This window comes from Bos grunniens, chromosome 11 (assembly GCF_055505025.1).
Source record: "Bos grunniens cultivar Pamir isolate PY7600 chromosome 11, Bosgru_T2T1.0, whole genome shotgun sequence".
Taxonomy (NCBI): Eukaryota; Metazoa; Chordata; class Mammalia; order Artiodactyla; family Bovidae; genus Bos; species Bos grunniens.
Genome location: NC_141175.1, coordinates 87,556,290 through 87,678,185, shown reverse-complemented (window position 1 = coordinate 87,678,185; position 121,896 = coordinate 87,556,290). Strand labels below are relative to the sequence as shown.

At 39.6% G+C, this 121,896-nt stretch overlaps 1 long non-coding RNA gene, 2 other non-coding genes and 1 pseudogene across 4 annotated transcripts; 2 read left to right on the top strand and 2 right to left on the bottom strand.

The window, feature by feature from the left end:
- Nucleotides 1-9,330: 9,330 nt before the first annotated feature.
- LOC147363499 (uncharacterized) lies at nt 9,331-87,386 on the top strand. Of its 2 annotated transcripts, XR_015137224.1 has the most exons (5): nt 9,331-9,892; nt 9,985-10,041; nt 79,113-79,233; nt 86,075-86,123; nt 86,738-87,386. It is a non-coding gene; the product is annotated as an uncharacterized LOC147363499 (long non-coding RNA). The 2 variants fall into 2 exon arrangements; XR_015137223.1 differs by lacking the exon at nt 79,113-79,233 and having other exon boundaries at nt 9,451-9,892.
- On the bottom strand, nt 19,059-59,042 carry LOC147363500 (uncharacterized; annotated as a pseudogene).
- Nucleotides 34,483-34,589, bottom strand: LOC147363501 (U6 spliceosomal RNA). The gene has a single exon (XR_015137522.1). It is a non-coding gene; the product is annotated as a U6 spliceosomal RNA (small nuclear RNA).
- A 5,634-nt stretch (nt 87,387-93,020) lies between the features above and the next one.
- Nucleotides 93,021-93,092, top strand: TRNAY-GUA (transfer RNA tyrosine (anticodon GUA)). Its single transcript has one exon. It is a non-coding gene; the product is annotated as a tRNA-Tyr (tRNA).
- Nucleotides 93,093-121,896: the final 28,804 nt, after the last annotated feature.

Here is a 121,896-nt window from a genome sequence, read left to right as displayed (position 1 = left end):
AGCTGAAACTAACAGCCGGTGCAAATTTAAATGTAAATACACTCTGAGCTCTGTCCTAATTCTGTTGGGCAAGAATACCTGGGCCCAGGAGCTTAGACTTTGCCTTTAAATGACTTCCTTGGGAGATCTGTTTGAGCACTAAAGGGAAATGCTCATTTCATCTATTCAGTGACCAACTTAACCAACTAGAGGTCATGAGTGGAGAGGCAGGGTTGATCTTGGGTGGTCTGAGTCTTGAGTCGCTGGTCCAATTCCCATTTTATGTCAGCAGCAAAGGTCTTGAAATACTCTATGGCTGATTTGGCTCAGAGCACATGATATATTTTGAAACTGAGAGCTTTGTTGCCTGGGCAACTGTTATCCTTTCTTTGTTAAAAAGATTCTCTGAAACCCTTTTCATTCCTTAGCCGATCAACAGTGTGGCTTATGGACTGGGTCTCTGCTGCTAAATCAGACAGATTTAGATTTGCATTCTAGCTATGCTACTGATGATTTGTCTGATCCTGGCCAGATGACTTAAGCTTGAAGTCTGAAAAATGAATATATTTATAACAATGTTATTGAGTTGAAGTGAATATTAAATGTTACAGTAAAAGTAAGATAACTAGGACTTGTCTCATAATTTGTTATTCAGTAGCTCAGTCATGTCTGACTCTTTGCAACCCTATGGACTGCAACACACCAGGCATCCGTGTCCTTCACCATGTCCTGGATCTTCCTCAAACACATGTCTGTTGAGTCAGTGATAATCCAACCATCTTGTCCTCTGTCGTCCCCTTCTCTTCCTGCCTTCAATCCTTCCCAACATCAGGGTCTTTTCTAATGAATTGGCTCCATGCATCAGGTGGCCAAATTATTGGAGCTTCAGCTTCAACATCAGTCCTTCCAAGGAATATTCAGGACTGATTTCCTTTAGGATTGATCTCCTTTTAGTCCAAGGGACTCTCAAGAGTCTTCTCTAACACTATAGTTCAAAAACATCAGTTCTTTGGTGCTCAGCCTTCTTTATGGTTCAACTCTCACATCCATACATGACTACTGGAAAAACCATAGCTTTGACTATACAGACCTTTGTGAGCAAAGGAATGTCTCTGCTTTTTAATACGCTGTCTAGGTTTGACATAATTCTCAGAGATTATGGCCTTTCCCTCTAGATCCATTACTAGAAGTCAAGGTTCTTTATGGTCTATCTCCATGAATTACTGCTTTTTTTTTCCATTTGAGGATATCATCCTGTGGGTGTTCAGCCTTTATCAGGAGTCCTTCATCCAGCATCTTATCTTCCTCAGGACACAAGCCTTGTTGCTTATGGCTCATTGAAATTTACTCTCTAGTTTATCAAAAATCACTGGATACTTGGGGGTAGCTTTTTGCTTCAATGTTTAGTTATATTGCTGAATTTGTGCTTTTTTCTTTTTTTTAACAAGTTTGACCATGAAGGATTCCTATTACTTTCTTGCCAACCCTGTTGCTAGGCATTTAACGAAGTGCTTTGTATATTTTTTCAGCATTGGTAAGTGTTTTTTATTACGAGACATTTTCATTATGCTTAGTCAGCTATTTTGCCAGAAAGAGAAACTTTATTTATTTTTTCTGCTTTTTTTTTTTAAAATTTTATTTTATTTTTAAACTTTACATAATTGTATTAGTTTTGCCAAATATCAAAATGAATCCGCCACAGGTATACATGTGTTCCCCATCCTGAACCCTCCTCCCTCCTCCCTCCCCATACCATCCCTCTGGGTCGTCCCAGTGCACTAGCCCCAAGCATCCAGTATCGTGTATCGAACCTGGACTGGCAACTCGTTTCTTACGTGATATTTTACATGTTTCAATGTCATTCTCCCAAATCTTCCCACCCTCTCCCTCTCCCACAGAGTCCATAAGACTGTTCTATACATCAGTGTCTCTTTTGCTGTCTCGTACACCGGGTTATTGTTACCATCTTTCTAAATTCCATATATATGCGTTAGTATACTGCATTTATGTTTTTCCTTCTGGCTTACTTCACTCTGTATAATAGGCTCCAGTTTCATCCACCTCATTAGAACTGATTCAAATATATTCTTTTTAATGGCTGAGTAATACTCCATTGTGTATATGTACCTCAGCTTTCTTATCCATTCATCTGCTGATGGACATCTACGTTGCTTCCATGTCCTGGCTATTATAAACAGTGCTGCGATGAACATTGGGGTACACGTGTCTCTTTCCCTTCTGGTTTCCTCAGTGTGTATGCCCAGCAGTGGGATTGCTGGATCATAAGGCAGTTCTATTTCAAGTTTTTTAAGGAATCTCCACACTATTCTCCATAGTGGCTGTACTAGTTTGCATTCCCACCAACAGTGTAAGAGGCTTCCCTTTTCTCCACACCCTCTCCGGCATTTATTATTTGTAGACTTTTGGATCGCAGCCATTCTGACTGGTGTGAAATGGTACCTCATAGTGGTTTTGATTTGCATTTCTCTGATAATGAGTGATGTTGAGCATCTTTTCATGTGTTTGTTAGCCATCTGTATGTCTTCTTTGGAGAAATGTCTATTTAGTTCTTTGGCCCATTTTTTGATTGGGTGGTTTATTTTTCTGGAGTTGAGCTGTAGGAGTTGCTTGTATATTTTGAGATTAGTTGTTTGTCAGTTGCTTCATTTGCTATTATTTTCTCCCATTCTGAAGGCTGTCTTTTCACCTTGCTAATAGTTTCTGTTGATGTGCAGAAGCTTTTAAGGTTAATTAGGTCCCATTTGTTTATTTTTGCTTTTATTTCCAATATTCTGGGAGGTGGGTCATAGAGGATCCTGCTGTGATGTATGTCAGAGAGTGTTTTGCCTATGTTCTCCTCTAGGAGTTTTATAGTTTCTGGTCTTACGTTTAGATCTTTAATCCATTTTGAGTTTATTTTTGTGTATGGTGTTAGAAAGTGGTCTAGTTTCATTCTTTTACAAGTGGTTGACCAGATTTCCCAGCACCACTTGTTAAAGAGATTGTCTTTAATCCATTGTATATTCTTGCCTCCTTTGTCAAAGATAAGGTGTCCATATGTGCGTGGATTTATCTCTGGGCTTTCTATTTTATTCCATTGATCTATATTTCTGTCTTTGTGCCAGTACCATACTGTCTTGATAACTGTGGCTTTGTAGTAGAGCCTGAAGTCAGGTAGGTTGATTCCTCCAGTTCCATTCTTCTTTCTCAAGATTGCTTTGGCTATTCGAGGTTTTTTGTATTTCCATACAAATTGTGAAATTATTTTTTCTAGCTCTGTGAAGAATACTGTTGGTAGCTTGATAGGGATTGCGCTGAATCTATAAATTGCTTTGGGTAGTATACTCATTTTCACTATATTGATTCTTCCAATCCATGAACATGGTGTATTTCTCCATCTATTAGTGTCCTCTTTGATTTCTTTCACCAGTGTTTTATAGTTTTCTATATATAGGTCTTTAGTTTCTTTAGGTAGATATATTCCTAAGTATTTTATTCTTTCCGTTGCAATGGTGAATGGAATTGTTTCCTTAATTTCTCTTTCTGTTTTCTCATTATTAGTGTATAGGAATGCAAGGGATTTCTGTGTGTTGATTTTATATCCTGCAACTTTACTATAGTCATTGATTATTTCTAGTAATTTTCTGGTGGAATCTTTAGGGTTTTCTATGTAGAGGATCATGTCATCTGCAAATAGTGAGAGTTTTACTTCTTCTTTTCCAATTTGGATTCCTTTTATTTCTTTTTCTGCTCTGATTGCTGTGGCCAAAACTTCCAAAACTATGTTGAATAGTAATGGTGAAAGTGGGCACCCTTGTCTTGTTCCTGACTTTAGAGGAAATGCTTTCAATTTTTCACCATTGAGGATAGTGTTTGCTGTGGGTTTATCATATATGGCTTTTATTATGTTGAGGTATGTTCCTTCTATTCCTGCTTTCTGGAGAGTTTTTATCATAAATGGATGTTGACTTTTGTCAAAGGCTTTCTCTGCATCTATTGAGATAATCATATGGTTTTTATTTTTCAATTTGTTAATGTGGTGTATTACATTGATTGATTTGCAGATATTGAAGAATCCTTGCATCCCTGGGATAAAGCCCACTTGGTCATGGTGTATGATTTTTTTAATGTGTTGTTGGATTCTGATTGCTAGAATTTTGTTAAGGATTTTTGCATCTATGTTCATCAGTGATATTGGCCTGTAGTTTTCTTTTTTTGTGGGATCTTTGTCAGGTTTTGGTATTAGGGTGATGGTGGCCTCATAGAACGAGTTTGGAAGTTTACCTTCCTCTGCAATTTTCTGGAAGAGTTTGAGCAGGATAGGTGTTAGCTCTTCTCTAAATTTTTGGTAGAATTCAGCTGTGAAGCCAACTGGACCAGGGCTTTTGTTTGCTGGAAGATTTTTGATTACAGTTTCAATTTCCATGCTTGTGATGGGTCTGTTAAGATTTTCTATTTCTTCCTGGTCGAGTTTTGGAAAGTTGTACTTTTCTAAGAATTTGTCCATTTCTTCCACGTTGTCCATTTTATTGGCATATAATTGTTGATAGTAGTCTCTTATGATCCTTTGTATTTCTGTGTTATCTTTTGTGATCTCTCCATTTTCGTTTCTAATTTTGTTGATTTGATTTTTCTCCCTTTGTTTCTTGATGAGTCTGGCTAATGGTTTGTCAATTTTATTTATCATTTCTAAGAACCAGCTTTTGGTTTTGTTGAGTTTTGCTATGGTCTCTTTTGTGTCTTTTGCATTTATTTCTGCTCTAATTTTTAAGATTTCTTTCCTTCTACTAACCCTGGGGTTCTTCATTTCTTCCTTTTCTAGTTGCTTTAGGTGTAGAGTTAGGTTATTTATTTGACTTTTTTCTTGTTTCTTGAGGTGTGCCGGTATTGCTATGAACTTTCCCCTTAGGACTGCTTTTACCGTGTCCCACAGGTTTTGGGTTGTTGTGTTTTCATTTTCATTCGTTTCTATGCAAATTTTGATTTCTTTTTTGATTTCTTCTGTGATTTGTTGGTTATTCAGCAGCGTGTTGTTCAGCCTCCATATGTTGGAATTTTTAATAGTTTTTCTCCTGTAATTGAGATCTAATCTTACTGCATTGTGGTCAGAAAAAATACTTGGAATGATTTCTATTTTTTTGAATTTACCAAGGCTAGCTTTATGGCCCAGGATGTGATCTATCCTGGAGAAGGTTCCATGTGCGCTTGAGAAAAAGGTGAAATTCATTGTTTTGGGATGAAATGTCCTATAGATATCAATTAGGTCTAACTGGTCTATTGTATCGTTTAAAGTTTGTGTTTCCTTGTTAATTTTCTGTTTAGTTGATCTATTCATAGGTGTAAGTGGGGTATTAAAGTCTCCCACTATTATTGTGTTATTGTTAATTTCTCCTTTCATACTTGTTAGCATTTGTCTTACGTACTGTGGTGCTCCTGTGTTGCGTGCATATATATTTATAATTGTTATATCTTCTTCTTGGATTGATCCTTTGATCATTATGTAGTGACCTTCTTTGTCTCTTTTCACAGCCTTTGTTTTAAAGTCTATTTTATCTGATATGAGTATTGCTACTCCTGCTTTCTTTTGGTCCCTATTTGCATGGAAAATCTTTTTCTAGCCCTTCACTTTCAGTCTGTGTGTGTCCCCTGTTTTGAGGTGGGTCTCTTGTAGACAACATATGTAGGGGTCTTGTTTTTGTATCCATTCAGCCAGTCTTTGTCTTTTGGTTGGGGCATTCAACCCATTTACGTTTAAGGTAATTACTGATAAGTATGATCCCGTTGCCATTTACTTTATTGTTTTGGGTTTGAGTTTATACACTGTTTTTGTGTTTCCTGTCTAGAGAATATCCTTTAGTATTTGTTGGAGAGCTGGTTTGGTGGTGCAGAATTCTCTCAGCTTTTGCTTGTCTGAAAAGCTTTTGATTTCTCCTTCATACTTGAATGAGATCCTTGCTGGGTACAATAATCTGGGCTGTAGGTTATTTTCTTTCATCATTTTAAGTATGTCTTGCTATTCCCTCCTGGCTTGAAGAGTTTCTATTGAAAGATCAGCTGTTATCCTTATGGGAATTCCCTTGTGTGTTATTTGTTGTTTTTCCCTTGCTGCTTTTAATATTTGTTCTTTGTGTCTGACCTTTGTTAATTTGATTAATATGTGTCTTGGGGTGTTTCTCCTTGGGTTTATCCTGTTTGGGACTCTCTGGGTTTCTTGGACTTGGGTGATTATTTCCTTCCCCGTTTTAGGGAAGTTTTCCACTATTATCTCCTCAAGTATTTTCTCATGGTCTTTCTTTTTGTCTTCTTCTTCTGGAACCCCTATGATTCGAATGTTGTAGCATTTAATATTGTCCTGGAGGTCTCTGAGATTGTCCTCATTTCTTTTAATTCGTTTTTCTTTTATCCTCTCTGATTCATTTATTTCTACCATTCTATCTTCTAATTCACTAATCCTATCTTCTGCCTCTGTTATTCTACTATTTGTTGGCTCCAGAGTGTTTTTAATTTCATTTATTGCATTATTCATTATATATTGACTCTTTTTTATTTCTTCTAGGTCCTTGTTAAACCTTTCTTGCATCTTCTCTATCCTTGTCTCCAGGCTATTTATCTGTGATTCCATTTTAGTTTCAAGATTTTGGATCAATTTCACTATCATTATTTGGAATTCTTTATCAGGTAGATTCCCTATCTCTTCCTCTTTTGTTTGGTTTGGTGGGCATTTATCCTGTTCCTTTATCTGCTGAGTATTCCTCTGTCTCTTCATCTTGTTTAAATTGCTGAGTTTGGGGTGTCCTTTCTGTATTCTGGCAGATTGTGGAGTTCTCTTTATTGTGGCGTTTCCTCACTGTGTGTGGGTTTGTACAGGTGGCTTGTCAAGGTTTCCTGGTTAGGGAAGCTTGTGTCAGTGTTCTGGTGGGTGGAGCTGTATTTCTTCTCTCTGGAGTGCAATGAAATGTCCAGTAATGAGTTATGAGATGTCTATAGTTTTGGGGTGACTTTGGGCAGCCTGTATCTTGAAGCTCAGGGCTGTGTTCCTTTGTTGCTGGAGAATTTGCTTGGTATGTCTTGCCCTGGAACTTATTGGCCCTTGTGTGGTGCTTGGTTTCAGTGTCGGTATGGAGGCGTTTGATGAGCTCCTGTCAATTTATGTTCCTTGGAGTCAGGAGTTCCCTGGAGTCAGGGTTTGGACTTAAGTCTCCTGCTTCCGGTTATCGGTCTTATTTTTACAGTAGTTTCAAAACTTCTCCTTCTATACAGCACCATTGATAAAACATCTACATTAAAGATGAAAAGTTTCTCTACGGTGAGGGTCACTCAGAGAGGTTCACAGGGTTACATGGAGAAGAGAAGAGGGAGGAGGGAGTTAGAGGTGACCCAAATGAAATGAGGTGAATCAATACTGGAGAGAGTGGGCTAGCCAGTAGTTACTTCCTTATGTGCACTCCGCAACTGGACCACTCAGAGATGTTCACGGAGTTATACAGAGAAGAGAAGAAGGAGGAAGGTGACAGAGGTGGCCAGAAGGATAAAAGGGGGGGATGAAAAGGAGGCAGACAGATCCAGCCAGTAATCAGTTCCCTAAGTGTTCTCCACCATCTGGAACACACAGAAATTCACAGAGTTGGGTAGAGTAGAGAGGGGTTAGGGAGGAGACACAGGAGACCTGGTGGAGAAAAAGGAGAGTCCAAAGGGAGAGAGAGCAGTCAAGCCAGTAATCTCGCTCCCTAGTGACAAATGGGTCCTGAAGATTGGGTTCTTAAAGGTACAAAATTGGTAACAAATACATAAAAGCAAAAATTAAAAATCTAGAGTAGAGTTTGGAATTTCAAAAATACGATGTTAAAGAAAAGAAGAAGGAAAAGAAAGAGAGAAAAAACGAACAAACAAAAACAAACAAGGTCGCGAAAATTATAAAGAAAGTACAGGTACAAAATTGATAACTAATACCAAAAAGCAAAAATTAAAAATCTAGAGTAGAGTTTGGAATTTCAAAAATACAATGTTAAAAAAAAAAAAGAAGAAGAAGAAAAATAAAGAGAGAAAACAAACAAACAAAAACAAACAATGTCACAAAAATTATAAAGAAAATACAGGTACAAAATTGATATCAAATACCAAAAAGCATAAATTAAAAATCTAGAGTAGAGTTTGGAATTTCAGATGTACAATGTTATATAAAAGAAGAAGAGAAAGAAACAGAGAAGAAGAAAAAAAGAAGTCACAGAAATTATATAAAAAAAAAAACTATAGGTACAAAATTGATAACATATACCAAAAAGCGAAAATTAAAAATCTAGAGTAGAGTTTGGAATTTCAAAAATACAATGTTAAAGAAAAGAAGAAGAAAAAAAAAAACAAGGTCAAAAAATTATAAAATATATATATATGAAGTTTGCTGAAGAAGAAAAAAATAGGGTCTTTTTTTTTTTTGCAAAGTAATAGGTTATAAAAATGAAAATTAAAGGAACAATAGAGGACTTAAAAAATTTTTTTTAATTAAAAAAAAAGAAAGAATGATCGTAAAAATAATAAAAATATATCTAGGACTTTCTTGGTTTTGTTGTGGGTGTTGTGGGTTCAGTTCATTTTTGGCTAGTTCCTTGGTCAGACTTATATTTCTCAAGATCTATAGGCCCCTTCCTATGTAGTCTGTAGTAACCACAGGGTTTTGATCTATTACCTGTAGCTTCCAAGGCGTTTCCCTCTGTTATATCTTCTTCTGTTTGCTAGTCTCTTCAGTATCTGGTTTCTGCCCTGACACAAAGGGGACGGTGGAGGACACTTATTTTTTTTTTTAGGCTTACTTGTTCAGTCGCGCTGTGGGGAGGGAGGGAGGGATGCTGCAAACAAATAACACTGGCGCGGGCTCGCAGTGCCTCAGCCACCCTGGGGCTGCCCCCGCTCACGGCGCATGTAGCCACCCTGCCCACACTGCTCCGGCTCTAGGTTGTTCCGCCGGGAACAATCTGCTGCAGGCCCTGGGTTGCATGCACCTCCCAGGTCCAAGCCGCTCAGGTTCAGGCACTCGGGTAGTCCTCAGAGGCGCAGACTCAGTTGGGCCTGCGTTTTGTGCTCTTCCCAGGTCCGAGCAGCTCAGGTGATGAGGTGTTTGGCGAGCGCCAATGCTGCGACTTATCGCCTCCCCGCCACTTGGTTATCTGGGTGTAAAACCGGCGCACCTTCTCAGGCAGATGTTGACCGTCCAGACCCCCAAGAAGTTTTAGTTAGCAAAGAAGCCTGCTTACAGTTTTATTGATAATGTCTCTCTGGGGCTGCGATTGCCCCCTTCCGGCTCTGGCTGCCTGTCACCGGAGGGGGAAGGTCTGCAGCCGGCTATCTCTGTTCAGTCCTTTGTTCCGTGCGCAGGCCTGGCGGTCTTAGGTTAGGGCTGGCTTTTCGCGTGGTAGATATCCCACAGTCTGGTTTGCTAGCCCAAATTATTTCGCTCAGATAGCGCTCAGGGTATTCAGGCCAGATTCTTACTCTCAGCGATGCAGCCCGCGCCGCGCCTCCCTGCCCAGCCCCCGCTTGCTAATGGCGGATGCAGGCGTCTGCGCTGCTTCTCCGCTGGGGGAGTTACTGTAGGGCTCGCAATCTGCGAGTTTTAGTTGTTTATTTATTTTTTCTCCCTGTTATGTTGCCCTCTGTGCTTCCAAAGCTCGGCACAGATTCAGCAATGAGAAGGTTTCCTGGTGTTTGGAAACTTCTCTCTTTTTAAGATTCCCTTCCCGGGACGGAACTCCGTCCCTCCCTGAAAGAGAAACTTTAAACGGTTTCTTAGAATTTTTAACATACAAAGAAAGTGAATTTGATATTAAACGTGAATTTCTTTGGGCTTTTCATGTTTTTAGCCTAATGTTTGTAAAGGGATTTAATTTGAGGATTTTAATTTCTTTCTAGGAACTTCATGGTAAGCAGGCTTAAATTTATACATAGAGTGTCTAGCGTATTTGGAGTGTTTTTTTTCTTTTTTTCTTAAAGGATTTTCTTTGTGTTTTGCAGAACTATTGGTAATATATTTTGGACACTGTGGATGGACTAAAGTGAAAATAGAATAAGGTATGAATGTTTTCCCTTGGATGAAAAGTGGCATTGGGATCAATTTAATTGGTGAACTCCTAGGGACTATTTTAGAGCCTTCTGGGGGCAAAACTGGGGGCAAAACATTGTTCAGCAGAATCTTTATTAATAATATAGGTGCTAATATGCTCTGTATCTGTTTTACTCCTTTCTCTATATAAATTTAGAACTTTGGCAGAAGAGAGAGTGTGATTTATTGGGTCCTCTCAAGCTCCAGTAATGTTTTTCATAAGTATATTACTCAACAATGTTATAACACTGGATAAAAATAAATCCTTTTTTATTATTTGGTTAGTATCAGGACGTTTAAAATGACTTCCTTCCCACTTCACCCACCATTTCCCAGCCCAAGGTTTAAAATCATTAAATTGAGAGAAATTCATAAGCACTCCAAGTTCATTTCTCATCCAATGGCTGATTCCTTCCAGAAACTCTAGCAGCATCCCTGCAATAAAATAAAATTAGATCAAAAGTATTATCAGTTTGGTGGGTGTTATCAGCAACAGCTGAGTTCTGTCTCAGAGGAACAGTTGAGTTCCTCTGTCCTCAAACAGAGGAGTTCAAGGATACTTCTTTTGATAGTAGGGAAGAATCTGGATGCTCCTCAATGCTCTGGCAAGTGTTTCCCTATCTAAGGCTGATAAGGAAAAGAACAAGAACGGCTTAACCAATTGTTTAATGATTGTTTTGCTCTATCTGATTTTCTGAGTAGAAAAGATTTAATGGAGTAACTGCTGCTGCTGCTGCTGCTGCGGCTAAGTCGCTTCAGTCGTGTCTGACTCTGTGCGACTCCATAGACGGCAGCCCACCAGGCTCCCCCATCCCTGGGATTCTCCAGGCAAGAACGCTGGAGTGCCATTTCCTTCTCCAACGCATGAAAGTGAAAAGTGAAAGTGAAGTCGCTCAGTTGTGTCCAACTCTAGCGACCCCATGGACTGCAGCCTACCAGGCTCCTCTGTCCATGGGATTTTCTAGGCAAAAGTACTGGAGTGGGGTACCATTGCCTTCTCCGAATGGAGTAACTAGGACTGCTGAAAAGGCAAGTTGATGTCATTCTATGACAAGTAGAATAAGTAGATCTTTGTTCTTGACTGGTAGTATAGGAGTGTTGAAGCCCACTGCATTGATCTGCCTTAGCCTAAAGTTTTGTCTCTGGGACTGAATTCCTGTACAAGCCTGGAGTTACTTGTTGGGGATGGTTATTCCTTTTTGTAGATGAGGACACTGACCTTGAGAAGCTGGGTGGGATAATGTCTGTAAGGTACTTAGAGCACTCAATAAATCAGAGCTGGAGTGAAGACATTACCTTACAATGTAAACTTTTATCAAGTAAGCACATTGCCAATGGGCTTGGAAAAGACAGAACAGTTTATATAGGGTTTTGTGTGGCATATTACAAATCATATGCACTCACTATCTGTGTATTAAGAAATTAAGAAATGACTTTCAACATTCTTAACTCCCCTCCCTCCTCTCAGTTTGGTCATACTAGAGCCTTAACAATTATATTTCCTCCTAATGTATGGCTATATTACTGTAATTTCCATTTGTGCAGACCCATATCATTCTGAAATTTAAGACTTGCTTTTCTTTAATATATCATTGGCTGCATATATTATCTTTTGCTGAATTCTCTGTTCTGACCATCTCTATACTTTGCTATCCTGCTAACTTGTGCTATGATGGTGGGAAGGATTTTGTAATAGCGAGAGAAGAGTAATAGCATCTGAAAAGGATTCTCCATAACCCAGTTCTATGGTGCTCCTGAAGCATCCACATTGTACTGCTGAAGTAACTCAGGATTTTACTATTTGCCTATATCCTATGTACTGTTATGTTCAAAGTGAAGCTCTCAAAATGGTCTATGTGAAAACAAAAGAACTACTATTTACATTTAGTTTTTAATTTCTTCCTTTAAAAATTCTAAATTTAGTATATTTTAACATATAGTATCCATATATATTTTATAAATAATATACAGATACTGTGAATACCTAACACACATTATTTTTAACTGATGGGACAGTAATTAAAACAAAATTTGGAGACCACTGGTATAGATTATATTTGCAGAGTTGATCATTATCAACTCTAATATATTAATAAAGGCAAAACTCATCTTTAGTAATAAGATTATCCAAAGTTTACATATCATTTATATCCAGTAATAGCTGAACTTCTATTACTCAGATTTTTATTTTTTTAAATTTTATTTGTTTATTTTAAAATTTTAATTGGAGGCTAATTACTTTACAATATTGTGGTGGTTTTTGCCATACACTAACATGAATCAGCTATAGGTGTACATGTGTTCCCCATCCTGAACGCCCCCCCCCCGCCACCTCCCTCTCCATCCCATCCCTCAGGGTCATCCCAGTGCACCAGCCCTGAGCACCCTGTCTCATGCAGCAAACCTGGGCTGGCGATCTGTTGCACATATGATAATATATATGTTTCAATGCTATTCTCTCAAATCATCCCACCCTTGCCTTCTCCCAGAGTCCAGAAGTCTGTTCTTTACATTTGTGTCTCTTTTCCTGTCTCGCATATGGGGTCATCGTTACCATCTTTCTAAATTCTATATATATGCGTTAGTATACTGTATTGGTGTTTTTCTTTCTGACTTACTTCACTCTGAATAATAGGCTCCAGTTTCATCTACCTTATTAGAACTGATTCAAATGCATTCTTTTTAATAGCTGAGTAATATTCCGTTGTGTATATGTACCATAGCTTTTTTAACCATTTGCCTGCCGATGGACATCTAGGTTGCTTCCATGTCCTGGCTATTATAAACAGTGCTGTGATACACACTGGGGTATACGTGTCTCTTTCCATTCTGGTTTCCTTGGTGTGTATGCCCACCAGTGGGATTGCTGGGTTGTATGGCAGTTTTATTTCCAGTTTTTTAAGGAATCTCCACACTGTTCTCCATAGTGGCTGTACTAGTTTGCATTCCCACCAACAGTGTAAGAGGCTTCCCTTTTCTCCACACCCTCTCCAGCATTTATTGTTTGTAGACTTTTTGATAGCAGCCATTATGACTGGTGTGAGCTGGTACTTCATTGTGGTTTTGATTTGCATTTCTCTGATAATGAGTGATGTTGAGCATCTTTTTCATCTGTTTGTTAGCCATCTGTATGTCTTCTTTGGAGAAATGTCTGTTTAGTTCTTTGGCCCATTTTTTGATTGGGTCGCTTATTTTTCTGGAATTGAGCTGCAGGAGTTGCTTGTATATTTTTGAGACTAATTCTTTGTCAGTTGCTTCATTTGCTATTATTTTCTCCCATTCTGAAGGCTGTCTTTTCACCTTGCTTATAGATTGCTTCATTGTGCAAAAGTTTTTAAGTTTAATTAGGTCCCATTTGTTTATTTTTGCTTTTATTTCCATTATTCTGGAAGGTGGGTCATAGAGGATCCGGCTATGATTTACGTCAGAAAGTATTTTGCCTATGTTTTCCTCTAGGAGTTTTATAGTTTCTGGTCTTATATTTAGATCTTTAATCCATTTTGAGTTTATTTTTGTATATGGTGTTAGAAAGTGTTCTAGTTTCATTCTTTTACAAGTGGTTGACCAGTTTTCCCAGCACCACTTGTTAAAGAGATCATCTTTTCTCCATTGTATATTCTTGCCTCCTTTGTCAAAGATAAGGTGTCCATAGATGCATGGATTTATCTCTGGGCTTTCTATTTTGTTCCATTGATCTATATTTCTGTCTTAGTGCCAGTACCATACTGTCTTGATGACTATAGCTTTGTAGTAGAGACTGAAGTCAGGCAGGTTGATTCCTTCAGTTCCATTCTTTCTCAAGATTGCTTTGGCTATTCGAGGTTTTTTGTATTTCCAGACAAATTGCGAAATTATTTGTTCTAGTTCTCTGAAAAATGCCTTTGGTAGCTTGATAGGGATTGCATTGAATCTATAAATTGCTTTGGGTAGTATACTCATTTTCACTATATTGATTCTTCCGATCCATGAACATGGTATATTTCTCCATCTATTTGTATCATCTTTGATTTCTTTCATCAGTGTTTTATAGTTTTCTATATATAGTTCTTTTGTTTCTTTAGGTAGCTTTATTTCTAAGTATTTTCTTCTTTTCATCGCAGTGGTGAATGGAATTTTTTCCTTAATTTCTCTTTCTGTTTTCTCATTGTTAGTGTGTAGGAATGCAAGAGATTTCTGCGTGTTAATTTTATATCTTGCAAGTTTACTATATTCATTGATTAGCTCTAGTAATTTTCTGATGGAGTCTTTAGGATTTTCTATGTAGAGGATCATGTCATCTGCAAATAATGAGAGTTTTACTTCTTCTTTTCCAATCTCAATTCCTTTTATTTATTTTTCTTCTCTGATTGCTGTGGCCAAAACTTCCAAAACTATGTTGAATAGTAGTGGTGAGAGTGAGCATCCTTGTCTTGTTCCTGGCTTTAGGGGAAATGCTTTCAATTTTTCACCATTGAGGATAATGTTTGCTGTGGGTTTATCATATATGGCTTTTATTATGTTGAGGTATGTTCCTTCTATGCCTATTTTCTGGATAGTTTTTATCATAAATGGATGTTGAATTTTGTCAAAGGCTTTCTCTGCATCTATTGAGATAATCATATGACTTTATCTTTAAATTCGTTAATGTGGTGTATTACATTGACTGATTTGAGAATATTGAAGAATCCTTGCATCCCTGGGATAAAGCCCACTTGGTCATGATGTATGATCTTTTTAATACGTTGTTGGATTCTGTTTGCTTGAATTTTGTTAAGGATTTTTGCATCTATGTTCATCAGTGATATTGGCCTACAATTTTCTTGTTTTGTGGCATCTTTGTCTGGTTTTGGTATTAGGGTGATGGTGGCCTCATAGAATGAGTTTGAAAATTTACCTTCCTCTGTAATTTTCTGGAAGAGTTTGAGTAGGATAGGTATTAGCTCTTTTCTAAATTTTTGGTAGAATTCAGCTGTGAAGCCATCTGGTCCTGGGCTTTTGTTTGTTGGAAGGTTTCTGATTACAGTTTTGATTTCTGTGCTTGTGATGGGTCTGTTAAGATTTTCTATTTTTTCCTGGTTCAGTTTTGGAAAGTTATACTTTTCTAAGAATTTGTCCATTTCTTCTAAGTTGTCCATTTTATTGGCATATAGTTGCTGATAGTAGTCTCTTTGATCCTTTGTATTTCTGTGTTGTCTGTTGTGATCTCTCCATTTTCATTTCTAATTTTGTTGGTTTGATTCTTCTCCCTTTTTTTCTTGATGAGTCTAGCTAATGGTTTGTCAATTTATCTTCTCAAAGAACCAGCTTTTAGCTTTATTGATTTTTGCTATGGTCTCCTTTGTTTCTTTTGCATTTATTTCTGCCCTAATTTTTATGATTTCTTTCCTTCTACTAACCCTGGGGTTCTTCATTTCTTCTTTTTCTAGTTGTTTTAGGTGTAGAGTTAGGTTATTTATTTGATTTTTTTCCTTCTTCTTGAGGTAAGCTTGTATTGCCATGAAACTTCCTCTTAACACTGCTTTTACTGAATGCCATGGGTTTGGGTTGTTGTGTTTTCATTTTCATTTGTTTCTATGCATATTTTGATTTCTTTTTTGATTTCTTCTATGATTTGTTGTTTATTCAGAAGTGTGTTGTTTAGCCTCCATATGTTTGTATTTTAATAGTTTTTTTCCCTGTAGTTGACATCTAATCTTACCACATTGTGATCAGAAAAGATGCTTGAGATGATTTCAGTTTTTTTGAATTTACCAAGGCTAGATTTATGGCCCAGGATGTGATCTATCCTGGAGAAAGTTCCGTGTGCACTTGAGAAAAAGGTAAAATTCATTGTTTTGGGGTGAAATGTCCTGTAGATTTCAATTAGGTCTAACTGGTCTATTGTATCGTTTAAAGTTTGTGTTTCCTTGCTAATTTTCTGTTTAGTTGATCTATCCATAAGTGTGAGTAGGGTATTAAAGTCTCCCACTATTATTGTGTTACTGTTAATTTCCCTTTTCATACTTGTTAGCATTTGCCTTACATATTGCAGTGCTCCTATGTTGGGTGCATATATATTTGTAATTGTTATATCTTCTTCTTGGATTGATCCTTTGATCATTATGTAGTATCCTTTTTCACAGCCTTTATTTCAAAGTCTATTTTATCTGATATGAGTATTGCTATTCCTGCTTTATTTTGTCTCCATTTGCATGAAATATCTTTTTCCAGCCCTTCACTTTCAGTCTGTATGTATCCCCTGTTTTGAGGTGGGTCTCTTGTAGACAGCATATATAGGGGTCTTGTTTTTGTATCCATTCAACCAGTCTTTGTCTTTTGGTTGGAGCATTCAACCCATTTACATTTAAGGTAATTATTGATAAGTATGATCCCATTGCCATTTACTTTGTTGTTTTGGGTTCAAGTTTATAAACCTTTTCTGTGTTTCCTGTCTAGAGAAGATCCTTTAGCATTTGTTGAAGAGCTGGTTTAGCGGTGCTGAATTCTCTCAGCTTTTGCTTGTCTTTAAAGCTTTTGATTTCTCCTTCATATTTGAATGAGATCCTTGCTGGGTACAGTAATCTGGGTTGTAGATTTTTCTCTTTCATCACTTTAAGTATGTCCTGTCATTCCCTCCTGGCCTGAAGAGTTTCTATTGAAAGATCAGCAGTTATCCTTATGGGAATCCCCTTGTGTGTTATTTGTTGTTTTTCCCTTGCTGCTTTTACTACTTATTCTTTGTGTTTGATCTTCGTTAATTTGATTAATATGTGTCTTGGGGTGTTTCGCCTTGGGTTTATCCTGTTTGGGACTCTCTGGGTTTCTTGGACTTGGGTGGCTATTTCCTTCCCCATTTTAGGGAAATTTTCAACTATTATCTCCTCAACTATTTTCTCATGGTCTTTCTTTTTGTCTTCGTCTTCTGGGACTCCTATGATTCGAATATTGGGGTGTTTAACATTGTCCCAGAGGCCTCTGAGGTTGTCCTCATTTCTTTTAATTCTTTTTTCTTTTTTCCTCTCTGCTTCATTTATTTCCACCATTCTATCTTCCACCTCACTTATCCTATCTTCTGCCTCAATTATTCTACTGTTGGTTCCCTCCAGAGTGCTTTTGATGTCAGTTATTGCATTATTCATTATTGATTATTATTGACTCTTTTTTATTTCTTCTAGGTCCTTGTTAAACTTTTCTTGCATCTTTTCAATCATTGTATCCAGACTATTTACCTGTAACTCCATTTTGTTTTCAAGATTTTGGATCATTTTTACTATCATTATTTGAATTCTTTGTCAGGTAGACTCCCTATCTCCTCCTCTTTTGTTTGGTTTGGTGGGCTTTTATCGTGTTCCTTTACCTGTTGAATATTTCTCTGCCTTTTCATCTTGTTTATATTGCTGTGTTTGGGGTGGCCTTTCTGTATGCTGGAAGTTTGTGGTTCCTCTTTATTGTGGAAGGTTCCTTCCTGTGGGTGGGGTTGGATGAGTGGCTTGTCAAGGTTTCCTGGTGAGGGAAGCTTGCGTTGGTGTTCTGGTGGGTAGAGCTGGATCTCTTCTCTCTCGAGTGGAATGAAGTGTCCAGTAGTGAGTTTTGAGGTGTCTATGGGTTTGGTGTGACTTTTGGCCATCTGTATTTTAATGCTCAGGGTTATGTTCCTGCTTTGTTGGAGAATTAGCTTGGTATGTCTTGATCTGTAACTTGTTGGCTCTTGGGTGGAGCTTGGTTTCAGTGTAGGTATGGAGGCTTTTGGATGAGCTCTTGTCGATGAATGTTCCCTGGAATCAGGAGTTTTCTGGTGTTCTCAAGTTTTGGATTTAAGCCTCCTGCCTCTGGCTTTCAGTCTATTCTTACAGTAGTCTCAAGACTTCTCCATGCATTCAGCACTGATGATAAAACATCTAGGTTAATGGTGTAAAGATTCTCCACAGCGAGGGACTCCCAGAGTTACATGGAGAAGAGAAGAGGGAGGAGAGAGATAGAGGTGACCAGGAGGAGAAGAGGGGGAATCAAAAGGGGAGAGAGAAATCTAGCCAGTAATCAATTCCCTATTTGCTCTCCACAGTCTGGAACACTCAGAGAGGTTCATGGAGTTACATAGAGAAGAGGAGAAAGAGGAAGGAGATAGAGGTGACCAGGAGGAAAGGAGGGGGAGTCAAAAGAAGAGAGACCAATCTAGCCAGTAATCAGTTCCCTAAGTGTTCTCCACAGCCTGAAACACCCAAAGAGATTCACAGGGTTAATTAGAGAAGAGAAAGGGGAGGGAGGAGATAGAGGTGACCTGGGGGAGAAAAAGGAGAGTCAAAAAGGAAGAGAGCAATTAAGCCAGTAATCACACTCCAAGTAAAAATGGGTGCTGAAGATTGGATTCTTAAAGGTACAAAATTGATAACACATACCAAAAAGCAAAGATTAAAAATCTAGAGTAGAGGTTAGACTCTCAAAAATACAATATTAAAAAACCAAAATAAAATTGCAAAAATTATTAAAAAAAAAAAATATATATATGAAATTTGCTTTAAAAACAGGGTCTTATTTTTTGCAAGGTAATAGTAGGTTTTAAAAATGAAAATTAAAGGAGTAATAAAGAACTTAAAAATTCAAAAAAATTTAAAAATGATAATAGTAAAATATATCTAGGAATTTCTCTGGAGCTGTTGAGGGCAGTGTGTGGTCAGTTCAGTTTCAGATAGTTCCTTATTCCAGCTTAAGCTTCTTTTCAAGGTTTATAGGCCCCTTCCAATGTAGTCAGTGCTAATTACAGGGTTTTAATCTGTTGCACCTTTCACTTCCAAAGCAGTTCCCTCTTCTTTGTTTATTTTGGCTTCTTCTATTTGCAAGTTTCTTCAGTGTCTAATTTCCGCCCTGACACAAGGGGGCGGAGGTGGTCATTTATTTAGGCTCTCTTGTTCAATTGTGCTGCGGGGAGGGAGGAACACTGCAAACAAATATCACTGGCGTGTGTGGGGAGTGCTCACAGTGTCTGGGCCACACTGGGTTTGCCCCCACTCACGGCGTGTGCTTTCCTGGTCTACACTGCTCAGGCTCCAGGTTGCTCTGTAGGGGAACTGTCTAAGCGAGCCCTGGGTTGCTTGCACTTCCCAGGTCTAAGCTGCTCAGGTTCAGTTTCTTGGGTACTCCACAAAGGCCCAGATTTGGTTGGGCATGCATTTTGTGTCCTTCCCAGGTCTGAGCAGCTCAGGTGACTGGGTGCTTGGCGAACGCACTCTCCTCAGGTGGAGCCGTAGGTCTTATCACCTCCCTGGTCCCAGCCCCTTGATTTCCTGGATGTGCAGTGGGAGCACCTTCTCAGGTGTGCTGTGTGTCTCCTCTGGAGAGCCGATCTCTGGCTGCAACCCTCCTGGTGGATGTCAACCGTCCAGGATCCCAGGAAGACTTAGTTAGCAACTGGGAGCCTGCTTGCAGTTTAGTAGAGGATGCCATCTCTGGGACCGAGTTTGCCCCTTGCCTTCTGGCTCTGGCTGTCGCCCGCCTGCCTCTCTGCCTCTGGTGGGGGATGGGCCGGTCCGATGCCAGCTAGCTCTCCTCTGGTATTTGCTCAGTTCTTTGTTCTGTGAGCTGGCCAGGCAGTGCCTTAGGGTTAGAGCTTTTCGTGGGAAAGTTCTCTCTCTCTCTGGCTATCCCACAGTTTGGGTTGCTATCTCACATTAGCTCCCTCAGATTGTCCTCAGGGCGTTCGGGCCTGGTCCTTACCCTAAAGCAACGCAGCCTGTGTGTCCCTGTTCAGCCCCCGCTTGCTGGTGGCTGACGCAAGCGTCTGGGCTACTTCTCTGCTGGGAGTTGCGGTTAGGCGCGTACTCTGTGGGTTTTATTTATTTTTTCCTCCCAGTTATGTTGCCCTCTGATATTCCAAAACTCCTCACAGACCCACAGGTGAGAGGGTTTCCTGGTGTTTGGAAACTTCTCCTCTTTTATGACTCCCTCCCCAGGACGGGTCTCTGTCCCTAACTCCTTTGTCTCTCTTTTTATCTTTAATATTTTGTTCTACCTCCTTTCGAAGACAATGGGCTGCGTTTCTGGGTGTCTGGTGTCCTCCACCTGCATTCAGAAGTTGTTTTGTGGTATTTTCTCAGCGTTCAAATGATCTTTTGATGAATTTGTGGGGGAGAAAGTAGTCTCCCCATCCTATTCCTCTGCCATCTTAGGACCGCCCCCTCCTACTCAAATTTTTTAATTTTTTTTTTTTTTTAAATCATGCCTAAATTGTTTGGTAGCAATAAATAAACTGAAAATGTGTTAAGTAGAAAGGAGACAGGACTAAATCTCTTCAGAGATGTTGTTGTTCAGTCACTCAGTTGTGTCTGACTCTTTGCAACCCCATGGACTGCAGCATGCCAGACTTCCCTGTCCTTCACCATCTACTGGAGCTTGCTCAAACTCAAGTCCATTGATTCAGTGATGCCATCCAACCATCTCATCCTCTGTCATCCCCTTCTCCTCCTGCCTTCAATCTTTCCCAGCATCAGGGCCTTTTCTAATGAGTCAGCTCTTTGTATCAGGTGGCCAAAGTATTGGAGCTTCATCTTCAACATCAGCCTTTCAAATGAATATTCAGGACTGATTTCCTTTAGGATTGACTGGTTTGATTTCCTTGCTGTTGAAGGGACTCTCAAGAGTCTTTTCCAACACCACAGTTCAAAAGCATCAGTTCTTTGACACTCAGCTTTCTTTATGATCCAACTCTCACATCCATACATGACCACTGGAAAAACCATAGCTTTGACTGCACGGATCTTTGTTGGTAAAGTAATGTCTCTGATTTTTAATATGCTATGTTGGTCATAGCTTTTCTTCCAAGGAGCAAGTGCCTTTTAATTTCATGGCCGCAGTCACCATCTGTGGAGATTTTGGAGCCCAAGAAAATAAAGTTTGCCACTGTTTCCATTGTTTCACCATCTATTATTTGCCAGGAAGTGATGGGAACAGATGTCATGATCTTCTTTTTTTTGAATGTTGAGTTTTAAGAGATACTAGTTAGCAAAATTTTGAAGGAAAAATACTTTTTTTTTTTTTTTTTAAACTTTTTCCCTAAAATGAAGTATCCCAGGGTGGTATGAAATGTATTTCTAAGAGATTCACATAGAAGTTTCAAACGTCACACCCTAATTTAAAAACAGACTTTCATTTAAATGTCTATTTTGGTTTTCCAAATGCAAAAGAGTTTGTCTCTTTTAAGCTCGTAAGTGGGGAAGAGAGGAGGAACCAAGGAGATTGGAGGTGATTCCCAGTGGAGAGAAAAGGTAACTGTAGTATTAAGAGAAAGAAGCCAGCCATAAAAGGAAGAAAAAGAACTGAAGTTCACCCCTTCTTGTGAAATTTTAAAATTTTCTGCAGTGTGGGAGAGCATTCAATATGGTCTGAAGTATGGGAGCTCCCTGTGGTAAAGATGGTCTGAAGTATGTGAGAGAATTCATGATGGCTACTGTCTTAGTTTCCTTGGGCTGTTGTAACAAAGGACCACGAGCTGAGTTGCTTAAACAATGGAAATCTGATCTCTCAAAGTTCTTGAGGCTGAAAGTCTGAAATCTGAAAGGTGTTGGTAGAGACATACTCCTTCCAAATTCTCCAGGGAGAGATCCTTCCTTGACTCTTGAAACTTCTGGTAGCCCAGGTCTTCCTTGACTTATGGCAGCCTCACCCCTGTCTCTGTCTCCTCACCATTTTCCCTCTTCATCTCTGTTCAAATTTCACTCTTCTTGTAAAGCTATCAGTCATTCTGGATTCGATTCTACTCTAGTATGGCACCATCTTAGCCAATTACACTCTCAGTAACCTTGTATCCAAATTCTGAGGTATTGGTTGTCATTTTTTTTTTTTTTTTGGTGGCGGGGCAGGGTGGGTGGTGGTTGGAAATACAACACATAACAGCTGTTGAGTGTTCTATAGTTTCTTGGGAGGAGAGAGGGAGGGATCATGTAGTGATTTTGGATTTTCAGGCTGTGAGTGGGAGGTGAACTATAAAGCATGGGAATGGAGTGGAGATGATTAGACATTCTAAGTCAGGACATGAACTTGGAGATCAGGAAAAACACTGTGGGGAATTAGGGAAGAGAGAAGTTGCCCACATTCATTGCTAGGTATCACATTAATATTAAATTGATGCTCTTGTTCATTAACCTTGTGGAGTAGTCCTGGAAGGTTTGTTTGCAAGTGGGTGGGTGAGTGGATAAGTGAGGGCCACTGTTAACCGGACTCTTCCTCCCCTTGCTGCAAGGCCACACTCCCTCTGCCTGGCTGCTGCCCAGTCTATTTAGCACATAATCAATGCTGATTGATGCCATTTCAGTTGTTATATCTCTTAAATAACACCCCTGGGAATAACTATTTAAATAAATTATCACTCTAAGTAGTGAGGTGGAGTCAACACAGGAAAAAAATTTTTTTAGAGTTATTTAAAAAAAATAATTTATTTTTGGCTGTGCTGGCTGTTCATTGCTGCATGTGTTTTTCTCTAGTTTTGGGGATGGCTGGGAGGGCCATTGTTTGTTGCAGTGCATCAGCTTCTCACTGAGGTGGCTTCTCTTGTTGCGGCACGTGGGCTCAATAGTTGTGGTTCCCGGACTCTAGAGCACAGGCTCAATAGTTGTGGTGCAAGGGCTTAGTTGCTCTGAAGCATGTGGGATCCTCCTGGATCAGGGACAGAACCTATGTTTCCTGCATTGGCAGGAGGTTTCTTTACCACTGAGTCACCAGAGAAGCCCAGGAAAAATTTTTAAAAAATTGGTGGTAAAAGGAAGGTTATGGTGGTTTGATGTGAGAACATGTTATTTTATTTTAAAATTTTATTAAATATTTTTAACTTTAATTTTTAAATGATGGACATTTGAATGTGTTTATTGCCCAACGGGAGGTCTTAAGACCCTGCTGTGGGCAGGAGAGTTTGGGGTCAGGCACATCTGGGCTGGGTTAACACTGGAAGGCAAGTAAGTGTTCTTATTTGGGAACATTTAACATTTTACTCAAGGCCTGACCTTTTCTCAAGTGTCCTCCAGGCTCTGAGACAGGGGAGCTTGGATGAGTGTCCTAATTCATGGATGCTTTCTTAGTTTGGAATCCACCCTGGCCATCTGGCAGGCAAGGATATGACTGTTTTCTCCTCATGGGGACCATGGCGCTCAGGCATGCTCACACATACTACTGCCAGGGGCAAGCAGCTTGGGAGAAGCCAGGGCCATTCTTGATTTCCTTCTTGTTTTTCTATCCTTCAGTGGCCAACTGACCTAGTTTTCAATGGGAATAAAGGACCTATTGGCTTGATTTAATATTTTTACCAGAATAATTTTATCTAAGAGCTTTATGCTTTTGAGTTAATAGAATTTATTTTAAAATTAGATCTTCCTTCTACCAACTCTGGGTTTAATTCTTCTTTTTCTAGTTCTTTGAGGTATAAAATTAGGATGTCTATTCTTTTTTTTCTTTTTTAATAGAGGCATTTATTGTGACAACCTTCGTTCTTAGAATTGCTTTTGCTGCATCCCCTAAAGTTTGGTATGTTGTACTTGTGTTTTCATTTGAGTCAAGATACTTTTAGATTTCCCTGTTGATTTCTTCTTTGATCCATTGATTCTTCAGGAGCATTCTGTTTAATCATGACATATTTGTGAATTTTTCAGTTTTCCTCTTTGAATTGATTTCTAGTTTCATACCATCCCCAGTTTCTGAGCTTTTCTCTGAGTGAATTGCTCCATATATATTTGTAAATTTGTTTCATGAGTGGAGGGAATTTTATGAGCTTACTGTGCTGTCATCTTGGTTCCTATTAAATTCTAAATCTATCTTATTATTTTTATAACAAATTAATATATTGCAATTCAAGAAATTTTTGAAAATTGAAAAATAGAAAAAATTACACTATTACCATCCTTCTCCGGGAGGAGGGGGTGACAACAGAGGACGAGATGGTTGGATGACATCACCAGCTCAATGGACATTGAGTTTGAGCAAGCCCTGAGAGATGGTGAGGGACAAGGAAGCCTGGTGTGCTGCAGTCTATAGGGTTGAAAAGAGTCGGACATGACTGGAAAACAACAAGAATTACTATCCATAAAAAAACTACAGTTAGTGGTTGACTTCTTTCTTTGCATTGTCAAAATAGTTATGATTATACTGCATCAACAAAATTTTTCCCTGTCTTAAAAAATTTGTTATAACATAAACACTTTCCATGTTATCGCAAGTTCTTTATAAACATTTTGGTGGGTGCATAACATTCAACCATGTGAATGTGTGACATCTTATATAACTACTCACCTATTTTGCCATCACATAAAATTGTGGGCACTGTCAAGGACATTCTTGTGCAGTGTGAACAGGATAACTGGAGAACTTGACGACAATGTGTACATCTGTGTTGAGAAACAGTGTCCCCTAGGAGATGCACCAACTTTGGGGTAGAGCCCATGTAAGAAGGCTAGTTCTTTAGCTAGTTCCTTAGCTCTCATGGGACTCTGATCCTGCCTGGGAAGGGACCTGGGGATTGATTAGGATAGGAGACAGCAAAGTGGCTCTAGAGACTGTTTACTAGTCAACAGTATTTTCTTATAGTTTTAATTTAGGTCATACAAAACACACTGTCTTGTAGCTCTTGTACTCAGAAGACTAGAGGTAAGATTTCATTGACCCTCAATTTCCTTAATGACTCTTTATAGAGAAGCTATGCTTACTATTTGTCCCTTTAACAGTGAAGTGTCTTGGATTGGCGAAAGAAACTGAAGAAGATACAAATAAATGGAAAGATATCCCATGTTTATAGGATTAGAAGAGTTAAAATTGTTAAACTGTCCATACTATCCACAAACATCCATAGATTCAATGCAATCCTTATCAAAATTCCAATGGCATTTTTTAATAGAAATTTTAAAAAATACTGAAATTCATATCGAATTACAAAGATTTCACGTAACAATTTTGAGAAAGAAGAACAAAGCTGGCAGCATCACATTCCTGATTTCAAACTATACTGCAAACAATATGCTTAGAACAATATGTTACTAGCATAGAAACAGACATGTAGATCAATGGAACACTATTGAGAGTCCAGGAATAAACCCATACATGTATGGTTAACTAACATTGACTAGGGAGTATTCACTCAATGGGTAAAGAATAGCCTCTTTAATAAATGGTGTTGGAAAAATTGGATATACTCATGCAAAAGAATGAAACTGTACCACTGTGATACACCATACACAAATTTCAACTCAAAATGAATTAAAGACTTGAACATAAAACCTGAGACCTTAGAATTCCTAGGAAAAAACAGAGAATTTGCTTCTCAACATTGCAGTATTATTCACAATAGCCAAGACTTGGAAGCAACCTAAGTGTCCAACCATGGATGAGGGAAAAAGAAGATGTGAGATATACACATACACACACAGAGGATTATTATTCAGCCATAAAAAGGGAAATCCTGCTGTTTGTGATGACATGGATAGATCTTGAGGGCATTATGCTAAGTGAAATAAGTTAGAAAGAGAAAGACAAATACTATACAATCTCACTTATATGTGGAACCTAAAAATATTGGACTCTACCGAAACAGAGACAATGGTAGTTGTCAGGGGCTGAGTAGAGGAAACGGGGAGATGCTGATCAAAATGTACAGTTTTTTTTTAGTTCAAATGTATAAGAAATAGTACAGTACAGAGACGTTCTATATGCAGGCTGAGTGATATTCCTGCATGGGTTGGTGGAGCTTTTGAGACTCCAACAAGATAATGATGTAAGGGTCTCAGCAAAGGGCCCCATGTCTAGGAGAATGGGGGCAGGAGAGTGAGGTGGGCTGAACCAGGAGGCTGTGTCCAGGTCACCCAGGGTCACTAGAGGACTTTGCTTTTTGCCAGAACAATGTGAAACAACTACAGGAAAATGTACAAACTTTTGATTGTAAGATGAATAAGGTCCAGGAATCTGGTGTATAGCACAGTGACTTTAGTTAACAATACTGTGTTATAAAGCTGGAAGTTACTCTGAGAATCGAGCTTTCATATTCTCACCATAACAACAAACTGGTAATTGTATTAGTTAAGTATATATTATTGTGGTAGACATTTCACAATATATACATGTATCAGAGTCACATTGTACACCTTAAACTTACACAGTATGTCAATTATATCTCATTAAAGCTGGAGAAAATCCGCTAACTAACCAAACAGAAAGAAAACCCAGTGAAGTGTCTTGCTATGTTCTCAGGTCACCCTCGATGTTTGAATGACTGCTCCAGTTTCTCTCTTACTCAACGTAAAGGATGAATTTTGTGAGTTATTCTAGGAGATCACCACTAGGAGATGCACAAGACTCAAGGAAGTCACAGAAAGCAAAGCTAGATGATTTTTTTTGTTCCAGGTTTATCTGAGTTTTGCAGGCTCCTTTTGTTCTAAATCTATTGAAAACTGAGGGCAAAATATCGGTTTCGCAGATCCCATTAACTCCCCAAAGTGAAAAAGTGGTTTTGCCCTTCGTTTGACCTAGTGAAACAGATGGAAGGAAAGGGCAAACCAGACTCCCTGTGATAAGGATAATAATAAATGCAGCACTCGATTACTTTTAGGGAGATGTGAACACTGTTTTGCCCCTTTGCTATTTGACCAGGAGATGATGATGATGGCAATGCAAATGGCTAACATTTATTGTGTTTTTACTTTGCTTCCTGCCAACAAATTTATATCCTTTGTTACCTTTTGTTCCCATATACGTTGTTTCAGTTCATAGATACAACAGTGTTATTATCTGCATTTTGCAGATGAGAAAACAGAAGCCTAGAGAAGTCAAGGAACTTAACCCAAGTTACCCACAAAGTAAGCAGCTGAACTGCAATTTAAACTCAAATCTCTGACCCCAAAGCTCTGACCCCTTAACTCTAAAGGGGTTGAACTATAAACTATCAGTTCAGTTCAATTCAGTCGCTCAGTCGTGTCTGACTGTCTGTGACCCCATGAACCGCAGCATGCCAGGCCTCCCTGTCCATCACCAACTCCCGAAGTCTACCCAAACCCATGTCCATTGAGTCGGTGATGCCATCCAACCATCTCATCCTCTGTTGTCCCCTTCTCCTCCTGCCCTCAATGTTTCCCAGCATCAGCTTCCTGGCTGTTTTCCCAACTTGATAAATGAGAATCTATGTGATAGAGGTTAAGCCAGTTACAGGACTTGTGCTGGGTTCCAGATGGCTCACAGAGATGTTTAGACTTGGTGTTCATTCTCCTGATCCAGAGGTTTCCAGTTCTTTGTCGTGTAGGCTCATCTGAAAAGGGACATGAGGGAAGAAAGAGGAAGAGGTGGGACTTTTTGGTAGGGATACACTAAGGGGATCTTAACACAGAGGAAAAGCCAGAAGGCTGCTGGTTGGCAGACCCTTCTATCATCAGGTCCTTGTGGGCTACAGCCACCTTGACCCTGGCTTGGGTCATGAACTAACTGGAGACTGTCTACATTTTGGTGTTGGGTAGAACAACCCACTCCAGTGATCTTGCCTGGAGAATCCCAGGGGTGGGGGAGCCTGGTGGGCTGCCGTCTATGGGGTCGCACAGAGTCAGACACGACTGAAGTGACTTAGCAGCAGCAGCAGAACAAGCTGGGGCAGATGGGGCAGCTTGAACAAAAATGTGTAACCTTGTCTGACCCCTCCTGGCTTTGGAACTGCCTGGTCAACAGTGGGTGGCAGCAATTCCTTCCTGGAAGGGACAGGTGCTTTGGGTTCCTTTCTGCCACTCTTGCTTTATTTTGTCCATAGTGCTGGAACACAAAGTTTGATGATCTTATTATCTTATTCCTGTGTTTGTAGGGATTTGTTTTACTCTGCCTAGTCTTCTATCCCCTTGCTGCTTGTCTTCATGAGAGAGGCTCACAGTTGTCACTCAGGCAACCTTCACACTTACCCCACCACATCCTTGCCATCATAATCAGCTGCCTTTGCATGGAGACTTCACCCCCACAGTGATCCAAGACTTCACCCCCACAGTGATCCAAGACTTTACCCTCACAGTGATCCAAGACTGAAGCTTGGCAGAGCCTCCTCCTGTGGTGGGTTAAGACACTGTCCCAGGGGTCTCTTCTGTAATATACTGCACTGAACTACAGGGAGAGGTGGCATATTTATCTTCTCTGGAGGGGATGAGGGGACAGACTAGCTAGTTGAAATCCTTAATTCTCTGGGAGGGCTGCTCTCTGATAGAGAGGAGTGGATTCTGGGGCAATGAGAAGGGGTCCCCAGTATTTCTATCTGTAAATTATGAATGAGAAAACCAGGCTCTAAATCCTTTCTTCCTTCCTTTCTTCTTCTTCTTTTTTTCTAATAGACTTGTAGGCACACAGGCATGTATTTCAGTTACAGTCAACAGTTTCGGTGACCTTTGTAACTTAAAAAACTATTGGACTATGGGAGGTAGTAAAGCTAGAATTAGAATAGAGCTGGCTCAACTAGTGTATAAACCATTCTGGCTGCCAGTTTCGTTTTCTGAAAATTAAAGATTTGGACAAGGAGAACTTTTGGAAATTTTAAGACTTGTTAATTCCAGCATTCTATTTTGGGGAAAAAGTGGAAATTTCAAGCTGACTTTTGGGGTAAGACAATGATATAAATCTTTAAAAACATAAAGTGGAGAAGGGTGTGGGGGTGGGTCTTTAATTTCCTGGATTTTCGTGGATTCAAAGAGTCAACTCTTGTCACAGCCACCTACGGGGTATAACCCATTATAGGTTTCTAAGCTGAATCCACATAGAATACTCTTCAGACTTGTGTGGTAGTTGTACAAAGCTGACCATTTATAACCTGCTGGGGCTTACTTATGTGTCTTAAACACTCTTAAGACAAATAAATTGTCCTAGTGGTCTATATTTGGTGCCTTTTTTTTTTTTTGCATCCCGGTGTACAGAGCTGGACTGAGCTGGCTGCTTGTTCTTGATGCAAATAAATATAATGGCCCAATTGTCTCCTCATGCCAGGGGGCGGACTTTGAGCACACCCAGAGCCCTGTGGGAGCCAACAGAAGGGAGGTGGCTATTTGGACATTTAGTCTGTAATGGAGACAAGTTAACGATCCTGCCTGGGGCATTCCAGAGCTTACTTAAGGATAAAATTGGACTCAAATTCTTCACCAGGGCTTGTAAGTTCTGTGCAATGCAGGATGGGGTGAGAGTGTAGTTAAGCACACATCCTAAAGGCATTTTAGCCTGTGAGGAAATGGCAAATCCCCTCTGTGATTTGAAAATCCCCTCTATTTTAGTATGTGGCAAGACATTGCCTTGAAAACACTGACTGCGCTGTGAGGCAGAGGGGATCAGACAAAGGCATTAGTGACTTGGTACACTTTTTGTCAAATGATGAAGCAAGGCAGGGCCTTCAGATACAAGAGGGACTAGGTCAGGAATGAGGGAGATCCATGGAAAGAACAGGTAAAAAAGAGGTGAGGGAAGAATGTACACCGCCAGGAGTGAAGTCTGTTGTAAACGGTGTATGAATATGGGCTTACCTGTAGTAACAGATGCAAGCATAAAGTTAATAATTGGAAAAACTGGGGAGGCAGGTATATGAAAACTCTATACTTTTCCCCAAATTTCTGTAAACCTAAAACATCTTCCTCAATAGAGTCTACTACTTAAAGAGACAGAGGAAGAGAGAGAGAAGGGAAAAAGAAGAAGAGGAAGAAGAAAGAAGAAGGAAAGAGAAGAAGGCTGTGGGAAAGCAGAGAGCCCTTGTCTAGGGTTGATGTGTTAAGTCTAATTGAGTGGAAAGCAGAGAAGTTTCTCAATGAGTTGGAGAGATAAAGTAGAATGTACCCTTGGCAGGAGAGAAAATGCAACGTTGGTTAGAATTTCCACAGAATCAAGGGAGCTGGGCTGCAACAAGATCAGTGCACTCAGAGAGGAGAACTTGCATCTGGCATCAAAAAGGACCATCATTCTGTGAAACTGAGTGGGAGCTAGACCTCAGGAGAAACACGTGGATGGTCCGATTAGCAACAGTAATGACACTCAATTCAGTTCAGTAGCTCAGTCGTGTCCGACTCTTTGTGAACCCATGAATCGCAGCACGCCAAGCCTCCCTGTCCATCACCAACTCCTGGAGTTCACCAGGACTCACGTCCATCGAGTCAGTGATGCCATCCAGCCATCTCATCCTCTGTCGTCCCCTTCTCCTCCTGCCCCCAATCCCTCCCAGCATCAGAGTCTTTTCCAATGAGTCAACTCTTCACATGAGGTGGCCAAAGGACTGGAGTTTCAGCTTTAGCATCATTCCTTCCAAAGAACACCCAGGGCTGATCTCCTTCAGAATGGACTGGTTGGATCTCCTTGCAGTCCAAGGGACTCTCAAGAGTCTTCTCCAACACCACAGTTCAAAAGCATCAATTCTTTGGCGCTCAGCCTTCTTCACAGTCCAACTCTCACATCCATACATGACCACAGGAAAAACCATAGCCTTGACTAGACGGACCTTTGTTGGCAAAGTAATGTCTCTGCTTTTGAATATGCTATCTAAGTTGGTCATAAGTTTCCTTCCAAGGAGTAAGCGTCTTTTAATTTCATGGCTGCAGTCACCATCTGCACTGATTTTGGAGCCTAAAAAAAGAAAGTCTGACACTGTTTCCACTGTTTCCCCATCTATTTCCCATGAAGTGATGGGACTGGATGCCATGATCTTCATTTTCTGAATGTTGAGCTTTAGGCCAACTTTTTCACTCTCCTTTTTCACTTTCATCAAGAGGCTTTTGAGTTCCTCTTCACTTTCTGCCATAAGGGTGGTGTCATCTGCGTATCCGAGGTTATTGATATTTCTCCCGGCAATCTTGATTCCAGCTTGAGCTTCTTCCACTCCAGTGTTTCTCATGATGTACTCTGCATATAAGTTAAATAAACAGGGTGACAATATACAGCCTTGACGTACTCCTTTTCCTATTTGGAACCAGTCTGTTGTTCCATGTTCAGTTCTAACTGTTGCTTCCTGACCTGCATACAGCTTTCTCAAGAGGCAGGTCAGGTGGTCTGGTATTTCCATCTCTTTCAGAATTTTCCACAGTTTATTGTGATCCACACAGTCAAAGGCTTTGGCATAGTCAATAAAGCAGAAATAGATGTGTTTCTGGAACTCTCTTGCTTTTTCCATGATCCAGCGGATGTTGGCAATTAGATCTCTGGTTCCTCTGCCTTTTCTAAAACCAGCTTGAACATCAGGAAGTTCATGGTTCACATATTGCTGAAGCCTGGCTTGGAGAATTTTGAGCATTACTTTACTAGTGTGTGAGATGAGTACAATTGTGCAGTAGTTTGAGCATTCTTTGGCATTGCCTTTCTTTGGGATTGGAATGAAAACTGACCTTTTCCAGTCCTGTGGCCACTGCTGAGTTTTCCAAATTTGCTGGCATATTGAGTGCAGCACTTTCACAGCATCATCCTTTAGGATTTGAAATAGCTCAACTGGAATTCCATCACCTCCACTAGCTTTGTTCGTAGTGATGCTTTCTAAGGCCTACTTGACTTCACATTCCAGGATGTCTGGCTCTAGGTAAGTGATCACACCATTGTGATTATCTGGGTCATGAAGATCTTTTTTGTACAGTTCTTCTATGTATTCTTGCCACCTCTTCTTAATATCTTCTGCTTCTGTTAGGTCCATACCATTTCTGTCCTTTATCGAGCCCACCTTTGCATGAAATGTTCCCTTGGTATCTCTAATTTTCTTGAAGAGATCTCTAGTCTTTCCCATTCTGTTATTCTCCTCTATTTCTTTGCATTGATCGCTGAAGAAGGCTTTCTTATCTCTTCTTGCTATTCTTATCTCTTCTTGCTATTCAGTAATGACACTAGTGCGTGCTAAGTTGCTTCAGTCATGTCCAACTCTTTGCAACCCTATGGACCATAGCCGACCAGGCCCCTCTGTCCATGGGATTCTTCAAGCAAGAATGGTGAAGTGGGTTGCCATGCCCTCCTCTAGGGCTCTTCTTGACCCAGAGCTCGAACCACAAGTCTATTACATCTTACTCTTTGGCAGGCGGGTTCTTTACCACTAGCGCCACCTGGGAAGCCTAATGATACTAGTAACTGTCCCTTATTAAGCACTTTACCCTTGGGCTTTCTTGGTGGCTCAGACGTTAAAGAATCTGCCTGCGATGTGGGAGACCTGGGTTTGATCCCTGGGTTGGGAAGATCCCCTGGAGGAGGACATGGCAACCCACTCTAGTATTGTTGCCTGGAGAATCCCATGGACAGAGGAGCCTGGCAGGCTACAGTCCATGGGGTCACAAAGAGTTGGACATGACTGAGCGACTAAGCACAGCACACTGTTTTGTTAAGTAATCCTTCCCTTGAAAACCCACCACAGTGGGCATTGTTTTTTTTTTTTTTTTAATCTCCACTTCTTGAATGAAGAAGTTAAGTAACTCACCGAGGGTCACACAGCTCGCAAGTGTCAGGGCCAGGGTTGGAATGAAATTAACTAGTGTTACAGGCTGAGTCCTAACTGTTGTGCTTTATTCCTTGAGAGTGGCTCTCAGAATGGTTTCTTGCTTCAGAAGCATACTTAAAAGCTCTTAGTCAGGGTGCCTATCATGAAATTGTGCTTTTAATATTTTGCCTCTCTGATTTATTTCTGTGGTAGAAATAAATTAGAGAGGCAAAATACCTCTCTAATAATTCCCACATACCTCCTTATGCTACAAAAAAACTTCAGTTGTCTGATGACCTCTGTTTGCTTGTGCTGGAGAGAAACACAGGATGAACTATGCTGTCAAAGAAAGAGGCAAAAACAGTGGCTTTCTTTTTCTTTTTTTTTTTTTTCATAGTGAAAAATCAATCCCTGTTTGTTGTAATCAATTTTGAATGATAAGCATAAAGAATAGGCCCATGGTTATTATTCCTAATTTTGAAAGGGGAACAGGATTCCTTCTGACAGCTGTGTGTGGTTAAGCACGTGCAGTAGATTTACTGAGCCATGACGTGTGCCCAGCATTGGACCTGGTATGGAGGAAGGAAAAATATACCAGGCCCAGTCCCTGTTCTAAAGGAGATCATGATCATGACAAATGTGTGGAAACAAAGAACTCTACTTTGCGTGATAAACTTGCAACTCTGTTTAATACCCACATCCCATGCAGTTCACACCACTTCTGACCGCTGAGAACTCACAGGCTGGAGGCTCCACGTCTTCTAGAATACATTGTAGCACCAGATCACAGCTGCTGAGTCTTCATTCTGAGTCAATATCCTGGTGATTTACATGCTGAACGAAAATGGCCCAGATGAGGAAGTCAAAGCTGCGTGCAAAACCAAACCCACACATACTCCTGGTATCACGCTTCGCTCACACCCCATTCTTGGCTGCCTCCCGTCTTGGAGAGACATAGAGGAGGAGGCGACTCAGACCCTGATGGATTCAACTTCAAGTCACTCTAGATGCAGAGGGTTTGTTCTGTGCCAGATGTGATGATGATAGGCTGGGTCCCTGGGGAGCCAATAGGATTTGGCTCACCCAGCCATGGAGTTCCCAGATGAGTCAGTCCTAGCTTATCCACCATGCCTTCTATTGAGGCCCAAATAAATTACCATAAACCCATGGTGACTCGAGGAGTGGTGTTCTCAGAGACTTGATGTGAATGCAACCTTTCCCTCAGAGTTCACAGGGACCAGTACTGAACAGGTCAGCCACATGTAATCCAGACTAACGTGTCTAGCTGCCAGCTACAGAGCTGTGCAGGCAAGAAGACCCGTAGGTACACACTGGACATGCATATGTTATCAGAGACTTGGGTGGTTGCTCACTCCTCTAAACTGATTACCCGTAATTTGGAAGTATACTGCTCATGTTGAATAATTCATTTAGCAAATATTATTATTTTTTTTATTTTTAAAATTTTAATTGGAGGCTAATTACTTTACAATATTGTAGTGGTTTTTGCCATACATTGACATGAATCAGCCATGGGTGTACACGTGTTCTCCATCCTGAACCTCTCTCCAACCTCCCTGCTCAGGGTCATCCCAGTGCACCAGCCCTGAGCACCCTGTCTCATGCATCGAACCTGGACTGGCGATCTGTTTCACATATGATAATATACATGTTTCAATGCTATTCTCTCAGATCATCCCACCCTTGCCTTCTCCCACAGAGTCCAAAAGTCTGTTCTTTACATCTGTGTCTCTTTCATTTAGCAAATATTATAAACTGTTTTGTATCATACACAGTTTTAGGTGCTGGAGATATAGCAGTGAACAAAATGTTAGCCATTGTGCATGTCAATTTTATCTCAGTAAAGTGTTTTTTTTTTTTTAATAATTTTATTTTATTTTTAAACTTTACATAATTGTATGTTTTGCCAAACATCAAAATGAATCCGCCACAGGTATACATGTGTTCCCCATCCTGAACCCACCTCCTTCCTCCCTCCCCATACCATCCCTCTGGGTCGTCCCAGTGCACTAGCCCCAAGCATCCAGTAAAAAATATGGAACGCTTCACGAATTTGCGTGTCATCCTTGCGCAGGGGCCATGTTAATCTTCTCTGTATCATTCCAATTTTAGTATATGTGCTGCCGAAGCGAGCACTGTTTTTTTTTTTTTAATGTAGCCATTGTGGATCTTACATTTCGAGTGTGTGTGTGTACGCGTCTGTGTGTGTCTATGTGTGTGGGTGTGTATGAGAGACAGAGAATCATTCAATCAGTTAAATGTCTAGCATTTTAGATGATAAGTGTGATATAGAAAAATTTTAAATGGACAAGAGGGGAAGAGGATGGTCTTGGTAGCTGTGAGGTGGCAGTTTTCAATAGAGAGACATTTAATGGAAGTGATTAAGTCGTGTGATCATTTGTGGAAGAGCATTCTAGGGACTTCCCAGGTGGTAAAAACCCGCCTGCCACTTCATGAGACATTAGAGAGCAGGTTCGATCCCTGGGTTGGGAAGATCCCCTGGAGTAGGGCATGGCAACCCACTCCAGTGTTCTTGCCTGGAGACTCCCATGGACAGAGGAGCCTGGCGGGCTACAGTCCATGGGGTTGTAAAGAGTCGGACACGGCTGAAGCAACTTGGCAGACGCATGGCGCACATGCATTCCAGGCTGAGTAAAGAGCAGAGGCTCTGAGGAGGGGCTTGGATAGTATATTCAAGGACCCCAGGGGAGAGTGAGGGAAGGGCAAAGAAGGGAGATGAGGTTAGAGAGGCCAAACTGGCTTTGGCTTTTCCTGTGAGAGAAAAAGGGAGCAACTTTAAGATTTGGGAGGGTGTTACATGATCTGACTTTCATTTTAGAAAGATAAAGCTGGATGCTCTGCTGAGAAAAGACTGGGGAAGGGGTCCAGGGTAGAAGTAAGGAGATAAATTAGAAGCTACGGTAACATTCTGAATGACAGACAATGAATACTTGGACCACAGTGGTAGCAGTGGAGGTGGTGACAAATAGATGGATCTGGATACATTTTGTAGGTTGTGTCAATAGGATTTCACAAGAGATCAGATAGAAGATGTTAGAGAAAGAGAGGAGTCAAGCGTCTGAGCAGCAGGAAGGGTGAACTTGATGTTAACTGAATATGTGGAAGAAAGGGGAGGAGCAGACTTGGGGGCAGATATCAGAAGCTCAGTTCAGCCCATGTAAGTTCGAGATGTTTATGAGACATCCTAATGGAGATGGCTATTTTATACAAGTCTGGAGTTCAGAGGACAGGTCTGGGCTAGAGATAAATTATGCTTTGCCAAAGAGAGGGGGTATTTACAGCTATAAGCCTGGATGAGATCACCAACGTGGTGAGTGTAAACAGAAGAAGCCAGCACAGCTTCTAGGGCTCTGCCTTCATTCCAACCAGTGCAGGCACACGAGGGGCATGGGCTTTCCTTTAGTTGTGTAGTTGTCCCATGGGAGTAAGACTGTCTTCAGCTTTTACCCTCTGCTTGAATGAATGGTTATTTCAGCACGGGTGGTCAGGACTGGCTGGGATATTAGAGATCATTTCAGGTAGAATCACCTTATTTTGGAGATAGAGAAGCTGAGCCATAAAGAAGTAAATTGCTCTCTGTACTTAAGCTCACTGTAGAAGGTGTGTGTGTGTGTGTGTGTGTGTGTATACTGTGGTAGGCATGGAGGTGCTCCCCAGGTGTTGGGTGTCTTCTCCCACTTGCTAAGCAGGTAAGTGACCCTGCCTTTTTTCAGTTGTGGACTCCTCCAGAGTCATTGGATCTGAGAAGTGGAGGTTAGGCTTTGGAGCTGAGATGGGGTCAAACTTGAAAGTTTGCTTTTATCCCTTCTCCTCCTTTTGAGATGCAAGTGCTCTTAGATTCTGTAACAGGTTCTCTTTGAGAGATGATTAGATCTTGCATCTTAAATACTTGGGTGGATCTTGTATTTTCTGTGCTAATTCTTTCAGGAATAATTGCACTTGAAATCTGTAACCTTCCACAGTGGAGTGGAAGACTTGGCAGTGCTGGGGTTGCAGCTGAAGGGGTGACTGATAGAGTTGTATAAAGCACTCAATTCATGGTCTTTCCCTTATACTTCCCTGAGATATGGAAAGCATACAAGAGTGACATGAGATGGGCTGCTTTAGCCTACATTATGAACCACACTACAGAGATTCTGGGCACCCAGGGCTGGAAGCTAGGAGCTTAAATCAGGAAATAAAACAACAATAACAGAATTTGTGGTTAAGACTATGTATTGTTTACATGCATTAACTCAATTATTTAAAACATTCCATAAAGGGAGATGTCATTTTCTTTATTTTACGAATGGGGAAATTCAGGTTCAGAGGTAGTCAGAAGACAAATAACTAGAGAGGAGAAGAAGCAAGTTTTGAACTCTGGCCTCTAAGACTATACAAAGCCACACTGAGTAGTAGCTGTAAAAGGATTAAATCTATTACATATCACGAAAGCATAAGCTTTGAAACAAAACAGTTGGTTTTAAATCCTGGCTCTGCCATTTACTGGGTGTGAGATCTTGGGTAAGTCATTTAGCTTATCCTGGGTTTCCTGTGAAGGGTTGCTAGGAAGATTTAGTGAGATAATGTATGATTAAGACATAGCATGGTGCCTGTTTACCTCAGCTCGTAAAGAATTCGCCTGCATTGTAGGAGACTCTGGTTCAATTCCTGGGTCAGAAAGCTCCCCTGGAAAAGGGATAGGTTACACACTCCAGTATTCTTGGGCTTCCCTGGTGGCTCAGACAATAAAGAGTCTGCCTGCAATGCAAGAATCTTGGGTTTGATCCCTGGGTTGGGAAGATCCCCTGGAGGAGGGCATGGCAACCCACTCTAGTATTCTAGCCTGGAGAATCCCCACAGACAGAGGAGCCTGCTGGCCTATCCTCCATGGGCTTTCAAAGAGTCAATCAGACTGAGTGACTAGGCACATAGCACATGGTGCCTGGTGCTTTATACGTGATGAATTAATGGTAGAAATAGCCAAAATTCTAGTTGCCAAGAGGCTGGGCTGCAGCCCAATCATCCCCTGGGATGATACTGGTTATTTAGTGTGAGCATCTGCATGAACTGGTTGATGCTTATGGTCTGGAGGGTTCAGGAAAGACTTGAGTCTTAACTAGGGCCTTCAAAGATGGGGAGAATTATTTTTTCACTGAGAATCAAAAACTTACCAGAAAATTTCATCATTCATTTTTCTGCTATCAATTCATTTTGAAAAGTGTTTATTAGGTGAGAAAATGTATTAGGCATTTCTTTTTTTGAACTGGTTAGCTATACATTTTGGGGGCTTCCCAGGTGGAATAGTCATAAAGAATCTGCCTGCCAATGCAGGAGATGCAAGAGACATAGGTTTGATCCCTGGGTCGGGAAGAGACTTTGGAGCAGGAAATGGCAACCCACTCCAGATTTTTTGCCTGGGAAATCCCATGGACAGAGGAGTCTGGGGGGCTACAGTCCATGGGGTTGCAAAGAGTCGGACATGACTGAGCATGCACGCACAGCTATACAATTTGAAGAATCTTTAAATAGAAAATATTTGGGTCACATTTTAAACAGAAACCCTGAAAGTATAATCCATTAATTTAGTTCTTTCACTGCCTGACAGTTTCAGGAAAAGAGAAAAACTTTTCTTGATTTATTGTTTTATATATTTTAGTCAGGACTAAAAATGGGCTCTTGATATTTTTACTGGTCTCTTTAGAATATCTTGTGCAGAAAATTTTCATGAGGAATTCATCTCCTCAATTTTATCAATCAGTTGTAAAACAAAAACTATTTAAATAGTGAAAGGGTTCCTGAACCCAGTAAACCTGTCAGGCTGTTAGGGCTCTGATAATGACGCTGGAGTTAAATATATCAAAACTGTTGCAACACAAAGCAAATTTTCTCCTTAGGGAGCTCACAGCTGGCTTATTTCGAATTTACTGAGGTTTCAGACATTCTGCTGAAGTCAATTTAAATCGCCCTGACTCACTCTCCAAAGTGTACATGTGGGTCTTTGTGGTTGTTGTCAGTGTTAAGATTCCTAGCTCTTTCCTTTGCCAGCATCAGGGGACCCCTCATCTCTGTGTTTTTGAGGTAACCACAAGAGCTGAGCTCACATTTGTAATGGTAATGGACTGAGCAATCAAGAAGTTGGAATTATCAGGATGCATAAAAGGGCAAGACCCAACTCTGTATGACTAGGAGAGATGCACTTGGAATATAAAAATACCAAGAGCTTGAAAATAAATGACAGGAACAAGATGTACCATAAAAATGGCATATGAAGGCTGAGGTGGCTATGATTAATATCAGATAAAATAGATTTCAAGAAAGAGTGTTGCCAGAGATAAAAAGGAATGATAAGGAAAACAAACCAGATATAAATGTGTATGTCCTTAAAAATAGCCTCAAAGTATAGAAAGTAAAAATGGGCATAAATATGGGGAGATATTCCAGAATATTTAGTAGGAGATTTTATTAACAGTCTCTTACGAATTTATAAGATGACTAGCCAAAAGTCAGTAAAGACAGAGGACCTTAACACATAATCAACTATCTCAGCCTAATTGATAATTATAAGATCTTTCACACAATAACTGCAAAATAAACATGTATTTTAGGGCACAACCCACATTTGTTTTATTGTAGATGATTTATTTACCAATATGTACCATATTGGGGCCATACAAAACCTTACTAAATTCATAAGGACTGAAATAGTACAGATATATTCTTTGACCACAATAAAATTAAATAGAAGCCAGTATTAAGATGGGCTTCCCAGCTGGCACTAGTGGTAAAGAACCTTCCTGCCAATGGAAAAGATGTAAGAGACATGGTTCAGTCCCTGGGTTGGGAAGATCCCCTGCAGGAGGGCATGGCAACCCACTCCCGTATTCTTGCCTGGAGAGTCCTATGGACAGAGGAGCCTGGAGGGCTATAGTCCATAAGGTCACAGAGTTGGACATGGCTGAAGTGACTTAGCATGCAAGCAACATTAACATATCTGGGTGAATCCCAAATATTTTGCAATTAAAAACCATGTTTTAAAATATTAATGATCCAAAGAAAAAGTCACAAAATAAATTAGAATATATTTTAACTCAGTACCACATATCAAAATTTGTGAGTTGCAGATGAAGAAGTGTTTAAAGGGAAATTTATGGTTTTAAATGTTCATAATAGGAAAGAAAAAAAAAAAAGAGCATGATGTAAGGTGCCACTTAAAGACACTAAAGAAAAAGAAGAGCAAAGTAAATCTAAAGTGTGTGAAAGGAAGAAAGTAAAAAAGACAAGAGCAAATATCACCAACACAGAAACAGATGATTCAAAAGTAGGCTCTTTGAAATGACTAGCAAAATGGATATAAACTCCTAATTAATTAAGGAAATAAACATAAATCACCAATACTGGGAAAGAAAGAGGAATTATCACTATAGATCTTACAAATCTTAAAGCAAAAATAAGAGAATATTCTGAAAAAAATGTATGGCAATAATTAGATATTTTCGATGAAATAAATTCCTTGAAAAATACAACTAAAATTGATATAAGATGAAACAAAATGTGAATAGTTTCTTTAGTAATGGAATGGAATTCATTATCAAAAATCTTGCTACAATGAAAAAACTCCAAGCTCAAATGGTTCACTGGTGAATTCTATGTACTATTCAAAGGAATATTAACCCAAACTCTTTTGAATAAAGGAGAATCTGTTCTAGCTTGTGTTTTGAGGCCAGCATAACCCTGATACCCAAACTTGAGAAAGAGAATACAGAAAAAACTCCCCCTAACAGACCATTATTCCTCATAAACCTGACTGCAAAAATCCTAAGATTTAGTAAATTGAATCCAATACTATATAAAAAGGATAATACAAAATTGAAGCACTGATTTTAAAATTTGTATAGAAATGCAAATGAAAAAGCCAAAGCAAATTTAAAAAGAAAACAAAACAAAGTTCAGGGGCATATACTACCTTATTTTAAGATTTACTATTAAGTTAAAGTAATTAACATTATAGTATTTGTGAAAAGAGAGTCATATAAGATCAATAGAAGTAAAGAGCTCAAGAGTAGGGAATAGAGTCCAGAAATAGTTGTACATAAGTATGTTCAACTAGTTTTCAGCAAATGGTGCTGGAGTAACTAATCTCCATAGGAGAAGAGAGAGCATCAGCCCTTATTTTTTTCCATACACAAAATTAACTCAAAATTAATCAGACATAACTGTAAAAGCCAATAATATAAAAATTTTAAAAGAAAACATGAAAGAAAACTCTCTGACTTTGGGTAGCAAGAATTTCTCAGAACACATGAAGGACAAACCACAAAAGAAAAAAAATGATAAACTGGATTTCATTAAAATGAAAAACTTTTGCTTATCCACAGACACCATTGGGAAAATAAAAATGCAGGACATGGAATAGGAGAAAATTTTTGCAATGCATATATCTGAGAATGCATATATCTGATTCAGTTCCAGAGGATATACAGAGTTCATCTTGCAACTGAATAATAAGATGTACAACTCAGTTTTAAAAATGAGCAAAAGATTTGCACATAGAAATATAAAATGGTTCTATTTTGGAAGAGCACACAGTGTTTTAAAAAGTTAAACATATACTGATTTACCAACCAGATAACTCTCCTAGGCATTAACCCAAGAGAAATAAAAGCTTGTATACACAAAGAGGTTTGTACACAAAATGCACGTAGCACCATTATTCATGATCACCCAAAGCTGAATGCCACCCAAATGTCCACTGGTGTTTGCTGATTGGAAAAGCAAAATGTGATATACCAGCAGAAAATTACTATTGATAAATTACTCAGCAATTAAACAGAATGAACTCCTGGCAGATGTAATAACATGGTTGATCAAGTCATTATGGTGAATGAAAGAAGCCAGATGCTAGGTTACATATGGTATGATTATATATATTTTATAATATATATATAATATGTATAAAATTATATACTTTATATATAAAATTCTAAAAAATATATAAAATATATATAAAACTCTAAAAATGAAAACAAATCTATAGTTATGAAAAGTGGAGGCTGGGGTGAAGAGAAAGAAGAACCTTTCAAAGTAATGGAAATGTTTTATGTTTTTTGAAGGGTTGTTTAGAGCATATATATACAGTTGTCAAAAGTCATCAATTCTAAACTATAAGTGGTTTATAATATTTAAATTATACTTCAATAGATTGATTTAAAAAAAGAAATTCTTCAAAGCAAGAAAAAGAAGGTATTAACAAAGAGTGCAATTGATAGTTCAATTAATAAAATAATAGATGGCTGAATCTGTACCACAGTCCTTTAATTAATAATTAATTTTTATTTTCTACCATTGATATCATGAAATTCCATGTTAGAATAGTTAACCTAATGAATAAATTAATGAATTACCATGTATACCAACATTATAATAGAAACCCCACAATCAATTTAAAAATTTCAGAGTTAAAAAACAGAAAATATATTAGTGATTAAAACCAACTGACTTTTGTATATTGAGAATAAAGGTTAAAAACCCTGCAATGAATTATTTGCAGATAAATGTTTCTAAATGGTACTTGAAAATCTTTTCTTGTATGTCTTTTTTAAAAAAAACATAAAATCATAAAAACAAATTCTTAAATTTTTAAAAACATGAAATGTAAGAATTTTAATATTGGGTCACAATAACAGTTTTTGATGCCAGAACACATAATTAAATTTCATCTATAGTTTCATAAATATTTAGACCTAATTCAAACATGCAAATATGGTGTTTTAAAAATCATTTTGAATGTTTTTACATGTGTGTGTGCAAAGTCACTTCAGTCTTGTCCACCTTTTTGTGACCCTATGGACTGTAGCCTGCCAGGCTCCTCTCTCCGTGGGATTCTCCAGGCAAGAATACTGAAGTGGATTGCCAAGTCCTCCTCCAGGGGATCTTCTAGATCCAGGCATCAAATTTGCACCTCTTATGTCTCTTGCATTGGCAAGTGGGTTTTTTTTTTTTTTTACCACTAGTACCACCCAGGAAGCCCCTGAATGTTTTATAAGTCATTTAAAAATCTATATGTCAAGAATCATATTTTATGTTATATAATTAACTTCAGCATTCTATCTTTGTTAAATGGCAAACAGATGGATGTTTTCCTTGATTTATTAAAAACATTCAATATAGTGATAAAATCTATTTAATGCAACTTTAGTAATATAATGATCTACATGAAATAGATGTAATAAGTAGATACCTGGGAGATATCCTCTAAACTCTTGGAATCTCTAGAGTGATAGAAATGTCTCTGATACTCAGGATGGGACCCTCAGATGATACCTAGTAATTTATGATAATGAAGTGACTTAGGCTGGGGTCTGGTCACCCAAAAAGATCAACTGTATGATTAAAAGGTTGGGGCTTTGAGCTATATATCATCAGCCCAAGTTCCATAATAACAGTCTGATCTCTGTTCCACAGAGGGGTGGAGAAGGAGGTACATGGCCAATGATTCAATCAAACAGGCCTCTGTAATGAAACCCTAAGAAAATCTCTGGAAACTGAAGCTCAGTTGAGCTTCCCTGGTTGGCAGTATCCTTTGAGGACTGTCACACTTCAATATCAGGAGGTAATACATCCCTGAAAGTGACTGAAGCTTCACATTTGCAACCCTTTCAGAAAACTTACCCCTATGCAGCTCTTCCTTTGGCTGATTCTAATTTCTGTCCTTTTGCTCTAATATAACAGTAAATGTAGTGTTTCCTAAGTTCTAGTATTATTAAACCTGAAGAAGTCTGTGGGGCCCCCAAGTTTGTAGCTAACTGGTTTGAAATGAGAGTGACTTTGGGGACTCCAAACTTATGACTCTTGTCTTTTTTTTCCCTAAAGATTTTTTTTTTAATGTGAGCCATTTTTAAAAAAAGTCTTTGCAGAATTTGTTACAATATTGATTCTGTTTCATATTCTGGTTCCTTGACTGCTAGTCCTGTGATCAAACCCACAACCTCTGCATCGGAAGGTGAAGTCGTAACCACTAGACTGCCAGGTAAGGCCCATGACTGGTGACTTAAGTGAGGGCAGTCCTCTAGAGAATTGTGTCCTCAGAATTTTTAGTTTGGAGAATTCTTTGCAAATAATTTAATTTAAAAATTGTTCACATAAAATATAAAAATCATACAGTGTTTTTTGAAAATTCCCAGGAGAGATCCCTAAGATAATATGTACATTGTATGAAAAGGGTTTAAAAGTAAATGGGCAAATGTTACCATTGCCCAGGGAGAAGCAGATTCTCAGCTCCATAATGTAAATGTGCTGCTACCTCCTCAGTTGTGTCCGACTCTTTGCAACCCATGAATCGCAGCACGCCAGGCCTCCCTGTCCATCACCAACTCCCGGAGTTCACTCAAACTCATGTCCATTGAGTCAGTAATGCCATCCAGCCGTCTCATCCTCTGTCGTCCCCTTCTCCTCCTGCCCCCAATCCCTCCCAGCAACAGAGTCTTTTCCAATGAGTCAACTCTTCGCATGAGGTGGCCAAAGTACTGGAGTTTCAGCTTCAGCATCATTCCTTCCAAAGAACAACCAGGACTGATCTCCTTTAGAATGGACTGGTTGGATCTCCTTGCAGTCCAAGGGACTCTCAAAAGTCTTATCCAACACCACAGTTCAAAAGCATCAATTCTTCGGTGCTTAGCTTTCTTCACAGTCCAACTCTCACATCCATACATGACTACTGGAAAAACCATAGCCTTGACTAGATGGACCTTTGTTGGCAAAGTAATGTCTCGGCTTTTGAATATGCTATCTAGGTTGGTCATAACTTTCCTTCCAAGGAGTAAGCGTCTTTTAATTTCATGGGTGCAATCACTATCTGCAGTGATTTTGGAGCCCCAAAAAATAAAGTCTGACACTGTTTCCACTGTTTCCCCATCTATTTGCCATGAAGTGATGGGACCAGATGCCATGATCTTTGTTTTCTGAAGGTTGAGCATTAAGCCAACTTTTTCACTCTCCTCTTTCACTTTCATCAAGAGGCCTTTTAGTTCCTCTTCACTTTCTGCCGTAAGGGTGGTGTCATCTGCATATCTGAGGTTATTGATATTTCTCCCGGCAATCTCGATTCCAGCTTGTGCTTCCTCCAGCCCAGCGTTTGGATGGCTTTGTGTGTGTGTGTGTGTGTGTGTGTAGATATTCACATTATTTCATGGCTGTGGTGGCCATATGCTATTTTAGTTTATTATTGTTGTTCAGTCACTAAGTTGAGTCCAACTCTTTACGACCCCATGGACTGCAGCAAGCCAGGCTTCCCTGTCCTTCACCATCTCCTGGAGTTTGCTCAAATTCATGTCCACTGAGTTGTCCATTGAGCTGTCTAACCATCTCGTCCTTTGCTACCCTCTTATCACTTTGCCTTCAATTTTTCCCAGCATCAGGGTCTTTTCCAACGAGGGTCTTTCCAATCAGGGTCTTTTCCAATTTCTTCACGTCAAGTGGCCTTACTTAGTCCTGGAGCTTCAGCATCAGTCCTTCCAATGAATATTCAGGGTTGATTTCCTTTAGGATTGATTGGTTTGACCTCTTTGCCATCCAAGGGATTCTTAAGAGCCTTCTCCAACATTACAATTCAAAAACATCAATTCTCTGGTGCTCAGCCTTCTTTATGGTTCAACTCTCACGTCTCTACATGACTCTTGGAAAAACCATAGCTTTGACTGTGTGGATCTTTGTCACCAAATTAATGTTTCTGTTTGTTCATACCCTGTCTAGGGTCATTGTCTATTTGTCATTGCTTTTCTTCCAAGGAGCAAGCGTCTTTTAATTTCATGGCTGCAGTCAGCATCTGCAGTGATTTTGGAGTCCAAGAAAATAAAATCTGTCACTGTTTCCACATTTTCCCCTTCTACTTGCCATGAAAGTGATGGGACTCAATGCCATGATCTTAATTTTTTGAATGTTGAGTTTTAAGCCAACTTTTTCACTCTCCTCTTTCACCCTCATCAAGAGGCTCTTTAGTTCCTTTCACTTTCTGCCATTAGGATTGTATCATCTACATATCTGAGGTTATTGATATTTCTCCCAGCAATCTTGATTTCAGCTTGTGATTCATCCAGCCTGGCATTTCTCATGATTTATCCTGTATATAAATTAAATAAACAGGGTGACAATATACAGCCTTCACGTACTCCTTTCCCAATTTTGAACCAGTCCATTACATGTCCAGTTCTAACTGTTGCTTCCTGACCTGCATGTAAGTTTCTCAGGAGTCAAGTAAGGTAGTCTGATATTCCCTTCTCTTTAAGAATTTTCCATTGTTTGTTGTGATCCACACAGTAAAAGGGTTTAGTGTAGTCAATGCATCGGAATTTTTTCTGGAATTCCCTTGCTTTCTCTATAATCTATCGAATATTGGCAATTAGATCTCTGGTTCCTCTTCCTTTTCTAAATCCAGCTGTACGTCTGAAAGTTCTCAGTTCACGTACTGTTGAAGCCTAGCATGAAAGATTTTGAGCATTACCTTGCTAGCATATGAAATGAGCACACTTTTGTGGTAGTTTGAACATTCTTTGGCACTCTCCTTCTTTGGGATTGGAATGAAAACTGACCTTTTCCAGACCTGTGGCCACTGTTGAGTTTTCCAAACTTGCTGACATATTGAGTGCAACACTTTAGCTGCAGCATCTTTTAGGATTTTAAATAGAATTTAAACGGTAGCTTATTATCCACCTTCTATTTTTGTAATAGACTCTAATTGCTGTTCAGAATTTACCCATCCCCTTCTTCCAAGCCCCTCATCCCATACATACCTCTGTTTCTGAGACATAACCTCAACTTATTTCAGATCTGGAGTGTCCCCTTTTAGGTTTAAAATCAGTACGTTCCTTTCCCCTGACCACAGTGATTGACTCATGTGACCCATTTTGGTCCAGTGAGCTGTGGAGAGACATTTGATAGGTGCCTTTGGGAAAGAAATTTTCTTGAAATCTCAAAAAGCCTTCCTGAAAAGACACTCTTTTTCTGCTGGATGTTAACAAGAAAGTAAGTCACTCTCGGTATTCATCTCCCAACCACAAGATGAAACCTTGGGATGAAGAAGATGATGAGAGAGACAGTCTTTGGTATCAATATTGAACTTCTACATCAAGCCTCACCTGAAGGTCTTGTAACCTCTGAAACTCTGGGTTATGATGGTCAATGCATTCCCTTTACTTTTGCAGTCAGTTTGAATCAGCACTTTCTGTTACTTGCATCCAACATCTTTCTGAGACAATTGTTCAGTATGGAAGGTGATGATTGTTTTGATAGGGAATATTATCAAATATAAAATAATATCATTCTTACAGTAGAGAAATATGTGATATATTGGATCTATGTGGTAGTTTAGGCACACTTGATCACTTCTGCCCCCCCCCCCCCACCCTGCCCCAAATCCTTTGAAAAGAAAGAAAGATATATGCACTAAAGACTAGACCCACCACAACCAAGGAAAACAAGAAAGGGCAACATCAACACATCAGAAATTGTGAAGAATTTCCTGGAAGATGGAGAGTAACAGGATTGAACTGATAAGGGTTGAGAAAACTCCAGCCTAAAATACACAGAAAATGGCCATGGAGACAAGAGCAGGTCCTGAGAAATTTTTAAGAGAACAAAGAGCATTTAAGGGACTATATAGCAATAGGCTGATTATTATTACTGAACAGGGGGCAGTTGTGTCCACAAACCTCTGGTCATAGGGGTGGGGGCATGGGAGAGGGGCATAGATTCCAGGCTAAAACACCAAGATCTGCTTGAACACAAGGGCATAAAATGCTGCTTGGGAAGGGCTCCTCAGAATCTGGGAACCTTCTAGAGAGTGTATGTCAATCCTCCCATTCAGGCAATTTGGGGTGGGGATGAGGCAAGATCTCTACAACTGCAAAGCTATCCAAATAAAGCTTCCCAAGCCTTCATTCATAGAGATGAGCGGGTCATCCAGGAATACCAGCTATAAAGGGAAAACTAATGGCAAGAAGGAGAAGATCAAAATGATTAAACAGATCAGTGGACTCTAGAGGAGACAGGAAATTCAGAAAACCAAAAAGAATTTCACCCTTAAAAGAATTCCACTTTCTATCTTTGGAGACATAAAACCACCCAAAGTATATTACATTTATTAAAAAAAAAGAATAGGCAGCTATAAGAAAGTAGTAAATCAGAGAATGAGAGACTTTATGAATACAGAGAATAGGATTGTAAGAAAAATATTCAACACAAGGTGTAAATAATAGAATGATCTCAATTCAAAATTGAAATAGTCATCTGGAAATAAGAATGGGAGTAGGTGGGCAGCAAGGGGAATTTTTCTTTTTTCTTTTATATATCTCAATGTTATTTGAATCTTTAAAAAGAGAAAGCATTAGTTGAGTATGAAAAGGAAAAAATTAAAACTAAAACTCTGACCCAATAGTTCTATTTTTGGTATTTAAAAAAATTAATTTTAAGATCACTCCAGATGCAGATTAAAATGTACATGAAAAGGTATTTATTACACTTTTATATTTATAACAGCAAAATTAAATATTACAAACAGACTAAATATTTAATAACAGCAAGTGGCTTAATAAATTGTTAGACATCCATATGCTGTTATTAAAAAATCATGCTTTTGTAGAATACAGCTAAAGGTGGATAAAATTTGCAAAGTATATTGACAAAAATAGAATAAAAACTATACACAGTTTATTTAAGATAGAAACTACAACCAAATGTCCACTGTGATTATTTCTCAATGATGTCAGTTTTTATTTCTGTATTCTCTAAACTTTATTTTATGTCTATCACTAATTTACTTAGAAAATTCTCTTAAAAAGAAGAGGAAAGGAAAAGATGTGTTAACAATATGGTTGGTGTCCACATAGTCCTTCTGGGTCTCTCTCTTTGAGCTGAATATCTCATTTCATGTATGAGCTGGACTATAGAGAAACCCTAGATGGAAGAAGATTCTCTTGCTTCCAGCAAGAGAAAGTTATGTCTGCTCTTTTGTTTTTTGGGGGATTTATTTTGTTTTCATTCAGAGCAACATTGACATGCATTCACTCAAATAAATCATATTTATCTCAACCAACCCATTTAGTAAGAACAAAATCTTTATACACTCCTGTATGGGGTGACACAACCATTTTACACACATACAATCTATTAATATGTTTTCTAGTGAAAGAGTGTTGGCAAGCGTTAAGCTTTTCTCCATTTTTTTAAAGTCCACATCTAGCAGTTTAAAAAGTATGTGTGCATTAAAGCAGTTTGCAAACATATAATTTTTCTTTGGTCTAAGTTTTATAAAATTCTAATTAAATGATGCTTTCTCACATTCTAGCTGTTTTTAAGAATTAAAGATGGTTTACTTATGGATTAAAAACATTTTATTTTTCTTTATGAGTTGCTATTTGATGTTTGCAATGCTCCTGCAACACAAAAGGATTCTACTCTGTTTTCCCTGAAGTAACTTGATTAGAATAACATAATCATCTTCATAGAGATCACATTCATTTTGAGAAGTCCATTGAGACAGGTCATTGATTTATTTGGAACTGGTTTTTATTGTAAGGATTTGGGGCCACTCAACACACTTATGGAGGTTTATTTTCTTTGCAAATCCATTTGATAAATCACCACTTTATGTTTAAATATAAGAGCTTTCATCCACTCTGTCTTTCCTGGTTTTCATGAGATCAGTTTAGTAGCAGAAAAAACATGGGCTTTGGGGTCAGACTAGCTTGAGCTAGAAGTCTGCTCCACCATGTCTAAACTGTATGATTCTGGCGAAGTTACTTCGCTGAGCCTCAATATATTTATTTGTAAAACAAGGGTAATATCAAGGACTAAGGAGAATGCTATTGTCAAAGGAAAAAATACAAACTAGTACAGAGCTTGGATCTGAGCTGGTTAACTGTTTCGAAGTATATATGTCACTATTACTATATTATTTTTCAATATTGAGAATTTGGTATTGTGTTTCACTGAATTAGAAGTTGGGGAGCTTAGAATCTAGTCTGTTTTACTACTGTGCTGGAGTGACCATGAGCCTGTTTCCTCACCTATAATACGAGGAGATTAGGGATTTCTCTGGTGGTCCAGTGGCTAAGACTCTGGACTTTCAATGCAGGGGGCCTAGGTTCGATTCTGGGTCAGGGGATTAGATCACACATGCAGTAACTAAGAGTTCGCCTGCTGCAACTAAAGATTCTGTGTGCCACAGCTAAGACCTGGTGCATGCATGCATGCATGTTAAGTCGCTTCAGTTGTGTCTGATTCTTTGAGACCAATGGACTGTAGCCTGCCAGGCTCCTCTGTCCATGGGATTCTCCAGGCAAGAATACAGGAATGGGTTGCCATACCCTCCTCCAGAGGATCTTTCAGATCCAGGGATTGAACCTGTGTCTCTTATGTCTCCTGCACTGGCAGGCGAGTTCTTTACCACTAGCACCAAAAATATTTTTAAAATATATGGGGAGGTTAGAGGAGATTACTGAGGCTCCTCCCAGTCCTTAGGGGGAATTCTGAATAAAAATCTTTTACTTCAAATGGTCACTTAGGTGATGGGCATTATGACTATGTCAGAGGTAAGCGTGGGTCAGGCTGGCCTGTGGAATTAGCAACACCACTCTTTTTTGTTGTCAGTTAACTAACGTGACTGTGCTGGGTCTTCATTGCTATGCGGGCTTTTCTCTAGTTGCAGCGAGTAGGGGCTGCTCTCTAGCCGTGGTGCACAGGCTTCTCATCGTGGTGGCTTCTGCTGTCGTGGAGCATGGGATTCAGCAGAGCTTTCAGGAGTCAGTGGTTGTGGTGCACGGGCTTAGCTACTCCTTGGCGTGTGGGATCTTTCCAGATCAGGCATCAAACCAGTGTGTCCTACGTTGGCAGGCAGATTCTTCAACCACTGAGCTGCCAGGGAAGCGTAACTCTTAAAAAAAATTTTTTTTTTTAATTGAAGGATAATAGCTTTACAGAATTTTGTTGTTTCCTGTCAAACCTCAACATGAATTAGCCATGGGTATACATATATCCCCTCCCTTTTGAACCTTCCTCCCATCTCCCTCCCCATCCCACTTCTCTAGGTTGATACAGAGCCCCTGTTTGAGTTTCCTGAGCCATTCAGCAAATTCCCATTGGCTACCTATTTTACATATGGTAATGTAAGTTTCCATGTTACTCTTTCCATACATCTCACCCTTTCCTCCCCTGTCCCCATGTCCGTAAGTCTATTCTCTATGTCTGTTTCTCCACTGCTGCCCTGTAAATACGTTCTTCAGTGCCATTCTTCTAGATTCCGTGTATGTGTGTTAGCATATGATATTTATCTTTCTCTTTCTGACTCACTTCACCCTGTATAATAGTTCTAGGTTCATCCACCTCATCAGAACTGACTCAAATGGGTTCCTCTTTATGGCTGAGTAATATTCCATTGTGTATATGTACCACAACTTCTTTATCTATTCATTTGTCAAGGACGTCTAGATTGCTTCCATGTTCTAGCTATTGTAAATAGTGCTGCAGTGAACAATGGGATACACTTGTCTTTTTCAATTTTGGTTTCCTCAGGGTATATGCCTAAAGTAGGATTGATGGGTCATATGGTGGTTTTATTCCTAGTTTTTTAAGGAATCTCCATACCGTCTTCCATAGTGGCTGTATCAATTTACATTCCCACCAACAGTGCAAGAGTGTTCCCTTTTCTCCACACCCTCTCCAGCATTTATTGTTTGTAGACTTTTTGATCATGGCCATTCTGACTGGTGTGAGGTGATATCTCATTGTAGTTTTGACTTGCATTTCTCTAGTAATGAGTGATGTTGAGCATCTTTTCATGTGTTTGTTAGCCATCTGTATGTCTTCTTTGGAGAAATGACTTAAGTCTTTCCCCCACTTTTTGATTGGGTTGTTTGTTTTTCTGGTATTGAGTTGTATGAGCTGCTTGTATATTTTGGAAATTAATCCTTTGTCAGTTGTTTCATTTGCTATTATTTTCTCCCATTCTGAGGATTGTCTTTTCACCTTGCTTATAGTTTCCTTTGCTGTGCAAAAGCTTTTAAGTTTAATCAGGTCCCTCTTGTTTACTTCTGTTTTTATTTCCATTAATCTAGGGGGTAGGTTATAGAGGATCTTGCTTTGATTTATGTCATCGAGTGTTCTGCCTATGTTTTTCTCGAAGAGTTTTATAGTTTCTGGTCTTACATTTAGGTCTTTAATCCATTTTGAGTTTATCTTTGTGTATGGTGTTAGGAAGTGTTCTAATTTCATTCTTTTTACATGTAGCTGTCCAGTTTTCCCAGCACCATTTATTGAAGAGCCTGTCTTTGCCCCATTGCATATTCTTGCCTCCTCTGTCAAAAATAAGGTACCCATAGTGCATGGGTTTATTTCTGGGCTTTCTATCTTATTCCATTGGTCTTTATTTCTGTTTTTGTGCCAGTACCACTGTCTCAATGACTGTAGCTTTGTAGTATAATCTGAAGTCAGGAAGGTTGATTCCTCCAGCTCCATTCTTCTTTCTCAAGACTGCTTTGGCTATTCAGGGTCTTTTTTGTTTCCATATGAACTGTGAAATTTTTTGTTCTAGTTCTATGAAAAATACCATTGGTAATTTGATAGGGATAGCATTAAATACGTAGATTGCATTTGGTAGTATAGTCATTTTCACAATATTGATTCATCCTACCCAGGAACATAGAATATCTCTCCATCTGTTTATGTCATCTTTGATTCCTTTTATTAGTGTCTTATAATTTTCTGTGTACAGTTCTTTTGTCTCCTTAGGTAAGTTTATTCCTAGATATTTAATTATTTTTATTTCAATGGTGAATGGGATTGATTCCTTAATTTCTCTTTCTTATTTTTCATTGTTAGTATAGAAATGCAAGTGATTTCTGTGTATTGATTTTGTATCCTGTAACTTTGCTAAATTCACTGATTAGTTCTCATAATTTTCTGATACTATCTTTACAGTTTTCTATGTACAGAATCATATCTGCAAACAGTGAGAACTTTACTTCTTCTTTTCTGATCTGGATTCCTTTTATTTCTTTTTCTTCTCTGATTGCTGTAGCTAGGACTTCCAAAACTATGTTGAATAGTAGTGGTGAAAGTGGACACCGTTGTCTTGTTCCTGATTTTAGGGGGAATGCTTTCAGTTTTTTACCATTGAGAATATGTTTGCTATAGGCTTATCATATATGGCCTTTACTATGTTGAGGTAGCTTCCTTCTATGCCCATTTTTTGAAGAGTTTTAATCATAAATTGGTGCTGAATTTTCTCAAAGGCTTTTTCTGCATCTATTAAGATGATCATATGATTTTTGTCTTTCAATTTGTTAATATGGTGTACCACATTGATTGATTTGCGTATATTGAAGAATCCTTGCATTCCTGGAATGAACCCAACTTGATTATAGTGTATGAGCTTTTTGATGTGTTGCTGAATTCTGTTTGCTAAAATTTTGTTGAGGATTTTTGCATCTATGTTCATCAGTGATATTAGCCTGTAGTTTTCTTTTTTTGTGTTGTCTTTGTCTGGTTTCGGTATCAGGGTGATGGTGGCCTCGTAGAATGAGTTTGGAAGTGTTCCTTTCTCTGCAGTTTTTTCAAAGTTTTAGAAGGATAGGCATTAGCTTTTCTCTAAATGTTTGATAGAATTCTCCTGTGAATCCATCTGGTCCTGGGCTTTTGTTTTTTTTTTGAGAATTTTGATCACAGCTTTAATTTCAGTGCTTGTAATTGGGTTGTTCATAATTTCTATTTCTTCCTGGTTTAGTCTTGGAAGATTGAACTTTTCTAAGAATCTGTCCATTTCTTCCAGGCTATCTACTTTATTGCCATATAGTTTTTCATAATAGTCTCTTATAATCCTCTGTATTTCTGCATTATCTGTTGTAACCTCTCCTTTTTCATTTCTAATTTTCTAATTTGATTCTTCTCTCTTTTTTTCTTGATGAGTCTGGCTAAAGGTTTGTCAATTTTGTTTATCTTCTCAAAGAACCAGCTTTTAGTTTTTTTAATCTCTACTATTGTTTCTTTCATTTCTTTTTCATTTATTCCTCCTCAGATCTTTATGATTTCTTTTCTTCTACTAATTTTTTTTTGTTCTTCTTTTTCCAGTTGTTTTAGGTGTAAAGTTAGGTTGTCTATTTGATGTTTTTCTTGTTTCTTGAGGTAGGATTGTATCACTATAAAATTCCCTCTTAGAACTGCTTTCGCTGCATCCCATTCATAGTTGTCATGTTTTGAATTGTGTTTTCATTGTCATTTGTTTCTAGAAATTTTTTTATTTCCCTTTTTATTTCTTCAGTAACCTGTTGGTTATTTAGAAACGTGTTGTTTAATCTTCATGTGTTTTTGTTTCTTCCAGTTTTTTTCTTGTAATTGATGTCTAGTCTAATAGCGTTGTGGTCAGAGAAAATGCTTGCTATGATTTAAATTTTCTTAAATTTATTGAGGGTTGATTTGTGACCCAAGATGTAGTCTATCTTGGAGAATGTTCCACATGCATTTGAGAAGAAGGTGTATTCTTCTGCATTTGGATGGAATGTCCTGAAGATATCAATGAGACCCATCTCATCTAATGTATCATTTAAGATTTGTGTTTCCTTATTAATTTTCTGTTTTGATGATCTGTCCACTGGTGTGAGTGGGGTGTTCAAGTCTCCTACTATTATTGTGTTACTGTCAATTTCTCCTTTTATGTCTATTAGTGTTTGTCTTATGTATTGAGGTGCCCCTGTGTTGGGTGCATAGATATTTACAATTGTTATGTCTTTGTCTTGGATTGATCCCTTGAGTGTCCTTCCTTATCTTTTGTAATATTCTTTATTTTATGGTCTGTTTTGTCTGATATGAGGATTGCTACTCCAGCTTTCTTTTGCTTCCCATTTGCATGGAATATATTTTTCCATCCTCTCACTTTCAGTCTATATGTGTCTTGAGGTCTGAAGTGGATTTCTTGTAGACAGCATATATATGGGTCTTGTCTTTGTATCCATTCAGCCAGTCTGTGTCTTTTGGTTGGAGCATTTAATCCATTTATATTTAAAGTAATTTTTGATATATATGTTCTTATTTCCATTTTCTTAATTGTTTGGGGTTGATTTTGTAGATGTTTTTCCTTCTCTTGTGTTTCTTGATTATATGTGTCCCTTTAACATTTGTTGTAAAGCTGATTTGGTGGTACTGAATTCTCTTAATTTTTGGTAGTCTGAAAAGCTTTTAATGTTTTCATCAATTTTGAATGAGATCCTTGCCAAATACAGTAATCTTGGTTGTAGATTTTTCCCTTTCAGCACTTTAAATATATCCTGCCATTCCTTTCTGGCCTGCAGAGTTTCTGCCAAAAGATCAGCTGTTAAGTGTATGGGATTTCCCTTGTATGTTACTTGTTGTTTCTCCCTTGCTGCTTTTAATGTTCTTTCTTTGTGTCTAGTCTTTGTTAGTTTGATTAGTATGTGTCTTGGTGTGTTTCTCCTTGGGTTTATCCTGTATGGGACTCTTTGTGCCTCTTGGACTTGATTGACTATTTCCTTTTCCATGCTGGGGAAATTTTCAACTATAATCTCTTCAAAAGTTTCTCATACCCTTTCTTTTTCACTTCTTCTTCTGGGACCACTATAATTCGAATGTTGGTGCATTTGATATGGCCCCAGAGGTCTCTGAGACTACCCTCAGTTCTTTTCATTCTTTTTACTTTATTTTGCTCTTCAGAAGTTATTTCCACCATTTTATCTTCCAGCTCACTGATTTGGTCTTCTGCTTCAAATATTCTGCCATTGATTCCTTCTAGAGTATTTTTAATTTCAGTAATTGTGTGGTTTGTCTCTGTATGTTTATTCTTTAATTCTTCTAGGTCTTTCTTATTTGATTCTTGCATTTTCTCCATTTTGTTTTCAAGGTTTTTGATCATCTTTACTATCATTATTCTGAATTCTTTTTCAGGTAGTTTGCCTCTTTCCTTTTCATTTATTTGGACTTCTGTGTTTCTAGCTTGTTCCTTCATTTGTGTAGTATTTCTCTGCCATTTCATTATTTTTCTTTTTTAAATTATTGTGTCTGAGGTCTTCTTTTCTTAGGTTTCAAGGTTGTATTCTTTATTCCTTTTGCTTTCTGCCCTCCTAAGTTTGGTCCGGTGGTTTGTGTAAACTTCCTATAGGGTGAGATTTGTTCTGAGTGTTTGTTTGTTTTTCCTCTGATGGGCAAGGCTGAATCAGGTGGTAATCCTGTATGGTGATGATTGGGTTTGTGTTTTGTTTTGTTTCTTGTTTAGATAAGGCGTCTTGCATAGGGTGCTACTGGTGGTTGTATTGTATGCCAGGTCTTGTATTCCAATGGTTTCCTTTGTGTGAGTTCTCACTATTTATTACTCCCCAGGGTTAGTTCTCTGGTGGTCTAGGGTCTTGGAGTCAGTGCTCCCACTCCAAAGGCTCAGGGCTTGATCTCTGCCACGCAGTTGATGTTCACCAACCTCTCCTTGGATTTTCTAGGAAGAGGCAGAAACACTTTCGTGACTTCCATGGCCCTGAAGAAGTTCATGACCATGCATCATCTGTATTCAGTCATGGGGATGAGTTCCCCATCGGTTGGTAAACCAAGGACTCTGGCATTGTTGATCACAGCCCACAGTCCTGTGATCAGCACTGCCTTTTGGTCCACAGGTAACAACTCTTGGCTGGAAAAGTAAGTATCAAGCCTAACTCTTATTTGCTTTATATTTGGATCAGTCTTCTAATGGTCTTTCCAAGTTGGGGGGCATTTCTTAACATCCCAACTATCGTAGATTTTTCAGTTAATAAGACTTCACCATATTTTTTGATTGCTTGGAGCCCAAGAGTCTTATTAGGAAAAAGCATGTGAACTCTGTCTATTTTTGGAGTTTTGATATGTATTGAATTTTCTGATGTGCTCAGGGATCTGCAGGAAGCCAGAGTGAAGAGAGACAAAACTCTGTTTCCGAAAACAAAAAGCAAAAAACCCCAAAACCAAAACGAAACCCACTTTGTATGAGAAATAATTTGGCAATTTGACTGAGCAGCAAGGCCTAAATATCAGAGTTCAGAGGTGACATGCTTATCAGCTCATACATGGCCTTTCCTCCTCAAATACACCTGCTTCACCACCAGGGCCCCTTTCTTACCCTGCAGTGCCTGTGACCCTATGGAGAATGGGCTGTGACACAGTGGAGAGAACCAGAGGGACTCAATAGCACTGTGTGGGGATCCCTTCTGTAGGAGGTCTTATGAGAAGCAGATGTCTGGAGAGGGAGAAGAATAGCTGCACTTGGTGGTTTAGAGGAAACCAGTTGGCCTGGAGTGGGTAGTGTCCTGTGAATGAGGGAGCTACAGTGGTTAACAGGGCAGGATGAAAGAGGGCAGGCTGAGACCATAATCCTTCATGTGACACCCCACCCTTTTCTTCTGGCTCGTAAGGGATACAAGGGGATTCCCTGGTGGCTCAGACAGTTAAGAATCCACCAACAACGCAGGAGACCTGGATTCGATTCTTGGGTTGGGAAGATCCCCTGGAGGAGGGGATGGCAACCCACTCCAGTATTCTTGCCTGGAGATTCCTATGGACAGAGGAGCCTGGAGGGGCTATGGTCCATGGGGTTGCGAAGAGTTGGACACGACTGAGCAACTAACATGACTAACATAAGGGATTCCACCAACTAGTAGATATCTGGGTTATAGCCTTGGAAATTCTTTGAACTGATTGGGGAAGGTAATTCCAAAAAAAGACTGGACTTCCTACTAGGAAGTAGGCATGTGCCTGTGAGGGAAACTGCTTCCTTCCTCCTTAGATATTTTTCCACAGATAATGTGCGTCGTAGGTTAGAGCAGTTCTAAAATATTGTTTTATTGTTAAAAATATTTTTATTTGAGAAACGTTAGAACAAATAGATAAGCAAAAAAAAAAAAAAAAAAAGGAAGTAAGAAGAATTTTCCACTTGGAGCTAACCACTGTCAACTTGGTATGAACTCTTATAGTCTCCTTTTTATGCATATTTATTCTTTTAACAAACAGTGAGTAGGCTGCATTTACAAAAATTAATCACCCTGCATATGCAGTTTTGTAATTTGCCTTTTCACTTAACAATACATAGTGAACACTTTTCCATGTGTAAACTTAAGACCGTTCCTTGCTTGGGTTTTGCAAATCTCCTGCTACTTTCTCTTGGGGATGCTCTTTTTATGAAAACTCAAGTTCCATATGCAGCTCTTTCACTTCTATCTCTAAATTTGCTTATTCCAAGAAGTACATTTGTTAAAAATTATAAACAGAAGGATTGAAAGAAGAGAAATCTTTCTTTCCATTTAAGAACCACATAAAAATGCTCTGAATGTATATTTGACGTTATCATCTGCTTCACAGATTTCTTTGGCCAGTATCCATTTTAATTGTTTTGCTGTCTGCCGTGTGGACTCTACAAAACTATCAGATCGCCTCTGCTAGGGAGATGTGGTAGAAGAGAGCTGAGGTGTTGGAAGGTGGGAGTGGGGGCAGAGAGAAGAGTTGACAGTAACCATCACTTACTTTTTCCTGATCTAGGACTGGGGTTCATGCGAATGTCAGCATTACTCTAGTGAGAAATCATACACTGAGAAGATTGACTTTAGAGGTAGATTTGACTTTATCTTCAAACCAAACAGAATCTAAATGGCCAAATGCAGCCTTTTCTTTTTTGAGGGCAATGTTTTCTCCAGAATATTAATAGGTGTCATACCTAACAAAAAAGGATTCTGGGATCAAGCAAATTTGTGAAACATTGTATTTTAGATAAACACGTGTCTTCAGTGCAGGACATCTCAGAGCATTTAGCAAGTTAATATGCACCATGATGGCCTGGGAGAGGAAAGTAATCAAAGTTTCCTAAATTCACACACTCTCTTTTGAGGTAGGGTACATGCATATCGGGGTTCCTTGGTGACAGTTCATGGAGTCACTGAGAATTAGACAAGACTGAGGTGACAGCACGCACGCATGCACCTGTGCATGTTAACGACTTTGGGAAATGCTAGCCCAGAAGCACAGTACTCTGTGCGTGAGTGCTAAGTCACTTCACTTGTATCCAACTCTTTGAGACCCCATGGACCGTAGCCAGCCAGGTTCCTCTGTCCATGGGATTCTCCAGGCGAGAATGCTGGAGTGGGTTGCCATGCCTTCCTCCAGGGGATCTTCCCGACCCAGAGATCAGGCCCGTGTCTCTTATGGCCTCCTTCATTGGCAGGCAGGGGTCTTTACCACTAGTGTGACCTGGAAACTGATACTAAAATCAGGAAAAAAAAACAAAAGTAGTTTCATTGTTCTACTTAGGATGGAGATGCTGTCTTATAATTTGCCTTCTAGGAGGTACTTTAGTCAAAAACTGCCTTCTATGTGGGGTGTGAGAGAGTCATTCTTGGTGATTTTAAGTGAGAAACTCTAAGCCAAGATGCTTTCTTGAGCAACTTGTAACATTCATTCTCTCTTTGCTTTGCTTACTTGCAAAATAACAGGTGCTGGCTGAGAGATGAAAAGTGTGTTTATAAGTCTTGATTTCTTCCCTCTTACGTTCCTCAAACTCTTCTTGATCCTGGGGACCGTCATCCTGGAATGAAACCCAGGCAGCCTTCCTTTCTGAAGCCAACTAAAGGGCGCTCTGGTTGCCCTCTCGCCCAACCTACTTTTCCTGCACCCAGTGATTTACTGCCTTAGGCGGAGTTGGGGAAAGTCCTTAATGAGCCGTAAGGCTTGGAGCTGTGCTTGGAGCTCCCTCTAACCACAACTATTCTTATCAAAAAAATTTACCAGAAAATGAAGACCCCAGAAGAGGTCCTCTGATGGAGGAGGAGTGGTGGGTATTTGAAAAAGGGAGGCAGGGCAGCATTCCTGGTCATCCATAAATTAAAACAAACAAAGGAAAATCACATCCAACTGTAGTCAATTGCTCCTGTAAGAGAAGGAGTATAATTCAAAGAGGTTTATGTATTTTGGCGGAGGATGGGGTGTGTGTGGGAGTTTAAAAGCATAGAATAACATGACTGGGAACCAGTTCCAGCCGCTGGCCAGCTTGTGCTTCCTCACTCTGTCCAGCTAGTTGTGCCTTGAGCCAATTTTTTTTCCCTCCCTTCTTTATCCCTATTTGATCTCTTCCATGTCTGAGACACCAGGGGGTGTTGAAAGAAGGGCTGCATGTGTCCGCGATAACATCTTACATTTCATAATTAGTAACCATTTCAAAGCACAGTCCTGCATTGTACTTTGTCTTGTTCTTACACTAAGCCTGTGAATGAGCACAGGATTTGTTCCCATTTTATAGAGGAGGAATTGAAACATAAAGACAAGCCTGAAAACATAAAGCAGGTTAATGGCAGAGCTAAGAGAGGAGTCTGAGTTCCCAGCCAGGGATCTAGGCTTTTGTGGTCTAGAGCTCTCTGGGTTGCCACACTAGCCTCTGGGCTATCACATCTCAAATGAGAAAGGACTAACCTTTGGTTATGATAATCTGCCCACTGCAGGCTGAATTGAGAATGTGAAGGGTGTTTATTAGAAAACTTTGAGTCATCTCTCAGCAGCAGGGCTTGAGTTGAGATTGTGGACATAGATGAAGGCTATACAGGCAAAGGCTATTTATTCAGTTTGCTGTCTGTCACAAGGGAATCATTTACCATGATTTGCTCTTGGCAAAGAAACAGGTGGAGGAGTGGGAAAACTTTATAATGGGAAAAAAAAGAATGCTTTAGGTAAGTCCTGTTGGCATGGGGAAGTTTCGGTGGGCTACCTAGAAGTGGGGCATCCTATTTGCCTAGATAGGAGACTGTATTTGGCTTTCTCTTGTTGGTCCTAAGTTAGAAGTGGGAGCAAAAATTAGAGAAATTGTCAATTATTAATCGAGTCTTGGCCATTTTGGCCAAGTCAGGGACTGATGACTGCGGGCAGTAGATTGGCTTCTTTGAGTTGGTTTCTGTGGGTGGTGGGTCACAGTTGTACTTTTATATAAAGTCTCGCCATCATCTGTTTGTATATTCAGTTTCTCAGGATTGAGTGGGGAAAAGGAACAAGGATGGGATCTTGGCAGTGCATCAAAGTGTCCAAGAAGAATGATCCCTTTTTGGCTTCAGAGTCTCTGATCAAGCATATCCCATGAATCCTGGGTCCAGACTTTAAAAAGGTGGCAAATTGCCTTCCTTGCTGACCCGTAATGAGAATATGGTAGCCAAAGGTGATGAAGTCAAGTCCACCATCAAGTTCCAGATGAAGAAGATGCCATGTCTGGCAGCGCCTGTTGGCCACATGGTGATGACAGATGATGAGCTTGTGTACAACGTCCACTTAGCTGTCAACTTCCTGGTGTCCTTGCTCAAGAGAAATTGGCAGAATGTTTGGGCTTTGTACATTAAGAGTGCCATGGGCAAGCGCCTGTACATGGCACAGCTTAATAAACCATACTGCCATTTATAAATAAAATAAAATAAATTAAAAATTTTCAAATATTTGACTAAATTTGTACTGATCTAAAATCCTGGTTTGTGGAGGGGGTGGGGTGAATCCCTAGGATTAGGTAATTTGTTTGCAAATAATCTAAAAGCCTTAATATAATTGCATAATCTTTGATCCAATCCATGAATTGATTTTACTGAAATATTCAGATGAGTTTTCAAAGATGTGTGCATGAGGATATCTTTTAAATATGATTTATGATGGTGAAAAATGAAGAAAACAGGAAAATAATTAAATAGATGTTAATACATTTAAGCTAGAACATATTATGCAGCCTTCAAAATAATGCTGTAAGTATATGCTAACTTAGAAAAGTGATGCTTCCTAAGGCCCACTTGACTTCGCATTCTAGGATGTCTGGCTCTAGGTGAGTGATCACACCATCGTGAGTATCTGGGTCATGAAGATCATTTTTGTATAGTTCTTCTGTGTATTCTTGCCACCTCATCTTAATATCTTCTGATTCTTTTAGGTCCACACCATTTCTGTCCTTTATGGTGCCCATCTTTGCCTGAATTGTTCCCTTGGTATCTCTAATTTTCTTGAAGAGATCTCTAATCTTTTCCATTCTATTGTTTTCCTCTATTTCTTTGCATTGATCGCTGAGGAAGGCTTTCTTATCTCTCATTGGTATTCTTTGGAACTTTGCATTCAAATGGGTATATCTTTCCTTTTCTCCATTGCCTTTTACTTCTCTTCTTTTCACAGCTATTTGTAAGGCCTCCTCAGACAACCATTTTGCCTTTTTGCATTTCTTTTTCTTGGGGATCATCTTGATCACTGCCTCCTGTACAATGTTATGAACCTCTGTCCATAGTTCTTCAGGCACTCTGTCTATCAGATCTAATCCCTTGAATCTATTTGTCACTTCCACTGTGTAAAAAGTTCTGTCTAGTCAAAGCTATGGTTTTTCTAGTAGTCATGTGTGGATGTGAGAGCTGGACCATAAAGAAATCTGAGCACTAAAGAATTGATGCTTTTGAACTGTGGTGTTGGAGAAGACTCTTGAGAGTCCCTTGGACTGCAAGGAGATCCAGACAGTCCATTCTAAAGGAGATCAGTCCTGGGTGTTCTTTGGAAGGACTGATGCTGAAGCTGAAACTCCAATACTTTGGCCACCTGATGAGAAGACCTGACTCACTTGAAAAGACCCTGATGCTGGGAAAGATTGAGGGCAGGAGGAGAAGGGGACGACAGAGGATGATGTGCTTGGATGGCATCACTGACTCTACAGACATGAGTTTGAGTAATCTCCGGGAGTTGCTGATAGGCAGGGAAGCCTGGCATGCTGCAATCCATGGAGTCGCAGAGTCAGACACGACTGAGTGACTGAACTGAAGTGAACTGAACTTAGAAAAGACATCCATGGAATAATGTGAAGTTTTAAAGACAAGAGGTATCTAAACCATGCATAGAATATGTTTCCATTTTAGTAAGAAAATAGATATTCTAGCTAAATATACAATAGTTATATTCCAAATGTTTGTACATACATAGGAACATTATATATAATAATAATATAAATATATACAATGCTTTTAATGACTTTTGTGTAAACATCTGGAAGATTACATAGCAAGTACCAACAGTGGTTTTATCTAAGTTGTTTGATATGGCTTCTTTGTTTTTTCTTTAAATATTTCTCTGTTTTCTGAATTTTGTTTTTGCTATGAGAAAATAGAAATTCATTTAAAATGCTTACATTTGTAAAAAGAAATAGGATAATTTGACCCTCTTGGAACTACTTTGTCATAAAAAATATTTACTCTCTAATATACAGATATAAATATTTATAAATATATTAATAAATTATACACATTTATATATAGTGTCTGTTTGGGATCCAGTAGCTAAACATACATATCTCTTCATAAAAAGGCTACATATGCACAACTTAGAAGACCTAGAAAATATGCTTTTCTGATGTGGTTAAATTTCCTTTTGCAAGAAGATTGAGTGACTCTGCATAATGGTCTGTTTTTCCCTAGAAATTATGGTCCCTTCTAGGTAGGAAAAATCACTACCTTAGCTCTGAATCTTTCAACCTGAACTTTGGAGGGTGGTTGCATAGCAACTGCTGATGCTGTAAGTGACTTCTCTTGGTTCTCTGCGGGGTTGATATTGATTTGTACAATAAAACAGTGCATTCAGAACCTTTGCTAGTTATAATAGGATAAAAGAGCTACATGAGATGGGACCTTTTAGAAGCCCTTTGAACAAAGACTGAGTCAGGTGAAGGGCATTGAGTTGGTTCCATTGGAGATGGTGGATTGAATACAGGACAACTGTGAGCACTGAAATTCAAGGATGCTGATTCTTCAAGAAATGCATTATTTCCCTTCTTTTCATCAACATTTACTGATTTCCTACCTGGGGCCAGGCACTGTACTAGTCATTGCTGCTGCTAAGTCACTTCAGTCGTGTCCGACTCTGTGCGACCCCAGAGACGGCAGCCCACCAGGCTCCCCTGTCCCTGGGATTCTCCAGGCAAGAACACTGGAGTGGGTTGCCATTTCCTTCTCCAATGCATGAAAGTGAAAAGTGAAAGTGAAGTCGCTCAGTTGTGTCTGACTCTTAGTGACCCCATGGACTGTAGCCCACCAGTACTAGTCATTAGGGATACAATAATGAAACTTGGTGGTCTCTATCACCTGGAAGCTCTTACTTCAGTGAGGAAGAAAAATTGAAAAATTAATAACTTCACCACCTAATGCTAAGTGATGGCAGTATGTGTGGGGCTGTTATGGGACACAGAGAAAGGGTATCTAAGGCCACCGAGGGATCATTCTGCAGTCATTTCTTGAGCAGTGACTGTATGTCTTGGCATTGGAGGTACAAAGATGAATGAGACTTGGCTCCTGGTCAAAAGGATTTTAACTGTCTGACAAGGGAGACAGGAAAAAACAATTCTATCTAATACAATGTGGTAAATATTCAGCTAGCACAAGGATTTAAGTATGAGAGCACAGAGGTAGAGATTAATGAGTGATTAATGCCTACTTAATACTCTACTGTTTGCAGAGCTCTTAAAAACATACATTACCTCATTTGATGTTTATGAAGATGTAGGATTTATCTCTTTTTTATTGATGAGGAAACTGAGGCTTGGAGATGTTGTGACTTGTCTAAGGTTGTTGTATCAGTAACAAAATACCATTGATTGAGTGGCCTAAAAAACAGACATTTATTTTCTCATGGTTCTGGAGGCTAGAAGGCTCAGATTAAGATATGGCAGGGTCAATTCCTGATGAGAACCCTTTTCTTGGCTTGCAGTCTTTTCTGTCCCCACAAGGCAGAAAAAGGAACTGAGCCCTCTGGTATCTCTTCTTATAAGGACACTAATCCTGTTGGACCAAGGCCCTATTCCTATGATCTCATTTAACCTGAATTGAGCTTCTCTGGTGGCTCAGTTGGTAGAGAATCCACCTGCAATGCAGAAGACCAGGTTCAGTTCCTGGATTGGGAAGATACCCTGGAGAAGGAAATGGCAATCCATGCCAATAGTGTTGCCTGGGAAATCCCATGGACAGAGAAGCCTGGCAGGCTACAGTCCATGGGTCACAAGAGTTGGACATGACTTAGCGACTAAACCACCACTTCCTTAGAGGACCCATCTCCAAATATAGTCACAGTGGTGTTCAGTGCTTCAGCACATGAATTTTGGGAGACACACTTAGTCTATAAACAGCTGAACTGTGAATGTAGGCTTTTAATCTCCGAATCATGGGGGTGTGTGTGTGCACATGTATATTTCTACACCATACTAGAGGCATTTTTTCCAATATGATGCATCAGTGACTCTCATAACACAGAGAACAGTTGTGGTGTTATGAACATTGGGGTACATGTATCTTTTTGAATTAGTTTTTGTCTTTTCCAGATATATGCCTAGGAGTGGGATTGCTGGATCATATGGTAGTTCTCATTTTAGTTTTTAAAGGAACCTCCATACTGTTCTCCATAATGGCTATACCAGTTAACAGTCCCACTAACAGTGGAGGTGGGTTCCCTTTTCCCACATCCTCTCCAGCATTTGTTATTTGTAGACTTTTTAATGAAGGCCATTCTAACCTGTGTGAGGTGATACCTCATTGTAGTTTGATTTGCATTTCTCTGATACTTAGTGATGCTGATCATTTTTCATGTGCTTTTTGGACATCCATATGTGTTCTTTGGAGAAATGTCTCTTTGGGTCTTCTGCCAATTTTTTGATTGGGTTGTTTATTTTTTTATATTGAACCGTATGAGCTGATTGAATATTTTAGAAATTAGGAGTTCTGACATTTTGGGTCTCTGTTTATGCTCCCTTCTCCAGTTTGTCTTCCTTACTTACTGGATGTGGTCCTTTCTATGGTGCCTGGAGCTTATACACAGTCCAGCCATATTCATGTGGGGCTTGTCACTAGGAACTCTAGTTTTAAGGTGAGGATCCCATGTGGGAGGTGGGGATAGGAGGCAGAACAGGGCTTGTGAGGACTGGGACTGGGACACTGGGTAGAAAGTAGAAGAGACTAGCTCTGTTTTAAAAGAGGAATATACTTGAGCAGGTTCCCATTGCCCAGTCGAAGATGAGACCACAGGCTGCTCCAGGATGATTTGGAGGAGTAGGAGGGGATGGTGTAGGCGGGCCACAGCCAGCAGTGAGGACTACAGGCTGGGAAAGGACGTTTTGACAACATCAGTAGATGTCACACCATGTTTCATTTCCCATCCTCTTACCTTCCCCTTCTAGAAGAGCAAGATGCTTCTTCCTGCTTGTGTGAGGCTGATGTTGCTCCTCTTGACCTTCTCCAGCCTTGTGATCTTCAGATCTTGGCTATACCTTCACATCACCAGGAGCACATTTAAACAATCTTTGTACTCATGACCCATCTTCAGAGATTCTGATTTCACTGGCTTTCTTTTTATTTTTTTTTCAGAGGGATGGCTTATCTTTTGAAAGCTTTTCAAAAGATCTTGACGTGAGGCCATGGATGAAAATCAGATATATTCCTTCTGTCCCATTCTGGAGGGTGTGGGGCATAAACTGTGATTCCCAAACTTTTGACAACCTCATCCATTTTAATCCTCTTAAGACCTGGGGAGCAGACAGGTATCATGACTTTACAGATGAAAACCTGAGACTGCCTTTGGCCTGTGAATTGGGAAGTTCTAGTTGGTAGCCAGGAGGCACAGACAGAACAGTCTTAGTATGAGGAATCAGGAAGGAGTGATTTTAAGTTCCTGTGCTGGCTTGGGCAGACACAGCTGCATTCATTTATTCATTGAACAAATGTTTGCTGAACGTCCACACGTACCAGATGCTGTACAAGGTGCTCAGTTAAGAACTACCTGTGGCTTGTGGTAGGGGCTGGCGATGGTGGCACAGGTTGGGGGCCACCCCCTCAGGGGCCCAGCCTTGGTAGTGGCTCCCCGGAGAAGTGTGCATTGTCAGAGCGTTGTATAACCGGAAAAGATACTGCCGGTCACAGTTTGCTTTGCCTACATGACTCACACACTGAAAGAATGAATTGAATTTGCTTTTCCATTTAAAATTAAGCCTAGTCAGAATCTACAGTCCTGTTGGGATGAAGGTTAATAAACTGCAGCAAAGGATAATTATGGCACAGTTGAACGTATGGCATGGGGACCACAAATAGAGAACACATAGCTTTAGCCTCACGTATTCTATTCTGGGGAAACTGACTGCTCTGACACCCACTGACGTCCACCCAGCTCTGTGCGGGGACATTCCGCTGAACAAAGCCAGTGGATATCTCACATTCTGCAGATTTTTCACATACTATTACTGAGGCCTTTTCCACTGTTTTGTTTTAATTCAAGTAGGCTTTTACTTAAGACGTAGAGGTCATAACTTTTATATCCTCAGGCTTGATTTAAAAACTAGCCGTGACAGATAGTAAACAGTGGTCTCGTTTTCTTGGAACAATAGTTTATGACATTGTGGTTAGGAACTGAAACTTGGTGGCTAAACATCAGGGAAAGCGTATGGTCTTTGAAACTGAACAGATCCAGAAATGATTCCTGATTTTGTCGTTTTACTTCACTGGGGTCTAAGACAAGTTACTCGACCATTTTGAACCTCTGTTTCCTCATCTTTAAAGTGGGATTGGTGGTGGTGGTTTAGTCACTAAGTCATGCCCGACTCTTGTGACCCCATGGACTGTCGCCTGCCAGGCCTCTGTGCATGGGATTTCCCGGGCAAGAATACTGCAGTGGGTTGCCATTTCCTTCTCCAGGGAATCTTCCTGACCCAGGAATCAAATCCAGGTCTCCTTCACTGCAGGAAGATTCTTTACCGACTGAGCCACCAGGGAAGCCCTTAAAATGCGGCAATGTGATAAAGTATATGTATGCCTCACATAGTACCTAGAATGAAATTGAATGTAATTGACTTTTATGAATAGTCCTTTCTTCTTTTGTGTTGACATGATATATCAATTTATAACCTTAGGGCTTAGGTTTGAGGAGAGGTAGAGCATACAGGTCTTAGTTGACATTCCATATTGGAAAAAGAGACCACATAATTTCTACCATAGATTATAAATATCTAAGGAAGATAAACAGCATGTTTTTTACTTGTGTAAATTACATTTGGTTTTGTCTGTTTGTGAATTGCTGAATGGTAGGCAGATACAATGTTGAAGTAAGAAGAAAAACAATACCTGTCAAGAGAGTCTTATCTACATGCCAGGCACTTTTCATCTGTTATCTGACTTTATCCTCACAACAAAGAGAAGTATTATAATCTCTATTTATTTATTTTTTGATAAGAGTTAAAATTTAATATGTAATCCTGATAAAAGTTTTAGTAAATAAACTATAGTTGAAAGAGTATCTCCCTAACATGGTAAAGAATAGCCAATCAACAGCCAGAAATATTCTTTAAAAAAAATTTTTTTTAATGTAAATTTATTTATTTCAATTGGAGGCTAATTACTTTACAATATTATATTTACATGCAAAAAAACTAAAAAATAAGACAAGTTCTTTGCTTTCCCAAAGTCATACACTCAGTGGCAGAGTTGGGATTCCAAGCCAAGGGATAGAATCCTTGAAGTAAATCATTGAAGATGGTGGCTGTTATTATCAATATTATTATTTTTTGATTTATTTTCATCATGAGAGTAACATTCCAGTACTGATACGCTGGAACTTGCTGAATAAATGAAAAATAGAATTAGTGCCTGCAGGAAGGGTGTGCTTAACTGTCCAGGATGATTATTCACGAATGGAGGCACAAGCTGAGTGAATGGAATAATTACCCCTAAAGAACCCAGGGCTCTTTGGGCTGGTAACATCCACAATGTAATGACCACACACTAATAATCTTAATGTTTGCCTAATAGTTCATTGACTGAAGGAACAATGATTTCCTTAATTGTTTTGCCTTTGCTTGACATTTTGTTTGAGTATTAATTTTCCATATAATCAATCTTTTAAATATTTTCCCTATAACTTATTTGACTTATTTAATAGTCTTTACAAGTGTGTCTTTTGGGTGATATGTACCGTGTTTTGACATTTATGTTCTCAAGACACATAAAGGCTTCAAGATTTATAGCAAGGCTAGAATTCACCCAGTGACTACATCAAGCAACAACAGAATATCCCCTATGTAATGATCAAAAGTGTTAATAATTTTTCTGTAGTCAGCCTAATGATTTCAACAACTGATCTTTAATATATGTGAGCTTAATTACTATTAAGAACAGAAGGCTTAGATGCCTTTCAGGTCTCCCTTCACACTTATCTTCAATAATTTAATCTTTTTCTGAGCATCAGCCTGTAGTTGGTTATGTTTTCTCCATTTATGTGCATTTATCCAGGTCAAAATGTGGTTAGAGTGATGACATAGAGAGGAAATTCAGGACTCTTGACCCAGTGCCAGAGGCCTGAATAAACATTCCCGTGTCTGAGATTTTGTGGTTGGGGAAGGTCTCTGGACCTGTCCTCTCAAAATGTCAGGAGCTTACTGAAAATGTAGCCTTTGGTGATTAAAAAAAAAAAAACACAGTGGTCATTACATGGACATTGGAAATATCTGTTTCTTTTAAAATTAGGCAGATGATTGTTGTTGGTGGTGTTGATGAAAGAGAGAGTGCTTGTTAAGAAGGATCTTAGTAACCATCCTTTACTGGGGCAAGCAAACAAAACCCATAAACACAGTGTATGGCAAATACTATTAGAAGCACAGCAACCCAAAATTCACAGGGCTCCCCAAGAATACACCTCAAAAGGGACTGCAGCCCTCTTGGTTAACATAATCCCAGAAAAGATCCAGTAAGGAGATTAATTGTCTGCAAAAGATATACATGGCCAAGAGGAACTGACAGGTTCAACCTCCAGGAGTCTTCACATTTTTGGTTTCCCATCAGATTTTTATCTCTCGTCTCAAGCAGTAGGATCTGGCAAGAGGGATACAAAGACTCTGTGATTCAGCTTTCAGAAAAGCTGAGGGAAGAACGAGGCCATGGATCTCTGTTAACAATCCTCTGTGCTTTAGACCACAGTGTGAGAACTTGGAGGCGTAAAGGCCAGAGGAACTTACAGCAGGAATCTTGGCCTGAAATAGATTTTAGGGAGTTTTGCATAAAGGTATTTACTTTTGGAAGATAATATTAGTTCACTTATTTCCTATGGAAACTGGAAAATAAACACCCACTTAAAATAAACACATGCACATACTTAATTTCTTTGTCTACCCTTTCCTCAACTAGTGAGTAAGGAAAGTGTGTGTGTGTGTGTGTGTGTGTGTTTGTAATACATTTTTGTTTGTTTCAACTTCTTTCATGGTGGCTGCCAAGCAGACATGGATGGATGGATTTTGATCAGGATAAAGGCAGTTTGCCCATTACCTGCCATGCTGGGACTTATGCCTACCAGCGGGTAGGCCTCCCTGAAGTTCAGCTTGTCTGTCAACATGCCGATGCAGCGAGATGGATGTGTTTTGAGGTGGAATTATTTTTCAAAGTCTGTTTGAGCCAGTTCCTGGTCTAACGCCAGGTCTTACATAATAACGTATATCACGAACCTTCACTGAGAGGGAAAACAACAGGCCCGTGTTTCTGAAAGGTGCTTCAGCTTAGGCCAATCCTGCTTGCCCATTTACTCTGAGTAAAATTCTTTTTCCAGAAACCTCCAAGGGAGTCCAGGGTGCAGAAAAGAGAAATGTGTTTGCTTGTGGGTTTAGCAGTTTATCTGTCACCACTCCTATGAAAGAGCCAGGCTGTCTCACTGGTGATTAATTCAGTGCCACTCTTCTTGCAGAGCTGGGCGCCACTCACTGCGTGTGTTTTGGCAGTCTCTGATGTCAAAGGTGTGCTGATTTCTACATTGGAGCAGTGGGTCTGAAGAGAGTGGAATAGTTCTAGAGTTATTAAAAAGAAGGATGACACAACACCCCCTCCTTTCATTGATTCTGAGCACTGTGTCAAGTGTGGTGTTGCTTGGGTGTTGTACTGGTTACTTATTCTGCACCTCAGATTATGCCTCAGTTTCAGCCGGTCAGAATTTGGGAAGGGCTATGATGGGTGGTTCTGGCATCATCCATCTCAAGGGATGGTAGTTAAGTGATGACTAGAGCTGGAACAGCAGGTGCCTGTAGGAGCTAGGGTTTGCCTGGGCATCTTTCTCTCTCCAGGTGGTCTCAAAGCGTCTCTATGTGGTCTCTCCTTGGGATAACTTGGGCCTCCTCACAGCATGGTGGTTCAGAGAGCTGGCATGTTACATGGTAAACCAGGCTTCTAAGACTAGTGCTCCAGTGAGTCAGGGGGAAGTTATGTCACCCTTTCTAACTTAGCTTTGGAAGGCATGCAGAGTCACTTCTGCTGCATTTCTGTTGGTTCTAAGCAAACCCAAATGTACTTAAGGGGAGGCAACACAGATGCTACTTAAAAAAAAAAAAAAACTTTTTGTTTTGTATTAGAGTATAGCTGATTAACCATGCTGTGATAGTTTTAGGTACACAGCAGAGCAACTCGGCCATACATATACATGTATCCATTCTCCCCCAAATTCCCCTTCAAGCCAGACTGCCACATAACTTTGAGCTGAGTTCCCTGTGCTATAAGTAGGTCCCTGTTGGTTATCCATTTTAAATATAGCAGTGTGCACCTGTCAGTCTCAAACTCCATAACTATCCCTTCCCCCTTGCAGACCCCAGTTTTTGATGGGAGAAAGACCAAGGTCATAATGTAGTATGATCTGTGGGATGCTGCTGTGTTTGGAAAGTACAATTTGTCGTAGGTGCAACACTGCTCAAGACAAAAGAATCATAAGGACAGTCCAACTGGAAACAGGTCCCTATGATCCAAAGTCTCATATACCCTTTTGAATGGTAAAATAGACAGTGGTCATTCTATGAAATCTTATCTTTTTGTATATAAAATAAGTTATATTGAGATATCCTTTGTATTCAGTAAAATGCACACATTTAAAGTGTACAGTTCAATAAATTTTGATTGATGTATGCAATTGTGACAACCACTCCAATCAAGATACAGAATACTTTTTATTACTCTCCAAGTTCTTTGTTCCTGTGCCATAAATCCCTGTCAGTCTTGGCTCCTGGCAACCATTGATCTGCTTTCTGTTGCTATTGATTAGTTTTGCCTGTTCTAGATTATCAAGGAATCTTACACTGTGTACCTTTTGTTGGCATTTTGTTGTTGTTGTTGTTGGCATTTTTTGAGATTCATCTATTTTGTTGTGTATATCAACATTATTGTTGAGCAGAATTCCATTGTATGTATATTCTGCAGTTTGTTTATCCATTTTCCAGTTTGTAGACATTCTGATTGTTTATCGTTTTTAGCTATTATAAGTGCAGTTGTTTTAATGATTCATGTTCAAATTTTTGTGGAGTCATACATTTTCATTTCTCTCGGATCAATACCCAGCAGTGGGATTTCTGGATCATATAGCAAGTTCATATGTTGAGCTTTATAACTGATATTCTATTTTCCGAAGTGGTTGTTCCATTTTGCAGGCCCAGCAATGATATCTGAGAGTTCTAGTAGCCTCAAATTCTCACCAAACTTGATGGTGTCAGTCTTTATTTTTAGATAATTCAGTGGTGTGTATAGGTTTAAATATACATTTTCCTGATGATAAAAGATGTTGAGCATTATTTCATGCATTTATTGGACACCTGTATATCTTCTTTTGTGAAGTGTCTGTTGTTAAAATCTTCTTAATATTTTTTTGTCTTCTTCCTGCCAAATTGTAAGAGTTATTTAAATTTTCTTGACATGAGACCTTTATTATGTATGGGCTTCCCTGATAGCTCAGTTGGTAAGGAATCCACCTGCAACACAGGAGACCGTAGTTCAATTTCTGGGTTGGGAAGCTCCTCTAGAGAAGGGATGGGCTGCCCACCTCAGTATTCCTGGGCTTCCCTGTGGCTCAGCTGGTAAATAATGCATCTGCAATGTGGGAGACCTGGGTTCGATCCCTGGGTTGGGAAGATCCCCTGGAGAACGGAAAGGCTACCCCCACCAGTATTCTGGCCTGGAGAATTCCATGAACAATACAGTCTGTGAGTCAGACTCATGGACCGCAAAGAGACATGACTGAGTGACTTTCACTTTCACTTTCATTAAGTATGTGTGTGATGAATATTTTCTACCCATCTGTGGATTGTCTTTATTCTTTAATGATATCTTTGGACTAGGAGTTTTACATTTTAAATTTAAGTTTAGGCTCGCTCGCAGGTCCCCGCAGAGGCCCTCGCGCGGCAGTGAGGTGGCGCCGAGGCCGAGGAGAGGGCGAGGAGGCGACCGCGCTTTTTTTAAAAAAAAAAATAAATAAATAAATTTAAGTTTAATTTATAATTTCATCTTTTATGTTTTGTACTTATTTGCTCTATCTAAAAATATTTTACCTATCCCATGGTCACAAAGATTTCCTCTCATGTATTTTTCTAGATCAATTTCAAGTTAATTTTTTGTGTATGATGTGAGGTAAGGGCCAAGGTTTATTTTTATGTTTTAAATGTGGTATCTGAGTTTTCTAGAACTATTCTAGAAACATTATCTTTTACTAATTGAATTACCTTTGCACTTCTGTTGAAAATCAGCAATGTCTGGTTCTATTTTTGAATTGTCTATTCTGTTCCATTTCTTTATATACCTATGTAAATGCCATACTGTCTCCATTTCTATAGCTTTACAGACAGTCTCAAATTCAAATAGTTTAAGTTTTCCAAGTTTGTGATTCCCTTTCAAAATTTCTTTGACTATTCTAGGTCCTTTATATTATATTATTGTTTTAAAAATAGCCTGTTAATTTCTTTAAAAAGCTTCCTAGGATTTGATTGGAATTACATTGGACATATAGATCAATTCAGGGGAAGCTGACCTATGTTTAATACTTTTTGAATAACTGAAATCTTGGCAAGCATGTTTTCTGATCACAATGGAAATAAATTATAGATAAATAAAATAAAAATATGACTTGAGGATTCCCACATTTTTTGAAATTTTGTAAAACATTCATATAAGCCATGGGTCAAAGAAGAAATCACAAGGGAAATTTGAAAATATTTACATTGAATGATGAGACATACACACACAATATATAAAACTGTATAGAAGTGTTTAAAGGGATACAGCTCTATATGCTTACATGAGACAGAATAAGCTTTAAAACCAATAATTTAAGTTTCCTACTCAAGAAGCTAAATTAAGCCCTAACTAAATAGAAGAAAGGAAAAATAAGGAGCAGAAATCAATGAAATAGAAAACAGAAAAGCAATAGAGAAGTCCCCCTCACTCCCAATTCTATCACTCAGTCTGGGGGAGTTCAGTTGTCAACATTGTTAAGAGGCCCAGGTGGTGAAGAACTGAAGGTATACTTCCAGATGACTGAAGCCCTAGTCAATGTCTTTACTAAAACCTCATACTGTGATCTGAGACAAAACTACCAGCTAAGCTACTCCCAGATTCCTAACCCACAGTGACTGAGATAATAAATATTTGTTCTTTTAAGATGCTTTTAAAAATAGAGAACATTAATAAAATCAGTGCTGTCTTTTTTGGAACACCTACCTAGACTGATCAAGAAACACAGAGAAAAGATTCAAATTATCAACCTGAGGAATTATATGACATCAGTATGTATCTCACAGAAATTAAAAAGATAAAAGAATATTATACACTGTTGCATATTACTTGATAACAAAAAAATTGAAAAACCTAGGTGAAATAGACAAATATTTTGAAAGGCATAAATGACAAAAACTGGCATAGAAAGAAATTGAAAATCTGAATACCCCTAATTCTTTTAACAACATTAAATCTGAAACTTAAAAACTTTCTCCAAAGAAATTTCCAGGCCTGGGTGGCTTCAGTGGTAAATTCTGCTGCTGCTGCTGCTGCTGCTAAGTCGCTTCAGTTGTGTTCGACTCTGTGGGACCCCATAGACGGCAGCCCACCAGGCTCCCCTGTCCCTGGGATTCTCCAGGCAAGAACACTGGAGTGGGTTGCCATTTCCTTCTCCAGTGCATGAAAAATGAAAAGTGAAAGTGAAAGTGAAGTCGCTCAGTCGTGTCCAACTCTCAGCAACCCCATGGACTGCAGCCTACCAGGCTCCTCCATCCATGGGATTTTCCAGGCAAGAGTACTGGAGTGGGGTGCCATTGCTTTCTCCGTCAATGGAAAATTCTAGCGTATGTTTAAAGAAGAAATAATATCAAACTTATTCAGAAAACAGAGCAAGAGAGAAGTATTACCCTAATACTAAAATCAGAGCAAGATAATATATACCGATCAGTCAGTCAGTCAGTTCAGTTGTTCAGTGGTGTCTGACTCTTTGTAGCCCCATGGACTGCAGTACGCCAGGCTTCCCTGTCCATCACCAACTCCTGTAGCTTGCTCAAACTCATGTCCATTGAGTCGGTGATGCCATCCAACCATCTCACCCTCTGTCGTCCCCTTCTCCTTCAATCTTTCTCAGCATCAAGGTCTTTTACAATGAGTCAGTCATTTGCATCAGGTGACCAAAATGAATATTCAGGACTGATTTATACCAACAGCCTTTATTAACACATTTACAATAAACATTAATAAAACACTACAAAATAGAGTTCAGTTTAGTTCAGTTCAGTCCCTCAGTCGCGTCTGACTCTTCACGACTCCATGAATCGTAGCATGCCACGCCTCCCTGTCCATCACCAACTCCCGGAGTTCACTCAGACTCACGTCCATCGAGTCAGTGATGCCATCCAGCCATCTCATCCTCTGTCGTCCCCTTCTCCTCCTGCCCCCAATCCCTCCCAGCATCAGAGTCTCTTCCAATGAGTCAACTCTTCGCATGAGGTGGCCAAAGTACTGGAATCTCAGCTTCAGCATCATTCCCTCCAAAGAAATCCCAGGGCTGATCTCCTTCAGAATGGACTGGTTGGATCTCCTTGCAGTCCAAGGGACTCTCAAGAGTCTTCTCCAACACCACAGTTCAAAAGCATCAATTCTTTGGCCCTCAGCCTTCTTCACAGTCCAACTCTCACTTCCATACATGACCACAGGAAAAACCATAGCCTTGACTAGACGGACCTTTGTTGGCAAAGTAATGTCTCTGCTTTTCAATATGCTATCTAGGTTGGCCATAACTTTCCTTCCAAGGAGTAAGCGTCTTTTAATTTCATGGCTGCAATCACCATCTGCAGTGATTTTGGAGCCCCCCAAAATAAAGTCTGACATTGTTTCCACTGTTTCCCCATCTATTTCCCATGAAGCGATGGGACCGGATGCCATGATCTTCGTTTTCTGAATGTTGAGCTTTAAGCCAACTTTTTCACTCTCCACTTTCACTTTCATCAAGAGGCTTTTTAGTTCCTCTTCACTTTCTGCCATAAGGGTGGTGTCATCTGCATATCTGAGGTTATTGATATTTCTCCTGGCAATCTTGATTCCAGCTTGTGTTTCTTCCAGTCCAGTGTTTCTCATGATGTATTCTGCATATAAGTTAAATAAGCAGGGTGATAATATACAGCCTTCACGTACTCCTTTTTCTATTTGGAACCAGTCTGTTGTTCCATGTCCAGTTCTAACTGTTGCTTCCTGACCTGCATACAGGTTTCTCAAGAGGCAGGTCAGGTTGTCTGGTATTCCCATCTCTTTCAGAATTTTCCACAGTTTATTGTGATCCACACAGTCAAAGGCTTTGGCATAGTCAATAAAGCAGAAATAGATGTTTTTCTGGCAGTATATAAAAAGATAATACAATCTGACCAAATGAGAATTATCTCAGGAAAGCAAGTTGGTTGCCCTTAGAAAGCAATGAATGGAATACATTGTATCAAATAAAATCAAGGAGAAAAACTCTATGACCATCCTGATAAATGCAGAAAAAGTATTGGAGAAATTCAGTAACCATGCACATATATTTGTTAAGTTCCTTGGCAAACTAGGCGTAGAGGGAAAGTCCTCAATCCAATTAAATGGCATCTACAGAAAATGATGAATGTTTACCCCCTAATACTGGGGATAAGGAAAGGATATACATTCTCATCACTTCCATTCAGTATTGTAATGGAGATCTTTGCCAGCTCAATAAAGCAATAAAAAGATAGTGAAGGCACACAGATTGGAAAGGAAAAAGTAAAGCTTTATTTGCAGATGACATTGAAAATATTGAACATATTGAAAATTTTGAAGAATCAACGATAAAAACTATTATAATAGGTGAATATATCAAGGTTGCAAGATGCAAATTAATATTAAAAATTTTTTTTCTATTCTGTATACTAGCCCAATGAACAATTGCAAAATAAAACCTGAAAACAATGTAATTCACAGTAGTATCAAAAAACATAAATTACCCATAAATTTAAGAAAAATGTCTAAGACCTCTAAAATAAAAACTACTTTCCTATTACTGGACAAAATTTGAAAGCCCTAAATGAGTAGACATCTATGTTCATGGGTCAAAAGACTCAATTTTGTAAATAGATCCAATTTCTTTGAATTATCTATAGATTCAGATTTTAAAACGAATCTATAGATCCAAGATCTTAGGAAGCTTTTAAAAAGAGATTGGTGGATATTTTAAAAACTTACAATGCTACAAAGCAAATGACCTAGAATAGATGCTGAAATCTAGAAATAGAAGCTAAAACTATAAAACTTCTATGTGTATTATAGATCTCTCAATTCATTGTTATCATTTTTGTTTTGAACCATATGTTAACTTTTTTAGAATTTTTAAAATGTAAAAATCTGTTTTGTATTTAATTGTATCCTCAGCATTTCTGGAATTCTTTGTTCCTTTTGCAAATCTGAATTTCCTCCTGTTATCATTTTCCTTCAACCTGAAAAACTCCCTTTCATATTTATTGTAATTTGTATCTCTTGATCATAAATTCTCTCAACCTGCATTGAAAATGCTTTCATTTTATTTTTATTTTGAAAAATATTTTTGATGGATATAGAATCCTAGATTTACTTTTTACCCGTCCTTTCAGTTCTTTAAAAAATGTCATTCAGTTGGCCATTTTGTTTCTGATATGAAGTCAGTGATTTTCTTATTTTTGTTCTTCTATATTAAATGTGTGTTTTTTCCCTCTGGCTACTTTTAAAGTTTTCTCTCTATTTCCAGCTTTCAACAATTTAAATGTGATGTACCTGAATGTGTTTTTCTTTGTGTTTATACTCTGAAAGCTGTATTGTGATCTAAAGGTTTATATTTTTCATTAAATTTTGAAACATTTTGGCCATTATTTCATAATTTCTATTTTTATGTCTCCAAATTCACTGATCTTTTCTAGTGTAATCTGCTATTAATCTCATTCAATAAATTTTTATTTCAGATAATGTATTTTTCAGCTGCAAAAATTCCACTTGATTCTCTTTTATATCTTCAATTTCTTTCTTTTGTTTGTATTTTCTTTGAAATCTTTGAACATATGTAGAATATCACTTTAAAAACTTTTGTGAATTCCATCACCTCTGTAATTACTATGTGTGTTTCTGCTGACTTACTCCCCCCACCATCCCTGTCATTCCCCAGCCCCGCTCTGACTACAGGTCCCATTTTCCTACTTCTTAGCAGGGCTAATACTTTTTTAAGAGAATTTTTTATTGGAGTGTTTTTGATTTACAATGTTGTGTAGGGCTAATAATTTTTGACAGGACACTGGACATTGTGATTGTCATGTTGTTAAGTGGATTTTGGTTTCTTCTTAAAAAAGTGTTGAATTTTTTTGGCCAGAGAATTAAGTTCTTTTAGATCATCTTGATTCTTTTGAGGTTTGTTTTTTTAGTGAAGGTCTGCAGTGGCTTCACCCTAATGTAATTTAGCCCTAATACTTCTGAGTCTCTTCTAACTGGCCTGCTTGTTCAGTGAGATTTCTCCACCACAACTGGTTAGAACTTGGATGCCTCCCAGCCCTGTATGAGTTCTGGGAATTGTTCAGCATACAGCAACTCATTCGTTGTTCTTTCACTGGCAGTTATTCTTCGCCTGGTTTTGTGGTGTCTTAACGACACTTCACACAGAAATGGATATTTTGTCAAAGACTCAAGGGGCCACCTATGCAGACTTCTAGAGTTCTTTCTCTGTGTATGTCTCTCTCCTCCCTGGTATTTTGACCTCCAAACTCTAATATTGTCTCCTTAATTCATTGAGACCCTGAGCTTTGCTTTTATATACTCTAGTCTCCAGGTAGAAACCAGGGTTATTTTTAAGGATTTATTTAATTTGTTTCCTTCCTTTCTCAAATCAAGTCCTGGGTGGTCTGCAGCCCATGTTTGAAAAGAATTGTTTCATATATTTTGTCCTTTAAAAGAATGGCTTACATTGGGAAGGCGAGTACCAGTTACTATATCATGTACTAGAAGTATTTTATATTGGGAAGGCAAGTATCGGTTACTATATCATGTACTAGAAATATAAAATTGAATCTGAAGATAATGGAATAATCCTTTTCCATTAGTCTTTGTAGGCATATACAGTTTTATTTGAAGACTGGTTAACTGAAAAAAAATCCTCTTAGCTTAATTTTTAGAAATTTAGAATTTCTAATAAGAAAAACTAGACTCTTAGAGATGAATTAATTTCATATGTCCTTTGCCCACTGAACAGGACACCAAAATGGTTTGGAGGAAACTTGGCTTTATTTTCTCTGAACAAATATCAAAATATCCTTCATTTTCTCACCCACTCTGTTCTTGTCTACAGCATATAAATTCAAAACAGATGGGGGAGAGACACATCAGATCAGAGGCGCTGTACTGCTCTGGACACCAATTACAGTACACAAAATGTGTCACATGCCTTTTCACAGAGCTACTAGTGTGTGGTATGTAGAAAGGTCTCTTATTGCTATCTTGGCTTTGCATTGTGGTTTTATGTTTTAAGCTATGACTTAGGAAATGCCACAGTACCTGGCTGACAAAGCAGTTGACATAAAGGCGCTAACCGTGTACTGGCAGATGGCCTGGTCTGCTAGCTGGCTTCTGAGAAATGATAAACATACAGGCCTCACAGACAGATCATCACTATCTCCAGCCTCTAAAAGTTCTGGAATCAGAGTCTATAGCAAGCTCATTACGCTCTGTTTTCACTGGAAATGGACCAAAGAAAGGGCCAGAGGCTCTTTCTGTGTCTGATATCCATCACACAATGCAACATTGTCAAGCTGTTGGGTTCTTTAGCTGGGTGGGCCTAGAAAGTTAAATGTACATACATATACCTATTTACTTAAATATAGATGCACTATAGGTGTGTAAATTATATTTACAATGTTCGTATATAGATGAAACTAATGAAAGCTAGTTTCTCAATTCCCTCATTTGTAATATAGGGATATTAATTTCCATTGTAAAGGGTAGAAGCGTGTGATGAATTAATACATGTAAATAACTTAGTGCCTGGTACATAATGCCTCAGCTTAATATGTTTTTTTACACAGTAATATTATATATTATAGATACAATAATTTTGCTTTTTGAATATCCCAGGACTTATTCCATAGGGTATGCTATGAACCTGTCCCTCCCCTCTGGCCTTGTTTTATCTTTTTTGTGGTATTTATATGTATAGTCTGGACTTCCCTAGTGGCTCAGAAGGTGAAGAATCTGGCTGTAATGCAGGAGACCTGGGTTTGATCCCTGGGTCAGGAAGATCCTCTGCAGAAGGAAATGGCTACTCACTCCAGTATTCTTGCCTGGAGAATCCCATGGATAGATGAGCCTGGTGGGCTACATCCATGGGGTTGCAGAGTCGGACGTGACTGAGTGACTAACACCCATAACACACATATGTATATTATATTTAGCAAATATTTTAGGAAACACATTTTGATGGTTGAGGTAACAGATCTGAGTATTAATATCTACCTGCTGAAACCAAGAAGAGAACCAAGGTGAGAAAATTCAAGTTAGGGGACTTCCTTGGTGTTCCAATGGCTAAGACTCTGCATTCCCAGTGCAGGAGGTCCGGGTTTGATTCCTGGTCAGGGAACTAGATCCCATAAGCCGCAACTAAAACCCTGGGGCAGTCAAATAAATAAATAAATATTTTTAAAAAGGAAGAAAATTCAAGTTAAATTGTGGTCATTCATAGGTGTCATATGGATAAGACTTGTAGGCCCAGTTCTTCTGTCTGAAATGTGGATCTCGGTGTGACAGAGAGGAATGGGATTGTAAAATGTTGAACAGGAAAGGTATAAAAAGTTGAAAGTCATCACAGAAGCCACCCAGTTCATTTTAAACAGAAAGAACTGAGAAACTTACTGCTATCGGTGGCGATCATTTATTTATTGACTCTGAGGCCCAAACCCACAACCTTATACTCTGTCCTGTGAGGCTGAAGTTAGAATTCTGCCAAACACATATCCAGACTCTCTTGCCAGCTGACTTCCTGTGCATCCTGTTAATTTTTATCGTAAGACTGAAAGGGAGGGCAGAGGAATAAAGGTTTCTTTCTTGTTTTTATTTAGTCTTGTCAGTGTTGACTTGACTTTGGATGTTTACTATTGCCTTTGGTTTCTTCTAGTTTTGGCAGAACCAGCTGTATCTCACCTGCTCAGAGATACAGTTGGTAGCCAGATGTTGCCCCTTTCCTAGGACCATGGACATCCTTCTCTGAGATTTTCAGGTTTTTATCATCAGCCGGAAAATATTGTCTCCTCAGAGGGCTAAGCCCTAGCCAGCTTAACAAGTATTCCTCTTCTGAGTTTCTAGGTTTTGATAATCCCAACCACTTCCTTTTTTTTTCTTCACCTAATCACAAGGAAATCAGTCCTGAATATTCATTGGAAGGATTGATGCTGAAGCTGAAACTCCAATACTTTGGCCACCTGATGCAAAGAACCAACTCATTGGAAAAGATCCTGATGCTGGGAAAGATTGAAGGCTGGAGGAGAAGGGGATGACAGAGGATGGGATGGTTGGATGGCTTCATCAACTCAATGGACATGAGTTTGAGCAAGCTCTGGGAGTTGGTGATGGACAGGGAGGCCTGGCATTTGTGGGGTCACAAAGAGTCGGACACGACTGAACGACTGAACTGAACTGAATCAGTTCAGCATTGTAGATTCTTCCTTTCGTTATCATCTTTAGGTTATCTTTAGTTTTTTCTTTTTTCTTTCATTCCTCCAATGCCTGTGAAACCAATTCCCTATATTAAGCCCTTTCTGTTTAAATATTTGGTGTAATTTCCCTTACTTCCCCCATCCCCCTTTCTTCTTTCTTTCCTTCCTTCGATGAAGAGAATGTTTCTAATAAGAAAGGTCCTATCAAACAGAACAAATGATGGAATTCTTGTATTGAATTCTTGGCCTTGAACACAGCACTAAGTTCCTTTCCAAGGAAAAACATAGTTGGCCCTTGAATAGCATGAGTTTGAACTTTGAACTACATGGTTCCACTTATACGTGGATTTTTTTCAATAGTAAGTGCTACAGTACTACACGGTTCCTGGTTGGTTGAATCTGTGGATGCGGTACTGCAGATTATGAAGGAACCTTGGGTGTGGTGGTAGCGGTGGTTTAGTTGCCAAGTCGTGTCCAATTCTTGTGACCCCCATGGACTGTAGCCTGCCAGGCTTTTTTGTCCACGGGATTTCCCAGGCAAGAATATTGGAGTGGGTTGTCATTTCCTTTTCCAGGGGATCTTCCTGACCCAGGGATTGAATCCATATCTCCTGTGTCTCCTGCATTGGAAGGCAGATTCTTTACCACTGAGCCACCTAATTTTCAAATATCACTGAAAGCCAAATGCAAAATGTAATTGTGTGTGTTGCAAAATTACAATGCAAATCACAGACTTGCCACATTTCTTACATGAAAATTAGGAACTTGATTGGGAAGGAGTGGGACTATGAGATTTGGAATGAGAACAATCTGGATGGACTCAGAAAAAGTTGAAATTTCTGAATTCCTCTCAAATGTCCCTGAAACTTCCTTTCTGGCAAAATGAGCTCCTCCTCCCAAGTCTGAGATGGTCTCTCCCTTCCCTGAAAACTCTATTTAATCTCAACTGACCCTGTTGTCCCGTGAGAATATTTTATTCTGCCAGTTCCATCCAGCCTCAGTTTTCATGGCCCCTAGGGGCATCCGGTCCCATCACTTCATGGGAAATAGATGGGGAAACAGTGGAAACAGTGTCAGACTTTCTTTTTTTGGGCTCCAAAATCACTGCAGATGGTGACTGCAGCCATGAAATTAAAAGACCCTTACTCCTTGGAAGGAAAGTTATGACCAACCTAGATAGCATATTGAAAAGCAGAGACATGACTTTGCCAACAAAAGTTCGTCTAGTCAAGGCTATGGATTTTCCCTGTGGTCATGTATGGATGTGAGAGTTGGACTGTGAAGAAGGCTGAGCGCCAAAGAATTGATGCTTTTGAACTCTGGTGTTGGAGAAGACTCTTGAGAGTCCCTTGGACTGCAAGGAGATCCAACCAGTCCATTCTGAAGGAGATCAGCCCTGGGATTTCTTTGGAAGGAATGATGCTAAAGCTGAAACTCCAGTCCTTTGGCCACCTCATGGGAAGAGTTGACTCATTGGAAAAGACTCTGATGCTGGGAGGAATTGGGGGCAGGAGGAGAAGGGAACGACAGAGGATGAGATGGCTGGATGGCATCACTGACTCGATGAACATGAGTCTGAGTGAACTCTGGGAGTTGGTGATGGACAGGGAGGCCTGGCGTGCTGTGATTCATGGGGTCGCAAAGAGTCGGACACGACTGAGCGAATGATCTGATCTGATCTGATCTGAGGTGCGTAGCTAATCAGATCCCACCATGTACGGGAGTACAGATATAAGTCTGACCTGTGAAGAGAGAGTATATATTCTAAAAGAATAGCATGATTTAGTTAATTTTTATCATGTGAAACCTGGGGAGTATGGAGCATGTGTGGGAATAAATTCCAAGTGTCTCAGTCTGAGGAGAATGGAATATAATGTGATGTCAGGCTGAATTTGTTGGTATTGGTGCATTCACCAGAGCTTCTGGATTTAGTGTGTTAGCTTAACGAGCTTGAGGTAGTTCTGAAAGTGTGCTTGCTTGGTCGTCTGAAACTTGGATTAAGTAGTGACCTACATTCTGATATGTCAGAACTTCTGTGATGTAATGTAGAATGGGGTCAACAAATTAAGGTCCATGAATCAAATCTGCAAGCTAAGAATGGTTTTTACACTATCAGTTCAGTTCAGTCACTCAGTTGTGTCTGACTCTTTGCAACCCCATGGACTGCAGCACACCAGGCTTCCCTGTCCATCACCAGCTCCTGGAACTTGCTCAAACTCATGTTCATCGAGTCAGTGAGTGTTTTAAAAAGAAGGAGAAGAGGAGAAGGAGGAAGAAGAAGGGGAGGAGGAGGATCACATGCAGGCTGCAAAACCTAAAATATATGCCATCTGGACTTCTATAGGAAAAGTTGAGAACCTCTGACGTAGAGAAAGGAATCAAAGGTTTAAGGTGGTGGGTGATAAAGTAGCCTTACCATGTCCAAACTCTCATTTTCTCTATGTTATTGAGGTGTGTTTACAGCCATGGCTTATGCGGACTCAGGCTGAACATAACCGGGAAGAAGTTGATTGCTCTTACTCCTCAGTGTTAGCAGTGAAAGAAGAATAATTGCGTAAAAGACTTCTCTGTGCCCATACCTCTGTCCTCTGGTGCCCCTTGGAAGATGCGGGCATGGGATGTTAAAAACTGGTGAGCTGTTGAATAGGGACTGGTTATCTTTTTCTTCTTTTAGTAAATGTGGTTTCTTGAAGGGTGAAGGGAAGAGAAGGTTTCAATATTTCTGGGACCCATGTTTTTAAAGCACCTTACTCAGCCTGAGGTAAAGTTTCCTGAGCTAGAGTCGTTTCACATAACTCCACATACCTTCTTAATCAATACTGGGGCTGACAAAGTGATTGCTGATTGGGTGATTCATTTCCGTGGTTACCACAAATCCTTTTGGGGAGAAATTCTGTTCCTTTTCCAGCTTATCTTTTCCAACTCACACACTTTTTAAAAAGCAGTGTTTGTAGTTCCTGCCACTCCAGTGTCAACGAGAGAATTTACTTTATAATGTGTATGAACTGGCAGCTTCTTGGAAAAAAAAGAAAAAGCCCTGTTGTCAGAATGAAGTCATCTGTTTGGAGAGCAGAGCCTCAAGTATCCTTGAGGGGCGGGAACCTGGTGCCCTCACGAGCTTAGCCCTTTGGCACACAGAGCCATTGTCAAAACCTGTTTCCGGAGCAACTGAATTCTCCCCTGAAATTACTTGGCAGCTCCTTTCCCTGAGGGTCTGGAGTAAGTCCTTTCAAGGGCCTTATTTTAAGGCAGCTTGTCCCTGATGGAAACCAAGATCACTGCCAGCTAAAGAATTCAGCAATACTCTAAAGTGGGCTCACCTAATAAATTTTTATAGTCTACAGGCCAAGGTGTGCGTGTTTGGGGGCTGGGCTCTATTTGATGTCCCCATCAACTCTGAAGCATGTAGACGGTCAAAACAGCATCTGGCTTTTTGGGGTTATTTTCAGACTAATATCATATCTGGATACATAGTGCTGAGAAGGCAGATTTTGAGGGTATTCCTCCAAATTGAGTTTGGAGTAGATAAAAAAACTGTGTTTTCTGGCTGTGGCACGTTAGAGTCTGGGAAAGAGAGGACTAGACCTTCTTTTGACTTTTTATATCTTTACTTTTTTGAAAGTCTTAAAAAAAAACCCTTCATTTAAAAATGGATGTCCAGGCTGAATTACCAGGTCAAAACTAACAAAGGTGGAATTTAATATAAGTATAAAAATCCTGTGAGTAGGTTAAAAATCAGTTTCCTAAATAACTACCAGGTGGGGAAATTCTTTCTTTTACCATCACAGGGAATCTTTGTCTATTAAGGGAAGTGAACTTGTACCACTTTGTCTACCAGCCCCCCAGAAAAGCTTCTCTTGGGCCGTGTGCAAACAAAGAATAATTTAAAACTCATTTAAAAAGAAAGATTAAACAGAATCCTTCATTGTTGAATGGTATCCATTAATTAAGAGCAAAAGCGTAAGAACATTTTAACTATACAGCTGAACTAACAAAATCTGATATTTAGGCTATTAAAACCAAAAATCCAGGTCAATCATTGAAAATAAAATTGGACACATAGAAAGTAAAAACATAAGTAAGAAAATGCAAGTGGCTACACAGAGTAAAGAAGGCATTGGGTTCCCTGGATTATCTTTCTAGAGCTAAGTATGTTGAATAAACATAGGTCTTTTGATTAAACGCAGGATGGTTTTGGCATTTCTGGAGGATGTGAGAGGGAATTGAGTCTATTAGGTTGCCTAAGGATGGCTGCAGTCACTCAATAGTAAGAGCTATCATAAAGGTTACAGGCTTCCCAGGTCGTGCTGGTGGTAAAGAATCTGCCAGCAAGGCAGGAGACACAAGAGACTCGGGTTCAATCCCTGGGTGGGGAAGATCCCTGAGAGGAGGGCATGGCAACTCACTCCAGTATTCTTGCTTGGGAAATCTCATGGACACAGGAGCCTGGCAGGCTCTCGAAGAGTCGGACATGACAGTGAGCATGCACACACACACATCATAAAGGTTGTATGTGGCTTGTCTTAAACAGACCTTTCCTGTGTTGTATTGCCAGTTTCAAGGCACCTTCAACTTCATTATCTCTCTTGCTCCTCTTTTCTTACAGATGTGACCTTGAAGACCAGAGATAAAAATGCTTCGAATTCCGAGAGGCAGTAAGCAGCAAACTTTTCTTATTAATTACCGCCCCTAGAATACTGCATCCTTCAAAAGGTTGTCATATCTGGGAACTGTTTGCCCTAATTTCAACTTTGAATTAAGGTTGACTAGGGGCTATCAGCCCTGGGTGTTCTTTGGAAGGAATGATGCTAAAGCTGAAACTCTAGTACTTTGGCCACCTCATGCGAAGAGTTGACACATTGGAAAAGACTCTGATGCTGGGAGGGATTGGGGGCAGGAGGAGAAGGGGACGACAGAGGATGAGATGGCTGTATGGCATCACTGACTCGATGGATGTGAGTTTGAGTGAACTCTGGGAGTTGGTGATGGACAGGGAGGCCTGGCGTGCTGCGATTCATGGGGTCTCAAAGAGTCGGACACGACTGAGCGACTGAACTGAACTGAACTGAACTGAGGAGCTATAAATGGGAATTAAGTGCCTCTCTCTCTAGAGTCTCCTCTTCCTTGGGGTAGATAGCCTGAGAGCTGCTTCATAAGTCATGCTGACTCTTTTTCCTTTCAGTGGGGTCTCCAGATAGACTTGGAGTTGGTAGCATCAGCTGGTGCTTTGAGGTTGCTAATGTTTTGTTGTCCCATCTTAAACCAACAGGGCCTGAGGATACTCTTTCCAGGAAGTGTGGGACCCACAGAAGCTGTCACTCTTAAAAACAGATGCAAACGTCATAAATCTTTCCAGAGAGCAGAAATTCTGATGGTACCAAATTGGGATAACCTCTGCCATTTTAACTCCTTCCTATTCTTTCTTTTCATATTTGACCCCCTTTCCTTGTCATTGCTCACATTTCTGGCTAATCTAGAATGTTCTCTTGTCTTCTTATACCTGACAGCACTAGTTCACTAATGAACACTTTTACTTGGGCTTTTTAGACGGGTTTGGGGTTCTTAGCCACATAACCTCCTTGCTGGTCTTGATATACATTCCCATGATGTCAGCTCTGGGCCCTGCAGGAGCAAATCTCAACTTGTGAAACCAGTGCATCTGGGCTGCAGACTCTTTTACTTAATTGCTTGCTTCAACACCTCTCTTTGCTCCCACATCTTCCCACTTGACATGTCACTCCATATCTCTGTGGTTCAGAAATTTAATTGCTGGATTGAAACTATGGATTCAGTTTCATGTAGATGGATTTGTGGATTCAATCATTATAATAGTAAGAAGTATTTATTAAGTGTCTGTGCATGGTGATATATAAAAAGGGCTGACAATGATGTGAAAATAAAAATAATCGCTTCCATTTTATGAGAGTAAACGTGATTATATCCATTTTCTTCGTTACTACATTAGCTCCAACTATCTATGTCTTATACGTTTGTCTCTCAGGAGATGTGGGAAACTTTTGGCAGATCCAGGACGCTGCTTGCAGGAAGATCCCCAGAGTCTTATGGGCAGAGGACCTCAAGGGCCAGTTGAAATTTCTCTGGCTCTGATTTTGAGTTAAATACCACTGTAGGGAAGAGGGGATTGTGGGGAGGGACAATAGACATCCCTCAAGTTTGAAAGTGAAAGTGAAAGTCGCTCAATTGTGTCCGACTCTTTTCGACCCCATGGACTATACAGTCCATGGAATTCTCCAGGCCAGAATACTGGAGGGGGTAGCTATTCCCTTCTCCAGGGAATCTTCCCAACCCAGGGATCAAACCCAGGTCTCCCGCATTGCAGGTGGATTCTTTACCAGTTGAGTCACCAGGGAAGTCCTCAAATTTAGGACCATGAGAAAGTGAACTAGAGGAAGGAGAACAAGTGTGGCATTGTTTAGCATTCTAGGGTTGGTCCTGTGTGAAATAGATGAATAGTTAAATAGTTAGATTCTTCCTAAACTCAAAAAAGATTTCACTATCTAGTGAAATTTTTTTCTGTGGACTTGATCCGTTATGTCCCACTCTTTGCGACCCCATGGACTATACCTTGCCAGGCTCCTCTGTCCATGGAATTTTCTAGACAACAATACTGGAGTGGATTGCCATTTCCTTCTCCAGAGGATCTTTCCGACCGAGGGATCAAACCGTGGACTCCTGCGTTGACAGTGAATTCTTTAACACTGAGCCACCTGGGAAGCCAGTGAAATCCTTTAGTGAGATGTTAATAAGTGTGGCAGTACAAGAGCACCCATGGTCAAAGAAGTTAGGAAATGAGCAATCTTCATCATATATTAACATATTAAAGGCTCTGAGAAATCCTGCAAGAAAGGAAACATTTAAAACATTTGACCCAGAGTTTCCTGAAAGCATTGGATAAGTTCAGTTCAGATAGTTGCTCAGTGGTGTCCAACTCTTTGTGACCCCATGGACTGCAGCACGCCAGGCTTCCCTGTCCTTCACCAACTACCGGAGCTTACTCAAACTCATGTCCATAGAGTCGGTGATGCCATCCAACCATCTCATCCTCTGTTGTCCGCTTCTCCTCCCACCTTCAATCTTTCCCAGCATCAGGGTCTTTTCAAATGAGTCAGTTCTTCACATTAGGTGACCAAAGTATTGGAGTTTCAGCTTCAGCATCAGGCCTTCCAATGAATATTCAGGACTGATTTCCTTTAGGATGGACTGGTTGGATCTCCTTGCAGTCCAAGGGACTCTCAAGAGTCTTCTCCAACACCACAGTTCAAAAGCATCAATTCTTCAGAACTCAGCTTTCTTTATAATCCAATTCTCACATCCATACATGACTACTGGAAAAACCATAGTTTTGACTAGACAGACCTTTGTTGGTAAAGCAATGTCTCTGCTTTTTAATATGATGTCTAGGTTGGTTATAACTTTTCTTCCAAGGAGCAAATGTCTTTTAATTTCATGGCTGCAGTCACCATTTGCAGTGATTTTGGAGCCCCAAAAAATAAAGTCTGTCACTGTGTCCATTGTTTCCCCATCTATTTGCCATGAAGTGATGGGACCAGATGCTATGATCCTAGTTTTCTGAATGTTGAGTTTAAGCCAACTTTTCACTCTCCTCTTTCATTTTCATCAAGAGGCTCTTTAGTTCTTCTTTGCTTTTTGCCATAAGGGTGGTGTCATCTGCATATCTGAGGTTATTGATATTACTCCCGGCAACCTTGATTCCCGCTTGGGCTTCATCCAGTCCAGCATTTCTCATGATGTACTGTGCATATAAGTTAAATAAGCAAGGTGACAATATACAGCGTTGACATACTCCTTTCCTGATTTATAACCAGTCTGTTGTTCCATGTCCAGTTCTAACTGTTGCTTCTTGACCTGCATACAGATTTCTCAGGAGTCAGGTCTGGTGGTCTGGTATTCCCATCTCTTGAAGAATTTTCCACAGTTTGTTGTGATCTACACAGTCAAAGGCTGTGGCATAGTCAATAAAGCAGAAGTAGATGTTTTTCTGGAACTCTTGCTTTTTTGATGATCCAATGGATGTTGGCAATTTGATCTCTGGTTCCTCTGCCTTTTCTAAATCCAGCTTGAACATTTGGAAGTTCATGGTTCATGTAATGTTGAAGTCTGGCTTGTAGAATTTTGAGCATTACTTTGCTAGCATGTGAGATGAGTGCAATTGTGTGGTAGTTTGAGCATTCTTTGGCATTGCCTTTCTTTGGGATTGGAATGAAAACTGACCTCCAGTCCTGTGGCCACTGCTGAGTTTCCCAAATTTGCTGGCATATTGAGTGCAGCACTTTCGCAGCATTCTCTTTTAGGATTTGAAATAGCTCAACTGGAATTCCATCACCTCCACTAGCTTTGTTTGTAGTTTGTTCATATTTGTTCCTAATACCCACTTGGCTTTGCATTCCAGGATGTCTGGCTCTAGGTGAGTGATCACACCTTCATGATTATCTGGGTCATGAAGATCTCTTTTGTATAGTTCTTCTGTGTATTCTTGCCACCTCTTCTTAATATCTTCTGCCTCAAGCATATTTCTGTCCTTCATTGTGCCCATTTTGCATGAAATGTTCCTTGATATCTTTAATTTTCTTGAAGAGATCTCTACTCCTTCCCATCCTATTGTTTTCCTCTATTACTTTGCATTGATCCCCAAGGAAGGCTTTCTTATCTCTCCTTGGTATTATTTGGAACTCTGCATTCAAATAGGTATATCTTGGCTTTTCTCCTTTGACTTTCCCTTCTCTTCTTTTCACAGCTATTTGTAAGCTATTTGTAAGCATTGGATCATGGAACCATTTTGGGGAAGGAATACCTGTGAGCTTTTGTGTACCTGTAGTAGGGTCGGTTTTTTTCTTCTGTCAAAGCACAACTTCAGTTTAGGAAGGGAGAAGATTCTAGGGTTGGGTCCTGGTAGAGTTTGAATCTAGGTTCACCAGATTCAAACCTTCACTCTTGATTTCTCCACTGCACGGAGAAGCAGGTACTTGTTAGAAATTACACTGTTGACCCTTCACCTACATTAGGATTCCTTTTCCAGGTTTTGCATGGTTTTCCCTGGAGGAGGTTTGGGATCATGCTGCTGCCAGCTTACCAGATGATGTGCACCCAAAGCTGCTATTTTTGGAAACCTGACCATATGAAAATACCTCAAGTGTTTTTTCCTTGTCAAAATAAAAGGCCTGGTCTTAGTGAGATTTTAATCATAAACTGATTTTGTTTGGAAAGGCCTGAATATTTGGGCTGCGTTTTAGGACAGACTTTGAGGTTGAGTTCCAGGGTTTTAGCACATGTTCTTCAAGAAATAGCCTGACATGTTTGAATGGTGCTCCAAGACTTCTGAGACAGCACTAAAGGATGTTATTCTTTGGTGTGCTGGGAATAAAAATACCGTGTTAAACTTTTGAACCAGACATCCCTGTGCTGCCTAGTTAGGGGGACAGATGGAAAGAGAGAGCACTTTTTTTTTTTTTTTTGGAAGGGAGTGGGACTAATTGAAGTTTTCTGCCAGCAAAGTTTTGCTTTATTTAAGGTTTATTAGACAATATTGGGCTTCCCTGGTGGCTCAGATGGTAAAGAATCCACCTGCAGTGCAGGAGAGCCAGTTTTGATCCCTGGGTCCGGAATACCCCCAGTATTCTTGCCTGGGGAATCCCATGAACAGAGGAGTCTGGTGGGCTACAGTGTATAGGGTCACAAAGAGTCAGACATGACCAAGCACATATCCACACACACAGATAAGATTAGTCTTTAGGCAAAAACAAAGATTCTTTCAGAACAAAATATTTATACTTTGAACTAGTTGTAGAAATATTTACTGATTTCTATCATTTTTAGCTTAGACCCTGTTAGTCACTGATTCAATTCTTCCTTTTGAGGTAATATATGAAATATGTAGGAACTAATGTGATGGAAGATGTTTTTAAACTGTGGCACACATTTTCTACTGAGAAAGGAATGATTTAAAAGAAATCTGAGGATGGTTTTAAACTTTAGAGTAAATATTTCTTATGATAAACTACTGTTTTATTTTTGGCTGGGTTGAGGCTTCATTGCTGCGCGTGGGCTTTCGCTGGTTGTAGGTAGCAGGGGCAACTCTGTTGAGCTGCGTGGTCTTCTCATTGCAGTGGTTTCTCTTGTTGTGGAACACGGGCTCTAGGGTGTGAGGGTTTAGTTGCCCTGCAGGGGATCTTCATTTCTGGACCAGGGATCGAACCTGTGTCTCCTGCATTGGCAGGCAAATTCTTCACCACTGGGCCATCAGGGAAGTCCCTGGAGTAAATATTTGAGGTAAGAAGGACTCTTGAAACACGATTTCATTGAGTCTTTATAACTCTTTCTGTGATGGTTAAGACTTTTAGGAAGGGGGCTGAAATGTTTCATAGCTAAGTTCTATTTTGATTAGTTTTGATTTGAATTCATTGCTTTTAATTTGCCATTTTTCTGCTATTTTCTTTACATGGGTATGAAAGATATTCTTGCTGTCAGTGTTTTGACATTTCTACTAGATAAATTTGAAAATCACTCATTCATGCCAATTCCATATCCTCGGAGCATCAAATGAAAGTGCCTGCAATATCCTACTCATGCAACACCTCAAGGAAGGACTTATGTTTATCCTTAAAAATGAAGTCTCATTTGGTATATGCTTGGCTGACATATCACAGTTCTAAAAGCTTGTGCAGACAAGCATTTTGAAAAGATTATTCCTCTAACTTAAAAGTGATTCTATAACATCTGTGAACTCAGTCTACAGTTTAGTAAAAATGCTCTTGGCTTTGACCTCATGCTCAAGCCATACATTTCCAATGAAACCCAGCGATGTTCTCCTGAGCTGTCATTACCATTTCTTCATCTGTCCTCTCTGTCATATTTTGTAATGATTGCATATAAATGAAATCAGAGTTTCAGGTAGTGTGAGTTTCAATGAAAAAAACAGTGTAAAATTCTTCCAATCTCCCTTTTTGTTCAAGGATCAATTGATTTTGTTGTGTTCCTTCAAAACTAGAATTCCCAAAACTTCAGTACAAATAACAACTATGAGTAAAGAAAGTAAGATGATCTCATCCCAAAGATGGGCCTACTTTGGACATTTGTGAATTGTCTAGGACTGGGTTATTTTCTGATGTGGTTTTCTGATTTCAGGATTTCTAGATTACTGCTGCTCCCCATGTCATTAACAACAAAAACAGGTTATTCTGTGGAAATTGGAAAAATTCCTAGTTAGCTTTTGGGATGACCAAATGTTAAGCAGAAGCATAGCTCTGGTCCCCCTTTTTGCTGGAAAAAAAAAAAAACACCACAAATGAATGGATACTAAGCCCATCAAAATCTTCCCTCTGTCAGAGCCTAGCTGTGGAGAAACTTAATGAATCTGCTGCTGATGAATTTGCAGAGGACTGGTACTGTTATTATGTTGTACGTAACTGTGTTTCGGGTGTCTTTACTATGCCTGCTCCCTTCACCTTAACCCAGACGTTCATCACTTATACCAAAGCCTACTATACCAACTTCCTAGCCAGACTTCTGGGTCTTCCCTGGTGGCTCAGATGGTAAAGCATCTGCTTGTAATGCAGGAGACCCAGGTTTGATCCCTGGGTTGGGAAGATCCCCTAGAGAAGGGAATGGCTACCAATTCCAGTATTCTCGCCTGGAGAATCCCCATGGACAGAGGAGCCTGGTGGGCTACAGTCCATGGGGTCACATAGAGTCGGACACAACCGAGTGACTAAGCAGGGCAGTGCCAAACTTCTGTCTCTAACCTCCGTGTACCTTTTAGTTCACTGTAAGTGTAGCTGGCTCAGAAATCACCCTAAAATGTCATGTTCCTTCTATTTATCCTTTCACAAGGACCTGCAGTGGCTCCCCTCATGCTGATAACATCAAGTTAAAACTCCTTATCCCATACAGCAGTATGAGAAAACTTGCTTCTCTTCCGCCCAACTTAGTGTGGCCCCAAACTTTTATTTATACTCCTCTATTATTTTTTTCCTCGTCAAATTTTTACCCATCAAACAATTTGGCAGCATGTACGGTGGCTCAGATGTTAAAGAATCTGCCTGCAATGCCGGAGACCCAGGGTCAGGAAGATCCCCTGGAGAAGGGAATGGCAACCACTCCAGTATTCTTGCCTGGAAAATCCTATGGACAGAGGAGCCTGGCAGGCTATAGTCCATAGGATTGCAAAGAGCTGGACATTTCTGAGTCACACACACACACACACACACACAGGGTCTTAAATTTCTCCCACTCTTGAGGAAATAGTTTTTCATATAGAAAAACATTCAGTGTATAAAGATGGCCCTTACAGTTACTTATATAATTAACTTACAACCTAAATGTTTAGCAAAGGAGAATTAAATGTGGCACATTTATAATAGACATTATATTGTCTTTATATGATATTATTTGTTACCATAACATAACAAATTTATTAACATAAGAAAATACTCATGTTCTAATAGGAGAGAAAAAAATAATTGTCTATAGAGTATGAGTTCAAATAATTAAAAAACATAGGGGAAAAAACACTAGAAATACATATTCTATAACTGTCAAGAGAGATAATCTATGCATGGTGAGATTATGGTCCACTTTTGGTTTTTTCATACATTTTCAGTAATGTTTTTATATCAGAAAACTTTATTTTTATTTTCGTAACTTTATTGCTTTTTTGATAATGAAAGTAAGTCATAACCTTACTTATGTCTGCTAAAATTTCAGACAATACAGAAATATGTAAGTTTTTTAAAAGTAAAAATTACTTGTAATTTCAGTTAAAAAAAAATTGCCTAGTGAGAGTTACCATATTTCTTTCTTTTTTTGTTTCCATGCACTTTTATTGGTTATCAACAGTTACTGTATTTCTTAAATTTGTTCTGGTACCAAGTGACACACACTAGCAGTGGCTTAGTGTGTGTCACTTGTGACCCCACAGCAAGCCTTATTTTCCCCTCCTGTTCCTGGAGGACAGCAGTGTGGCTGTGGGTAAGCTCAGGTTCTGGGATGTGCCCCCATGGCATCCTGTTCTGAATCTCAGGCTAGAGGAGCTGCCCTGTGACAACCCCACCCTCACAGCAGACAGGAAGAGTGAGAGGCTGAACCAAAGCCACACCCTCACCTTTAAAGCATTAGCTTGGACAGATGGCACGTTGGTTCATATTCCATTGCTCTGCACAAGTCACATGGCCAAGCCCAACATTACTATTGCCAGGAAGTATGTCCACCTCCACCCAAGGCAGGATGGGAGCGTTATCTACCATAACCACCAGCATCATTTTGCTGTGTACATTTTTTCAGAGTTTTCAATATGCAGGGTGTGTGCACACATATACACATTTACTTTTTTAAAAAAATGAGATGACTCCTACTGTGAAATTTCTGGTCTAAATTTTTTTTGATGGATATCTTTCTAGGTCTATATATATATATATATATATATATATATATATTCTTAAGTGTTTATTTTGATTGCCTACATAATATTCCACTTTATAGATACACCATGATTTCCTTACCCTGTTTATAGATATTTGGGTTGTTCCTTTTATATTTTTTGCTACTATAAACAGTCTTGTTATGAACATCTTTGTACATGTCATTAACATGCATCCCTGTAAGTGGAACCATTGGGACATTCAGAATCCACATTTTCAAGTGTTTGGTAAATGTTGCAAATTTTCTTCTAGAAGTACAATTTACACTCCTGCCAAAAGTGACAATTTTCACTTAAAAATACAAACATATTTACTCTTCAAGACCAAGCTTAAGTCCAACTTTCCATAACTCCTTTTCCTAATAATTCCAGCTAGAATTAACACAGTCTTAAATTTCATGCTTTACACATACAGTTGTATGTATGTGTGTGTTTTATCATCTTAATTATAAGTTTGTGGAGAGCAAATACTCTCCATGGACTATTTTATTTTCCCAAAAGTAATTTTCACACTGTCCTGGTTTATGTGTGTCATGGTAATATTTTGAGCAATTGATTTGGTTTTTTGCTGCCTAGTATTTTTCCTGTCTTACCTCAATACTCTGCATTCCTGTTCTTATTTCCCCACCCCTCACTCAGGCAGTTGCTGTAATTCACATTCCCTCAGAGGAGGTATATGAGAAGGGGATGAGAGTGTGAGAGGACTTGTAGTGCACAGGCAGAAACAGAAGGCACGTTTTTCTGGGTTTTGTTTCTATGATGTTAAAGCCTAGAGATAAAAGAGAAATTCCCAGGCTTAGAGGGCTTCCCTGGTGGCTCAGCTGGTAAAGAATCCACCTGCAATACGGGAGACCTGGGTTCGATTCATGGGTTGGGAAGATCCCCTGGAGAAGGGAACGGCTACCCATGCCAATATTCTGGCCTGGAGTATTCCATAGACTATATAGGCCATGGGGTTGCAAAGAGTTGAACATGACCGAGTGATTTCACTCACTCTCTAGGCTTAGACGCAGCAAAGGATAGAGAGCGGGACTTGTTTGCAGTTGTAGGAAATGAGTCCCTTGGACTGGGGAGGGGGCTGGCCGCCCTCTGAGGGATTGCGCTGTACTTCCTGGTGGTGCAAAGACCATGAGACCAGGAGGCGACGCCTGGAAGGAGAATCCAAGCCTGGGCTTCCAGGACAGCCCTGGGCAGGAGTGGCCCTCAGACATCCTTTGTCTTGTGTACACCTTTTTTTTTTTTTAAAAGGAATTTCCATCATTTAAAACTCAGAAGATTTACTGGATCACATTCTTGCATGGAAACTCTCAACAGGGTTTGAACAACCTTCTTCCCCTAAGATGAGGCATGGGATCTCCTGACTTCCAGTCTGTGATTGTCCTCCTCCACCCGAGAGATGACCCGGGGGGGCCTGTATTTTCTGTTCCCTCATTTCCTCCCTGATCTCTTAGCTGTCGCTCTCCCCTTTCCTCAATCACCTCTAGCCATATGGCCTCCTTGACTTCCCCAAGTCCTTGTATTTATTCTCTCTTTGTCTGAAATCCTCTCCCTGACTACTAAGCTTATAATTGGAGTAGCCCTCTCTGAAAAACCATCTATCTTCCCTCTTGACTAATTATTTCCTACAGCAATTATCAATACCTAAATACTATGCATTCACTTATTAATTGCCTGACTCCCTCCACTACAGTATAAGCTCCCTGAAGTAGGATCGTTTCTGTTGCGTCCTGTGTTGTACTCAACAACATTTTTTACATGAACAAGTAAATGGATGAGTCTCAGAAGACAGTGTACGTGAATTGACAAGTGGGTTACAGGGACGAGATGTGCTTGTTTACTCCATATTCCTTGTTGAGAATCTGCTATGTTTAGGGCAGTATGATCACCACTGGGGAAACGAGATTGTCCTCTCTCCATTCTCAGTCCATGTGGTGACCTGGCCCAGCTTTTTCAGAAGATGCCCCAGAGGTCAAGGCTGGTTTACCTAGACAGCATTACTTAGGAAGATGTGAGGCAAGTTTTTCCATTTGAAAATCTGAGGAACTGTGTTAAGTGCTTTTAGAAATTAGGTTTCATGAAATTTTTTTATCTGCCTAAATGGAGCTAGAGGGGATCAAAATTAGAAAGAGACAAACTTTTAATAAACCAGTTTTGCTATTAGACTATCACTCAGTTGTGTTGGTGGCTAGACTTAGGAAAGTTTGGGGATTACTTTTAAATTTAAATATATCCTAAAAGTTCATTCCTCTGTCTTTAGAGATATGGATGAATTGTATTTTTTGTATAGGTCAGACCAGAGTGTATTATAACTTGAATTTTAAAAGAAACCTTTTATTGTCACTGTAGCCCAAGGTCAAAGCAGTGTTAGAGAGCAGGAGGATGGTTAATTAAAAAGTGTTTTATCTTGAAATATGTTTCCCAAATATTACTTTAAAGGAATTTAGTAAAAGCCCACAATCTGACCAGGGAGGTAGAGCGCACATCACAAATTCATGTGAGACTCCCATAACAGGTGAAGTCAAGGGCCTTATTTGGATAAAAATTATGAATGAAGGAGACTTATAATCTCTATAAAAATGACATGGGGGTCTTAAAACTGTTTTAGAACCCTGAGAGAGTGATCATAAACTGTAGGGTGCTCAGAGCAATTGGTACTGGTAGTAGAGGGAAGAAAAATGGAGAAATGTACTCTGTTGGAAGAAGAGACTGTCATCACTGGAGGAAGGTTAGGGTCCTTACGCCCATATTCTATGCTAATGCAACTCTAGATAATAAAGGATTTTGCATAAACATAACAAACAAATCAGAAACAAACAGAAAAAAAGGATAGTATAACAGTTTCTCAGAGAAGGCAATGGCACCCCACTCCAGTACTCTTGCCTGGGAAATCCCACGGACGGAGGAGCCTGGTGGGCTGCAGTCCATGGGGTCGTGAAGAGTTGGACACAACTGAGCGACTTCACCTTCACTTTTCACTTTCATGCGTTGAAGAAGGAAATGGCAACCCACTCTGTGTTCTTGCCTGGAGAATCCCAGGGACGGGGGAGCCTGGTGGGCTGCCATCTATGGGGTCGCACGGAGTCGGACACGACTGAAGTGACTTGGCAGGAGTGGCAGCAACAGTTTCTTACTCTCCCTCCCTCTCTTTTTTTGGGACAGCCACTGGCATCAGCATTTTCCCCATTCTCTTCCGTAATTTTATACCAAAGTTTCTCTGGCATTCAGCAGGAAAACAGAAAACTTCAGAAGACCTAGGTAGAGTTTTGGTGGAAAAGACTAACAAAGGCTTTAATCTCAGACCGACCCTGGGAGGTGTCTCGCCTCTGTAAGTAAAAGCAGATTTGATATCATTGCTTTAATTAAAACCATCTGATGCACAAAACCCCTTCTCAGTTGCCCCGAATCACTTATTTTCCAACTCCATCCTCAGACAGTTTATCTTCCAATAAAGCATGTTATCGTTTGTACAGAAGACTGATAACCCAAGAATCGTGAATAATGGAAAAATTACAAAACTTGCTCTACATAATCAGTTGGCAAAGGAAGGAGAAATAACAGCTGCTTGACTGTTGAACATATATTTTTAAACTGAGCTGGTAAGTCAGTATGAATGCCAGGTCACAGATTTTCTTCAACAATCTCAAGATAGCTTAAGGTCATGTGGATAAGAGTTTCTTGGTGGCTCTTTTTTTTATCCCTTTGGAAGGATATTGGGCAGGAGAAAGGGGTGCTTTTACAGCCACAGGGCTCAGGATCCCAGAGCCTCCAGTGTAAATGCCAACTGCAACCAGACAGTGACGTTATTATAGACCCATTTTTGTCAGCTGTACAGAGTCAAGCTCCATGAATTCAGGAATGCACTAATTTATGGGGTAAAAAACAATCTTATCCTGAAAGGTTGATTGCCAGTCAAATTTTTGAAAATTGAAATAAATATTCAATGCACTATGGAACTTGATCTTTATGGGACTCTATGGGTAATTTTGTAAGATAAGGAATTTTTGGAGGAACATGTTGGTTTAGGTGACTTAAGTTGGAATCCCAGTTCTTCCCCTTTCTGTCTCTGTGATAGTTGATAATGGATTTAACTTTGAGGAACCTACTTCTCATCTGTAAAATGGACACCCAACAACCTTATTTGGGAGGGTCTACCAAAATGAGATCATGGATATATAGGTGATTTGTTGATTTTACTTATTAATTTTTAAAAATTATGAAATTAGAAAATACAGAGAATAATCTAACAGATACCCATGTACCAACCACTAGATTTTAAAGCTAGTAACATTTGCCTTATTTTCCTCTTTTTTTTTGGGAAACAAAATATTAGCAATGGAGTTGATGGCTCCTCATCCCATTCTTGACCTTCTTTTGCATAGTTAATCACTATCTTGAAACTGGTAGGTGTGGATTTATTTATTTATGAGTAGACATTTCCACTTGCTTCAGTTAACTTTATTTTACAGATTAAAAAAATGTAAATATATGTTAAAGTTGATTAGAAAAATTTTGTTTACATTATTATCATGCTTCTTTTTCCCCTAAGAAACTTTTTTTTTTGGAGTAGAAAGGCATACTTTTCCCTTAAAATTTTTTTTTTCTTTTATATTGGAGCATAGTTAATTAACAGTATTGTGTTAGTTTCAGGTATATATCAAAGTGATTCAGTTATACATGTATTTATTCTTTTTCAAATTTTTTTCCAATTTAGCTTTTACAGAATACTGAGCAGCATTCCCTGTGCTATCCAGTAGGTCCTCGTTGGTTATCTATTTCCCAGGTGGCACTAGAGGTAAAGAATCTGCTTGCCAATGATGGTTCAATCCCTGGGTCAGGAAGAGCTCCTGGAGGAAAGCATGGCAACCTACTCCAATATCCTTGCTTGGAGAATCCCATGGACAGAGGAGCTTGGTGGGCTACAGTCCATGGGGTCACAAAGAATCAGACACTCGGAAACAACTGAGCATGCACACGTGTGCATAAGTCAATCCCAAACTCCCTATCCCTCCTGCCCACTGTTCCCCCCATAACCATAGGACAGCTGGATTTATTTTGCTAGTATTTTATGTAGGATTTTTATATCTATATTAATAGTGGGGTCAGTAACTTCCCCCCCATACAGTTCTTAGCTAGTTTTAGTATTAAGGTTATGCTAGTTTCATAAAATGAGTAGTAGACTTCTCTTTTTCTAAACTCTGAATCATTTGTATGAAATATGAACTATCTGCTATTTGCAGATTTGGTATAGACTGCTTGTAAAACTTTGGAGGCATTTTTTTTGTAGCTAGATTTTTACAGATCATTTAAAAATTTTATATAGAATTATGCTGGCTTTCTATCTTTTCATTCGTCAGTGTTGATAATTTATATTTTTCTAGAATTTTCGTTTGAATTTACATTTGTTGGCGTACAGTTTAACATATTATATGCTTCAAAATATCTCTATTCTATCTATAGTTCCATCCCTTCTTTGTTCCTAATATTTGCTGCTAATATCTTTTCTTTTTTACCTTGATCAGTCTTCTAGAGGTTTAAATTTCCTTTGTGTGTGTGTTTTCTCCCTCCATAGTCAGTTTTTGTTTTATTTATCAATTCTAATATTTATTTGTTTTCTTGTCTATTAAGTTCTGCTTTTATGTTGGCTATTTTCTTCAGGCTTACTCTGGTATTCTTCTTCACTTCTTGAGTTGCTGGGCTTACAATTGTTCTTTTTTCTTTCCTAACATTCATTTAAAAGTATATGCATTTGAAGAGAGTAGCATGGAAATATATACACTAACATATATAAAAATAGATAGCCAGTGGGAATTTGCTGCATGACTCAGGTAACTCAAACCGAGGCTCTGTGACAACCTAGAGGGGTGGGATGGGGTGGGAGGTGGGAGGGAGGTTCAAGAGGGCGGGGACTTATGTATACCTATGGCTGATCCATGTTGATGTATGGCAGAAGCCAGCACAAATATTGCAATTATCCTTCAATTAAAAATAAAGAAAAAAGTATATACATTTCCTTTTAAAGGATACTTTGGCTATGTCTCACAGATTTTTATGTTACATTTTCATAGTTATTCAGTTCCAAGTATTAAAAATTTCCAGCATGTTGTCTTCACTGATTATGAATGATTTAGAAGCATGTTTTAAAATTTCCAAATGCATATTTTCACCTTTTGGTTGTGGGTTTCTAATTCACTGCCCTTTATCATCTTTTTAATGCTGTTATTTTATGTCTCTTTCAGATTGTTCTCTCTTCTATGGTCTAGTTGTAGGATTTCTGGCTGACCCAGTTCATCACGTCTGCTGATTTTTCTCTCCGTGCAAATCATTTCCAAGTACTTGGTTGTGTTTTTCCTTGTTAGCTTGTCTTCAGTGGGGTGTGTTATGTGACTTTCTGTGCCCATACTGTGGACATTTCTCTACAGGGCATTTTATTTTTGTTTCTATTGGGAGTCCCAGGGTTTAAATGGTCCAGGACTTGGTTTTGTGCTGTCATTGTTAGTTCTCAGTTTACTATTTATCACATAGGCCATGCAAATGTAACTCTCGTATCCACTAATGTCACAGGTTTAAGATTTTTTCTTCTTTTCACATGACCTTTCTCTTCTTCCTAGAACCCCTGCAGGTGACAAGCTGTCCCACTACTGCCCCAGACTGGGGAGAACCTGCCCTTCTGTAGTCTTGTTTTGGAGAAGGCAATGGCACCCCACTCCAGTACTCTTGCCTGGAAAATCCCATGGATGGAGGAGCCTGGTGGGCTGCAGTCCATGGGGTCGCTAAGAGTCAGACACGACTGAGCGACTTCACTTTCACTTTTCACTTTCATGCACTGGAGAAGGAAATGGCAACCCACCCAGTGTTCTTGCCCGGAGAATCCCAGGGATGGGGGAGCCTAGTGGGCTGCTGTTTATGGGGTCACACAGAGTCGGACACGACTGAAGTGACTTAGCATAGCATAGCATAGTCTTGTTTTGCAGGGGACTCAATTCTAAGTTCCGTGCTATTGTGAGATTAAAAAAAAAAAGTGCCTTAAATTTCTGGGTGGACCTTGAAACTCCAGTCCCAACCAGGGTACCTCCTGGGCCACCGAGACCCTCAGCTTGTTTGAGTAACTTCAAAACAGTTTTGCTTATATTTTAGAATTTCTAATTTTCTAAGAGTAGGAGGAGATGCATGCTCAGATCAGGCAAACTTATTTTAACCTATGTACAAGTTTACAAATACATGCTAGAGACATTTGTCTTATACCATAACTATTATTCTATAAATAAATTATTCTTATAAATAATTGTGTATGCATAGCTTTTATTAAAGCAGGGTACACATACTTATTTTAAATTAGGTTTAGTTAGAGAGGGAAAATCTAAATATGAATCACAGTTCTGTTCTAAGGTTGTCATCAGTTCAGTTCAGTTCAGTCGCTCAGTCGTGTCCGACTCCTTGGGACCCCATGAATCATAGCACACAACCTTGGAAAAACGCACAAGTCCTGGTTGTAGGGAGAAAGCATAATTCCATTTACTGCTGATCTATAGGAATATTTACTTTTACATCATTGTTAATTTTCTGGACCAAGATCAATTGGACCCTGCTGGGCAGTGGAAAGCCAAGAAACTCAAAGTGATGTGTGTAGTTTTGTGTGTCTGAAATGATGGATTTTGGCATTTTGATAGATTGACAAGCTTTGCACTTGTCAGCTTTTTCACTGAGTTCTAAACATAGAAATGGGCTTCTTTCCCCACACAGAGAATACTAAGAATTTATTTCCTAAGGAACATTGTTTTTGTCCCCATTCTTGGCCTGATTCTCTCTGACAGGATGAAGTTTTGTAGGCAAGAGAGATTTCTTTTGGTTGGCCAGAATGCCTATTTACTGCACTTCTGCAGTACTAGCTGATCCATTCAAGTTAATATAGACCCTCTCCCCTTTTTCCTTTGATTACTCTCAGACTTTTATTTTGCATTGTTACGGAAACTATTTTTATAGTAAAAATAAAAGCAGAGGAGCAATTAGTAAACTCAGATAATTTCACATTAGAACTGCTAATTGTTTTGTTGTGAAAATAATTTGATAGTTTAGGAAAAAAATCAGTAACTTGATTATTTGAGCTGACACTGGAAGGTGCTACCTGAGAGGCACCTTCTATGAGAAGGAATCTACTAGTAAGCTTAAAAATTCATACATGTTAGCACATTTAAAAGATAGAGCCCCTTTAAATAATCAATAAAAGATATAAACAGGTCCTAACTAATAAATATCTAATTATTTTCCCAGTTTTTGACATTTATGAATCAGTTCAGTTCAGTTCAGTTCAGTCGCTCAGTCGTGTCTGACTCTTTGTGACTCCATGAATAGCAGCACGCTAGGCCTCCCTGTCCATCACCAACTCTTGGAGTTCACTCAGACTCATGTCCATCGAGTCAGTGATGCCATCCAGCCATCTCATCCTCTGTCATCCCCTTCTCCTCCTACCCCCAATCCCTCCCAGCATCAGAGTCTTTTCCAATGTGTCAACTCTTCGTATGAGGTGGCCAAAGTACTGGAGTTTCAGCTTTAGCATCATTCCTTCCAAAGAACACCTAGGACTGATCTCCTTCAGAATGGACTGTTTGGATCTCCTTGCAGTCCAAGGGACTCTCAAGAGTCTTCTCCAACACCACACTTCAAAAGCATCAATTCTTCGGTGCTCAGCCTTCTTCACAGTCCAACTCTCACATCCATACATGACCACAGGAAAAACCATAGCCTTGACTAGACGGACCTTTGTTGGCAAAGTAATGTCTCTGCTTTTCAATATGCTATCTAGTTGGTCACTCGTTTTCTTCCAAGGAGTAAGTATCTTTTAATTCATTTATGAATATTTGTCATTAAAAACAAAAGAGTAACCATTAGCCTCACCTTCTGTTAAAAGTTTTTTGTCTGATTGAACCAAAGGATTTCAGAGGAGACTGTGAAAGGGGAGAGATTAATCAACCATCACTGTGACCAAGAAGTGCTCACTTTTCCTTAAATGGTCCATATGAGACCAGCCCTAAAGCATCATCCAATAATATAATAAATAAACTTTGGGGTATATGGGCAATGATTTCATCAAATGAACAATTTAGCTCTTGGTCATATTGAATTTTCTTGATGCGTTCTACTTATTTGAACTCTTTAGAATAACTGTGCTGAATTCATGGCGCACAACTAGTCAGACATTTTTTTGACATGGTACTTCCCAGTTGGTGTAGGTAATTTCTGAAAAAATGCTTTCATTATCGTTGTAGAGAAGCTATTTTGAAAGACTGTCTCAAACACAACCATGACAATGGTCAAGAAGAGAATTGGACTGTCTGAGTTCAAATCACAGTTTGCCCTAACCAGAGGTTACCCTTGACAAAGTTGCTTCAGTGTCTCTTGTAAAATAAAGAGGATAGGAGTATCACCCTCCTGGGTAGTTGAGAGGATTAGAATATACCTGGAAAGCATGTGTATCCCATGCCGTTGTAGTTAAATATGCATATATTCTACATGGAAACACTCAAAAGTACCTGAAGCATAGCTCTTACCAATACACTAATTACTGAAATAGTATCTACTATCCTTTTGGAAACTAAAATTTGTGTTTTCTCCTGAGACACCAAGCCACCTGTCTAGGTTGATAATTCTATAGAAAAAAAAAAAAAACCTGTCTTTTCAGGTATTTCAACCTCTTTGGGAGTGAACCCTAGAAAAGTGAATTCAAAGTTAACTCTGACTATGCTCTTTGCTGATTTCTTATCTTTCTAATCCAAAATTTAATGAAAGAAATCTGATTTTCACATTGGGGCAAGAAGGAATTTAAATATCAATTATTTTTTATTCATGCTGCCATGCCCAATTCCTTTCATTGTCTTTGCAGTGTCATTTTGCTGTCTCCTCCCTCCCCCCTTTCTTTTGCTGTTCAGAACGGAGGCTTTTCTAACTAGAACTATCCACCTTGCTAGCTTTCCAGCTGTGAATGCAGTGTCAGTCAACTGCAGAAAGCCTGACCTTGTGAATTTCTGGTTTGCATCATGGTTTATTGTTCTGAAGGCTCCTGAAGGAGGGTTCAAACCCATGGTGCCATGCAAGTACCAGGATGAGTTTCTTGCAAATGGCTGTTCACTTGACATGCCTGCATTTAGAAATCCCTTGGGTAAATCTTTAGATGCAGTTCATCGCCATCATGTATCAATTGAGGATAATCTAAATCCCTTGAAAGCACACATAAAACATGTAATTGCACTTGAAAATAAACACAAATAATTTACTGGTTATTTTACCAGAACACATCCCACTTGTCCAGACTATAGTCTGAACTCCACCTGGGCTGGTAAAATCCACATTTCTTTTTATTGGTTTACTGTGGTCCTGAATCAGAGGCTATTTCTAAATTTTGTTTTCTTTTTCTGAGTCAAAAACTAATAAGAAACAGAGTAAAGAATCTTTTACTGATTCCACTGTTGACTTCCCTGCCAGTAGCTTCTATTATTCCCTTGGCTGATTTGCTATAGCTTATTAGAACTCCTCTTAGATCTTGATAATCAAGACCCTCTGCCTCTGAATTTTTGGTTGACACCTCTCCGCCCCTCCTAGGAATGTTTGCTTTCTGCTGCAGCCAGGTGTCTAAGGACCAACCCTAGTGTCCATTGTCCTTATCTGTGCTCTCATATTTTGTCCGTTGCTCTCCTTCCTTTCTTCCCACTCTGCATTCTCATCTCTAGCTCCTTTCTGACTTCTTGCTCTAAAAATTCTCCTAGACTTAATGGGATCTCCATCCCTCCCCCTAACTCCCCGAGAAGTTTGTCACGTCCAGTTCCACTGATACAGACATTCTTAAATTTAGAAATCAACCTGTGGGCACGTGAAGAATATTCTCATATGTTGCTTTGGATTTCTAACACTCCCAGTGTGATCGGTGATGCCCCTCACCCCTGCTCTGGTCTATCCCAGGTGGATTGTAAAAACAAAGATAGGCTTTTATCCTTAGGTATCTCATGTCCTGTTGAAAAAGGACTCCACTATCTATGTCTGTACATCTGTTTTGTTCATTGCCTCATCTGTGTCTGGTGTATCTTTGTTTTCAAATGACAGCTATAGGGCATATTTAGCATTTTATTTTTGACAGCAATGTCCAAAGTAAGTTTTCAGATGTATTCTTTCACATAAAGTAATAAAAATAATATAGTGTCTAGACTTATTATCTGCCTTCTCATTATCTAAAAATCTGGAGGAAAAGTTGGGAAAAAAACAGGAAGGAAAAATAGAACGGCAGTAAAAGGTTGTTTTGAGAAAATTGAGGATGGGCTTCAGGGTATGCAGAAGATGCCAGAAGGGATAAAAGGTTTTCCAACCAGATGATATGTCTGTATTTGCTTGTTCATTTCTTTTTCATAGTGTCTTTTTCTCATTGAACTGAATCATCATGACAAAAAATGCTGGTGGGTATTTTGTTTAGGAAGGCATCTTACTAAGTTTTTTGATTTATATTTACCGATACATCAATTCAGTTTTCCTGGGTCTTGACCTGTAAGGTCAGCATTCTGAAAAGGGTTAATGAATTAATTTCACTGTAGTATGCCTGCTTAGCCTGGTAATGCATAGTAATTTCCAAATATTGCAATTATTCATAGCTATTCAAGAATAGAGATTATTCCAAGCATGCTTAACAAATCCATTATCCATGAAAAATTGTATGTATTTAGATGATTCCCAGGGTAAATGCAGTCTCCATTCTATATGTTTGAAGATTTTTCTGGAGTGCTTCAAGACCCAAGTGAGGTTTGCTCACCACTGGAAGAAGTTTCTTTGTACCCAAAATAACCCTCTTTTCTTTACTATCCTTGGGATTAGGAATAAAAGGAAAGAGAAAACTAGACCATATTTACTTGTCAGGCTAGGCATGGTCCCATGAGGCACCTTGCATTAAACTTCTGGAAAAAACATTTTATGTGATGCTTCTTGTAGGAAGTTGGAACAAAGTGAGCAAGCAAAGGGTTTCTGCTGATGTCTGTGGCTGTTTTAACCTTTGAAAGTCAAAAAAAGTGCTAGGATGACAAACCTCGGGACCATTTCTCTGATTCCTTTATTAATTAATTCAATAAAAATGTACAGAATGCCTAGGATGTGGAGGTACTGTGGTTGGTGCTAGAGGCAGTGAAAGTGAAAGTCGCTTAGTCGTGTCCAGCCCTTTGTGACGCCATGGACTATACAGTCCTTGGAATTCTCCATCCAGAATACTGAGTGGGTAGCCTTTCCCTTCTCCAGTAGATCTCCCCAACCCAGGGATCAAACCCAGGTCTCCTGCATTGCAGTTGGATTCTTTACCAGCTGAGCCACAAGGGAAGCCCGCTAGAAGCAGAGTGTTAAGAAAAACAGTCTAACCTCATAGGACTTACAGTGGGGGGAGATATATAGTAGTGAACAGTTATATGGTTTAGTTGCCCACACCCGGAAACACACACAGATTAACCACTGGCTGTGGGAGGTGCTAAGAAGGAAGGGTCCAGAGTGCTCTAAAAGTGTCCATGGAAGATGAGGTTAAAGAAATCTTCCTTGGGGAACTGAGGTTTAAGCTGAGACATGAAGGAGGTGGCTAGAGTGGTGGAGATGGGTAGGGGGACAAGAAGTGTGGTAGTTACATTTATGTGTCAATGTGACTAGGCTACGGTGCCCAGGTATTTGGTGAAACACCACTCTAGATGATACTATGAAGGTTATTTTTAGAAGTGGTTAACTTTTAAATTGGGGCTTCCCTGGTGGCTCAGTGGTAAAGAATCTGCCTGCCAATGCAGGAGATACAGGAGATGTGGGTTCAATCCCTGAACTGGGATGATCCCCTGGAGAAGGGAATGGCAACCCACTCCAGTATTCTTGCTTAAGGAAACCCCATGGACAGAGGAGCCAGGTGGGCTACAGTCTTTGGGGTCACAAAGAGTCAGACACAACTGAGGCTAAACAATAATAACACTTTTAAGTTTGTAGACTTTGATTCAAGCAGATTACCTTCCGTAACATGGGTGGGCCTTATCTAATCAGTTGAAGGCTTTAACAATAAAGACTGAGGTCTCCCAAAGAGGAAAGGATTAAAATTCTGCCTTCAGACTGCAACATAGAAATTCTGCCTGAGTTTCCAGCCTTTGGACCAAGACTGCAATACCAACTCTTGCAGGAGTTTCCAGCCTGCTGGCTGCTCTTGAATTTTTGGGCTTCCCAGTCTCCATAATCAAGTGACTCCTTAAAATAAATCTGTCTAGACAAATTGAAAGACAGGTAGGTAGATAGATAGGCAGATAAATATAGAGATATGTCTCTTATTGATTCTGTTCTCTGATTAACACAGGAAGTGAAGACGACTCTAGTAGAGGGAACCACATGTGCAAAAGGCTCTGAGATGGGAGTGAGCTGGTGTTTGAGGGAATAAAAAAATGAGCAGTGTTGCTGAAGGACAGAGAGTTAGAAGGGGAGGAGTAGCTGGGTCAGACTTTCGTGTTGTGGAGCCCTTTTTGAAGAGCTGGGCCTTGCTATAAAGCTTCAAGTATTAATTTCTTGAACTTGTGTAAGAGACTATTCTTTTAAATTCACTCAGTCTTCAAGTTTTTAATTATTAAGCAAATACCCATTATGCATTCTTACTCTTTTCTCACCACATGTAAGATTTCCCTGAATTATGTCCATAGACTAGAGTGCTCCTTCCTTCTCTCTCCCCATTTTTCCCTTTTCCTTTCTGTGCAGTGTGTTGCCTCCATGGACATTTTCTGCTTTAACCTTCAGATTACCCATGCACCTGTGGATTTCTGCTCTCTAAGTGTTTAGGTCCAGCTCCACATATTGGTCCCCCAGTTTATCCACTCTCAATTAGCCTTGTTCCCCTCATTGGTCACAGTGACAGTTCTGGAACCTTCCTTTCTTTTGAGAAATTATTCCTCTCTTTCTAAAAGTCTTGGGGGTCCTCCAAAAAGGTGCCCTGCTGTCCCCAAGCTGAAGTGTGGGGTGTGAGCCTTTGAACCTCAGGCATGATAGGAAGTGGCTGGAGTTCAGTCTTTCTTGTGGGGTTTCCCTGAACAGAGCTGTCTTCACTGTCTAGGTCCTCAGCTCTGCTCTGGTTTCTATTCTGTCTGCAACCTGGTTTTCCCTGATGTTCTGTGCTACCCCATGCTTGCGTGCATGCTAAGTTACTTCTGTCAGGAATGACTGCGACCGCATGAACTACAGCCTGCCAGGCTCCTCTGTCCATGGGGTTCTCCAGGCAAGAATACTGGAGTGGGTTGCCATGCCCTCCTCCAGAGGATCTTCCTGACCAGGGATCAAACCTGTGTCTCTTGCATCTCCTGCATGGGAAGGAGGGTTCTTTACCACTAGCCCCACTTGGAAGCCCATGCTATCCCATGCCATGCTGCAGTGCATGTCTGACTCTTTGTGACCCTATGGACCTGCCACACTCCTCTGTTCGTTGAATTCTCCAGGCAAGAATACTGGAGTGGGTTGCCATGCCCTCCTCCAGGGAATCTTCCCAACCCAGGGATTGAACCCGGGTATCCTGCGACTCCTGCACTGTAGCTGGATTCTTTACCACTGAGCCATCCGACCCTAGTAAATCCCTTCCTTAAGTTAACCGGAAACTGTTTCTGTGGCTTGCAGCCTAAGGAGACTACTTCTCTGGCATGGAAGGAAAAGGGTGAAGAGTTTGATGTGTCTGGAGAGAGTGGACATGTGGGAGTAAATGCACTTGAGGCAGTTTGGGGCCAGACTTTAAATGGTGACAGGAAGAGATCTTGAAGAATTTAGAAATAAAGCTGTCTTCTGAGAAGATATGGGTGGAATGTGTTTGGTTATTGAGAGAGTGGACAAGTTGGGCCCATCCATGAGTTTGTTACTAAGGAGTTCCAGAAACCGTCCCAGAATTCCAAGGGAGAAGTAATCTCCAGGAAATGGCGTGAACTCTATGCAAAATAAGGAAACCTAATCCTCTGCTTTGTGCCAGCCAAAAATGGCTGGTCAGCCTGGATTGTGGAAAATAGAAGCTCAGCAAAGCAGAGCCGTGGTGGAGAGTTCCGTGTGTGCTGCATGTTTCAGTACTTGCAGTGATGTGGTCATAGCCTGAACCATCATCCCCTGAAGGTCTCAAATGGCCAAACAACTCACTTTCCCGAGCAAACTCCAGGGCTGTAAAGAGCATTATGATAAAATGGCTTTTCATGTAACTGTGCTTCTAGTAGAGAAATATGCACCTCAGGCCAAAATGAGGATTAAGGCTTGTCTAGAAGTTACATTTTAATGGAAATTAATATGCTGACAATTTTAGTTCTTACATGAATCTTGCACGATTTTAGTGTAGATCCATTGCTGAGATACCACTCATTTCTGAGCTTATGGATCTGAGGATAAGGTTGTAGACTGTGATAAATTCATTCATTCAAATGATGTTGTGAAGCCAGAACTTCTTTGCACTCCCATAAAGCTATATATATATATTTCCGCCCTCCCCGCCCCCGCCCCACCCCCCACCCCCTCTCCGCTGTTCTAAGAAGGGACTGACATGATCAGATCAGAATGAATCCTGGTTTCAGGGAAGAGAGACTCTGGTAAAAGGGAAACCAGGTAGGAGGTCACTGTGAGGGCCCAGAGGAAAACCAAAGGAATCTGAACTAAGACAATACCTATGGGAGAGGGGAGATGTCAACTGCTGGACTGAACTAGGGTCTTTAGATCTTGATAATCTGTTGGATGTAAGGGGTGAGGAATTGGCTAGAATCGGGGAAAGCTAAGGAATGTCTTACTTGTCATTTTTCTTTCATTAAATAACCTTATCTGAATTCCTGCAAACAGTGCTGCAAATAGTTAAATTGTGACAGTATGAAAAACAGAATCTGAGCTAAATTAGTTTTATGTCAGCTCATCACACTAGACCACAAATTCCCTGAGAGGCTTAGCAACATATTGGATAAAGTGAAATTAATCCTTGAGCGCCATAAGCTGACATATGCATATGCTATGAATCCATAAACTATACTGTAAGCATTAGAAAAGGAAGCTAAAAAATGCAAGGGAGCACATCTGTATTCGGTCGTGCAAAGCAAGCCTAGTTCACAATGTCATTTTCTTTTGTTGGTGTTGAACCAGGAGGAGGTTTGGTTGTTTTCACATTGTTTACCTTTACAATACAATGTGTTGTTGATTGCACCCCCATATAAACTTGATGAAGCTTCGCAGTCAGGTCACTGTTTTGTGTGATTCACTAGCCTAAATTTAGAAAAGACTGCGATGCTAACAGTATCTGACAAAAACCAGAGAATTTGAAGTTCTGGTTGGCTGCTCTGGGTTACATTCCCCTCCAGGTGAAGTCGGAACTGCCAGCTACATTTATGAAAATGACCAGCCTGTTGGGCGAAGAATGATCAGGAGGTATTGCCGATAAGTTGCTGAGATCGAAGACTCGCCTCCACTTTGGGCTTCGTAGTTAAAATATTTCTTTTGTTTTAAAGAGCAAGACCTGTATGTGAATTTTGTGGCTTTTCACTAGCTTGCATGAAATAAGGGGTTGTGTGGTTATGTGATGAATTTAGGGTCATTACCACAACCAGTCTTGATGCAGGAGAGCAGTCCACTTTTGGCTTTCATCTGTGTGAGACAGTTGCTGATTTGCCAATAAGTCATAGAATCCAGTAGTTCACATGTGACTCTGGAGCCCTAGCCACAGACCTTTTGAAAATTGGATCTCACTGATGCCAGAAAGAACCAGAAACCTGTCTCATCTGAGTCCTTTGGGCTTATCAATACCTCATTTTCAGGAGTATCAAGAATGCTTTGTGTGCTGAGCTGATACGCTCTGCTGGAAGAAACGTGCCAACAAACTTAAAGAGAAAAGAAAATAGAAAGGCCATGTAGACACTGTCAAAATGAAGTGCCACGTTTTGATTCCCTCTATGGGGCTACATCTTTATGCTGAACAGACCCAGGGACATCAAAATGCTGGTTTTGCTTCTAAAGTAAATGCCTCCTGTGTCTTTTATATTCTTTTCTGATTAGCAATCCTGTGTATTAACAGGCTTCAAGTGCCAATATGCTTAACTTTATTAGGAAAGAGCACAAGCCTGTTCTTCCCAAAATAGATGAAAACTGTATCTATTTTTCTACTTATAGGTGTAGTAGTTAGAACCCATAGAGTAGGGGTTGGGGTACGCTTATTTCTTGGGTTTTAAACCCCAGCTCAGGGGTCTCAACTTCTTTACATTCAATGTTGGCTTTTTCGAAAGATGGAGATTTTGATGGCAGATCTCCAAACATTAAACCAGACAGCAGAAACATCCGTGTAACTGCTCCTACTGTAAAACCATTTCTTGTAGCATCTCTAAAGCCATCCCACAGTTCTTGCTATAGTCACTGTCACCTTTCGGCATGGTGTTGCTGTTTCAGTAGATTTACTGTTCTGTCCGTATTCTTGTATATACTCATGAGGAGATTACAGCGCATTTCCACTAAACACACTATCTTTCTATGAATACTCTGCTTCTTAACACTTGTTCTAAACTTAACACTTGTTCTAAACTCCCTGCTCTGTACCCCACTCTGCAAACCCATGAATCTTAACATTCCATCTGGCACGCATAACTGAAATGGTGAGTTTTACTCTGTTGTAACAAACATAAATTTTACACAGAGAAGAAAACTTGGCAGCGTTTTTATGTGCCTTTTGAGCATGCCTTGGCACACTGCCTTTGCACAATATTGGCACCTTGGATAATCTCAAGAAAAATCACATAAATTTTGTGCCTTGACATCTCCTTTGGCAAAATCTGAGTAAATTTGGTTTCTATAGAATTATCAGTGAAATAGCTGTGACCTCTTTAATGGTGATTGGCCGTGTAACCCTTACTGCAGGTTGGATTCTCCAGGAAATCGACTCTGAGAAGATCAACAATATGAGGGGTACTAAGGAGTATTCTTGGGGGTCAAGAGGTGTGGAAAGAATGGGACAGAAAGGACATGGCAGAGGGAGGGGTTGGCTGGGGTTCCATCTAATATGGGCTCAGACAAGCCCATGGGAAGCTATGAGGCTAATGTGGGGCTTTAGACTTGCACCAAATTGGAGTGAGGGAGCAGATTCTTTATCTAGGTGGACCAGTCACTGAATACAGCCTGCCCTATGAAGAGGCAGTGACTTTGGGTGACATGGCTCTTTTCTGTTGAGGCAATTCCCATCTGGCACAGAAGGCTATCATCTGACCATCTTCTCAGCATTGGGGGACCAATCCTTCACTCTTGAAGTGGGGATCTGGGTGGCACAGCATGGTACATATGACAAAAACCAAGCTAGGAGCAGCTTATGTGAACAACTTTGTTTTCCTTTATGGTGGTCAGTGGTTTCCAATGGAAACAGAGCTATGGCATGAATGCGTACAGTGAGAATTCCTTTTCTTTACTTCCATCACTATCACACAAAGTTCCACTGCACCCTGATGATGTTGATTTAGCAAGGAAACCACTGTATAATTCTATTTATATGAAGTTCTAGAATGGGCAAAATAGAATCTATGGTGAAAAACATCAGAACAGAGCTTGCCTCTGAGAGGGGAGGGGAGCAACTGGGTAGGATCAGGAAAGAAATTCCTGGTAATGTTCTATTTTTTGACATAGACATGGGTTACATAGATGTATGTATTTGTTGAAACTCAGCGAATATAATTTAATATTTGTGCATTTCATTGTATGTAAATTTCCCATCAAAAGAAAAATTATAAACAAGCATTGAACTCTACCTAACAATTTGCACACAGAATATTTAAGGGTAAACTGCTGATGCATTTTACTTTGAAATATGTCCAAAAGTAAGATGGGTTGATGGCTAAAGAATGTGTACGGATAAATGTAATGATGTAGTAAAACAAGCACAGTAAAAAATGAATGGCAGCATCTGGGTGGTGAGTATATGAGTGTACTGTAAAATTCTTTCAACTTTGCTCTTTGACAAATGGCGAAATAAAATGTTGGAATAGAGACATTTCAGGGGTAATCAGGCAAATTCAATAAGGAGTGGATATTAGGTGATATTAGAAATTAAGTGAAGTCACTCGGTGGAGAAGGCAATGGCACCCCACTCCAGTACTCTTGCCTGGAAAATCCCATGGACGGAGGAGCCTGGTAGGCTTCAGTCCATGGGGTCGTGAAGAGTCAGGCACGACTGAGTGACTTCACTTTCACTTTTCACTTTCATGCACTGGAGAAGGAAATGGCAACCCACTCTAGTGTTCTTGCCTGGAGAATCCCAGGGACGGGGGAGCCTGGTGGGCTGCCATCTATAGGGTCACACAGAGTCGGACACGACTAAAGTGACTTAGCAGCAGCAGCAGAAGTCACTCAGTCGTGTACGACTCTTTGTGACCCTGTGGGCTGTAGCCCACCAGGCTCCTCCATCCATGGGATTCTCCAAGCAAGAGTACTGGAGTGGATTGCCATTTCCTTCTCCAGGGGATCTTCCCAACCCAGGATTCGAACCCAGGTCTCCTGCATTCCAGGCAGACGCTTTAACCTCTGAGCCACCAGGGAAGCCCTAAGGTGATATTAGGGAATTATTTTTGCCAGTTTTCTGCAGTGTTTTAGTAATATCATGGTTATGTATGAGAGCTTAGTCTCAAGAGAAGTAAGCTTATGTATTTGGTAATGAAGAGTCATAATGTCCACAACTCATGTGGAAATTTCAACAGAAATTTAAATAATAGGACAAATAAAGCAGAATGTTAATGATTGTTGAATCCAGACCATGATGACTCAGATGTTTATTGTCCTTTCTTTTCACTATAAAATACTGAAAAAGTAACCAGTAGAAGTAATGATATGATATGTCAAAAAGGCAGAGAATAGAAACAATGGAATCTCTACACTTGAGAGACTTAGAGTTTACAGTTTTTCTTCAAAAAGAGCTGTGCACGTGTGCCAAGTCACTTTAGTCGTGTCAGACTCTGTGTGACCCTGTGGACTTTAACTTGCCAGGCTCCTCTGTCCATGGGATTCTCTAGGCAAGAATACTGGAGTGGGTGGCCATGCCCTCCTCCAGGGGATCTTCCTGACCCAGGGATCGAACCCACATCCCTTACATCTACCTGTACTGGCAGGTGAGTTCTTTACCGCTAGCGCCGCCTGAAAAGGCCACAGGAGTGGCAGGAATCTGTCACTGGACGTGATTCAGAAGCCCAGGTCATCAGCACTGTCTTCTTGCCTTCTGCCTGATGTTGCTTCTCTGGACTGTTTTTATTTCAGAGTTTGAATGTGAACATGACCTTGACTTTTTGTCCTGAGTCTGGACTACATCGTTTGTGAATTTGCTGCTCTATCTTTTCACCATAGAATAAGATCTGAGTTTTTAGATTCAGTCTAGTCACTGAAGCTTAATGCCTGAGTTTTGCTTCACTAAAGACTCATTAGACATTTAACAGCAAATTGACTGCCAAAAAGAAATGTAGGTGGAAGAGTCCGTAAAACACAGCAAAGTGTCTGTAATCATTCAGGCTTCGCTTCTGATGTGGGACAACACCCTGAGAAATGACACAGAAACAGACTGTGCGCATAACTCTGGGCCTCGGGATGAGACTAGGGGAACAGATGTTCTCACAAAGACCAAGTAATTATGGCCACAGGGCTGTGAATGTATTGGGAAGCAACATTTGGTTATCTTCTCGGTCTCATTTTATGTTTGTGTCTGTGTCTGGGCACACTTAGGGCTGTGTGAGTTTGTTCCAGGAGCTGGAAGGCCTTCTTTGGGAATATTATGCTTTGCTTCATTTCATTGAAAATTCCTCAGCTAACATACTTTCCTACTATGGAATCTATCTCTCAAAGGATTTTTTTGGCTGAAAAAAAGATAAATTTCTTGATAAAAATGTAAATACAATGACTCTTAAGCTGCTTTTATTTTAACTTTGTATGATTCCTGGTGAAAACTTGGTTGCCGTTTACATTGGATGCTCTAGATCTGTGAGCCCCAAATCTGCCCGTTCTCGAGGCTTTCATGGAGGGCTCTTTTAAAATGCGGATTCTTGGCTTCACCCCAAATTCCACAGAATTAGGATCTTGGGTGATGCACCCTTGAATTTTTTAAACTTCCATGTTACTCAGATGGTAAGCAAGTTTACAGACCTGTAGAACAGTGCTTCTCAAACTTTAATGTGCATGTAAATCACCAGGACATCTTGTTAAAAGGCAGATTCAAATGCAGTAGGTCTGAGGGGCTGTTGCTGGTCTGCAGATCCAGTGAGTAGTGAGGAAGTAGATCATGTCCCAGTTATTTTCCCTAAAATCAGGATCACATCTTCCTTTGCAGAGTCTATTTGGCCAGCATTCAGCATGCCACAGATTTTCATCTCTTTTCTTGATATCTCTTTGCTTTGAAATATTGCTTGAATATTTGATAATTGATAGTTGATAATTCAGATTAGGGTAATCACTCACTTCAGTGTGCCCAGCAGAGTTCTGGTTTATGCCTATCATCCTGCCACATTCACTCTTAGAAGTCTCTCCATTTGGAAGATAAATTAAAGAGTTGCCCTTTCTAAGCCCACAAACATTGAGAAGTGATATGGTATAATGTACACCACAGAGGTTGCGTGACCAAAATCTTGTGTGGATTGGACTCCTGGCTTCATTATTCCACACTTCATCTACAGCCTTAAACAAGTCAAGCCTCAGTTATGTCATGTGTAAAACAGAAGTGGTTTATTCTAGGATTTATAGAAATGATAAAGAAAGCTTCTAGTACAGTGACTGGGATATAGAAGTAAGCAATCATTTATTTAGGCCCCTGTTTCTTTACCGTCAATGAAGTGAACATCTAGTCTACTTTGGAATGAAAAAAATAGAGTGCTGCTAGTGGGTTAGGATCAGAAGCAGCTATAGCATTAAAATGACACATCTGCTACACTCGTTCAGTTGCTAAGTCATGTCTGACTCTTGCGACTCCATGCAGCCCACTAGGATTTCCTGTCCTTCACTATCTCCTGGAGTTTGCTCAAGCTTATGTCCATTGAGTTGGTGATGCCATCCAACCATTTCATCCTCCGTCACCCCTTCTCCTCTTGTCTTCAATCTTTCCCAGGATCAGGGTCTTTACCAGTGAGTCAGCTCTATACATCAGGTGGCCAAAGTATTGGAACTTTTGCTTCAGCATCAGTTTTTCCCATGAATATTCAGCGTTAAATTCCTTTAGGATTGGCCAGTTTGATCTTGCTGTCCAAGGAACTCTCAAGAATCTTTGCCAGCTACACTTGTGTTTCTGTGCAAGCCTGATGAGCCTCCTATAGAATGTATCTCTGAACCTAATAGTCCCATTTGATTTCTATGTTGTGTGTATTTAGCCCTATGCTGGTTGACTTAATCCTGAACCAGGAAAATAAAGGTAGCAACATTTATGAAACACCAACTATGTACCAGATGAAGGGAATTCCAGACTGGGACAGATCACTAACAGTGTCGTAGGACAGATATCAGTTCAGTTCAGTCGCTCAGTCGTGTCTGACTCTGCAATCCTATGAACTGCAGCATGCCAGGCTTCCCTGTCCATCACCAACTCCCAGAGCTTGCTCAAACTCATGTCCATTGAATCAGTGATGCCATCCAACCATTTCATCCTCTGTCATCCCCTTCTCCTCCTGTCTTCAGTCTTTTCCAGCATCGGGGCCTTTTCCAATGAGTCCATTCTTGGCATCAGGTGGCCAAAGTATTGGAGCTTCATCTTTGGCATCAGTCCTTCCAATGAATATTCAGGATTGATTTTCTTTAGGATTGACTGGTTTGATCTCCTTTCAGTCCAAGGGACTCTCAAGAGTCTTCTCCAACACCACAGTTCAAAGGCATCAATTCTTTGGCACTCAGCCTTCTTTATGTTCCAATTCTCACATCTATACACGACTACTGGAAAAACCATAGCTTTGACAAGATGGACATTTTTTGCAAAGTAATGTCTCTGTTTTTTAATATACTGCCTAGGTTGGCCATAGCTTTTCTTCCAAGGAGAAGCATCTTTTAATTTCATGGCTGCTGTCACCATCTGCAGTGATTTTGGAGCCCAAGTAAAGTCTGTCATTGTTTCCATTGTTTCCCCATCTATTTGCCAAGAAGTGATGGGACCAGAGGCCATGATCTTTGTTTTTTGAACGGTGAGTTTGAAGCCAACTTTTTCACTCTCCTCTTTCACTTTCATCAAGAGGCTCTTTAGTTCCTCTTCACTTTCTGCCATAAGGGTGGTATCATCTGCATATGTGAGGTTATTGATATTTCTCCCAGCAATCTTGATTCCAGCTTGTGCTTCATCCAGCCTGGCATTTCGTGTAGAAAATTTTAATCCATTTATAAACAGAAAGAGTTAACAAATTTCCTGGGAAAACATCTACATCCAATATTTTAGATCAGAAACTTCATACAAGGACTTTGATGCAACTGCAAAAACAAGAAGAGGAGGTGGGCAGGAAGAGAGAAAATGTGGAGCCTTGGTTATACTCTTAGGGCAATAAAATCCCCATGAAAACACACCCATCAATGAAGGAAATTTGAAAAAGATATGATTGATGATTGGCTCCTAGAATTTCCATCAATTACATAGCTATTTAGGTTCACCTGGATGATTTCATTACCTTGCTGTAACATGATAGAATATTGTGAAGAATTAGAAAATTTGGGATTCCCATTTGAGTGTTATGGCAGGGTTTTCATTTATTAGAAACCTATTTGCTGACAAAGGTTTATCTGGTCAAAGCTATGAGTTTTCCAGTAGTCATGTATGGATGTGAGAGTTGGACTATAAAGGAAGCTGAGTGCTGAAGAATTGATGCTTTTAAACTGTGGTGTTGGAGAAGACTCTTGAGAGTCCCTTGGACTGCAAGGAGATCCAACCAGTCCATCCTAAAGGAAATCAGTTCTGAATATTCATTGGAAGGACTGATGCTGAAAATGAAGCTCCAATACTTTGGCCACCTGATGTGAAGAATGGACTCATTGTAAGAAACTCTGATGCTGGGAAAGATTGAAGGTGGGAGGAGAAGGGGACAACAGAGGATGAGATGGTTGGATGCATCACTGACTGGACGGACATGAGTTTGAGCAAGCTCCAGTAGCTGGTGATGGACAGGGAAGCCTGGTGTGCTGCAGTTCATGGGGTCTCAAGGAGTCGGACACGACTGAGCAACTGAACTGAACTGATCTGAGCCAGGCATGTGCTATATTTGTGTCAGCCTACTGAATATCCAGAATAATTTCATGAGGTAAAAATTATTATCTCCATTTTATAGGAATGAGGAAATTGAGACACAGGAAATGTAATCTCATGCAGGGTCTCATAGCAAGTGAGAGAGAGAACTGAGTTTGGGTAAGTCTAGCTCTGAGATCCTTATTCTTAATCACCAGATAAGGTTTCTGTGTGTGGTTGTTTGTTTGTTTTTTAATCGCTCCGTGCAGCTTCTACGATCTTATCCCCAAGCAGGGATCCAAGCCAGAGACCGGCAGTGAAAGCGCTGAGTCCTAACTATTGGAACACCAGGGAATTCTGTTTCTGTACATTAATTAATTCTTCCCTTAAATGACATTTTATGACGCTACAATCTAACATGATCGAATTTGGGGATTGGGCTCCACAGCAGGGACTATGTGAGTGCATCTAGATATGAAGCTAATGAAGCAGTCCACTGACTTGACTTGAAGCTGGGGCAATTAGACAAAGTGCATGCATTTATTTTACATCTTTATTGGGGTAAAATGGAACTGCTATAATAAACCGCACATATTTAGAGTGTACAATTTTATCCATTTTGACAAATGTAATACACCCATGAAACCATCACCATAATCAAGTTAACAGTTATTTCTCTCTCTCTAAATTGTCCTATAACTCCTTTGTAATCCATTCCTCCCTCTGCCAAAATCCACAGGCAACCACTGATCTGCTTTCTGTCCTTATAGATTAGTTCTAATTTTTTAGAATTTCACATAAATAGAATCACACAGTATGTACTCCTTTCTGCCATGCTTCTCTCACTCTGCATAGTGGTTTTGAGATTCATCTGAAACTTCATTTTGTTGAGTATACCAGCTGTTTTTTTCTTTTTATTGCTGAGTAAGCTTGCATTGTAAGGACATACCACAAGTTGTTTATCCATTTACCTGTTGATGGACACTTGAGCTATTCCCAGTTTTTGGCTATTACATATAAAGTTGCAATCAACATTTGTTTACAAGTCTTAATGGGACATAATTTCATTTCTTTGGGGTAAAAACCTAGGAGTGGACAAGCTAGGTGGTATGATAGGTATATACTGAATCTGCGAAACTGATAAGCTGTTGTAGAATTTTATGTTCTCAATAGCAGTTCTCCATATTCTCATCAACACTTTGTATTGTTGGTTTAAAAATGTGTATATTAGCCATTCTATTGGGTGTATAGTGGTATTTCATTCTGATTTTGATTTGCATTTCTCTGTTGACTAATAACTTGGACATTTTTTTAATATTCTTATGGAAAACTAGATGTTTTTAGGTAAAGTGTTTATGTAAATTTTTCCTTATTTAAAAAATTAGAGTATCTTCTTTCTATTGAGTGATAAGAATTCTTTATACTAATAGATTCTCATACAAGTACTTGTCTGATATGTATTTGGCAAATATTTTCTCCAGGTCTGTGGCTTGTGGTTTTGTTTTCTTAGGGGTTCCTTTCAAGCAGTAAACATTTTAGTTTTGTCAAAGATTAATTACAATTCTTTTTCTCTGTGACTCAAACTTTTTGTGTTTTATCCAAGAAATGTTTGCTTTCTCCAAAACTATAATTCTCGTATTGCTTCTTGTAGAAAATTTTAGAGTTTCATGTTTCAAATTTGGATCTGTGATTCATTTTGAGTTAAGTTTTATGTAGGGTGTGAGGTAAGGGTTATGCTAATTTTTTTTCTTTATAGTGTATACAGCATCATTTGTTAAAAAGACTTGTCTTTCTCCAAGGAATTGCCTTGGTATTCTTGTAAAAAATCAATTTACTGTATGTGTGCGTTTATTTCTGGATTCTCTATTCTTGTTCATATATGTGTCTCTTTTCATCAGTACCAAATTACTTTGATTACTATAGCTTTATATAGGAATTTTTGAAATCAGGTTGGGTAAGTCTTCCAACCTGGTTTTTCTTTTTAAAAAGTTCTTTGGTTTGGGTTAGTTTAGGTCCTTTGCTTTTCTATATATGTTTTAAAGTCAGTTTGTCAATTTCTACAAAAAAGTCTGCTGGAATTTTGATTGGTATTGAACTGAAACTAGCATAGATCAGTTTATTATCTTAATGATATTTAGTCTTTCAATCTATGAATATGGTATGTCTTTTCATTTATTTAGATTTTCTTTACTTTCAGCAGTTTCTGTAGTTTTCAATGTGGACATCTTTGATTAGATTTTTCTTTTTGGTACTACTGCAAATGGAATTTTTTAAAATGTAACTTTTGAATTGTTTGCTTCTTGTGTATTGGAATTCAATAGTTTAAAACATTAGTTATGTATCTTGATAAATTTATTTTTATTAGTTCGAATCTCTATTTTGTAGATTCTCTGAGATTTTCTACATAAGCAATTCTATCATCTCTACTGTAGTAGAGAGGAAGTACTTCTTCCTTACGGATCTTTATTCCTTTAATTTATTTTTTCTTTTACCTTCTCTGCACCCCCTCTTTTAAAAAATGACTGCAATGGTTTAGGTTCCCCCTTTCCCTGCCAGTGTCATGTTGAATAAAAGCAGTGAAAGTAGACATTCTTGCTTTGTTACTAATTTCAGGCGATAAAAATTCAGTCTTTCCCCATTAAGTATGATGTTAGTTGTAGGTTTTGCATGGGTGCCCATTATTAGTTTGAGAAATTTCTCTAATATTCCTAAGTTGTTGAGAGTTTTTGTATTTTTAAATTGTGAATGAGAGTTGAATTTTATCAAATGCTTTTTCTCCATCTATTGCATTGATCATATAGATTTT